At 38.0% G+C, this 125,086-nt stretch overlaps 18 protein-coding genes and 1 long non-coding RNA gene across 42 annotated transcripts; 10 read left to right on the top strand and 9 right to left on the bottom strand.

The window, feature by feature from the left end:
- Positions 1-21,871: 21,871 nt before the first annotated feature.
- Positions 21,872-40,549, bottom strand: LOC117785412 (protein vestigial). Its single transcript, XM_034623397.1, has 7 exons — positions 39,740-40,549; positions 33,790-34,198; positions 31,864-32,205; positions 24,702-24,793; positions 24,264-24,460; positions 22,167-22,240; positions 21,872-22,017 (listed from the first exon to the last, which is right to left on the bottom strand). The coding sequence occupies exons 1-7, from the start codon at positions 39,833-39,835 to the stop codon at positions 21,968-21,970; spliced, it is 1,260 nt and encodes a 419-aa protein (XP_034479288.1). The 5' UTR covers positions 39,836-40,549; the 3' UTR covers positions 21,872-21,967.
- A 5,317-nt stretch (positions 40,550-45,866) lies between these two features.
- Positions 45,867-48,566, bottom strand: LOC117785411 (aspartate--tRNA ligase, cytoplasmic). The gene is made up of 6 exons (XM_034623396.1): positions 48,413-48,566; positions 47,915-48,033; positions 47,490-47,815; positions 47,028-47,434; positions 46,349-46,966; positions 45,867-46,283 (listed from the first exon to the last, which is right to left on the bottom strand). The coding sequence occupies exons 2-6, from the start codon at positions 48,011-48,013 to the stop codon at positions 46,120-46,122; spliced, it is 1,614 nt and encodes a 537-aa protein (XP_034479287.1). The 5' UTR covers positions 48,014-48,033; positions 48,413-48,566; the 3' UTR covers positions 45,867-46,119.
- Positions 48,567-48,736: 170 nt separating this feature from the next.
- Positions 48,737-52,298, top strand: LOC117785413 (protein lifeguard 1). Of its 3 annotated transcripts, XM_034623400.1 has the most exons (6): positions 48,774-48,852; positions 49,375-49,446; positions 49,511-49,641; positions 50,545-50,879; positions 50,945-51,193; positions 51,256-52,298. In XM_034623400.1, the coding sequence occupies exons 3-6, from the start codon at positions 49,602-49,604 to the stop codon at positions 51,613-51,615; spliced, it is 984 nt and encodes a 327-aa protein (XP_034479291.1). In that variant the 5' UTR covers positions 48,774-48,852; positions 49,375-49,446; positions 49,511-49,601; the 3' UTR covers positions 51,616-52,298. The 3 variants fall into 3 exon arrangements, with proteins under 3 accessions (XP_034479290.1, XP_034479292.1, XP_034479291.1); XM_034623399.1 differs by lacking the exon at positions 49,375-49,446 and having other exon boundaries at positions 48,737-48,848; XM_034623401.1 differs by lacking the exon at positions 49,511-49,641 and having other exon boundaries at positions 48,769-48,852.
- Positions 52,299-52,452: 154 nt separating this feature from the next.
- On the top strand, positions 52,453-54,426 carry LOC117785414 (protein lifeguard 1). Of its 2 annotated transcripts, none has more exons than XM_034623403.1 (4): positions 52,453-52,758; positions 53,450-53,556; positions 53,614-53,715; positions 53,781-54,426. In XM_034623403.1, exons 1-4 carry the CDS (start codon positions 52,740-52,742, stop codon positions 54,285-54,287), a joined length of 735 nt encoding a protein of 244 aa, XP_034479294.1. In that variant the 5' UTR covers positions 52,453-52,739; the 3' UTR covers positions 54,288-54,426. The 2 variants fall into 2 exon arrangements, with proteins under 2 accessions (XP_034479294.1, XP_034479293.1); XM_034623402.1 differs by lacking the exon at positions 52,453-52,758 and adding an exon at positions 53,208-53,348.
- A 128-nt stretch (positions 54,427-54,554) lies between these two features.
- LOC117785416 (beta-alanine transporter) lies at positions 54,555-57,787 on the top strand. The gene is made up of 6 exons (XM_034623406.1): positions 54,555-54,822; positions 54,889-55,051; positions 55,990-56,136; positions 56,187-56,531; positions 56,592-57,302; positions 57,448-57,787. Exons 1-6 carry the CDS (start codon positions 54,710-54,712, stop codon positions 57,763-57,765), a joined length of 1,797 nt encoding a protein of 598 aa, XP_034479297.1. The 5' UTR covers positions 54,555-54,709; the 3' UTR covers positions 57,766-57,787.
- A 2,083-nt stretch (positions 57,788-59,870) lies between these two features.
- LOC117785415 lies at positions 59,871-63,044 on the top strand. 2 transcript variants are annotated; one of them, XM_034623404.1, is made up of 3 exons: positions 59,871-60,112; positions 60,997-61,276; positions 62,463-62,704. In XM_034623404.1, the coding sequence occupies exons 2-3, from the start codon at positions 61,074-61,076 to the stop codon at positions 62,473-62,475; spliced, it is 216 nt and encodes a 71-aa protein (XP_034479295.1). In that variant the 5' UTR covers positions 59,871-60,112; positions 60,997-61,073; the 3' UTR covers positions 62,476-62,704. The 2 variants fall into 2 exon arrangements, with proteins under 2 accessions (XP_034479295.1, XP_034479296.1); XM_034623405.1 differs by having other exon boundaries at positions 59,878-60,112; positions 62,463-63,044.
- A 710-nt stretch (positions 63,045-63,754) lies between these two features.
- On the top strand, positions 63,755-70,213 carry LOC117784844 (dynein intermediate chain 2, ciliary). The gene is made up of 6 exons (XM_034622681.1): positions 63,755-63,977; positions 66,808-67,473; positions 67,527-67,947; positions 68,006-68,083; positions 68,760-69,573; positions 69,950-70,213. Exons 1-6 carry the CDS (start codon positions 63,936-63,938, stop codon positions 70,131-70,133), a joined length of 2,205 nt encoding a protein of 734 aa, XP_034478572.1. The 5' UTR covers positions 63,755-63,935; the 3' UTR covers positions 70,134-70,213.
- A 235-nt stretch (positions 70,214-70,448) lies between these two features.
- Positions 70,449-72,722, bottom strand: LOC117783775. Its single transcript, XM_034621320.1, has 2 exons — positions 72,436-72,722; positions 70,449-71,622 (listed from the first exon to the last, which is right to left on the bottom strand). The coding sequence occupies exons 1-2, from the start codon at positions 72,720-72,722 to the stop codon at positions 70,638-70,640; spliced, it is 1,272 nt and encodes a 423-aa protein (XP_034477211.1). The 3' UTR covers positions 70,449-70,637.
- A 985-nt stretch (positions 72,723-73,707) lies between these two features.
- Positions 73,708-81,743, bottom strand: LOC117783774 (atrial natriuretic peptide receptor 1). The gene is made up of 13 exons (XM_034621319.1): positions 81,440-81,743; positions 81,264-81,375; positions 80,795-80,960; positions 80,398-80,475; positions 79,460-79,736; positions 78,778-79,333; positions 78,601-78,716; positions 78,465-78,543; positions 75,394-76,037; positions 75,006-75,336; positions 74,598-74,937; positions 74,267-74,540; positions 73,708-74,209 (listed from the first exon to the last, which is right to left on the bottom strand). Exons 1-13 carry the CDS (start codon positions 81,741-81,743, stop codon positions 73,989-73,991), a joined length of 3,498 nt encoding a protein of 1,165 aa, XP_034477210.1. The 3' UTR covers positions 73,708-73,988.
- A 1,934-nt stretch (positions 81,744-83,677) lies between these two features.
- On the top strand, positions 83,678-84,867 carry LOC117784920 (proteasome subunit alpha type-4). The gene is made up of 3 exons (XM_034622772.1): positions 83,678-83,799; positions 83,924-84,129; positions 84,188-84,867. Exons 1-3 carry the CDS (start codon positions 83,797-83,799, stop codon positions 84,765-84,767), a joined length of 789 nt encoding a protein of 262 aa, XP_034478663.1. The 5' UTR covers positions 83,678-83,796; the 3' UTR covers positions 84,768-84,867.
- A 687-nt stretch (positions 84,868-85,554) lies between these two features.
- Positions 85,555-99,727, top strand: LOC117784990. 3 transcript variants are annotated; one of them, XM_034622861.1, is made up of 8 exons: positions 85,555-85,800; positions 85,914-86,263; positions 93,098-94,644; positions 94,849-95,659; positions 95,957-96,086; positions 96,210-96,664; positions 97,124-97,232; positions 97,297-99,727. In XM_034622861.1, exons 2-8 carry the CDS (start codon positions 86,225-86,227, stop codon positions 99,270-99,272), a joined length of 5,067 nt encoding a protein of 1,688 aa, XP_034478752.1. In that variant the 5' UTR covers positions 85,555-85,800; positions 85,914-86,224; the 3' UTR covers positions 99,273-99,727. The 3 variants fall into 3 exon arrangements, with proteins under 3 accessions (XP_034478752.1, XP_034478753.1, XP_034478751.1); XM_034622862.1 differs by having other exon boundaries at positions 85,555-86,263; positions 94,852-95,659; XM_034622860.1 differs by having other exon boundaries at positions 85,555-86,263.
- On the bottom strand, positions 91,751-106,019 carry LOC117784998. The gene is made up of 3 exons (XR_004617469.1): positions 105,872-106,019; positions 94,892-94,894; positions 91,751-91,764 (listed from the first exon to the last, which is right to left on the bottom strand). It is a non-coding gene; the product is annotated as an uncharacterized LOC117784998 (long non-coding RNA).
- On the bottom strand, positions 101,056-102,953 carry LOC117784994 (CDK5RAP3-like protein). The gene is made up of 4 exons (XM_034622866.1): positions 102,901-102,953; positions 102,604-102,778; positions 101,718-102,542; positions 101,056-101,654 (listed from the first exon to the last, which is right to left on the bottom strand). The coding sequence occupies exons 1-4, from the start codon at positions 102,904-102,906 to the stop codon at positions 101,149-101,151; spliced, it is 1,512 nt and encodes a 503-aa protein (XP_034478757.1). The 5' UTR covers positions 102,907-102,953; the 3' UTR covers positions 101,056-101,148.
- Positions 103,700-109,223, bottom strand: LOC117784993 (transcription factor grauzone). The gene is made up of 6 exons (XM_034622864.1): positions 109,212-109,223; positions 105,602-105,859; positions 104,796-105,535; positions 104,528-104,737; positions 104,095-104,470; positions 103,700-104,035 (listed from the first exon to the last, which is right to left on the bottom strand). The coding sequence occupies exons 2-6, from the start codon at positions 105,740-105,742 to the stop codon at positions 103,796-103,798; spliced, it is 1,707 nt and encodes a 568-aa protein (XP_034478755.1). The 5' UTR covers positions 105,743-105,859; positions 109,212-109,223; the 3' UTR covers positions 103,700-103,795.
- LOC117784992 (U2 snRNP-associated SURP motif-containing protein) lies at positions 106,113-109,762 on the top strand. The gene is made up of 12 exons (XM_034622863.1): positions 106,113-106,171; positions 106,236-106,295; positions 106,357-106,413; positions 106,479-106,765; positions 106,826-107,420; positions 107,478-107,521; positions 107,585-107,917; positions 107,976-108,218; positions 108,271-108,454; positions 108,511-108,754; positions 108,808-109,181; positions 109,240-109,762. Exons 1-12 carry the CDS (start codon positions 106,166-106,168, stop codon positions 109,630-109,632), a joined length of 2,820 nt encoding a protein of 939 aa, XP_034478754.1. The 5' UTR covers positions 106,113-106,165; the 3' UTR covers positions 109,633-109,762.
- LOC117784997 (cyclin-Q) lies at positions 109,646-113,382 on the bottom strand. Of its 2 annotated transcripts, XM_034622869.1 has the most exons (5): positions 113,277-113,382; positions 110,714-110,760; positions 110,486-110,630; positions 110,207-110,428; positions 109,646-110,137 (listed from the first exon to the last, which is right to left on the bottom strand). In XM_034622869.1, exons 2-5 carry the CDS (start codon positions 110,731-110,733, stop codon positions 109,808-109,810), a joined length of 717 nt encoding a protein of 238 aa, XP_034478760.1. In that variant the 5' UTR covers positions 110,734-110,760; positions 113,277-113,382; the 3' UTR covers positions 109,646-109,807. The 2 variants fall into 2 exon arrangements, with proteins under 2 accessions (XP_034478760.1, XP_034478759.1); XM_034622868.1 differs by lacking the exon at positions 113,277-113,382 and having other exon boundaries at positions 110,714-110,974.
- On the bottom strand, positions 111,214-113,242 carry LOC117784996 (E3 ubiquitin-protein ligase RMND5A). The gene has a single exon (XM_034622867.1). The coding sequence runs from the start codon at positions 112,926-112,928 to the stop codon at positions 111,543-111,545; it is 1,386 nt and encodes a 461-aa protein (XP_034478758.1). The 5' UTR covers positions 112,929-113,242; the 3' UTR covers positions 111,214-111,542.
- Positions 113,383-113,717: 335 nt separating the features above from the next.
- LOC117783619 (resistance to inhibitors of cholinesterase protein 3) lies at positions 113,718-121,745 on the top strand. Of its 17 annotated transcripts, none has more exons than XM_034621085.1 (12): positions 113,718-113,851; positions 115,257-115,665; positions 115,792-115,908; positions 116,532-116,686; positions 117,213-117,356; positions 117,420-117,546; positions 117,796-117,816; positions 118,299-118,594; positions 120,130-120,300; positions 120,403-120,495; positions 120,670-120,822; positions 120,904-121,745. In XM_034621085.1, the coding sequence occupies exons 2-12, from the start codon at positions 115,449-115,451 to the stop codon at positions 121,036-121,038; spliced, it is 1,629 nt and encodes a 542-aa protein (XP_034476976.1). In that variant the 5' UTR covers positions 113,718-113,851; positions 115,257-115,448; the 3' UTR covers positions 121,039-121,745. The 17 variants fall into 17 exon arrangements, with proteins under 17 accessions (XP_034476976.1, XP_034476991.1, XP_034476989.1 ...); XM_034621084.1 differs by lacking the exon at positions 113,718-113,851 and adding an exon at positions 114,660-114,785; XM_034621089.1 differs by lacking the exons at positions 113,718-113,851; positions 115,792-115,908 and adding an exon at positions 114,660-114,785.
- A 518-nt stretch (positions 121,746-122,263) lies between these two features.
- LOC117784601 lies at positions 122,264-123,358 on the top strand. The gene is made up of 4 exons (XM_034622389.1): positions 122,264-122,339; positions 122,571-122,832; positions 122,893-122,987; positions 123,046-123,358. The coding sequence occupies exons 2-4, from the start codon at positions 122,576-122,578 to the stop codon at positions 123,198-123,200; spliced, it is 507 nt and encodes a 168-aa protein (XP_034478280.1). The 5' UTR covers positions 122,264-122,339; positions 122,571-122,575; the 3' UTR covers positions 123,201-123,358.
- Positions 123,359-125,086: the final 1,728 nt, after the last annotated feature.

Here is a 125,086-nt window from a genome sequence, read left to right as displayed (position 1 = left end):
GCGTGTTTATTACCACGCCGGGCATAAAATGCAAAACGCGTTCAACTCCTATCAAATGGCACAAAATGGCCGCCCCAGTCGAGTGGGAAACCCTTTTCCAAGAACTTCAACAATCCAAGGCAGTTCGAGGAAGTCCGAGCAGTGGTTCCCCATTGGTAACCCCCGTGTCCGTATAGGAAGGAAATTAAAGCACTTGGCATAAGCACAGAATCGCAGCTGCTATGGAGTGAGAGATTGAGGGTTGTGGAACTGCTCGGGGAAAAGCTCATAAAGTCGAAATTAAATAATTTGTCTTCTTAATTTTCAAATAAATTCTTCATCATCCAAATAAAGGAAACCCCAAGTTGCAAAAACAATTGTGCGCAGCAACAACCGAAAGCAGTCAGCCAACCAGAAGCGTGGCGAAATCCCGACAACAACAAACCAACAAAACCACCTCACACCACTCCAACATCCCCCTCACCACCCTCACCTCCCGTCCCATCCAGACTCCGGCAAGTGCACACTCGCACTCGAGATGTTGCCGAGCAGGGACTTTTATTAAATTCGACCTACGCCATGCCATGAATATGGGAGCATTGCCTGTCCTTACGTCCCAATGTCCCAGAGTCCTTATTCTCATCCTCATCCGCCCTCGCGACAGTTTTCGTATTGTGTTTTTTAATATGTTTGTGTGTCTGTCCGACTGTCTGTCTCTCTGTCTGTCGCCCGGCACAAATAATCGTGTACACCATTAATCCTTATTTCACGGCATTGTTCTCATTTCCCCTTCGCCCTCCTGCTCTGCTCCTGCCTTTAGCATCCGCCTCATCCGTATCATCATCACAAGTGGCATGTAAGCGATTATCGCCAGGATAAATGTATAAAGCAGAAAAACAATAAATGTAAAAATAAATAAAAGGGTGTCAATGACTTTTGATAATAGAAATGATAGTCCAAAATACTGGGACAATATTTGTTAGTGCACTGAAACAAAATTTACAGATAGTTTTCTGACATTTCATGGCTCAATTCAATAATTATGTTGACATATGATATTTGAAGAAAGAAATCTAACCCAAAAGGCCATCCACTTTAATTTCTATTATTTTCAGCTCTCATATTATTAAATCTGCATCAAAATGGAAAAATTTTATTTATTTAAGTTTTTCAGTTGACAGTTTTTCAAAAACTTAAAACGGTCATAACTTTGTTATATCTTAACCGATTTCCTTGCGGAATGTCAATTTAAGTATAGCATAACCTCTAAATTTATTTTATTTAGTAGTAGTAGTAGGTTTATTAATATTGAAGGCATGGCGAAACGCCGTCAGCCTATAACAAGTTTTTGAACTTATTTTCATTATGATTAATATACAGTATTACAAGTATAAATTAACAATATACTTAAACATTAAAAATAACAAAGCAAAATACACTTATGATTTTAATAATCCTTCAGAACACCTCCCCATTAATATTTAAGCCATAACGTAATTTATTCTGAATTTATTGTATTTAATAATTTCATAAATTTTATTTCCAAAAAGAATGTATTTTTTTTTACATTGAAATTTTTTTGGTACCTTCGTTGTCCCATAACTTCGTAAATTCTTAATGCATTTTTATGCAATATGTCAATTAGTTCATTGCTTAACTTTTAAATTTATGATACATTATAATTTTGTTTGTTTTGAAAATTTTAATTTTTTCCATACATTTTCCTTAAATTGAGACAAAAACTAACGATTTTTGGCAGTGGAATTAAATGATTAATTTGCATAAAAATAAATCGTTTTTCTCTCAGTGTAGGGAAAATCTCGTGTCAAGAAACCAATAAAGTCCAACGACAGCTTTTAGCAATCACAAAACGATTTGAGATACACGCACAGTGAACCAGTCAAAGCAACAACAAAAAGAGGAAGCAACAACCCTCAGTTGAGTCTCTGCATGCGCTCTCGGCAGTAATCAATGTCCTGGTCCTTGGTTCTTGGTCCTGGCCAAGGCGCCCTTTTCATAGTCAATAGTTGCGCACGCTTTCCGCTTGGCCTAATTGCCGGATCAGCAGCCGAGATGCTCATTCCTATTTCAGATGCTGATGCTGACGCTGATGATTCTCGTCCTGCTTGGAATGTTGGACTTTTCGACATATACAAATTTTCGGGGGGGATGCTGGGCAAAATGAAAAATGACAACACTGGCAGGGTCGAGTGACGACAACGACAACGTAGTCGACGACCGCACGCATTTTCCGGAGTAAAGAAAGGAATGACTTTGAGTGTACTGTGTGAGTGTGTGTGCAGTGTGTGTGTGTGTGTGTTTGTGTGATCCTTTTTGCATCCTTTTGATGCTGAGGGTGCGAAACGTTTGAATGCGAAATTAAATGAAAAAAGATAGCAAGGACACACGCACACAAAGCGTATGCTGCAGGACATGGACGGCAGGGGATGGAGTGGGGCTGGAGAGGTGGTCCCCCTCTCTCGTAAGCTGGCCCGCCCTTCATTTACGCGCCGTCAACGTTGAAGGTCGAGCACCTGTTTTATTAAAAAGCAAATAAACGAACCCAGGACACCGCAGACAGCAGCAACGACAGTCGAGCATTGTTAATGTTAATGGTCGGATGGTGGTGGTGGGTGACTGGGTGGTGGATATGGCGGCCAGCTGGGCAGGGAGCGGCACAACAGCAACAACAACAACAACAACAATAAGAACACGTATACTCGTTGCGTATATATTAAGGCTCATGGACTCATGACTGTCAAGTGGTTGGCGTAGCATAATAATTGTGCATATTTGGCTTTTTAATAAAATCTAATCGTCATGGCATCAAGGGGCGGCATATTATAGGAGTGGGCGAGTGTGAAGGGATGAGAGATCCCCGAAATATATAGATATGTGTGTGTGTGTGTATGTATGGCCATTAGTGGCGGCAACAACCAAACTGAGCTCATGGGCAATGAAATTTTAATTAAATTTGCCAAATATAATAGATACGGATTAGAAATTCGAAACACAATGCAACTCCCTCCCCCTCCCCATCCCCTGGAATTGAAGTGCAACAGAGATGCAACCCATTTCGCAGGCTAATAACTCATATCAACCGCAAGCGGAGGCACAAGCCAATTGAATGCGATTGCTGGACGAAATGTTGGGTTTGTGTCCCGTCGAAGTCCCGCTGAGCATTTAGGAATGGCTACCAACCGATCGACTGTCACTTCTGCGAAGCGCACAACTAAGGAGCTCAAATTGAGCGAACAAAAACAAAAAAATAAAAAAAAAAAGACAGAAACCCTACCAAATGCCGAACATGAAATTTTTCGAAATTAATTTCTGTTTCTCTTATCGCGCTGCCCACATTGGGAAAAGGCTGGAGATGTTGAGTCCACGAAGCCAGAAACCAAACAACCGGATACTGCGCTAAACGTGATGATGCATTTAAGATTCTTCCGATTGGTCATTATTGCCTGGCATTTAATGCTGCTCCGTTGACGGCGTTTTTGATTGATCTACTCATTGACGTTGCTCCCTCTCTCTCCTTGCCGCCCCGCTCTTTGCTGTTCCAGTCCCTGTCCCACTGCAGATGACAGAAAATCATCATAAGGCAATGACAAGAAGACTTTTACAAGCAGAACGACAGAGGAGATGACGAGCAGGATGGAGAACACCTCTCACCACAGCACCAGATGACAGCAATCGATAAGCAAGAAGACTGCAACTCTGCTCTCGTCTTGGCAAAATGGATGATGACTTTAACTCAAGGCTTCAATGGCTGCAACTTCACAGATTCTCTGCTTCTATCAGAGTTCTCTCTTTAAGCACCAAAAATAGCTATGAATTATTAATGCAGTAAAAATGTAATTAATCGATTAATTTGGCTGTAAATTTGAAATTATTTAACTGAATGTATTATCACATATGTTAAGCTTAATTTCTTGTGCTCTTTATTTTTGTCAGCAAAAAACGATGAATAATTAATGTATTATTTTGAAATTTAAGTAATTAGTTTGGCAGTAAATTACATAAGATAAACACAATTTAAGATTATTTAATCCAATGTATAATATAGCAAGCATTATCAATCTACAGCCTAAGCTATCAATTTATATTTATTCTAATATAATGGCTAATCAATAATAGATTATAAATTAATGTGGAATACAATTGACAGTCGAAGAAGTTGACTCAAAGCGGAATAGAACAACCCTAATGTTAAATCTCTCCATTTACATTTATTTGGAGTTCATGACTAAGCAATCTATTATTAAGGTTTTAAGACGTGTTTATAAATATAAACAAACTTGTAAAAATTATATATTTAAATACTTTTTATAGTTGAAATTTGATCTGTTAGTATTAAATTTTTTCTGTTAACATTGTTTAATTGATGACAGTTAATGTGGAGTACTACTGCCAGTATAAAGTTTACGAAGATGACTCAAAGAGGAATAGAAGCATGCCAAGCTCCTCAGATATAAATTTGTATATGCAAGTTTAAATCTTGAAACTTGGAAGTTACTTTAATATCTGACAAATTGCTCATCTTTTATGGCTTATAGCAATCCACACTCCATAGATGCGCCCAGCTTTCACTAAATGACGCGCCCACGTGCAGACCCATTGAACTATGGGCCATTAGTATTAGTTGCCCCTGTCACACGGTCATCGTCATCGTCGTCGTCATCGTCATCGACATCTCAAACGTCAATTGTTGCAAGTTGGCGAGGCAAGGCAAGGCCCGAAAACAACAACCACAGTGAGTTGCATGCCCGCGCGTACACGGGAGGCATGCAACCGCGGCAGAGGCCCTGCCACAGTGCCACTCCAACTGCAGCGATGGGAACAACAACAACAATAACAGCAACAACAAGCAGCCAATGACTAAAAAGTTTCTCAAGCTTCGGTTCGTGCTTCATCGAGAGAGGGCTTGAGTGTGTGTGTAAGTAATTGCATATACAGTATGTCAAGTAGTTGTTTTGACGAAGAAAATTATTCACATATATTTTAAAAATAAATAAATTTATTTTGTTTGTTTATTTACACTTTTTGTATTCTAAGTATATTATTTGTTTATGGTTTTTAAAACATTTCAAATAAATTGAATTGATTGAGCTTAATTATTATAAGAATTAAAAAAAAGACAAATATAAATATATTTAACTGTTTATAAAATGCATGTGTATAATAATAGTTGTGACAAAGAATCAAAATAAATGTATTTTATTTTTAATGACTGGATCTCAGTTTTTAATAAAAAAGAAAAAAATAAATAAAAAAAATGAGTACACAATTCTTATTTTCAATTTTATTAGCTTGGTTTAAAAAAAATTGGTAATTCAAGTTCAAATGTTGAACTCAATTTTTATTTTACATTTTTATTATAAAAATTGTTTAATAATTCTTATTTTAGATTTTTATATTATAATAAAATATTAAATTGGTTTTTATATAACAATTGAAATATAATAACTATTTTTGATTTTTTTATATAAATTAATTTTAATAATTAAAAATGATTTTAAAAATAAACATTGAAAATAAATGATTATCATGTTTTCGAATTTAGCGTAGAAAAATATATTATGTGTATTTTATAACACCGTTTTCGGAGGCTTTTTGGGACTTAATTTTTTTCAAAATCATTATTATTATTTGTGGTCTCTGGTCAAGACAATTACTTGACTAACTGTATGTAGGTAAGCTTGTATGTATTTGTGCAGTTTTGTGTAGTTGCCGTCGTCATGAAACAAATTTGGTTGCAACTCGTTCGGTTGGTTGCTTCGGCTGCTTCGAATGGCCGATCGACGATCCGCAGGGGATGGGCGGAGGGAGGGGCGGGGCGGGACTGTTGGCTAACAACTGCATTCGACTGGAGCTGAAAACGCAACGTTGCCAGCGAGCAAAACAAAAAAACAAAAACAACTTGAAAGCATTTTGCAGTTGAGCCGCCACCGAAGCTGCGTGGACTTCATCATCTTTGGGGCTGCACTGCAGTTGGGGGATCTCGACCAGCTTCAGGTCGTTTGGGAGCTGAGACGTAGGCGCAATGGCAATTTAATGCTGACGAGCGTTGGCCGTTTGTTTGTTTGGCCATTTGCCGACGCAGATAAGAAATTTGCGATTGCTGCGACGACGACGCCGACGACGACGACCAATTGGGAAAACTAGAAAAGCAACAATTTGATTATCCGGTTCATTTCCAGGTATTGCAAGTGCATGTCTTATCAGCGAGAGGGAGAGCGAGCGAGAGACAGAGCGAGAGAGAGCCTGTGACTGCTTTGCGGGGTTGAGAATGACGAGCACAAAAGCGATCGTGTTCGATATCGAAAACTGCGCTTAGAATTTCGTCCTGTGCTGCGATTGCCCATCTCTCAAGTCTTGATGCTCCGACTGCTGCCTGTGTTTAGGCTCTGTTGGCTTTTGTCTTTGCCATTGCCGCCGAGAACAAATGGTTGTTCGACCAACAACCAACTACCAACAACCAACTGGACGGAACAAGCAACAGCCAATGGGCCCTGAAGAAAGGGGAATGGCGGCAGCAAAAACGCACAGAATATCAAGTCAAAGCGAAGACTGCAAAACAGAAGCACGCGCGGAATGTGAAAAGTTGGTTCCCATGACTCCATGGACGAGGCGCTGTTCAAAGACACCGAAATTCGTCGTCGTCGTTCGTGGATTTGTCTGTCTCTGTCTCTGTCTGTCGTTTTGTATTGTTTGTTGTTGGCTGGCAGTTCGAGTCGAAGCTGCAGTTAAAGTCGGAGGCTGCCACATTTCCCCCCTCGGCTCCTGTTGCCGCTCCTGCTATCCACAGCTGGGGGTATTCGCAGTTGTTGCTTTATTTTGCAGCGTTTATCAGCGATTTGGAAGCATTCAACATGCTGTTGAAAAACATAAAAACATATTGAAACATTTCGCATTGCGATAGAAAGATCCGAGATGTGGTGCATCGCTCCTCGACATGGAGTTGTAGGTGCCGTAGTCGACGCTTTCCATTGGCCTGATGACTAAGCTGATTATGCCTTCTGGTTCATCTTTTGTGGCAGGATATTGCAACTACATCATTTTCATAGCATACTTTTCAGCGCACGCCAAACTTATGCCATTTCTCACACACACATATAGTCGCACAAACACACACTTACACTCACACTTTTCGGCCAAGTCACTCGCGATTACCTCAAAGTAAATATCTCGAAAACATTTTCATTACGTCAATTTGTCGTCGTCATCTTGGAGCCGGGACTGGTTGCTTCTTTGATTCTTTGGTTCGTTGATTCGCTGCTTCGTTGGTTGGCTGATTACTTCTTCGCTCTCCATCTCTATTCATAACTTGGCGCAGGATGTCGATGGTTGTGCGCACGCGGCATCCCAGCGGATAATGAGCCCAAAATTGTGCCCGCTTCCATGACGATGCTCTGCTGATGGCAGTTCATCAAATCGCGTCCCACATCCGTTTGATTTTTATTTAATTTGTGTGCCATTGAAAGTTTACCGAAGCAGCCAAAGGACTTTTTCACCCGGCAACACCCCCCGTGTGACCTTTGGAGCTATTGTAATACTAAGCAAGATTAAATGGTGTGGAAAAGATTAAATCAATGGTAAGCATATTCAACTATTATTAAAAGTTTTAGCATGATAACACAATACCTTCTGACAGGAATAATTAACGGATCGGCTTTTGTAAATTATTCAAAACCAAATTTCTCGCTTCACTAAAAGTTAAAAAAAATACATGTAAGGCTTATAACGATAAACACCTAAATAACGACAAACTGCGATTGCGAAAATATATCCAATCAATTAATTAAATAAATATAAAAGAAATATGTTGAAAACAAAAAGTAAAATTGTTCTCTTGCTATTAATAACGATAAAGACCTATATAACGATTTATTTCAATTGCGAAATTTTTTCATTGCGACTGATTTAATTATAAATATAAAGGAAATATGTTAAAAAAGACAGGGAAATTAGTAAACTTGCAATTAATAACTATAAATATCTTATTAAAGATATGTTTAAATTCGGAAAATATCTTAAGAGATATCAGGACAAGTTCATAGGCAAATATTAACTTAAATGATATGAATAAGAATTTTTTTTGCTTTAGTTATTTTAAATAATTTCAGATTTTAATTTAACAATAAAATAAAAAATATATATATATATCTTTATAAATCAGTTTACAAAATAGAAGTTAGGTGCAATAAATTAATTCAAACTTCTGGCCACGGTGATTTCTTTAAATTCACCAAAAATACGTTATTTTATAATGTACATACAAAAAGTAGCATAAAAGAAAGAAATAGTTAAGTATTTATACCCGTTACTTAAAAAATAAGTAAAAGAGTATTTTGTGTTCGTTGGAATGTATGTAATAGGGAGAAGGAGGCTTATCTGACCAAATAAAGAATATATATTCTTGATCAGCATCAAGTCATATAGCCGTGTATGTCTGTCCGTCTGTCTGTCCGTCCGTATGAACAAAAGGATCACAGAGACTATAAGAGGTAGAGTAACCAAATTTGGCACCACACCCACAGTATTTAAGATAATACAGTTTTTATGGTTATTAACGTTATGTAGTTATTTTATCTATTATCCCACCGAATTGCATCAAGATCGGACAAGTAGAACGGCAGCTATGGCGATTTAATGTTTTCAAAGTAATACAAGTAATTTCTTTAAAGCATTTTATATATATATTTAAATAAGTAACTTCTCACTTGTTTTGTAGTAAAATTGTCATTTTATAAATTTATGTTTATTAAATGTTTTGTTTAAGTTTATGCTCTAAGGACATTTAGAGAAGATTCAAAAATGAGTTTTCATATTAACGATTTATTGCAGTTATCAATATTTTAGCAAAAATTTAAAATATTTATACAAGATGGTAGTACAATTTTTATTAATATTTTAGTAAAAATTAAAAATATTTATACAAGATGATAGTGCAATTTTTATATTTAATTAAAGAGTAATATTCGACTCCCTTATTTGAATCGTTATCTTAGTGTGTCAAGGACTACTTGAAGTCATTAATTTAAATTTTACAGTTGCTCCGTCGCATACAAATGTTGGATATAAATATTAAATAATACTACTACTGTGACTACTACTACTACTTTTACTACTACTACTACTTCTTGTTGTATAAATTCGATGAGTGTTGACAGTCGCGCTGCTGTTGTTGATGCTACTGCCTTAAAAATGCAAATCAAGCTTCAAATATTTGAACAATAATATTTGTGGAATGCCACGAAATGCTTGAGGGAACCCAAGTCCAGAAACAGAAGCAGAAGTCGCAGCAGAAGCAGAAGGCGAGAGCATACATATTTAAAATGTCGCGTGCCGTTAACTCCGAAATGCCAAAAGCCGAGTCGCATACATTCTAATTAATAGTGCGAGCAGGAATGGTAATGGGAACGGGAATGGGAACTCGAATCCGAGAGCAGGCGGAACAAATGAAAGGCCATTAGAAAGCAGCTTGGCGAGCTGAACCTGGACAGTTGCAGATGACAATGATGTCCCGATACGCAGCGCTGTCAAATGAATGCATTATGCAAAGCATACTCGTAGTGAATGTGGATCCAAGTTCGAGACATTTCCGTGCTCTGTGGTCACTTAGACGTGTCCGTCGCACCTTATCAGCGGCATTTGGACAACAGCTACCGGCTGAAGCGAGCAAAACCCGCACACTGAAAAAAAAGACTAACTTTTAAAATCATTTTGTTCTTAAAATTAGAACATTTTAAGACCTTATTACTAATACTGAGAATATTAATCTAAAAAATCAAAGTTCTTAATACAAGAATAAAAATTTTAAATTGTTAGGAAAGTATAAATATGTAATATTTCATTTGGAACAAATTGTGGAACAGTGGTGGTCTGGGTAGAGAAACCGCTTCAGTTGTGAAGCGGTAGGCGCCGGTTTGAATCCCATCCGTAACAAATTAAAATAACATTTAACAAGTTATAAGATAAGAAGAAGAATTTAAGATAAGACAGAATAAAATGTTAAAAAGTCAAAAGTCAAATGTTAAAAAGTCAAAAATTAAAAAAAATATATATATTGAAATAACCATTTTTAGTTTTGTAATTTTAAGAACATTTATTTTTAAAATAAGAACTTGGTCTTATTTGAACTGTTCCTCAATCTAAGATGTGTTTTCTTAATTTAAGAACTTAATGTTTTCGACGCATTTTTTAGGCCAAAATCTTAGAACCTTTTTTTAACAGTGCAGTGACTTGAGTGCCAGGTATCGTTCTCATTCTCAGTCTCATTCCCAATCCAGTTCTCGTTTCCCAGGCAATGTTGTTAGCCACGTTTTGGGGCGCTGATTTAGCCGGCCACCGGGTGCGTTCAGCTATCGACGACACATTGACAGGACATTATCGGCACACTTGTAAGCGGCTTATCTTAATTGCTACTGACCTGCACAACGGTCGCAACGATGCTTGCCGGCTTGTCGTGCCAACTTGTTGGCCAAGTTATTTTAAATGCGTTTTTCGAGTGCCTGCATGCGAAATGAGAGAATTACTCATGTGACGATCGCCCTCGAGGTTCCAAGTTTCTGTTTCCGTTTGTGTTTCTTTTCTTCGCTGCAACTTTAACTGCATCTGTGTCATATTTTGCATATTTGTAGCTTGACTTTTTGGGGTACTGCTAATTGGAGATTATGCCTAGCGCGTGTCCACGACATTCCGTGGATCGTCAGCCAGCTGGGTGGGATGGGTGTACAGCTGCAACCAGCTGCGGGCTGACCAAGCTGACCAAACGGGTTGCGCATTAGACGGCAAACATGCTCCAAAATGGCAATTGGCGACTCTTAAGCGACTCTTAAGCGACTCTTTGCGTTTCTTTTATTCCGCAGAAGTGTAAATTGCAGCTCAATGTGCGAAATTATCATTTCCATATCGGGTCTAAGAATTTTAACGGCCATTTGTGTGCGCAGTCAGCAACAACGTCAACAACGACAACCACAACAAAACCTCAACAAAATCATGTTGACTTGTATTCCAACTGCAACTTGCAACTTGCAACTCGTAACTCTGTTGGCGGATTTACGCGGAATTGCAAGCGTTCGTCTTCCTGCTGCAGCAACAGAGAGAGCGATACAAAAAGAGAGGGAGAGAGAGAGAGAGAGAGATGGAGAAAGAGAGACAGACAGGTGGACACCCAATATGGCTATTGAGTTATTCACTTTGACATGCCGGCAACGACAGTGGCATTCCACTGTGAGGGAGCATCAGCTTCAGTTTCAACTCCATCAGTTCCATCTGGGCGGTCGCTTAGGCCCAACTCTCAACTCACAGCAGCTTCCAGTGGTTCCATTGTCAGTTTCCAGTTTGCTCGATGCTGCTAAACTGCAACTGGAATGCGTATTAGCAATAACACTGCGCATATTTCATATTTTTTGGACAGCATGTGGTTGTAGGTGGTGGCCAAAGAATTATGACAGCATCACATAGTTAACAAAGTATTTTGTGTGTGGCAATTAGCAGCGTTACTCATACGCCGCGTGTTGCCCACACCCGCTTTGCATGCGTAGCCACCATTACCAATACCAGATCCTGTCCTGTCCTGGCTCCTGACGCTTCCTTCATTGGGCCAATTTGCGCATAAGGTCAGCATCGAGTCCCCGTCTGAGTGGTGTGCATGGAGTTTATCAAAGTGTCCCTGTATCTGTGACAGTGTATGTGTGTCTGTGTGTCCTTTCGCCATTATTGTGCATATGTATATGTGCGAGCATAATATCAACCCCCCTCCCAGCACTCACAGTCAGTTGTAATTGTTGTTGTTGCTATTGCTGGCCAAGTCCAACCCTTGGCAAAGATGTCTGCTTGCTGCTCTTACACATAAATACACTCACACACACACGCACGCACACAGTGACAGCAAACTGGTTTGTGCACTCACACACAGACACTGCCAAGGGGTTCACACTGTGTGTGCTCGCATCCCAGTAAAACCCGGAGCAACGTGTTCCGCCAAGCAATTCCTTCTGGCAACCTTATGATTCATGCAAAATGAGTAGTATATGGCTTGACAGGGTGCTAAAAGAGCTCAAAAAAGCCTTGCAATAGGATTACATTGCATTTGCTGACTTTGGAAGGCTAAACGCCAGGTCTTTCAAAACGTTCGCTGCTCTGCTATGTATTTTGCCACGCCCTCGCCTTCGCAAAGACAGACATAAACTCTGTTAACTACCACGAAACAGCGGGCATAGCATAATTAGCGCAATTTTTACAGTTTTTTCTTTTTGTTTCTTTCATTCTTTTGTGGATGATCTTCATATACTTGTAATTTTTCTATCGCAAAAAAGAAGAAGCTGCCGTCGAGTGCGCACGTGTTTGCAAAGTGATTGTGAAATATGAAAACTTGGAAAAATATTACTTTTACATCGTGTAAGTACAAAAATATAGTAATTTCTTTTGCATTTATTTATTTATATTTATATTATAACATTTTATTTATTTATTTAGGAGCCGTCAAATATATGATTTATGTATGTATAAATACGTAAAAATGCGTGGTTCGACTTTATATTGAAATGTAAGTACGAGTAGATACTATTTTATATAATACAGAGTTTAATTCTTAAAGTAATTAATTTTTTTTTCATTTCTTAAAGTGTGGATGCACAAGACGAGACAACGCACTGGGGGGAATATATACTATTTATAGATTTAAATATAAATATTTTCATTATGTTATTATTTATATATCACATTTGTCTAAGCAAATATATATGCATTTTCAATATTTATTGTTTTTTAATGTACGTTGCTTATCCACTCCAAAGCAATGCCTTTTGGAAGCATTATGTTCGTAGCGAACGCCGCAGGCCTGCTCTACTGCCTTCTACAAGAAGGCCTTCTGCAATGTTGTTCTTGGAAATGGGCGTTGGAAGGGAAATGGGCGTTAACAGAGCCATAACAGAAGCCCTGCCAAACTACCTTGCAATGCTACCCTTCTTTCAGCGTTTCACCCCTGTATAATAGCGAATGGAAAACGTCAGGTTTAGCAACTGCTCTTACGTTACTTAAGATGTGGTTTGAAGTTACTTTCGATAGGAGCCAAGTTTTATTGGGATGGGGCGGAGACTTTTCTGCTGTTGCTGCTGCTTCTACTGCTGCTGTCGTTGCTGCTGCCACTGCGCCACTGTTGTTGTTGCCTTTTTACTTGCTCTTATCTGATGGCAATAAGCCGAAACCCGAAGCCGCCGCCTGTCGTTTGTCGCACCTCCCCTCACCTTTCCCCTCGCACCAAGCGTTAGCTTGTTGTTGCTGATATGTTGCACGAAATGAATTGTTTGCTTGCCATGCGAATACATCACGCCAGCTGCTGTTGTTGCTGCTGCTGCTGTCACGCACACTATGGTTGTCCCGCTCGCACGCACGCTCTCTGGCCTGGGCTGTGAGTTGGAATGGAACTAGAGCTGGAGCTGGGAGCTGGAACTGGAGTCATACCCAAAATGTGCTGTGCTTGGCCAAAAACTTTTGGCAAATGTTGCAACTACTGCTGTTGCTTTTGTTGCTAATGTTGTTGTTGTTGTCGTTGTTGCTGTCTCTGCTGCTGCGAGGTGTGCTTGTTGGTTTTTTGGTGTTTCTTTTCCGCCTGTTTGTTTCAATATTAAAATCGATCCAACGAAGTGAACTGCATTTGCGGCACTTGCACTTGAATGCATTTTAAAGCAGCTTTGCCGCATATTTTTTTTACTCTTCTACTTTTTCCTTTTTGTATTTTTTATTCTACCGAATTTCAGCAATTTCAACAATTTCTGTTCGCATCCACGAGGCATTTGGCGTTATGAAGTGCATACGTGAGTGTGCGTGTGTGTGTGTGTTCTCATACGTGTGCATTATTAACCAAATATTTTATATTCATCTCTGCGTCTGTCTCTCTGTTATTTGGCTTTTTTCCTGCTCCCTGCATTTCATGGCATTCGGTTCGTCTATTTGGGCCGTGTGGGCCGTAAGCGCATCGGATTCCCTTTTAATTAACTCAATTTCATGCCATTTACCACCATTTTTCTCCTGATCTCAACATATTTCATATATTTTTTACTCTACCTCTCTCCCTCTCTCTCTCTCCCACTCTCTCTTTTTGTTGCGGTAATCAGTTTCAGCTTTTGAGCTTTCGGTTTATATGATTGCATAAGGTAATTGAAGCGTAAGTAACAGAGCTTTGGTCGAGAATGCTCTGCTATAAAATACCCTGCTCCATAGGTATCCTCAATCCTTTACTGCCGAAAGATCCATATTTTCGTACATATTATTAACATTCCTATGGGAATATAGTATCCATTATTGTTTATTGTCCTATTATTTTGGTATAAAAGACTGACAAGGTTTGACATATTAAATTTTATATCTTTTGTTTTAATAAACTCTTATTATGACACACCGCAAGTTATTGGAATCAATTACGTATTAAAACCATACTTTTAATAATCGGAAAGGATTTCTTTATCTTTATAAAGAGCTTGAAATATTCCAATATTCTACTTTAAGGGTTATCTATGCATTTTTACCATGATTTACAAAATTACGATATTTTAAATTATTATGATTAATATTGAGTTATACTTTGTAGCTTAAACAATAACCATTATTTTTGAGCCAATAAAAAGCAGATTATACCTTGAGTTTTATTTTTAGCCCAAGAATAATGATTATTATTGCTCTAAAAGCCAAGACGAATCTATATAACAATTTGTGTTAGTAAAATGTAGGGAAAGTCAAAATTACAAATTGATTTTTAATTTGGAAGAAAATTGAAAAGTCAAAATTACAACTTGATTTTCAATTTTAAACAAATATAACATTATATTTCAAGACAAAATAAAACTCAAATAGTAATAATTATTTTATGATTTGTATTTTTTGCTTAAAATTAGTGATTTTTTTCAAGTTGTAACGTTGAACTCAAAATTAATTATAATATTGTAAGTAAATCAATAATAATGAAAAATAATCAATGTATTGTAATTTTTATAATAGACCTTATTATAATTATGGTCCATGTTTCAAAAGCTTACAAGTTTATTGGCGTTACTCCAAATATGTCTAGAATTAAAAAAAGCCTTAAATGGAATACGAAGAAAATAAAACTTGAGAATCTTAAACATAAATATATTTTATATTCAAGTTTAAATTGGAAAAAATAATGAAATAAGCTCAAACTTTTTTATGTCTAGTATATGTCTGATTAGAAACCATAAGTATATCGCACACTAATTATCAAAATAATTATATTGTTGCTAAGGGTGTTTTCAATAGTTACTAAACAAAATAATACTAGCAACATTATCCATTTCTTTCCAAGCAAACTCTCTACAATTATACAAGTATATTTCTAAGCTCCGATATTAAAAGTGGTGGAAAGTAAAGGCGAATGATGTTAACTTTTATTAAGAAAACGCGCCGCAATATTATCCCATTGAGTTTATAATCAAAAATAACTGCTTATCCCTTATCCCTGATGCCTTTCAGGCAGGACCAAGGAAAGTTGAAGCAGTTCAACAGGCTTAGGCCAGGCAAAACTAATAAACTCGCTTTTTTCCATTGGTTAGATTTTCCCACATCCACAACTAAGTACGTCCAGGGACTCTTTGTCTTCAAGTTTGAACAGCGCGCCTCTAATTGCTGTTTAAAAGGAATATGCCAGTAGGAGGATTAGGGATGGGGATGAGTTTGAAGACTGTAGATTGTTGGAGCCTCACAAATTTACCGACTGGCACTGGCCAAGTGCAAATGCAGCTACAACTCGGGCTCGAACTGGAGCATTTTTGTGAATTATTTTCCCATTATGAGAAGATTGGGTTTATTGTAAGGCGTCTTGGCAACGGGCGCCAAAGGAGCCAAAGGAGTATGCAAGTCAGGGGAGAGTAAACGGCAGGCAGAAAGAAAATCAACCCGATTTGGTCCTGGTCATGGATGCCTTTGGGGCTGATAATATAGCCTGGGCCCCAAAGCCAGACAAAATGTTTTTGGATGGTGGCTGGGAAGGTGAGCTAAGGAAAGGCCTTCGTTGTCTGTCTGTCCTGTCCGTCCGTCTGTCTTTGCCCCCCCGTCTGTTTTTCTTGTCATGTCGAAACGGTAGAAAGTTCTCTCGTTGCCATTTGCCGCTTTTGTTAGGCAAATTGAAAAGAACAAAGGGGAAAAGTATTTTAACGCGGTCTGAATTTCAAAAGTTTGCCAAGGTGCTCATTGTGAGTCTGTTTGTAGGTAGGTAGGGTTGCTCCCAAATGAAGACGGGGATGGAGGCGGCAGACACTTGAAATTCCCGCTTTGAAGTGTTTGTTTTTATGCGAATTTTCCATAATTTTCCCTTATTTGTGTAACGTGTAAATTACTGAATAACTGACAATGTCAATCCAAAGAACGGAGTAGATAAATGTGGTACATTTTTAAATGCCTATGCACTGAAATCAAGAACGTTCATTTTAAATATTTTGTTCTTAAAGAAACACCATTTTAAGATCAAATTAATAATCTTAAGAATATTAATCTAAAAAATCGAAGTTCTTAATAAAAGAATAAAAATCTTAAATTGTAAGGAAGGTATAAATATGTACTATTTCATATGAAACAAGTAGTGCACCCGTGGCGCTCTGGTTTTAGACTCCGCTTCAGTTAAAAGACAGCAGTCGCCGGTTCAAATCCCACTCGTAATAAGGTGGAAAAACATTTATAAAATTACCAGATTACTAGACAAAATTAAATGTATATAAATCAAAATCAAAATGAAAATTAAAACAATAAAAAATAAAAAATTTAAAAATAATTTCTAACGAAGAAGAACATTTATTCTTATAATAAGAACATTTATTCTTAAAAGAAGAAGTTGGTCTTATACCAAATGTTCTTAAGACCTAAATGTGTCTACTCATTTTAAGAATTATATGTTCTCAACGCATTTTTTAGACCAAAATTCTTTGATTTAAGACCAAAGTCTTGATTTTAGAACGTTTTGTTTATCAGTGTACTTTCAAGTATAATTATGGGAATGCGTATGTTTTCGGATACATTAATTAGAATATCAATGGAGCATTCTGCTTTTCCGATATTTTCTACAGGAAATGTCAATTGCCCCACCTTACACTGCAACAGAAATTAATATTGAGACAGAAATTGAAACTGAAACAGAAACTGAAACAGAAGCTGGGAATTGCCTGCTGGAGGCTGGCTCAAAGATCAGACAAATAAATCACAATAACGCCAGCTCCTGACGTGACCGGCCAACCTACAAAAACCGCAGACACACACACAGAGAGAGAGAGAGGGAGAGAGAGAGTGGCAGACACACAGATACACACATGCATATCGAGTGCAACCGCAGGCAACCAACTCACAAATGAACCCAAATGAGAGACGGACTTTTTAGGCCCCAGGAAAATGATGTATTGCTTTTTTAACGCTGCTGATAGTCTGCGCAATCGCAGGAGCCATTGCCACATGGATGCGGATGCGACTGCGGCTGTGACTGTGGCAATCGAACCACAGCAGAAGCAGCCACAACATCAGCAGTCGCCTTACTGGGATGACTGGCCGTAATCAACGCTGCATGTGGGATCAATGGACGAGCGTGAAGCAAATAAGTAAAACATGTGGTCCAAATATGTTAATTCTACGTTAATTATAAATTGATTTCCGACTGAGCCACAACAGTTTTCCAATTCCAATTCATTCAGGACATTTGAACTCGCATTTGAGCAATGCGAGAACAACAGTCATAACTCTGTGAGTGGCCTGAACCAAAACCATAACCAAAACCACCCCCTCCCTCAATTAGCAACCAATTCAGTTTGATCAAATTTACGATTGGCCATTAAGCATTTAAGAGCCGCAGGGCCATCCACGGATACGGCTACGGACTACGGCTACGTGACGCGAAGAAGCGTCAAAAGCGTATCCGGAACGCTCTGCAATGCCCCAAAGACAACACTCGACTCCAGCTGGAAATGCTGTTTATTTATGTGCGGCCAGGCAAAGGTAATACGTCTGGGGAAATGGGAGGAATGGAAAATGGGGATGAAGAGATGAAGGGATCGGCACGAGTGGTGAAACAGGCGGCGCCCATAAAGTGCCTCAGTTTCGATGTCAAAGTTCCCAATAGTTCACACTCTCGACACGAGTGGACCCCAAAAATATCCAATGTTGTTGTTTCTGGCTCGATTTTATTATTGTTTTCCCATCTTATTTATTATCAACTTTGGTTAGCTCGTCTGCTTTGGCATAATTTAACATGTCGCTCGATTTGTGCCCGTTGACATTCCCCAATTTCTTGTTTATCTGCACCAAAATTAATTTCCATTTTATTTCGAGACAATTTCATTTTCATTTGTCCAAGTCGATGAATAGCTGTAGCAAATCTATTGGTAAAATATGCTTATAAGCAAAAAGAAGAATAGATTCTTTGCTATAATTTTTGGAAAATCCTGGTTTAGTCAATGGGGTTTTGATTTCTGACATTCTTTAGATATTTTTTACTGACATTACGAATTTTTAAATTAGTATTATATATTCTAATTGAATTTCTATTTGTGGTGACAATTGGATAACCTGTCATTTATATTAGACCTAATACATTAAAAATATATACAAAATCTTTAGCGTTGGGCTTGGCAACTTTTGTATAATTAAAAAAAAAAAATTTTCTTATATCATTTGAATTTTTTAAAGTATACATTTCACATAACAAAAACTTGGTGGTTAAGATGGTTAAATAAATGTTAAAGATATGTGATAATAGGTCAAAGTTGATAAGTAATGGTCTGACCTCAAATTGATATTTTTATCCCAATAGTTATTAACTATTCGTGTTAACAATAACATAATTTAACCAAGAATTAATAAGAGCATAAATATTTGCTGATCTGTTCAACTGATTTAATTACAAAAAAGAGTGAGTGATTCAGACCCTGACATTATCATAATTATATGGAATAATTTCATATATTTAACTAGTAATTATGGAAATTATAGCACATATGAAGAATCTGCTGATAATAGCTATTGAAGAATTTTATAATTATTCTGCATTAAATATAACATAAATTGAATGAAGCTGCAGCTCAGAGTTATCCTGCTTAAGGATTCACAACTTGTACATGAGCTGCATCCAGGTGGTAAAACTAAGTACATACGTTGTCGAGGAAAGCAACTCATTAGCACACAATGCGACAATAAACATTGATGTTGACCCATTGCTGATTCACTTTGGCCCAAAACGGAACAAGGAAGTGCCGCCAAAAACGGAACCATCTGTCGCATCCCAAAGTTGAGTGACAATGTCAGAAAAAAACAAAAGAAAGGAGCAAAAAAAAGGCGATGAGAAAAAATAAATAAAATAAACGAATTGAAACAGTGGCCGTGCAGTTATTAAAAAGCGATAAACCCAGAGCAAACGCATTGGCGAATTGTTGAACACCTTGGCGACAGGGGCGGCCCAGTTAGCCACGTCCGAATTATGGAATTCTTATGCTAAAATAATGTTACCACGGCTGCCACAACGTCTCTCAACCGGCAACAACCACAACGATCGATCAGTAATAAATTTGTTTCGCTGCAACGCAAGTTGTCCGTGATCGCAAGACAAAGCCAGATCGAGAGGCAGAGTCAGAGCCAGGCTGGAACCAGTCAGCCAGTTTAGTGGCAGTGGCAAAAAGACTTGATGTAAATACGCACACGGGAGCATGTCGCGCGTTTGTCCGTTTCTTTAATTCATGAGCAGCATGAGGGCAGAGGATTGCGTGGAGAACGGCAGCCGGGCTGGCTGGCTAACAGACTGGCTAAATGGCTTTGCTGGTACACTGATAAAAAATGTTCTAAATTCAAGATTTTTGTCCCAAAACTAAAAATTTTCGTCTAAAGCTTAGACTCTAAACAATGCGTCGAGAACATGCGTCTTAAATCAAGAAAACACATTTTAGTTTTAAGAACTTTTGGAATAAGACAATTGAATAAATGTTCTTATTATTAGAATAAATGTTCTTAAAATTTAAATCAAAGAATACAAAAATTATAAATGATTTTTGAAATTAATAAATATTAATAATTTTTTATAGTTGTTTTAATTTGGATTTATATCTAAGTATATACGTTTTATTCTGTCTTTGGTATTATTGGCATACTTCAATAAATGTTTTTTTTACCTTCTTATGAGTGGAATTCGAACCGGCGACTGCTGCCTTTTAACTGAAGCGCATCTCTAACCAGAGCGCTACGAGTGCACTGCTTATACCATATGAAGCAGTACATAATTATACTTTCCTAACAATTTAAGATTTTTATACTTGTAGTCGGAACTTTGATTTTTTAGATTAATATTCTTAGTATTAGTACTATGGTTTAACTTTAACAACAACAAAATATTTAAGATTAATGTTCTTGATTTTAAAAGTTGGTCTTTTTTTTTTTAGTGTAGAGACGTGGACAACGCCAACTGTTGGCCAACTGTGCGATAAGTCATTGAAAGTCAATAATATGTTACGCGCCTTTCTTCGTGTATTGTATAATAGCCATAACAATAAGAACTTCACTCAGGAAGTATGTCCCCATGTATCTGTATCTGCAACTGTATTTGTATCTTTATATCTGTGTGTGCGACTGCAGCCAGAACGATCTCAGTCACGGTCACAAATTTGTATCTTATTTATGAGTCGGGCTATCTGAGATTTGTTTTTCATTAATTATGCATCTTCTGCTCGTTTCGGGGCCTCCGTCCGCCAACGCCGATGATAAATAGCCCGAGATTAATAAGGCGCCTGGCTAAATGGCGTGGAAAACATGCACATGTGAAATTAACGATTATTAAATTTGTTCTCCTGATTCATATCTGGGCTCAGTTTCAACGTTTTGACTTGCAAGCTTACGTTATCTCAGTCCAAATGGAATCATTAACTGGCCGTTTGCATAAATTATGATCACGATTGCCGTTTGACGGGATCAGTTGTAGTAGAATGAGGGAAAAGAGCAGCAGGAATCCATTCAATGAGAAACGTTTTGATTATGTTATTTAATAATATTGATTCTAATCAAACAAACCGATGAAAATGAGAAAGGAATTTTTGGGAAGCTGTGGATATGGTTATATGAAATATCATATTAAAAAAGTCAAATTTAAGCAATCCTTTTTAATTCCAGATGGAATATTTTTCCTTTTCTAATCATCAGACTTTCCTGCACTTTCTGGACTGGGCTTTTTCGAAAATTAAATGTAAATGCTCCATTAAAATACAAATATTTTAATAACACTCTCCAATAAGAAAACAAAAGCGTGGTTTTGATTGTATTCAAATTGTTTTTATTTTAGTCATCATTTTGTTTTGTTTAGCTTTTTTGTCGCATTCAATTTGTATAACCTAATTTGTGAAATTTAAATTCAAAATTGGAGATATATTAAACAAAATAAATTCTAGCTTTCAAATCGTTAACTATACAAGAAATGTTGATTATTATCTTTAGTGTTATACTTATTATCGCTTTAGTAAATTGTTACCCAAAAACTCTAACGCAGATTATGCATAAGAAATATACATATATATTTTTATTTAAATATGTATGTATGTATATAGATTTAAATTTATATGTATTTGTATATGTATATTATGTATGTATGTATGTAGTATATAGTATTTATATGTAGGCGTGTCTAACTTGCTGATATGGGATGCTCAATTATCTGCAACATTCTCAAAATGTGTGTGTGTGTGTGTTGTTTCTCTACATTTTTCAGTTTCCAGTTTCAAGTTTTCAGGGCTTTTCTACGGATGCTTTTGCTATTTTGCACATTTATTTATATTTTACTTAATATTAGCGTTTATTGTTGGGCTTCTTGTTGCTGCTTATTTCTTGGTTGTGATTTATTTTTGAGTGTCGCTTCTCCTTTTATACAACATCAACGAAAATTCCCCCCTCACCAGCTGGGCCAGCCGGCGTTGTGGGATAACACGAGTGACCTCCTGGTCCTGACCGAACGCTCCTAGAACCAATACAGATCCTTTGACGATTCCTGCACTTGAGCTTCCAGTCCTTTATGATGTGGGCAATCAACGACAGCAAAACAAAGAAAGAAACAAAATAAAACACGTTTTATTAAAGGTCAAGCGCATTGCCATGACAATGGCACACAAATAAACAAATGGACAAATGTCACAAGTCCTTTTTGTCCTTTTACGCACCTGCCATCGTTGGGTAACTCGAGTAGGCCGCCGCACTCTCCAGGGCATGAGCCGTCTGCTGGTCATGGTGGAGTCTGCAATGGATTAAAAATAAAGACAGAGGCAAAGTCAGAAACAAAAACAGAATCAATACAAATGCAGGTATTTATATACATATACGTGTACTATAATGGATCAATCATTTCGATTCTGTTTAGTATGCTAATATACTCAGTTAAAGTTTCAAATAAAATGTGTATATTTTGTGGATGACTGTTTTTAATTTGGCATATTACATTCGGATAGAACTGCCAAAGCGATGAATTCTAATTTTCTACCTTGGTTGTTATTGTTCAATCATTCGCTATATATATACTTTTCAGCTAAAAAACTACTGCTTCAAACTACATTCCCATAGAATAAATCAGTGATGTCCAAAAGTAGGATACAGTAGGCTATAAAATACAGGAAAAAGTGTCTTTAGCCCACTTTGAACACCACTGGAATAAATGAATTATTGTTTAGTTCGCTCTTGAAGAAAGTAACATCCTTGTTATTAAAATATGTTAATTTTGTTAATAATTCATTATTATTTGGTTAATATTTAGTATTCAGGTCGTTTCTATTTGGTTATTCACAATTTATATTATATTATTCAAGGCTGCAAACCTCCAAAGTTTTGTTTGAGGTTCAGTTCGGCGGTTCGAACCATAGAGTAAGACATTGGTTCGGCTTGCGAATTGGTTTATATACCCCCTGAGCCCAAAGTTTGGGTTCGAGCCTTGGTTTAATTTTATAAAACATTTTTATGTTATACATTTTTCCCCACATTTTGAGCTGATAACATTTTTTTAAAAAAAAGATATCAAAATTTGATGATAATTTAAATTTATTTCAAGATTTTTATGTCTTATTTTAATCCGAAGTGTCAAATAATTGCGTAAAATTAAAAAACCATAAAACTTATGTAATTCTGTTTTTTTTTGACAGAACCTTTAATTTTAGAAAGCGGTTCGGCTTAGGTTCGGGCTCGCGAAGTAAATAATTTCAAAAGTTAGGTTCATGATCCGGTTCAGGCTGCTTAAAAACCCGAATCGAACCGGTTCTACGAGATTCGGTTCAGAGCCGGTTTGCAGCCTTGATATTATTATTACTTTATGATGTATCTAACATACTCTTAATTCTTTTCAGGGCAATTCTTCGATTTCAGTTGCCTTTATTTTAAACCTTTTCGATTAAGCTTCTTTTTCGAGCTTATAAAACTCCCAAAGAATCCTCTAACGATGTAAAGTCAAGCTCACTAAATTTTGTTGATGATTTTTTAATCAGTTGCTAAAAAAATATCTGACTCAATTTTAATTTACATTTCAATCGAGTCATCTAGTGAAAACTTAATCCACTATTAGTATTGCCGCCATAATCTTTTATACTCTAATTATTTACATTTTCATTTGCTTGAATTTCTAACGTTTACCTTTATTAATTTGAGTCTGCAAAATAGCAAACTGCTGAACACTAATGTTATGCAACATATGTTAATTACCGATAATATTTTAAGCAAACCTATCGACTTTGTATCGAAAGTGTTTTAAGCGCCACAGCGCATCTTATTTGATTAAAGAGACACTACAATTCAAACTTTAGCTCAACTACATTTTGAAAAAAAGAAGACAATTTCAATAGCCGTACTTTTGTGTCGCTCTGGAAAATTCGTGTTCTGCCAACAACAATTAGGTTAGGTAAAATTGTGTTGATGATTGATCTATCACTTGCTAAATGCATTCGTTTTAGCTAAGGAATCTTTTGCTTAGAACTTATCATTACAACATTCCGATGGAATCGACAAGCTATATAAAGTGAAGTTTATTAAATTAGTTTGATAAGTGATTAATATCGATAAATTTTGATCTTATTATTATTACTTTACAATCGATCTAGCGATTGCTTAATCCAAGTAAAATGGTGTTGATGATTGATCAATCACTTGCTAAATGCATTCGTTTTAGCTAAGGAATCTTTTGCTTAGAACTTATCATTACAACATTCCGATGGAATCGTCTAACGATTGCTTAGTCCTCTTTTAGGGCTTTTGGTTAACTAAGGGGGGTAATGTCTTACCTGGTGCCGTGGCTGTACTGCTGGGGCAGGCGCAGCAGGCTGCCGTACTGGGCCATGTTGTGGTGGTAGGCGTGTGCGTGGGCCGCATGCGCGTGTGCCGCGTGCGCGTAGGAACCATAGTGAGCGGCAGCTGCGTGCGGCACCCAGGGATCTGCGGCGTAGCCGGTGTCCGTCGCGGTGCCGTACAAGTCGCTAACCTGGATATGGACAGAGATTGGAGAGAAGAGATTGCCGGTCAGTAAAGAGGGAAAAACGAAGAGACCGAATTACAACTTATTTAGAATGTGCGAGTCTCTGCAACCTGAGACCTTCGATCCTCGATCCTCGAGTTGCCGACACGTAATTGCGGCACGTATTGCAGTTAATCGTTTTCGTGGTCAAGGCATTGTGTTTTTGGTAGCTTCGGTAGCTTTGGTAACTTCGTTAGTCGACACTTACCTGTGGATGTGTGGGGGCGGGTATGGGATGCACGTAATTGCTGTTCCAGAACGATGGTGGGAAATTGCGACTCGACATGGGGCTGCTGCTATCTGAAAGAACGAGTTGAAAAGAAAAGGAAACTGTTGATAAAGCTTTCCACACATCGTATATTGTAAATAAAAAAGCAAATAAAGAAGACAAATAAAAAAAAACAACAAAATAAAATAAAGAAATAAACTTGAAGATAGTTTTTACTTTAATGCCAATAAAAAATGTGTTAAAAATAAAGTCAAAATCTAAATTTTAAAACTTCAGAGTATTTTTTATCAGTGTTTAGAAAAATGTTCTAGCTTGTGACACTGGAAGCGAAACGTCCGCGGAATGAAAACTACATATAAATAACAGTAACAACATGTTTAGCTGTTTTTTTATATGGAGTTTTTCATTCCGCGGTGGTCTTTAGGAAAAAACTTCTTTAATTTAAAAAATTCGCTTCAATTTTATGAAATTTTAATCCTATATTAAGAAGGCAACGCCTTAAAATGTAGAAAAACTTTTATAATTTTAGAAAATTATTTCTTAGTATCAGAAAAATTATTTATAGATTTTTAGATAAAATTTCTTTAAAATTGAAGACCAGTCGCCTTATTTTAGCTCGTTTTTTTATATTTTAAGGCGGTTTTACGGTAAAATTTTTATGAGTGTAACACGCCACAAACAATTTGCTTCTAATAGGAACTTATTTCAATTTGAATTCAAGTGCATAATGATTAACTGTGGCACTGTGCAACTGTGGCACGCAGCACGTACTTAGTTGTCGTCGGCGCCACGGCTTGTTGCAAATAACTGAGCGGAATGTTTGTTGTCGTTGTTGTTGTTGTTGTTGTCGTTGTCGGTGCCGTGTTCAGGATCATCACTTGTATTAAATGGTTGTAAATCTACGCGTTTATGAAATCGCAAAGACGAACACGAAGACATCTCCATTATGTGGCAGCAACAGAGGCTGCCACAGAGGCTGCAACTGCAACAGAGCGAGTGTAATGGAGCTGCCTGCTTGGAAAATTGTTGCCGAAAATAGCAACAACTTTTGGTTGGCTGCCTGGCTGGCGTCTGTGGCATGCACATGTGCCAAGGACTGTGCAACTGTGCAACTTGGGGACTCTGCCACTGCCACTGGGACATAGGCGCATTTGCGTTGACAACATTCCAAACTCAATTCGAGAGAAAAATATACAACAACTGCAAGAGGCAGAGGCATGTGGCAAAGGGAATAGAGCAGTGCTGCAAGATGGGGCAGCTGTAGCTTTGAGGATATGTTGCAAGTCGCGACTTTGCCCGGCACGTTGTGAGTGTGTCTTGAATGCTGATGATGTGGCTGACTTGCTGGCTGTTGGCTGACTTGGTTCGTTGGTTAGTGATGCCGCGTGCCCCATTCAGTGGCAACAGAGACAGAGAGAAAGCGAGAGAGAGACAGAGTGAAAGAGAGAGAAATGAAATGCCTGACAAAAAGTCGTCATCCTCGTCGCCATCTTCAGCGTCATAGTCATTCACTCACTCGCTCAACTGACGGCCAGGAATTCCCATTAATGTGCAAACAAGCAACAGCAACCGCAGAAACCGCATCAACCGACGATGTCAAAGATTTTGGCGACAGTCCCTTGCCCCTGCCCCCGTGCAACGCCTGCAACATCAACTGCCACTGCCACTGCCACTTCACATTTCACTTTCAAAGCGAAAGCCGCAAATGCTACCTGATGACAGCGCTCACCTTTCACCTTTCGCCTGATCGTCCCGAACTCCTAATGAAGTTGCACCTGATGCTGATAAGAGATAAGAGCCTAGATCACACGACCACACATAGACACAGTTACCTACTCCCTAACTGAGTGTCCTTTTTATAAATACCCTTGCGCAGGGTATTCGAATTTTGTGAAGAAACGTGTAACACGTTAAAGGAAGCGTGACAGATCCCATAAAGTTTATATATTCTTGATCAGCACAATGAGTAGTGTCGATTGGTGGGACTCAGCTTAAAAAACGTTATTGTTTCATGATATGTTTTAAACACATTTCACAGAATATGCACTTATTAAAATCAATCTACAATAATATATAGCTGCCAAACACAGTAAAAAAATCAATCCAAAATTAAACTTTAAAATTCTTGATTTAAGCTTGTAATTTTTAAGTAAGTATTCAGGGTGTTATTGTAAAATTAAGATATTATGTTGGAAAACTGGCAACGACTGAAAATAAAAAAGCCAAAGAAGCCTAAAATATTTGATCTAACTTAAGTGAACCTTATAAATATTTGAAAATCTCAATTCTGCAAACGAAAATGTAGCTTTTTTCAAGTATTTTAGACTTTTGAAACTGCATTGAATTGATCTTTTTCCGGAATTCCGGATTTTTATCTTAACCAAACTCACAGATTGTTGACTTGGCATTATCTAATACATTCTGATAAAAGTTGGCTAAAATCAATCTACTTTATCAAATAGTTTCCTTAGGAACAATTGGCCACAAATCAATGATTTTTTTTTGATATATCAACCAATCTAATAAAATAACCATGAAATAATTTGGTTAAAATCGTCCAACTATACCACATAGAGGTCATAATAACGAGCACCGTACAATAAAATATTAGGGTATCAAATCCTTGACATATCCTTTCTTTTGTCCTCTAATCGAAATGGAAATGAAAATGTAAATAGCCATGAAATGAGGCAGAGACCAGTTTAATTTTTGTTCTGTTTAGGGTTCGAATTTGGATTCGAATTCGAATTCGGTCTCGGGTGCGATTGCGATTGCGGTTCTTGCATCTGCGACAGCGGCGGGTGCCAAGGAATTTTAAATCGAATTCTTGAAGCATCTAATTAAATACTCGTAGCATTCGAATATCATATGAAAGTGCCAAACTGAGCAACTGAACAACTGAGCAACTGAACAACTGAGCAAATGAACAACTGAACGACTGAAGGCTGCAGCTGAGGACGTCTCGGGGCATCTACAATCTTGGAGGGATTGGCTGCGGGGAGCTGCTGCTGATGCCGGCGATATTTTAAGAGTCACAACACAAACTGAAAGTGCAAGCGTGCCACACACTCAAACGGCGAGTGTGTGTGTAAGTGTATGTGAGTGTATCTCGAGTGAGCAGTTAATTGAAATGCATTTTAAAACCGTAATGAGGAATCTATGCGGCATTCGGCATTGGCACCGCCAGACGAACCGCACAACAGCAACAACAGCAACAGCAACAACAACAACATCGACCACATCGCATTCCGGCGACATTTTATAGCACATTCCAACTAGATATATATGTATATGTTTATATATATGCACACATATATCTGCAAGCGTATATACATATATGTTTGTGTTTATTCGTACATAAAACAGCAACAACAACAACAAACTGCACATTGAGCTAAAGAGAAAAATCTATATAAATGCTGCATAGTTTTTAAAGTACCACGTGTTCGAGTGTGTGTGTGTGTGTATTTGTGTGTTTGTGTGTGTGCAAACCACTCAAATAGACAAATGGCCAAAATGAACTTTAAATACCATTAAGCAGCGTCACAACAACAACAGCAACAGCAATAGCAGCAACCGCAACAAAAAACTTGTTTTTGTTATTTTTTTCCTTTAGATATTCGAATTGCGCAAGTTTCACAGTTTGCTTAGTGGGCGTGTGGTTCAGTTGTGGTTTCTGCAACAACAACAACAACCATTTTAACAAATACAACAACAAGCACAAATTAGCGCAAGACTTTTGGGTTTCATTCAGCAAATTGCTTAATTGAATTTAATTATGAATATCAAAGGTAAACTCAAAAGTTGCTATGGAAATAGATACACATGAAATATTAAACAGAACTTAAACAAGGATATAAAAATAAAATTATTTTAATTAAAAAACTTTAAAGATTCTATTAATGTTTTAATCAAATTTTGAAAAACGAGTAATAAGGAGTAACATTAAAAAAAAAATTAGATACAAAGTTAGTCTCCTTTTAAATTAACTCATGAGCTCTTTTAAGAAAAAATAAAAAAATAATAATTTACAATGTTATCTTTTTTAAATCAATTATTGCTTTTATATGTAATGTTGTTGTAATGTTGGAGAAAACTTGGCTTAAATCAGGATAGTTTAATTTAAAAACTTAAGAGATTCCATTGATGTTTTAATAATACATTGAAGAATGATTCATAAGAAGATTCTATTTTATTCAAATTAGATGCAAAGAAACTCTTCTTTTAAATTTAGTAATTAAGTTTTTTACGAAAAAATAAATATATAAAATAAGTAATTTCCAATATTTTCTATTTTAATTGAATAATTTTTTATTATTAAATTTTTTTTTTAGTATTTAAGCGAAAACTTAAATAAATAAGTTTGTTTATTACAAGGAGAATTTCCATTCATTTTCTTACGCTTTTCATCTGATTAAATTTTGTAGCAAGCACAAATTTCCAATTAACGCGTGTCGAATGCAATTTTACTATAACCGAAATTGCACAATCAAAGTGGCAATAGCCTTAGCCAGGTATGCTACCCCTCCGCCATTTACACACACACACACACACTCTCCCCCATTGGCAGCAGCCACAGAAAGTCAATAAAAGGCGACTGCGATTGCGATTAGCGGTAGAAAGGAATACGCCGCAAATTGTTCAAGTGCTCGTTGATTGGCCAAAATGTTGTGGGTGGATGTGGCTAAAATGTGAATGGAGTGTGGTTGGAGATGATGCTGAGTACAGTACAAGGACACGTAAAGCACATTAACATTAACATCGCACATCGCACTAAAAGCGGCTTCTGCTTAGCATGCAAATGTGTGTCCCCAAAAAAGCGATAATTGATTGATTGAGCAATAAAATGAGGCAACCTGATGCTGTATAATTGTAAGAGGCTTAAAATTGGCTTAAAATGAAACTTAGCAAATAAACTGTCGTGACAAACATTTGGCAAGATGATTAAAGATAGAATGGGAAAACTTTAAGCAAAAATTCTACTACCTAGAGAGCCTGGTGACTCTATTTTGAAAATATGAATATTGAAGAAATTTTTGGAAGAAATGTAAGCTCCGCAAATGAAGGAAATATATAAAGTAAGAAAAATTACATTTTAATTAATTTCTGATAAGTTTTCACAGCGTTATGGGAATGTAAGGTGTTTGAAAAATTTTGAAAATATATAAGCTTCACAAATAAACAACTTTTAAATGCACTATGAATTAAGAATCAAAAAATGTTTAATAATTAAGTTTTCACATAGTTATGAGAGTTCTAAGTATCCAAAAAAATAATCGAAACTAAATATATTTTCAATTTGGAAAGATCATGACTCAAACTGAATTGCAACTTTGCTTTGAACCTGTTTATACAAATATTTATAAATTGTATAATCTTAAAAATTGCTAAGCAACGAGCGAAAATTTTCAAAATCAGACAAAAGATGCAAAGTTGGAAGAACAAACAGCATAGCATAAAAACAAAGAGGAGGTAAGGAAAAAAGAACAGGCGACAGGAGCAAGTGGGAGAGGGCAAGGGAGAGGAAAAAAGAGATAGCGACAGGCATGAACAAACGAAACGTTTATCTTCATTAAAGGAGGTAATTAATTTTGAAATCGAAAGAACAAGCGAGTGGCAAGTGGCAACTTGATTTATTTGGTTATATTGTGCGACGCAATGGCATTCAACAAAAATACAACGCGAAGGGGCGAAACTGCAAAAAGGCAGCCGCATCGGGGCACTCGGGAGGAATACATATACGTACTATATAAAATACATCTGAGATTGTCTGCCGTCTGTCACAAATGCAGTATGCGAGGTTCATTTGAATAGTTCCAAGCTCTCAATGCTATTTGAGTTCTCTTTGCAGATACTATGGGAACATGAGTTGCAAATTTCATTAGATAGATTTCAGTGGAGTTTATAAGGAATTTCTTGAGTTGAAAATTAAATTTGAAATTGCACGCGACATTTTAATAACTCTGCTCTGATTCTTTGGCTAATTATGAGAGCAAATACTCCCCATTCTACATAGAACTGAATCTGAATCTGATTCAGATGCTCATAATGGCTCTGGTTCTGCTTCAGGTTCTGGGTAATTGTTAACGCCAACACGCAAACTGACAGCTGGGACAAGTACATGACATGTGCGGGTCTTTTGATCAACATGTAAATGCCGAGTGTGGGCCGTGCAACACGGAGGGAGGAGTAGAGGGAGCAATTGATATAGCAGAATTACTTTAGTATGGGGTTGTCGAATCATTGTTATCATTCATATATCGATATATCGAAAAATATTTTACGCGATGATTTATTTTCTAATATTAATATCGATATAATTGTGCAAATTATTAACCGTTGGAAGCAAACAAACGTATTTAGTCAAAATTGCCAACAATGCATCCAAGCGCAAATCGTGCAATAAAATAGTGAAAATACAACTAATTTTGAGTGAAAACACGACAAATTTAAAGTTGCGTTCTGTTATTTATATTATCGATATAATCGATATTTTTGTGTCAAAAATATCAAATAAAAATTATATTATTTTCTTATCGATATATTTTTGATATTGTTATTTTTATACGCGTTACTTAAAAAATAAGTAAAAGTGTGTACTGTGTTCGTTGGAATGTATGTAAAAGGCAGAAGGAGGCATCTCTGACTGTATAAAGTATATATATTCTTGATCAGCATCAACTGCCGAATCAATATAGTCCTGTTTGTCTCTCCGTCCGTCAGTCTGTGTGAGTGCATAGATCTCAAAGACTACAGACTACAAATGAGTTGAAGCAGGTCAAGTTTGCTAGCAAATCGCGAAAAACCACCACACCCACAGTTTTTAAGATAATACCGATTTATGGTAATAAGCGTTATCTATTAATATTATCTATTATCTCACTTAACCGCAGCAATATCGGACAAGTAGAACCGCAGTAATAGCTAACCAAAGTTATTAAAAATTAAGACAAAACGATACCCAAAAGAATGAAGTTATTTTTACTAGGTAGTAATTTCTATAAAGTACTTTAATATGTATTGAAATAAGTACGGGTATTCTATGGTCGGGATCTAGACTATAGCCTTTCCGACTTGTTTTTAAAATATTATCAACACCCTACTATAGTTTAGTATGATTGTTGGATGTGAAGCTGCCTACCTTTTGTGTCCTTGTTGCTGTAATTGAGCGCACGGGAGAAATGCTCATCGACAACGCTGGCCGTGTCGCCCGAATAGTTGGTGAATACAACGCAGGTGGCCGATAGATACTGGGCATGTCCTTGACTGCTGGCGCCAGGGACACCGACGCCGCCAGTGCTGCTGCTGGTGTCCAGTGGCAGCTCCTTGGACATGGCGCCCGTGCCGGAGCCAACGCCCGTCGAGGACGCTCCGGCCGTGCCGTGCAGCGAATGCGGGTGGGAGTGCGGATGGCGCGGCGAGTCCGGGCCAGAGGAGCAGGATGATTCATTATGATGATGCTGTTGGGAGCCCACCAGGCGCGCTGCAATAAAATAAATGCATCTCATTATTGACAACAGACAGAAAAACAACAAACATACAGAGAGAAAAAGAGAGAAAGGGATACAGAGAGAGGGGGAAAGGAGAGGTGCGAAGTTCATTGCATTGCTGCATGTTCTGAGTTGCATTTCCGTAATAAAATATGATATAAATTATTAAATGTTAACTCGTTGGAATGCCGTCGAGCAATCTCAAAAATGTGCAAATTAATTAGCTTGCTTGCTGCCCTCTCTTTCTCTCTCTCTCTCTCTTCTCTCGGTGTCTCTCCATCCCGTTCTTCGCTGTGCTAAAACGGCAGCACATTCCAACCATGGCGAACAATCGATCTTCAATGCTGACAGCAGCAATGTGAGCATATATTTATTTATTTATTTATTTGTAACTACAGCAAATATTATAAGTATACATTACACTACATAACAACATTCAGTTCACAATATTTTAGCAATTAATTTGCACTTTAAGCTTAAGTATTCTTGAAAATTATTTAATGCACTTACGCTAACCACTCAATCATTTTTCTGTTAAATGAATTGCTTGAATTTGCTATTTGCCTTCTGAATGAACTAAATAAATTTGCATTAGAATGCAATATGAAGCCACAAATACTTTTGGTTTTATTTGGTACAAAATAAGTCTGGATTTTAAATTTATGTTTTTACTTTATTTTTCTTAAACTTATTTCGAATTCTAAATATTTGTTATAAGTAAAATAAATAACAAGTAAAGCCAGATAAAATGATAAATGTATATATAAATTAAAGAAATACGATATTTGTTTTAATTGACTTTCTGTAGTTGATGTTAGGTAAAAATATAAATTTCTTATGTTAACTGATATTTTATATTATATTTATATTTAAAAATTTTCTATAAATTAAAATTATTGCTAATTTATTATTTTATATTATTATTGATTTTTATTTTAAGTTTTAGGACTCCTATTCTAGACTATTAAAGGGGTTAGTTAACTAGAATATATTTTGTCGTAAGAATCATAGAAATAAATGTCAAATTTAAAAATAAACAGAAATTCAAGTAGACTATAAGAAAAAACGGACTGTAATTTTGGTGCCGGAGCCTTTAGCTCTACTGCGATATTCATATACAGAGGTGTTCTACAAATCTCTAACAGCGCTAAAGCAATGCAAAAGCAACTGTTGATGTTCCCGAAAACAAGAAATCGTTGCTTTCAAATGTCTAAAAATTGTTGAAAGACTTGACAAAATGTAGTATTTATTGAATTGAATCAAATTATTTTTTAAAATGAATAAAATTGCTTAGAATACATTTTGAAACCCAACAAATTTTTTTAAACTGAAAGTAAGTACTTAAAAGGCAGCCCATTTTTTTTGACTTCGGAAATATGTTCGAAAAAACTAAATCCCTGACATTTACACCGATATTTTCAGGGGTTATTTTGAAAAGCAATTCTCTTTAAAAACGGTATAGATTTCTGTAACACACCTGAATGATTTTTTAAATAATGTAAAATATTCCTAAACCTAAATATTTTTTTAAAACTGGAAGTAAGTACTATTGAAAATTGTTGCCAAGTTTTGCTTACCTTCAGCTTCGCTTCGCGGCACGATGAGATCCTCTTCTTTGGTTTGATGCGTCCGGCTGTGAATGCCGTGTCCGGCTCCGGAGCCGCTTAACACTGGGCTCATGCCAAGGCCGGCGTTGGCAGCGTTGCTTCCTCCCGGCACATTGCTGCCCAGTAATCCACTGGCTGGACCACTGCCAACGCCAACGCCGCCAACAGCTCCAAGCTGCAGGCCGGAGGAGGAGGCTTGATTGGCCACCGCCGCAACGGCAGCAGCTGCCGAATTGTGAGCGGCAGCAACGGCAGCGGCGGCAGCATTGGCGCTCACCGAGGGCGGCAGGATGGGACTGCAAGGCGAGTGGGAGCTGCCCGAGGCGCTCGATGAGGCGGCCAGCTGTACGCCCGAGGACGAGTACAGATCCTGGTTAAACTGCAAAATACAAAAGATAACATTAGCTACACTGAGAAAAATATAGCATCCTAAAATTAGATACGACCGTACTTGAATTGTACTAAAAATCTTAAATTAAGTATGAATCTATCTTAAATTTAGAATTCTGACTGCCCATTTTGTATGCCAGCTATTCGAAATAGTAGTCTGATTTTAACCAAACTAAGTCAGAATATATAAGACTATGGCAAATATATAATACCTGAGTCTCATTAAGATACCTCCAGAAACAACTGAGTTATTTGTACTAAACTAGCTTAAGATTCTTTTGTACTTTACTTTACTTTAGATTTTTTCAAGATTAAAAGGAAGTTTAAAATAAGAACGTTATATGCTAAAAATAAGTACATTTTGGGTTATTTCTTTTTCATTGTCGCACCTTAGAATTCGTAACTGGTTCTAGCGACGCAATGATGACGTTAAGCTTGGATCGCTGGTAAAATCCACAAAATACACCATTCTTAAATGATATTTAATTTTGGTATTTTGCTTAATTTTAGTATAATTACTAGTATATATTTTAAAATTAAAATTAAATAAATATGACAATGTTTTGTACTAAAAAAAAGTACATTTTGGGATTAGTTCAAGATTTTTGTGTACTTAAAGTAGTACGTTCAATTTTTTTCATTTCTGAGTGTACAGCTGCGACAGAGTGGGAGAGAGAAGTAGAGAGAGAGAGAGAGTGGAAGTGTAAGGTTATACAGTGGAGAGGAAGGAGGACGACAGAAATGAGTTATGGAAGCGTTGGTGCAAATTGAAAATGACACAATACGTAAATTTATGTTGATGGAAAATGCAGTGAGGCCATTAAATTTACGAGCGTTCGCATATTGTCACGCAGTTGCTTGGAAAATGTATCTAAGAGAAGGGGGTATGGAGGAAAGGGGGCAAGGGACACTAACTCATTTTGGGGAAGAGGTCACAGCCAAAAGCCGGCAATAATCACGCCGCAATCTCCGAGCTTGGCGACGTGTCAAACATAATGCGGCGCTCGCGACAATTTACGAGCGCCCAGCGACACCTTATATACCCCTCCCACCTTCCCACCCACCCCTCTGTGCCGCTCCAGAAGGAGCTGCTCTTGGTCTTTAATGAGCCCATTAGCGCTAGCGTTCTATAAGTGGCCGATAACCCAAACGAGGGCGTTGTCGTCTCGCCACATTTGCGAACGCTACAAACGCTTCTAAATTTAAACCCGACCCCTCCTCCACTTCTATTTTCCCCCCTGCCAACACGGAGGCGCACGCCAATTATGAGGCTGCCAGGGGTTAATAATGGGTTAACCATCACGATCCATTTGAAAAGTGCAGCGAGCATCGACAGCACGAGGCCTCGACCATGATTTATGTGCAACAGCAACAACAATGTATCGCCTGGCGTGGGTGTATCTCATAGATACATTCCGAAGCAGCAGCTGATACAGCAGATACACTCGCTGCGCCAACTCACTTAACGTTGCGGCTTGTTTACAAAGTCTTAATTTGTTTCTCCCTCAAGTGCGACCCAATTAAAGAAGCAGGAGAAACGCCAACTCATTGCGTGCGGCAACAGGATAAACCAGCTAGTAAATACGAGTAAGTATCTGTATCTACGTAGCTGTATCTGTATCGGCATCGGCATCTGCATCTGTCAATCGGCTTAAGCACATAATCAATATGTTGCCTTGGCTGCTTATCAAGCGACACGATCGTTACCAAGCTACAGCCAAGTGCAGTAGCCGAAGTGCGAACAATGCGGAGATACAAAAGTATCTGCAAGATTGCGGTTGCGACTGCGAGTGCAGTTGTTGTCGCTGTTATTAGCTGCAGCGATATTTCGATTATGCTGAACGATCAGTTCGAAACTCACACGGCATAAATCAGACGAACTTGCGACATCTTGAGTCTAACTTTGTTTTCTCTGTTGTCCTTCTTTTCTTTTTTTTAGTCCTCTTCGATGTTTCTTTTGGGTTCTCGAGGTACGTTGGTTTATCTGATCACACTGGCTCGTTTTTGATGTGCTCGGCAAGAACTAATGGCGATACACACAATAAATTAAGTGAAAGGGAACGGAAAAGGGATTGGGATGGGGATCGGGAACAAGCCTCCTTCTTTTATGTCGTACACTGATACAAAAAAAGGTAAATATCTATTATACGGTTCTCATCTCAAAAAAAAAAAAAAAAACCACAAATAGGGGGTGATTTATGATGAATTTATCAGTAAAAATTAGATTGGGGACTCACTTGGTTTATTTTTAAAAAATCTTTGAAATTTTCATACAAAATTAAATTTTGCATGGTTGTATTGTGCAATTTGTCACTACTTTGCCCGTTTACCAACACAACTTTTGTAAGCGAATTTGGGTAAGTACCTAATTTTGACTCGCCCGATTTCTAGCTGTTTTCCAACACTATATATAACGGAATCGTGCAGAAAGCTTTAATTTTTATAAAATGTCGTGCACAGGTTGTGATGTTACTGCGAGACAGTTTCTTAGACTCATTAAAAGTGAGTTGTTAGACTTCTTGCGGAGTCACAACGTAATACTCAGTGAAAAGTTGAAGTTTAAACATGTCACGGATAGGATCCATGAGGGGCTTATGGCCATTGGAAGGCTTTACAACCCAAGAGGTCATAGATGAATATGTCCATTTAGATGAGCTGAGTTGATAAGTTAAAGCGCCGCAGGCAAAATTTTAAAAAAATCGCGCGATTTTTTTTAAAAAAATTTTTGCTTACGGCCCATATATTTCACATCCTCATGGGAAAACGATGATGACGCAGAAGCTGCAGATGGTATATTTTAAAAAGAAATATGCGGTTAACTAATTAAATATTTTATTAATTTAAAGTTACGGCAACATTTAAACACCAGTTCGAAGTAGTGTTGGTAAACGGTTATAAATCGTGCGCGTCAAAATTAGTAACTTAACCAGATTTGGTTACAAAAGTAGTGTTGGTAAACGGACAAAGTAGTGACAAAATGCACAAAACAGCCATGCAAAATTTAATTTTGTATGAAAACTTCAAAGATTTTTTAAAAATAAACCAAGTGAGTCCCCAATCTAATTTTACTGATAAATTCATCATAAATCACCCCTATTTGTGGTTTTTTTTTTTTTTTTGAGATGAGAACCGTATAATAGATAATTACCCAAAAAAAATGTTCTAAAATCAAGATTTTGGTCTCAAAACTGAGAATTTTGGTCAAAAAAATAGTCGTCAAGAACATAAAATTCTTAAAGTAAGAAATAACATGAAAATTTCAAATAAGATCTAGTCTTATTTTACAAATATTTTATTTCTGTTTTATATTTTAATATAAATACATTTAATTTTGCTTTAGTAAATTTTAAAAATGATATTTAACTGAGTTTTTTCCATGTAACTAGTGGGATTCGAACCCGTGCCTGCTTTTATCTGAAGCGGCGACTCTAACCAGAGCGCCACGGGAAAACTATTGTCTTGTAATAAAATATGGCATATTTATAATTTCCTAACAATTTAAGACTTTTATTCTTGTATTAAGAACTTTGTTTATTAAGGTAAATATTCTTGGAATACGGTCTTAAAATGGTCTTATTTTAAGAATAAAATATTTAAGATCAATATTCTTGATTTCAGAAGTTGGTGTTTTTTTTAGTGTAGCCCTCCAAAAAAGCAAAGTGTCGACGGAACGACAAAACTGTGAGGCAGTTGCCGTTTTAGTCGCAGTCTCAGTTTGTGGGCAAATAAACCGGTCACCGGTCAGCGGTCACCAGGCTGGCTGCTGACTCAATCTGCGATTGGCCGACCGAGGTAAGCCCTATACCCCGAGCCATAACCCTAACAACCCGTGAGACGGAGACGGCGGGGAGGGAGACGAAGCGTCGTGCGGTGATCTTAAGTTTATCTGGGCCTGTTTATGGTCATGCAAAAGCATAGAATCAGAATCGTGTCGTATCGGTTACTTACATAAAAGGCCAATTTCGATTTGGTGCCGCGGCCTTGTATAATTGGAACTTGCGACACAAGAATTTCTTTGTGCCACAGCGACAAGCACCACAGCGAAATGTAGACGACAGAGATCCAAGTTCCAGTCCCGAGTCCCTGTTTCAGTCGCATTCGCAGTCCCAAGTCAAGGCCCAGATTCAGGCCCTGAGTCTGAGTCGGAGTCGGAGTCTGAACCAGAGTCAACCCTTTTGGGCAAAACTGTGAAGCGCTTCTGGCATCGTGAGAACTTTTCTGTACTTGTCACAAAAAATCACAGAAATCTTCGAAATCAATGTTTGCAAAAAGCGCAAACAAAGCGACATTTGCTGGCCAAAATTCCATTGAATCTTGGCCCAAGTTCACATCCCAAAAACGATTTGCGTTTTGCGTGAATTCTTATGATTTGTTACCCTGATTTAATTGTGGCCAGTTTCAAAGGCTAACAAATTGCCGAATCCTAACTCTCCCTAACTCTCCTCCTTCCTTTCTACTTCTGAAATTGTGCGTGTTCGCTTTTAACGTTCGTAATTAATATGCACAAATAATTATGTATAATTAACTAAAAGTCACAATAAACTATCTTGAATTCATCAAAAAAAGCTCGAATGATTTAATAATTTTATGTTTCTCATTATTATTTAATGTATTTTGGAAGGTAAAATAAGAGTTTCTTGTCCTCATTTGAGGAATAAAATTTACAATACAACAAGCATCAAATATGAGACAGGTTTTTGCTATGTTCAAAATCAACTATAACTTATAAAAATACTATTTAGCTGGAGTAAATCGCTTTTAGTTACAGGTAATTAAAAATTCATCTATCTTTCAATTTTAAAAGTAAAGATATTACCAGGTTTGGCTTAAATGTAAGAGTTCAGTACACCTCTGGAATTCTAACTCTTAACACACTTAACAAAAACTAAAGAATTTGAACTATATTAATAAATATACATAGATGATTTACATTAATAAATTTAATGTGCAAATTTTTTGTTGTTGAATTTGTGGTTTGGTGTTTTGTGTATTTACTTAATGTCAAAATCTTCTGATATTTTGTGTAAATGTGAGATTAGTGTTGATTTAAGAGTTGACAAAAGCAATAAATTTAAGTGCAAAAAAGATAAAAAAAAAAAAAAATTAATTAAAAAATTTTAAAGTTATTATAGAAAGTCTTATAATTTAATTGTTTTTTTTTATGAACGTATTTTATTTAAATAGACTCAAAAAGCTTGGTAAAAATCCTTTAGTTTTATTTATTTCCTTTTAATAATTCATCTATCCACGAATATATATTTTCCTGATGTCTATTATTTCTTATTTGCCAACGAATAAAGAAATTTGTATATCGTATTACTGTATCTGATATTACTATGGAAAAGTATTAAGATCTGATCCATAAGTTTACAAAATTGTCAGAGCAATACAGAAATAAAGGAACTCCGGACTCGAGCTTGGGGAAAATAATAGACAAAAAATAAATAGGAGTGTATTCATTTGACGAAAGTCTTTAAGGGCAGGTTTTTAGAGCAGTTTTTTTTATAAGGTGTGTTAAGTGAAAACTTACCCTCTCATATTGATAAAATGAACGACTAGGTCCTGCGCGCCCATACAGATATGGATAATAGGCACCGTACATTACTTCTGGGCAGGACACTGCCATCGTCGCAGTTGCAGTTGCAGTTGCAGTTCCACTCAATTCCCGATGTGTCGATTAAAGTACAGATACACACACACACACTCACACACACTAGCTATATATATATATATATAGATTTATGTATATAGTTGCACAGTAATCACAGTTATCCCGTAAGCTTTTCAGCAAGATAATAATTTTTCACAATGATCGCTGATGGAAATTGCAGCGCCTTCAGCACAAAACCAATTGCTATTCCAATTGCCGTTGGCTGTTAACTTTTTTTGTATTTTATCTAGCTGCTTTTGGAATTGTTAACAGCAGCAGCAGCAGTTGCAATGGCCGCGCCTGCGCCTTCGCCTAGGCCTCAGTCTCAGCCTCGGTCTGGGCCTGGCTTGAGCTTTGGGCCAAAACGGCGGCCACTGAAGTGAGGTAAAGTGAGGTGGGTTGGGATGGAGTAGAGTGAGGTGGGTTGGGATGGAGTAGAGTGAAGTGGAGTAATTATAAAACCGGCTCAAACTAAACTTGCAGTTGGCGTGTTGCGTTTTGTTATTGTAGTTTTTGTTGGTTTTGTAGTTTTGTATTTGCCGCTGAGACTCTGAGCTGCTCGGTTGCCAATGGCGAATTCCAGGAATGAAAACTCCGCTCGGATAATTATATTTACATATTGTAAAACACCATCGCGTTTGTATCAAGCGCCTTAATTACTTTTCGTCTCTTTTCTTTTTTTCTTTGTATTATTTTTTTTTTTTTTGTTTAAATGTTGTTGCAACTAAAGTTGTTATTGTGGCTTATTTGCTTTTCTTTTTAACTTGTTTGCAGCGCTTTTCTTTTGTTTGTACTCTGCAAAACTTCTTTCTATGAATTTTCCTTGCCTTTTTTCAACTTTCTTCTTTACCCTCTTTGCTTTGCTTGGCTTCTATGCGCAGGCAATTGCAATTATCATTTCCACATTGTTGACTGCTGTTAGTCTTCGTTATTGTTGTTATTATTGTTTGTAGTTGCTATTGTTATTGTCGTTGTTGTTGTTATTGTTGTTGTTGATTTGCTAGCATCCATTATGTGACCACTCCCTTGCTCGAGTTTCCGTTAAAAAATTGCAATCTCTGAAAGAAAAAATGGCAATGAAAATCATTAAAATTGTTGCTTGTGTCAAAATAAAAGGTTCTACATAATTACTAGTAGTAAAATTATCTACATTTATAAATCTATTTGCAGATATTTCAGTTAACAACAATAATATTAAATTCTTACAAATTTATGTGGACTTTACCAAAATTTCTTTAGTTCTTTAGTACTATCAAGTATGAAAATATACGTAAGAATTACATAACGACATACACTCCAGAGAGAGAAATTACTTATTATACTGACATTAATTTTTATGCAAATGTAAAGATTTCTTTCAGTTATGTAACTGAAAAGTATATTTTTTCTCTGTCATTCATAAATAATTATTGCAGTGATTGAATTTGCTAAAATTAAAAAAGAAATAAAACTTTTAAAATAGTTTTAATTTGGTAAAAAATAGATGAGCTTTTATTCAGCTTTATAAATAAAATTCACTTATTAAGTTCTACAGTTCTTTAATAATAAAATAAAAATGTCCTGCTTTGTCAAGTTGGTTAAATTTTTAAAGATCTGAAAAGCCCGACGGCATTACCAATGCAGTTCAAATATACTCAAAGAGTTTTTTTATTGGCATAGAGACTTGACACGTCACTTTTTATTGGTTTATTATTTAAACAAAATATTTGAACCAACCTTAACAACGAATTTTGCCTATCTAAGCCATAGTATCGCAACAAACCCAATTTCAAAATATTTTTAATTCAATCCGTGTAATAACGAAACAATTAATTTGTGTAATATAAACATAAGTTTTGAACAATACTTAGAATTAAAGCATTCATTTTAATTACAACTTAACGTGCTACAAAGTTTTTCACAATATTTTTTTTTAAATCTTGGTTTTTTTTAATATTTCTTATTTCTCTTAAAGATTGATCCTTATTGATTGATTTAAATCATAGATCTTTTATTAATCTTTTAAAAACTTTTTTAAGATTTTTAACTTTTTTTGTGCATGGAAATCAAAACGGTATTTCAAAACCAAAATATACAAAAAAAAAAAAAAATAAAATAAACGGTGACCGTTATGAAACCGTTATTCAAAGACATAACCAAAACCCCAACTGAACCCGATAATTGCTTCTGGTTGATACACCATGTTTTGATGTATTTGAAAATTGCTCAGTGCATTTAAGATTAAAGTAAATTTATCGTGAATCTGATATGCGAACGAAAATAAACAAATACAGCGAAATACACTATCTAAAACTTAACTGGCTTTAAAATTTCTCTACTTTTAGAATAAAATTTGGGAATAAAAGCAGCTTATCATATTTTCATGACCCGGTTTGCATATTTTTTATTTAGCAAAACAATTCTAAAAAAAACCTTTATTTACTTTATGCGACTTAAATTCACCAAGTCAAAGTAAATTCATACCTTAAAATTTTTCAAATGATTTTAAAACAGGATAAAGAAATTCCCTTCCGAAAATCTCTGTTGAAAGTGAAAACCGGAACAGATCTGTATCTATTTTAATATATTTTGGGTATCTCTTATTCACTGAAAAAAAAGACCAAGTTCTAAAATCAAGAACATTCATCTTAAATATTTTGTTCTTAAAATTAGATTATTTTAAGACCAAATTACTAAAACTAAGATTATTAATCTAAAAAATCTTAAAATCTTAATATAAGAATAAAAATCTTATATTGTTAGGAAAGTATAAATAGGTACTATTTCGTAACAAACAAATGATGGCACCGTGGCGCTCTGGTTAGAGAGGCCGCTTCAGTTGTGAAGCAGTAGGCGGCGGTTCGAATCCTCCTCGTAACAAATTAAAATAACGTTTATAAAATTACTAAAACAGAAAAAAATATAAATAAATCAAATTTAAAAATAAAAAAAATAATTTTCATTTATTTTATTTTTTGATTTTAATTTTAAGAACATTTATTCTTAAAATAAGAACTTGGTCTTATTTAAAATGTTCTTAAAATCAAGATGTGTTCTCTTAATTCAAGAATTTGATGTTCTCGACGCATTTTTTAGACCAAAAATCTTAGTTCTGAGACCAAAATCTTGATTTTAGAAAATTTTTTTTATCAGTGTTCATATTAATAAAATGGTGTAAACATATATCTCAACATTGAAATGTATTAGTACTATTTGATTTTTCCAAAAGTCTTGTACTTACAATTAGAGTTAATTAAATTCATAATCCAATTAATGCAAATTGTTGTGTTCTCCGGACTGTTTTGATTTATGCACTTTAACAATTAGCAGGTATTTATTAATTTATTTGTATTGTATACTTGTATATTTAAAGAGAAAACACTTTGTTTCGTTTTTGATTCACATGTGGGTAGATTTTAAGTGACAGTGACGGTTTAATGCCGTCGTAAAGACACGCGATTTGCGTTTTGCTTTGCAGTTAATTTAAATAGTAATTAAATTTATAAGCGGCGGAATCTTCACGTGAATTTTTAAAATTTTAACACTGCTTTTATTGCTCCGATGGGCTAGAAAGGGGGCACGGGGACAGTGTCCCGCAGCGAGATCCAAACGCGAAGCGTACACAAAAACATTTGCTCGCGCACTCAATGAAAATATTTTCGCTAAATCCACAAATGCCAAATTCCATAAATTCTTGCGAGTTGGCAACGCGGCGAAGGCGGCGGCGATGACAACAATGGCGACGGCGACGGAGACGGTTACGACGACGGCGATGACTACGACGGCGACTATGACTGTGACGACCGATGCTCACATTCACATTAGTTTACGCTACGTATGTATGCAGCATCAATAGAGCTTCAAGTGAAGGTGCAAGCGATAGCGGATAATCTTTTAATTGCCACCGCATACACTGAAAATGAACTGCACTTGCTACGATCGCTCACTTCGACTGGGAGAACTGAGAAGGCGAATTCGAATTCGATTTGAGTACACGAGCGTAAGGCGTTGCGGAACCGCCGCTGCCGCTCTATTGGAAGGGAGAAAACAAACTGGCTGCCTGCTGCTGGCGGTTACTCGATGATGCAGTCGCGACAGCAACTGCGCCGCAGCAGAAGCGCAAACAAAATGGCATTTTGACCACATGCCATCTCGCTCGCGGCTAACAAGGCGAGAGTGGAATAGAGCGAGACGACAGCTGTGTGCTGTGCGTTAGCACTCAGCGCCGCCCACTTTGTTAATGTGTGTATGTATGTGTGCCATTTTTGTGCAGTGGTTGTTGTTGTTATTGTTGGAGCGCGGTGTCTGGACTAACGATGCCGCGGTGTGAAAATAAAATGGAGTGCGTCTCAATTGTGTCTTGAAGTAGACGGACTCACAGCAGGAAATATTTGGCTCCTGCCCTGTTCCCTTCTCTTTTCATCTGCTCCATTTCATTCAGTTCTGGCCTGTTCTGTCCTGTTCTGTTCTGTTACGGCCTGTTTCTACTCTGCTTGTCGCTCTGTTGTCTGATTTCAAAGTTCGTTTTCCGATAGCAGAAGCCACGCACCGCACCGCACAGTTGCTGTGCAACACATACACGCACACAGATTGAAAGGAATTCGTATTCGTCCTTTTGTTTGACCGAAAAGTATTTGCCAACTGTGTCAACAGTGTTCCACTTGGACACAACGTGACGTATACGTACTCGTACTCGAACTCGTATTGATAATAATCTGATTGAGACTGAATAAAATTTATTGTGCTTTCTTTGTTGACAAGGTGTGCACAGCGGACACTTGTGCGATAAGTTCAATATGTCAACGATTCTCAGTGAATCTTCATCATGCTTTTGAACAAATTATTATCATGATTGCTTTACATTCACACTATATAATGAACTCTTAATCAGGGACTGACACTGCACATTGCGACGATAAAGGACGCATATTAATTAAATCAATTGCATGTCGAATTGTTTGTGATTTCTGAACCTTGAACATATATTTTTATATCAGCATAAAGACTTACTTATTAAGGGACGTCTGTTCATTTATACTCTTTAAGTAATGTGGTCTGATAAGTGTTAAAATCGCTGAAGGAGTTGGGTAATTAACAACATTATTTGGTAGCCATCAATTACCGTCGCTTTGTGATAGCAGATAAAGAGTAATTTCTGCCTTGAGACATAAACAAACTTTTGTTTTCCAAAAGCTTTTATCCTTTCATCGCTTAAAAACAAGGATTTGATCAGAATCAGAAGACATTGTTAAAAAGATTAATTTAATCATTATTAATTTTTAAAGAGAGAGACTAAATTAATAGCCGATATAATTATTTCTTATTCTACCGTGTTTGGTTTTAGTATTAGAATGATCTATAATAGTTGCACTATTGCTATGGTTTCTTAGAATAATTCTAATTGCATCGCACTAGTATTTTTACCAGGAATGAAAACCGTTATCGAAACCATAACCGAAACAAATAATTTGTATTACCGAAGTTGCCGATTAATAGCCGATTCATATATAACGGATAGTTTCAGTATAATCATGTTTTAAATTCCATTATGTTGTTAAGGTTTATTAAATCATCATCATCATCGTTTTACAAACTAATTTTGATTTTAAATTTAAATATTGATGTTATTAAGTAGATCCTTTTTGTATTAAGTTTTTTTTTTATATATTAACGTTTTTTTACATTTTTTGTTTAATATCGTTTTAATGCTTGTTTTAAATTTAGCTATTTTTTAGGTCAGTTATTACGTTCGTTATCAAAAAAATTAAACAATTTAACTTAATCTTGCAAATTAACTAACACACAAAATGCCAAAAAAAAAAAAATTATTTCACGGCTGAAATTTTCTATTGACCTGAAAAAAGGACGGTTCTTTTCTTCTTCTCTTGTCATATTTCCTTGTGTTCTTTACGTAGAATAACTTATCAATTCTAGCATCGATATTTATAATTTTCCAATATACTGACAGAAATTATTACTTACCCATTTGCGAATGCCTTATCATTAAAAAAGAAAACACACAAAGCAATTACTAAACACACTTGCAAAGATTTATTTCATACGGTATCAAACAATTTGACTCTAAACAGTCTTTACATTTCTCGTTGTTAAACAACTTTGCAGTATGTAAGTCTTAAGGAAAGATTTCCAACATTAAGTAGAGGAAGGATATTGAGGGTAAGCAAAGGGTCACAGTTTGGAAAGTTAAGAGGAAACAATAAAAAAAGTTTTGCTTGCGACTTTAATTCAATTAAATATCGAAGTTTTGTGTGCGTACACAATTAAGGCGTTAACCGTTTGGGATCACGTGGGAACATGGACGTCTTCCTAATGTTATCCAAGCCAAGATACAACATGACGACACGTTCCATACCAATACCGCCGCCAGCATGCGGTGGACATCCGTAACGGAAGGATTCAATATAAGCGGCAATTTTAGTAGTATCTATAATGAGAGAGATGGAAAGGATTAGTTTCAGGCTGCGCCAGTTTTGTAACTAGTCAACCTACCAATGCCGTGGTGCTTGGCACGCTCCATTAAGTACTCTGGGTCGTGTATACGTTGAGCGCCCGACAGGATCTCCTCGCCACGCATGAACATATCGTATGAGTTGGAATAAATGGGATTGTTGGGGTCGGGCATGGTGTAGAACGGACGTATCGCCAGTGGGAACTTATCGAGGATGTAGAAATCGGTATCGTATTTAGCTTTCACCAAGCGGCCCAACAACTTCTCGTTTGGCGTTGACAAGTCCTCTTCGTCGCCAGTTTCCACGCCCGCCTCACGCAGCATAGCCACGCCCTCAGAGAACTGCAGTATAAGTGGCGGCTCCAAGAACTTAAAGGCATCCACCTTGTACTGTTGACCAACAGCCTCGATTTCGCGACTGTAATTATCGCGCAGACCCTTGAATATGGCTGTAAACGTGTTGCCAATAGTATGCAGCACCTCATGATAGTGATATTTGAATGCCATCTCCAAATCAAGGCCAACAAATTCAGTCAAATGCCTGTGCGTGTTTGAGTCCTCAGCCCGGAACACAGCTCCAACTGTGAACACCTTATCGAAGTCGGCAGCGATGGCCATTTGCTTATAAAGCTGTGGAGACTGCGCCAGATAGGCAGATTCTGTAAAACCCATTAGAATAATTACAGTCTCAGTCGCAAAGATGTTTAATAAAAGACATACCCTTGAAGTAGCTGACGGTGAAGACGTTCGCGCCACCTTCGCTGGCAGCGGAAATGATCTTGGGCGTATGGATTTCGGTGAAACCCTTGTCGGTAAGAATATCGCGGAACAAACGGCAAACGCCCGCCTCTAGGCGGAAGATTGCCTGATTGGCTGGTGTTCTCAAGTCAAGCACGCGGTTGTCCAATCTCGTGTCCTGGTTGACGCGTATGTTAAGTCCCTCAGCATCATCTGGATTCTCAGGCCTAGCAGCGTCCTCAATCTGAAGAGGCAGCTGCGGCTTTGCCTGCGAGATGACAAAGAGCTGCTCCACAGACAACTCCACAAACTGTTCAGTACAGGACTCGATCTTAATGGGAACTGCGATAGGTTTCGCTTGGATGTCGATGATGCTCTCCTTCGGAATGCTGCAATGGATGAGTTAATATATCTGCGCATAGTTATAACAACTGTTTAACTTACTTTCCGGCAAACTTGATCATTTGTTTGGAAATCACATCGCCCACGGCCAGAATGCACTGCACGGTGCTGCTCTGCTGGCGTAGAACAAGGAAACATTGTTTTCCCTTGGCACGCGTTGTGTGTACGCGTCCACGCACCCAGAACAGACCCTTGTCCACATGCTTGCTCAGCTCGGGCACCAATAAAAACTCGCGCTCGCTGCGCTTATCCTTCGATTGGATCATCTCAGAGAGTCCATAACGGGCGGCAGCATGATCGACTGCTTTGTCGCCGGTCGCATCGTCGGCAGCAATGGCAGCGGCAGTCTCGGCTTTCTGCTCAGCTTTCTGTAGAGATGGAGAGAGAGAGAGATAAAGTTGATGAAATAACAACAGCAATAAATATGTTATCAGTCACTTTAAAAGCCACGTCTACACGCAATTTACCTTAGCTGCCTTCGCCAGCTTCTTGGCTCCTTTCTTTGAGACCGTCTCTTGTCCTGCAGCGGTATTCCCACTGGCTACATTCTCCTTTTCCTCGACCATTTTGGAATGCAGAAAACCGGCTGTAAAGTTCAATTGTTTTTATTAATTTACAAGCACATACATAAACCACAACGGTTTTGATAAGCAACAAGCAACAGACGAGAGAGGGGGAAACGCATCCGGCACTCAGCTATTGCGTCATGTATATATAAATAGAAGATAGATCAGAGTGCACTACATTTGCATATACAGTGCAATTAATACCGCTGCATCTGAATTTACACTTCAGTTCATTCAACTCAATGTGGAAATTGCATATTCCATATGGAGAGGGGGTTTCTCCATCTCTTTGTCTAATGCGGCACACACATAACCTATACTTGTAAACCTTTTGTTCACAATTTGCACAGTGGATACCCTTTACTTATTGATTTTTTGCTGCACTAACTATTCGCTTACCAGTTATTTTACGCCTTTTTTAATACACAAACGAATAGATTACACGAGTTCACGGAACGATTGCAGCAGCATGCGCTAGGGTTGCCCTATCACTGTTGAGTGCAGTTACCGACAGCTTTGAACCGGGTGGCAGCCTTGGTTCCCAGAAAAAGGTTAATTTTCATTTTTGAATCAATTTGCATGCAAATGCGAGCACAAATTCTGCGATATATATATTAAAATTGTATTTTTAAAAATATAGATAATGCCTACTTTGATATTTTTCAGTAATTGATCACATGAAAATGGGCTGCCAACCCGTTCTTTGATGCAAAATGACTAATAAAGCAAGTTGACAGCACAGCTGACAAAAACACAGTTTTCCAGAAAATACTCTTGCGAAGTGAGAAAAAATTATTGTTTGTTTATCATACGTGTTTGTGCATAGCTATAGAAGGTAAGTTTTTGTAGCCTGCTTTGTTTTTTGGGAGCCTCGTTCATGGTGAATTTACAACACGAGTGTCTATTTTTGTTCTTCCCCAATTAATTACTTAAGTCGTTCGATGAGTGAGTCACCAACGTTGAGTTCATCTGTCCTGCTAATATGGAGCTTAATCGGTATTAATATCCCCATTAAAAAAAATTACAGTTGTTTCTCTACAGTTGACTTAAGCTGTTCATTGTTCATACTAATAAAATAGTAAATAGTCATAGTAATAAATTAGAATGTAGATAAGTTAATTTGTACACATATTCGGATATTTCTGTGTATATTTTTACCCTTACACGTCATGTTTATCCAAAAAACCACGCTCGCTGACTCGGACTCGACACCTTTTTTATTATTTCTTAATTCCCCAGAGAGGCATTTTGATAGCCGTTCGATTATTACGGCTTGAATTTTTTTTGGGGTTAAATAAATCAACAAAAACAAATGCCTATATGATATAATCTCAACTTTTTTATAATCTTTTAAATTTCAGGTAAATTCCCTATTATTGTGTTTCTTGGGTTACCACAACCATAACGATAAATTAAGGACAACGAAATGCAAGGTGAGATCTGTGCACATACTGAACTAACTAACTTTTTTCTTTGGAACCTTCGGGTCTTTTACAGTGAATACTCGTACAGGGGTTTCTTGTAGCTATCTGTAGGAGCAGATCGTTCAGTTCAGTTGAGCTAAAGAGACAAAATCAACAACAGCAAAATGTCGTGGCAAAGTGTCCCTCAATATCCTCAATACCAAGGTTTACGTTATTTTGTCTCATAATTTGTTGATTTACTCATACATATGATTTGGCTTATTGTTTTGTTCTGTTTTGCATGCTTTGGTTGAGTTTGTCTGTATGTCATTTACTTTAAGTATTGCAATCCATTTGGTTTTTTGCTCACTCTGTTTTCTCATGGATGGTTTCTTATCTCTACTCTTAAGTAATTCTTGAAATAGTTGAATCATACAATACAATATTTATAATTATAACAAAGATACGGGCTTTTGTTCTTCGTTTACGCGCTGATTTAATTTCCTTTTTTTTTGATCAGAATTTAACTTTAGTTGCATTTAGCAGCAATTTTTGTATTTTAATTTACTTTTAAACCTGGCTTAGACGGGTCAAATATTTGCGTCATATATTCATTTGCATAATTGCATTAATGACAAGTTTTAAATAAAAAATATTCGACCAGTCGTATTATAACTTTCGACTAGTGCACATTTTGAGATACCAAAATCAAATAATGTAAAATGCAATATTAACAGTTTCTTTACAATGATACTATTATATTGTATCAATCAATTGTAAGAAAAATAGTATATCTAATTTTAATTAAACTCATGATTTACTCTAATGTTCGCCTCATATTGAAACTGGTTCGCTAAACATTAAAATTACTTGTTTCTAACCGCAACCACAGAAATTTTTTAAAATGAATGAAATATACTCATGTACTATTGTTAGCTAAAAACATTAAATACGATTATTTTATCTCAAACTGTGTACTAGGTTCTTAATCACTTTCAGTTTTAGGACTTTGTAATACTTGGTAGAAGTTTTTCGGAATGTTTGCTCATCTAGATTTATTTTTAGCCCGTCGAAATGCATGAGCAATCCATTAAAGACAATAAGTTAACCTTTTACCGTTTTCTACAGATCCTAATCAGCAGTACAACTATGGTGGTGGGTATCCGCCGCAGGGTGGTGGTTACCCGCCACAAGGTGGCTATGGCGGTGGACCGCCACAAGGTGGCTATCCACCATACGGTCAGGGCGGTGGTCAGCCGTACCCGGCAGGACCTTATGGACAGGATCCATATGGTCAAGGCCCGCCACCCGGAGCCTATGCGCCTCAACCAGGATTTGTTCAACCACCTACACCTTCTGGCTACGGGGCCTACGATGATCCTGAAGGGCAACCCAAGAACTTCTCCTTTGATGACCAGAGCATTCGTCGCGGATTCATACGCAAAGTTTATATTATTCTAATGGTATGGATTTCGATAACAACGCACAGCATAAATGTCTTTAATTTGAATAATTATTTTAATTGCAGGGTCAACTTATGGTCACGTTTGGAGCTGTTGCACTGTTTGTATACCACAATGGCACTAAGGTGTTTGTCGAACAACATAGGTGGCTCGTGTGGGTGGCTCTGGGCGTCTTGATTGTGACAATGCTGTGCATGGCCTGCTGCGAGGGTGTGCGCCGCCAGACACCAACAAACTTCATATTCTTAGGAATATTTACAATTGCGCAATCATTTCTACTAGGCGTAACAGCTACTCGCTATGCTCCAACAGAGGTGAGTACTCTTATATAACATTCTGCTCTATAGTTTATCAACGCATATTCTTCATCCTTCAGGTTCTAATGGCGTTGGGTATTACGGCTGCAGTTTGCCTTGCTCTAACGATCTTTGCAATGCAAACCAAGATTGACTTCACCATGATGGGAGGAATATTGCTGGCCTGCATGGTAGTCTTTATGATATTTGGAATAGTGGCCATATTCTTCAAGGGCAAAATCATAACGCTCGTCTACGCATCCTTTGGGGCGTTGCTCTTCTCCGTGTATCTCGTATACGACACTCAGTTGATGATGGGCGGCGATCACAAGTACTCGATAAGTCCCGAGGAGTACATTTTTGCAGCTCTGAATCTCTATTTGGACATTGTCAACATTTTCATATACATTCTGACCATAATTGGGGCTTCGCGGGACTAAACCCGCGCCTAAATCGCATGAGCCTTTGGCCATTTTTCATTTAACATTAACAGTCTAAATCGAAAACCGGAAATAGCTTATTAATATTGCTCTTTACTAAAGTTATACTTGTATTACTTATAATCGTATAATCTCATTTACAAATTGAAGAAGTCCGAAAAGAAAGCGTTTGGGAATTATTATGTTGAGCTATTTTGTTGCCGATAATAATCAGTTAATATATATATTTTATTCGTTGCCCATTTCCTTAAAAAAAGTGTATTAATATTAAGGTGAAATTTAAACAAAATTCTTGTTTGTTATGCATATCAATGCAGTAATATTTATGTCGATTAATTTGATGTTATGTACTTCAAAATTGTTCTTAAGACTTTGCATACCTGATATTGATTGATGTTCCAAACCAAATAATACCACGTACATACAATAAAACTACAATACAATACATGCATACAAATAAACATAAACAAAATTAATTTATATATACATATATATGTATATGTATGGTATACGTACAGAATATGCAGCAGTTGTTTCGCTTGCAGTAGTTAATCAAGTAATACGTAAAATTTGCAAACTGCAGATGTGTCAGGAAACCCCCAATAATTCTACTCTATATTGTGCAACGACACTGTGGTATAAAGTCAACAATAAAATGAATCTATTTATTTATTAAACAATAATCACAAATGTATCACTCAGGCTTTTGCTCTCTCTGTATCTGTATCTCTCGCGAAACTGAATGAATAATGTTGCAGTTGAGTAAAGTCTATGTGAGACTGTAGACTTGTAGGTCTTCACCGTTGAGGCGTTGGCTTCAGTTGTGGGAATCGAGTCTAGTTGCAACAGTCAACAGTTAGTTGGATTAGTCAACAGTCGCTAACTGGCATACACACAGTTGAAGTGTAAACATAAGCGCTATCATTATCATATTGAGGTTACTTTCTTATCAGCCGATAAGTGTGAGACTACCAAATATTTGGAACTTGTGCTATCCCCAAATGGTATTTGTGTCCAGGTCTGCCAGTTTTATTCGGGAGCTTCCAGCAGTGTGTGTCATTTAAAGCGAGCAGTCATCGATTTCTATTAGCCACAACAACAAAAATAAAATAAAAGCCCAAAAAATGTATCATTACCAACAAGGCAAGTTGTAAAAAATAAGTGCTACAGATAAGATAAATTATTATATATTTATGCACATATACAAAGATACAGATATAAAGTGTATGTACTCTCAGCAGCAGTTGGATGTCGATTGCTCTCGATTTCTAACCGCAAAGCTCACCTTATAAATTTCTCAAATTACAATCAATTCCATCGCATACCTAAATGTAGAAATTGCTTTAATTTTTCTTATCAAATGCATTTGATAAGACAAGGGCCAATAAGAGTGAATCATTTTGAAGTTTACATAATGCCATTTACCAATCAATTGGTATATAGAACCAGGTGTGTCGTATCAATATGATTCTGGAGTGACGCGTTCTCAAGAGTCCTACTCTGCTGTACCCCACCTGCGCTTTACCTATGTCCGTTATCAGCATGCTTCACTGTATTAGTGTCTGTGTGGCGATAACAAGCGGCTAATCTGCAGCTATCTGGCAAATGCAGAAGTGAAAGAGGTTTCAGGCAACTTTTATTAACCGAACGACTCAGACGAGGAATTAATAGCGGAAAATATTTAGTATATATTATATTTAGTAAAGCCATGAGTAACACCCACTTTCAATACGGTTAGTTTACATATTATTTTTATGAATATATTGATTTGTTTTTAACACTTTCTCTATTTATTTTTCTATTTTTTAAATACATTTATTTTCTTTCCCTGTAGGCGACAACAATGGCGTCTACCCGGACGCGGAGGCGGATAAGAGTTTCGCCTTTGATGATCAGTCCATTCGTAAGGGATTTATACGCAAGGTATACCTCATCCTGATGGTAAGTGTTCTATAAATAAAAAACTCTTTTCCTCTATTAATCGATTGTTTTTTAAAGATGCAATTGCTGATCACCTTTGGATTTGTGTGTCTTTTTACCTTCTCGAAGGCCACGCAGGAGTGGGTACAGCATAACCCTGCACTCCTCTGGATTGCACTGGTAAGTGTGAAGTTAAGTCTATCGATTGATACCCTGTAATAAACTATTTTTTATTCAATCAACAGGCAGTGCTTATTGTGACAATGATCTGCATGGCCTGCTGCGAGGGTGTGAGAAGAAAAACGCCGCTCAATTTCATCTTTCTCTTTCTGTTCACGCTGGCCGAGTCCTTCCTCTTGGGCATCGTTGCCGGACAGTACGAGGCGGATGAAGTGCTCATGGCTGTGGGAATCACAGCGGCTGTTAGCCTTGGATTAACCCTGTTTGCCCTCCAAACCAAATATGACTTTACCATGTGCGGCGGAGTCTTGGTTGCCTGTTTGGTGGTCTTCATTATCTTTGGAATCATCGCCATCTTCATTCCCGGCCAAATCATTGGCCTGGTCTATGCATCTTTGGGTGCACTGCTCTTCTCCGTGTATCTGGTGTACGATACACAGCTCATGCTGGGAGGCAACCACAAGTACTCGATTAGTCCCGAGGAGTACATCTTTGCCGCACTCAACCTGTATCTGGACATTATCAACATCTTTATGTACATTCTGTCCATCATTGGCCTGGCCCGTAGATAAATTCGACTAGTCTACTAATATATGTCGAAGTCTAGAAATATTTATTATATAATACGAGTATAACTGAGATTACGTGTTGGATTTTGTTCAAGAAATACACAATAACAAGTGACTTATGCACTATGACTATTCCCAGTGATCTCTGCATCTCATCATCATTATTATCGTCGTATTGCGACCCTGCTCTACGCAGCGGTGTCCAATTAATTAAAACACACGAAAGGCCGTAATGTAATTATGTCCAATTGAGATTTGGCCGCATGAGGGCGGCCACGGGGGGTGGGGCAGCCCCCTCGATTAGCTCTCGCCCAGCATAGCATAGATATTATTCTGGGCCTGGAAGTCCACAAGGCCTCTCTCTTGATCAGTTGTGCGCGCATTTGATTCGGGTGCAGACTATATCCCGTACATCCCGGGGTGCTATGGATTTCGATGAAGTACTTAAGGAGGTTGGAGCTTTCGGTCTCTATCAGAAGATTATCATCTGCTCCGTCTTGCTACCGGCGGCATTGCCCTGCGCCTTTCACGCCTACAGGTGGGAAGAATATCTCAGCAAATGGGGTAAACAGAATCACTAGAAAATCTTTGCCTTCCTTTGCAGTCAGTTGTTCATTGCAGCCACGCCAGAGCATTGGTGTCGCATTCCCGAACTCGAGCCTTGGACTCAGGATTATATAGAACTTGTGAAGAACTTAAGTATTCCCCGAAACAGACATGGTTCCTTCGCAGAATGTTCCATGTTTGCTCGCAACTACAGTGAAATGGTGCGTCAATATAATTTATAATGAATCATATCAACTATAAGAAATTACATTTTTCTTGACATAAACCCAAATCAGAGCAAGCATGACAGTGCCGCAAATAAATGCGTTAATCTTGGAATAGATTAGCAACCCTTATAGTAACGTCTAGATTTTGTCAGACCTTGAAAAAAAATTGTAAAGCATTCATATTGAAACAAAGCGAGATCTTTCAATTGAATCTTGAATTTTGAATACTGTGGCATTTCATTCATTTAATAATAGTATCAGGTTTTTTTTTAGACTTTTTAGCTTACAAGTTGTGCTAACTATACTATAAAATATTTATTGTGTATTTATATTTAGTTGTGGTTACTAAACCAACTATGGTGGGCTCTTTTGTGAATGACCAGTATATTTTGTTTAAGACCCTTGTTCAAATTTTACATTAATTTGTATAAATTTTTCGTCAAAATATCTGTTAACAAGAAATTGAAAAAAGGGCCTAACAATTTTAAGCCTTTTGATCGTCATAATTAATAAATATTTATAGTTAATAGCACTTCTACTAATGCTTTAAATCATATTTTAACATCTTGCTAAAAATTTACATTTTTTTTCCTATAATTGTAAGTTTATTTTCATAGTTGTATTTACTTTAGCGTAGAAGGAAAATATCAGCTGCCATGATATGATTGACAAATGCCAGAGTTTAAGCAGTGCGCAATGATGCAAGCAAGCAGTGCATAAGCAGTTCAACTGAAGCATTTAAGCGTTGTGCAGTGAATTTGTTCATAAGAGATTATTTCTATAATGAAATATTCAATTTGAGTCATTGCATTAATTAATTTTTTTATTATAATGTTTTTTATAAGTTTTTCTTATACGCAAGATGGATAGTTTTAAAAATGATATTTTATAATTATTCATATTATTTGCAATGTACATTTTTATCGCTATAGGTGCGCTATCTGGAATATCGCACACCCTACGAACTACAAAGGGAGCAGTCATCCAAATTGCTAAGATTAGATCAGGAGTCAGTGGTGCCTTGTCAACATGGCTGGCATTACGACAGATCCATGTATCCGAGCACAGTGGTTCAAGAGGTGCGTCAATATATTAGAATACCATCTTCTACATTGTCTTTTGCTTGCAGTGGAATCTGGTCTGCGATAAGAGCTTCTACGTTACCCTGGCTTTGGTTCTCTTTGGCCTGGGCGGTCTTATTGGCAACTATGTGTTTGGTTATCTGGTGGATCTGTGGGGTCGTCGACCTTCTTTTTATGCCTACCTGCTGTTGGAAATTGTGGCCTGTGCAGCCAGTGCCTTTGCCTGGAACTACTATTCCTGGCTAGGACTGCGCTTTGTGGTTGGTCTCACTGTACCGGCCATCCTGGCCAGTCCCTACGTCCTGGCAATTGAACTTGTGGGTCCCGAGCGTCGTGTTTTCTGCACAATCGTATCCAATATTGCCTACTCTCTGGGTCTGGTGCTTCTTGCGGTGAGTGTGATCTTAATGAGCAGTAGTTAATGGAGAATACAGTGAATCTTCGTTGTAAAGGGCGTGGTCTATTTGGTGCGAGACTGGCGATATCTTACTCTGGCGGTTTCCCTTCCACTGCTAATGCTCTTCTCCTGCTTTTTTGTGCTGCCCGAGTCGCCACGCTGGCTGATGGCTGTGGGGCAGCCAAAGCGTGCTGCAAGGATTCTCAAGGTCATGGCTCGTGTTAATGGTGTTCATGTAACGCGGGACTTTGTGGAGCGTCTGCAGCATCGGCTGCTCACAACTCAACCGGCGGCAACCACACACTATGGCATCTTGGATCTCTTTCGCGGCACCAACATGCGAAGGAAGACGCTGATTGTGACCCTGATCTGGTTCGCCAATACCAGCGTCTATGTGGGCCTCAGCTACTATGCTCCGGCACTTGGCGGCGATGAGATCTGTAACTTCTTTCTGGCCGGCGCAGTGGAATTGCCCACTTACTTACTCCTCTGGCCAGGACTTAGTTATTTTGGACGCCGTTGGATTCTCTTCATTTCAATGCTGATCGGAGGTGTGGCCTGTGTGGCAACTCTGATGTATCAGGAACAGGCGGATGTGATGCTGCTCCTGTACTGCATTGGAAAAATGGGCATTTCCTCAGCGTTTGTCGTCCTGCCGCTGCTGGCATCCGAATTATATCCGACTGTGGTGCGAGGACTCGGCATGAGCTTCAGTTCCGTGGTGGCCATGACTGGGCCAATATTCATACCTATAATTAACCACATGGTAAGTGCAAAAGCATAATATTGAATTTAATGTCAAACTAAATATGCAGTCGACACAATATACATTTAAATTTAAATAAAATTAGAAGTATCCCATTAAAATTTATAGTAGGAATAATATTTTTCCAAAATATCTCTCGTTATAGGGCCAACAGATGCTAGTGTTGCCTCTGATTGTAATGGGAGCGTTGCTTATTGTCGGCGGTTTTGCGAGTCTATTTCTACCGGAAACGCGGGGCAAGAATCTTCCACAGACTTTGGAGGAAGGTGAGGCAGTCCCGCTTAGTTTCCTACTCTGCTGTTGCACAAAAAATCGGCAAAGTCAATGCCAGAACAAAGGATTGGGCAAAAACAGGAAACTGCCTGAGGAGGCCTCAACAGTTTATCACCGAGTCGGCGTAGGAGGCTCTGCAACCTGTAAAGTTGTCTGCAGTATTTGTAAAAAAGAAATGCGAACTTTGTAATAAATACTTTCAATATTGCTTATTATTACTCTAAAAATGTTGTACAGAAAGTAAAAATAGTAAAATTCAAAGTTCCAACGCCACACTATAATTTTTCTAGCATCCTAAAAGTAGACCACAAAATATTACAAACTATGTTACAGCCCAGAAGTATGTGATGTTTATTTGCTTAATATATGTTATTTTATTAAAATATCAAAAGTATGCAACAGTAATTCTGTTCCTAATCACAGTCCGCAAACGCGTGCAACTTAAATTTTTTCTTATTCAGGTGTGTTCCACAAATGTAAAACAACCGAAAACCAACCAAAATCGTATGGGATTTGTAGTTTTGGATTACCGCTGATTATTTTAAGCAATAATTTAATGAAAATTTTTAATTCGAAATTCGATAAAATAAAGGTGAATTTTTTATGAATGCTGCGAGTTCGATAAGATTCAGGAGGAGAAGTTGTATAACTAAGTTTAAATTAGTTCAATTCAAAATTTTTAAAATTCTACAAAATTTTCTGAATGAATTTTAAATCTTTTTTTAAAATAAAACTGTGTTGCTAAGGGTCAGATAAATTGAAAGTTAATCAAACAAACAATAAAGCCAATTGAAGATACAGAAGCTAATGAACACTACAATGCATTTTTATTGAATCGAAAAGCTTTTTTGTATGGTATACTCGTATACATTTAAGTGTCACACTTTTCATAAATTAAAATGATTTTATTTTTACTAGTAGGTCATAACAAAATATTAAATTTACTTTATCAATAGTGTCCATAATCGTGTCTTAAAAGTAAAAAACAAACAACATGTATATATACATACATGTATTGTTTCTACGTAAACTGTCATTCAAACTCATATCAATAAACTAAAATATGTACTTACAAATTTACTTACATATATATGGATGTACCTTCAATAATTTTATAATTATGTGTGAGTATGTCTGTTACGTATGTATAATATACATTGTATGTGTGTGCTATGTTTGTTTGTATGTGTAACAGACTGGGTATTTGCTTGCATGAGAAAAACTGTAGAGTACAAAGTCCACAAAGTCCGAGTAGACTCGGCGCGTGAACGATTGTTCGAGTTGTTGTTGAAATGCATTCCCCTTATCAATGCAGGCGGAGAGCCAGAGCATAACAGAGAGAGCAAAGAAAGATGGTGGCAGTGCGGAAGTGAGAGCAAAATACAATGCTAGCAGGTATATGAACATCAATTAATACTTAAACAATGAAATTATGAATGAATGTGATTTATGTAAAATCCAAATTACATATTTGGCAAGCAAACAAAGGAGATCGCAAGCCATCAATGCGTATGTATGTATGTATGTATATGTGTATATGTACTAGGTAAGTGGCAGAGAGAATATACATATGTACATACATTTTTGCAACAAAACAAAGAGTTTCCGGGTAGAAATCCCTGAAATTATTGTGCTACTTTAGCTCTAGGTAACAATTATTACATTTTATCAGACTGAAGTCAAAAGAATGGATATATTTTTGCGGCTTTCTTAACTTATGCACGAATTTCTTAAGTTACATTTACATGACCATAAATATGTACATACATATGTACATATGTATTCCAAAAATAACATCTGCGTTCCAGTCATTTGAACGCCTGAAAGAAACCATTTTGAATAATACAAATGGTTTTTGGATTTTAAATGTGTTTCATTTAGTAGTTTGGAACACACCTTGCAAATACGTATTATGTAGAGTGCGTACACAGGTATGCGTTTAAGTATGTGTTTCACTGAGAAACAACGATCAAAACAAACAAGAAAAACTGCCTCGACCGGGCAGATAAACGAAAGACAACAACAACAAAGACAACGCCAGATGTCGACACAGCGACAGCAAAAGAAATCCATGTGCATTTAATATACAGACACGAATACATACATGCTTAAACATATAAATATAGGCAATACATACAGACAAACAAATGTGTGTATGTATTACAGATACAGTAAATTGAACGTTGTCTTTGTGACGCCTTCGCAATTGATTAAAACGACATAGCGCCCGGCATCGTCTATCGACAATCGACCACGACCACAAACGAGTCGACCGTCTCTCGTCGGGTCGAGCCTCGTTTTAGTGGACGCTGCGGTTCAGTGCGATCGCAGACATTGTGCAAAACGGTTCGCATAGGCAGGAAAGTGGAATTGAAATTGGAAGTGCTGTTGCTGCAAGTACCTGTTGTTGTTGTTCACGCTCTTGTTGTTATTGTAACTGTGTCAAGCAAATTTTAAAAGGGCGTAACCGGAAAAAACGCGAATAGTGTGAAGTGACAAATAAATCAATTTCTACAAAGAACACAAGACACATTGAGGTAGGTCGCGTATGGCATAGTTATAATAAATTTGTAACTAAGTTATTGGCCCAAGGCTGCACAATCAGACGGAATGTTACCCCATATCTTAAGGGCCCTCAAATTGTGCCACGTCTACTAAATCTAACTATGTAACTATGTAACCAAGTAATGTATAGTAATGTCACAAATCATTTTGTTGGTTATTGTGGCGCGTGTTCGCTGCTGATTTTGCAGGCAATTTGTTATCAGTGGTGCGAATTGAACTGTTTTGAACTTGTTAAGTGCCCAAGTGCTAATTGATAATATGTACATATGTATACATATATACTAAAACGGATCGGCTATGTATAGCTGCTAATCTTGATAAATAGCCCCCAATCTAAGACGCATTTCGTTTCTTTTCTTTTGGAAATTTCTTTTTGAATCCAATGTTATTTACTTTCTTGAAGATAACATGAAGTACATTAATAAATTGCATACTTATCGCTTTAGAAAAGACAACAACCTTCGAGAATAAATATTTACTTACGGGTATATGTAAATACTTATGTATGTATGTAAAAGCATGACAATTTAACCATGCACTTAACAGATAAGATTCCCTAAGAAATTTCATTAATTAAATTCTTTCAGTTTTATATTCAAAGCGAAATGCTTTCCAAACTCCAGCGTTGAATTCAATTAAAGCGATCATACGACGCCATTATCACCAAGAACGAGACACACCTAGAAACAAGCAAAGAACACCACTAATATATACATTCTTATATATAATATATACCATTTTTCGATTATAAGCATATACATACGTACAAACATGTATTTATGACTTGACGACTAGTCCACTAAAAATCCGATTTCATATAAAAAAAAAAAACAAATCATTTCTGATATATTTTTAGCTTTATCAATTTGTGTTTTCTTCGGAGGCTCGACATCTCAATTCCCCCTTTTTTTCTGGTTTTCTACGGCAACAGCTATGGACAGCGTAAAGTCGTTTTTTGCAAACCCAAACAAAGAGAATAATCTTGGCAATCAGCAAAATGGCGTTACGGGACGCTGGAACAACTGGAATAGAAACGTTCAGGCTCACGCGGTTCCTGTTCCTGTAAATGCGACCATAAGAAACCCAACCAGTTTCGATGCAAAGCGCAAGGATAGTGATAACTACTTCTACATCATGTGAGTTTATTATGTCCAATACATATTATATATTATGATATGGAGGAATAACTAAGACAAGGACTATTTTGTAGCAGGTAGTATTTTCTAGATTGATTAATTATTTCTACAAAATCTTATTAAGCTTGTACAATTTTTTTTGTAATAATATTTCCAGTTCAGAATATTTAATAATTTCATTTTGTTTACTTTAAAGGCTAATTTTTTTTTAATAAATAAAAGTGTAGATGGAACAAAACATTGGTAAAATTAGAAAAAAAAAAAAAAACACACAAAACGGACTAAAACTTGAACAGATACCATATCTACAATATAATCGAAAAAAAACTTGTTTACCTTCTAACTGTTGTGAGCCAAAAACAATAATAATGAGGAATTTTAATTTTTTTATCAGCACCCAGATATCAGAACAAACTTTGTTTTTATTTTAATTTGTTAAAAAAAGCCGATTAAGATACTAATTTAATGTGGTGCAGTGTAAACAATTTGATTTAAATATTATTTAACATTTCAATTGTGTAGCAATTAAAAATAGCTTTCAAATGTTCTCTTATGCGAGTACTTTTGATCAAACCAGTTTTTCGACCTGACGTAGTGCACATTGTCATTACCTTGAATAATACCAGTATGGTTCATAAAACAAGCTTTAGGCTCGAATAATTTCGAATCAAAATCAAAAGCATTAAGCGAAGCTTTAAAGCTTAGTAACTAAATAGTGAGACAGAGAGCGAGAGACAAAGACAGAGAGATAACCAGCTTTAAGGGGGGAAGCTGTTGGCCGTTGTTATTCTGACTTTAGTTACGAATTAGCTGTCAAGAGCGTACCGCGTTGAGGTAAAGCCCCTTTTTTTAGAATGTACGGGGAGGGTTAATCCCAAATATAAATTCAACTGGGCGTTTTATGATTATAAAGTGCGTGATTCACTAACGCAGCTGCAACAGTTGCAGTTGGACATCGGGCAGGATAACTTGAAGTGTAAGTTATTGGGTGAAGAAGTGACAAGAACAGCAATTAGTTGAATCATAAGAGGTTACAGTGTTAATTCTTAAATTAAACAGTGCTTAAAGACTACTAGCTTGAAGTTTACAAGTGAAAGTAAAGGTTACATTTTTCCAATGCTATATTAAGAGATAGTTGTTGGTTTAGTTTTTAACTAACGTGTTGTTAACTTTGTTTTCTTTGCAGGTGGCGATCTTAAAAACATCCTAGAAGAGCTGGCAGTACGACAGCAGAGCCATATCATTAAGATTAAGTCTAAAGTGACCTGCAGCGGTTTTGTGCTCACATCTTATTAGAGACATCGGAAGCTGTAACAGACGTGTTTTTTTTATGCCTTGTTGCACAATCTCCATACCCGGTGTTTAGTGATATTAGTTATTTATTTAAGAATATAATTTTTGTTACATATACATTCAATTGATATACGTATTTTGTCTCGTCGAAACTGGCATTATAACCTTGAAGCCCATATATGGACCCGATTACAGTTATTGGCTTGATTTACTGGCTGTTCTGCATGATATTATTTGGACCCATGATGTTCTTTGTCTGCGTTTACCTTCCCGAAGTGCCAGTGCGATATGTGAAGAGCTTAAGGCAGTACACATAGGCCTTTTTATACACACAACTTAATTGTTAATACATAGACAAGTAAATAGGTGTTCATTTTAAGAAAACACACAGTTTATACTGAAACTAATGTACTCGTATAATCAACATACCATTGAACTCTCTGCAATAAATACGTTCATGTGGAATATTACGAAATCGTGTCTAGACATTCATTTGTTTTTTTTATGTCTTCAAGGTTTCATCTACGATCTGGTGAAAAGCTAACCCGTCCAAGTGCGAAGTTTGCTTTTGACCCCAGTCACGGCCTTCTAACGACTATACGTTAAATCACGACTGAATCATCTTATGAGTCTCTCACTCACACTTGTGAGCGAGCGTTGAACTCTACAGTTATGTAATATAGAATTACAGCTGTTTGGAAAATTAGCGTTGATTTATTAATAAACTTAATACCTATTTTATCCTATAAAATTAATTTTTATTTGCTGACTGTTGATTCTAAAGAGAATTTATCATTTAAAAGAAAGTAATATTTGAAATAAACAATAACTAGGCAAGTTAAAGAATTATTTTTTTCCGCTCTTGGTTTCAAAGGTTTCAAATAAACTTTTAAGGATTTAATACTACCAAAAGACTGTTAAATTTTATAAAAAGTCTCATATAAAAGGATATGCAACAAAGAACAACATATATAAAATATAAGAAGGAGTAGTTTTCTTGATAGTTTCTGAATAATTGTTAAAGCAAACGTCAATAATAACTATATGATTTGCATTGAGTTTTGTTTTGCCGAATCGATATGCAAATGGATTTGAATGCGTGTTAGGACCGAACATTAACCCATTTCTATAGTAACTCAAACAAACAAAGTCAATGAGAGAATCGAAATGAAAAGCAAGCAAGCGAATTCTATTTCACAATTACATAAAGTTTAGACTGGGATATACAAAAAATTCGTTCAGTTAACGTCAGTGAAAAGCATAAAAATACCCAAATAAGACAGACAAAGTGTATTTAAACATACAGAAACACTCTTAAAGGATTATATTTATCATCAGCAAGGAAATATAGAAACACTGTCTCAAAATGCAGCCAGCAGCTAAACCGAAAGAGGGAAAACATAAGAAGGTAAGGTATAAAAACATAGCAAAGTTATGCAACAGATCCTTAGACACGTTGAAACACTCACTGCAAAATTCTCAACACAACCGTACACAACAGCTTTATACGTCCGTTCTCTTGGAGAACTAGGAACATTGTGACCGTACGGAGGCCATGGCAAATCCTCGGAAGGTTTCTGGCCTTCGTTTCGGGATTCTATTTAAAAATTCGCGATTACTTTTTAATAAGTTTGCTGAAACGTAGCGTAGTCAAAGTTATTGGCGCACTGATGGAACTTTGTCACGAAACATAATTTGCAATTTGGCCAAGAAGGCGACGGGGCCGAAAAGAGAGGAAGGGCAGAGGGGGAGGTAAAGGCAAGTGCCTTGTTGGCATGTGCGTGCCGCTGAAATAGATGATGGCACTACCAGCTTATAGACACGGTAGATGCAACTTCATCTACGTATACGCCATATTGAAATTTTGGCTATACGCTTCACTAGACGGCTAGCCAGGCCAATTGATAAGTTGGGAAATTGGGATATTGGGTGTCGATAGCAATCAATGTCGCCTTACGAGTATTTGGCCGTAAAAGAGCCTATAAATCAGTCATGGATATGACTCTACGCTCACCTTTCTGTTGGCCGTAAAAATGAATGGGTATTTATATAACTGTAACTGACGCTTACATGCATCTCAATATGGTTTGGGTTGAGTACACTGAGAAAAAGATTGCATCAATGAATTTTCAAACAGACAAACAAGACGTAATAATAATTCTTGTTCTCATTTCAGTTCATAATTTAATTTAATATTAATTTTAATTTATAAATTTTAATATAATTTTATTATCTAAATATTTTATTTCTTACTGCCGACTGCTTTTGTCTTTAATTTTTTTTATTTAAAGTAATGCCTTTTCAACATAAATAGCACAAATTTAGTTAAACTACTTATTGACGTCAATTAAGTAAACTGAAGTAATTATTCTAGAAAACAAAATTTTGTTTTGAATAAGACTTTAGATCTGAAAAATAATTAAATGTATTACATTTTAAATACACATAATAAAATGGGCATCACTCAGTTGATTATGATAAATCTTTTTTACATTATTTATACATTTTAAAAACAGTTGACGAAAGTTTTGAAAACAAATATATAAAAGTACATTTTACTTCTGTAAAAATATTACACCAAGACTTAAAAAATCTAATTTTAAGTGCACAAGACAACTTAAAGTTAGCGCCTAAATTATACTTTAAATTGTGTTTTTTTTTTTTTCTTTCCTTAGCTGATTAAAGAGTAGCATTTTATTTGTAAGTGTATTGTATTTGTCGCAAGTCAACTTCATTTCCATTCTTATCGCCATTTCTATCAACGAACTTTAATCGAGTTGTGTACAATTTGTTTATTTACGCGCCCAACTCCAGAATGAGCCGGAAATGTCAACACCCTGAGCTCCTTGAATTCATTCAATCCATCCTACGGAGTCTCGCATCCTCACCTATGACGTGCTCCTAGACGTCAGAGTGTCGAAAGTTTTTGCTTTTTGTGAGTCGAAAGTTTCCCATTGAGTCGCTGTCAGCGTTGAACGTCATGAGGTTCGTTTTCTGTCATTATTCATAGGACCGGGGCCCGGAATTGTTGGCAGTGTTTCCTTGAGGCTGTCGTAGGCCAGGTATTAGTTCTCAGTTGTGTTGCGATTTCCAAAGGGTTCACATCTCAATTATATATAGAAGTATATATAACTAAATAGTATTTTACGTTACGTTTATTTGTGATTGAAAGAGCAGAAATTGACAAGATGTGGAAGCTTGCCAACAAAGCGATGGCGGTATATGAGTATTCACTGTAGCTGTTACCTGTACTATCTGATCCGTTTAACTAGAACTATCGCAAAGTTGCTTTAATCCGCAAGTAGTGCTAATTAAGCATACATTTCTGTATGTCTAAAAGTATCTGTATATAAATATATCTGTTTGTGTATATGTGTGTGTGTGCTTATGTATGTATGTGTGTGTGTGTGTGGATAATAATAGTGGCAACATCAACAAGCCAAACAACTTGTAAATACAATCTTAGTTAAAGTTCTATGCTAATTTCTGATTCCTGTAAATATATATTAAAAAAGCGAAACCGTATTTTATTTTTGCCTATCCAATTGTATGTAGAACAACTTATTTATAAATATACATAGCATTATCCACAATCATCAGTGATCTCAGCTGTCTGCCCCGCACTCGATTGTTTTGTTCAAATATTTTGTAGTCACTCTCTAAATGTCAGAGACTACACATACTCCCCCCTCCTCGGGGGGATTAATGGATGACGAGGCTTGCCCTTGTCCTGGTAGTGCTGATGATCTGGCTGTGATGGAGCAACAGCAGCTTGAGGAGGTAACTGATAATGTCACGTCATCACAGTTTTGAGCCAAGGAGTGCATTGATTTCGGTTCACCGAATGCGTATACACTTTCCAAAAGTCATGTAACGAAGATATTTCTGTGTAAGATTTAGTATATTTTTGGAAAGCGTAATTTAAGAACATAAAAGTTCATCTGACTTGAAATTAAAAGAACTTTGCATGCTGCAGCAATTCTAATTTAATTGTAGATGAAAAATAATTATCACATACCTCAAAATCAAGGCACATTTACAATATATTCGAACAATTGATGCATGATTCCTGTAAAGTATCCTAGCACTGCTATATCATGTCCTCGAAGGTAAGTCTTTGACCAGATCGCCATTAATCCTGTTCCCGCCGCACTTTTCAACAATGTTGCATATCCATATACTGTTGATCAGCTTAAAGATCAGATGATTAATGCATATTCTTTACTATAATATAACAGACTAGGGCATCGAAGACAAAGGCCGAAGGAGGCGGCGGGGGCGATGCTGATGACTTTGATGCCTGGATGAAATCGCGTCAATTGATCAAACCGGATGATCAATTGGAGCTAACAGATGCCGAGTTGGGGGAGGAGGTTACCAAGGTGCTGACACCGACGAATACGAATGTGGTTCGCAATTTGGTTGTGTTTAGTTTCAAGGAAGGCGAATTTGTGCCCGCACCTTTGCCGGGAAATACTGTAACCTTGATCAGTTTTGCGGGTAATTCCCTTCATGTTGACTCCGAGGAAGCGCGTATTCAGATTGAGGAATCCGATGAGATTGGTTATCCGCTGCCAATGCCCAACTATTCGGTGGTGGAACAACGAGAAACCATTATCGATGGGGAGGAGGAAGGCGAGGGCGAAGGGGAGGAGGATGAGAAAAGCGAAATGGGCGGTAAACAAAGTGCCGGCGATGACGAAGAGGCCGAGGAAGAGGAGGATGAGGAAGGGAAACAGACAGAGGGGGATCAAGGCGGCACAGAAACTGAGGCGGGAGTAGACGATGAGGATGCTCCAGCTGGCGTCCAACAAGTGGCTGCCGCTCCAGGCAAGAAACGAAAGCTTATCAATCAATTCAACTATTGTGAACGAGCTACCCTGACCTATGTCAATCCCAAGCGTGTAAGTAAATAATTGGAGTTCATTGAGCCAATATTTAATATGATCCAATGCAGAGTGTGGATACCCAAACAATTCCACCGCCAAGATCACAGTTCGGAGGCACCGTCCTCCAGTGGATCATCTACGACTCCTATCAGGAGGACTATGAGGAGCAGCAAAAGGCAAGCGGACGCACCTCGGTTAAGGGTAAAGCCAAGAAGAATTTCAAAAAGAAAACAGCTCTGGCGGAGCAGCTAAACCGTAAGTATCTGCGATGCTGGCAGATTCTCGAGCGGATGATAAATCAAAACATATACGATGATATCGGCAACGACTATCGCTACTGGGAGGATCCGGCTGATGAGTTTCGCGAAGGCGAGGGAAATCTTCTGCCACTGTGGAAGTTTCAATATGAGAAGACCAAGAAAATGAACGTAACAGAGATCGTTTTTAATCCAGCTTATTATGATCTATTTGCCGTATGCTTCGGATCACGTAAGAATACAAATCTCTGATCAAATTCCGATTTAAAGTTAATGGAATATTCCCACAGATGACTTCCTAAAACAGCCCAATGAGGGATATCTCTGTCTGTTCACTGTCAAGAATCCATCGTTTCCCGATTACATAAGTAAGAGTCTAAATATATAAATTTAAAAAAATTCATCGCACATTTATTTATTGAACATTTTTATTTGGCGAGAAGAATTCAAAATTTAATGTGTCTAATTTAAGAAAAATTTATTTTGATAACAATATTATTGATTTTAGAAACCTTTTTTTTTAAGTGCTAAGTGAAGCTGCAAACCGGTTCTGAACCCAAGCTGGCAAAACCAGTTCGGTTCTGGTTTTTAAACAGTCCGAACCGGATCATGAGACCAAACCTATTAAATTATTTTCACCGTAAACCCGAACCTGAACCGAACCACTTTCCTAAATAAAAGTTCGGATCAAATATTAAATAAGTTTTATGCTTTGCTAATATTTGCCAAGAATTGTTCGAATAAAAGTAGGTCATAATTAAATCAAATAAATTTTGATTACTTTTAAAAATTCTAATTTATTTTTTTTAAAAATTTAATATTTTTAAAAGTCAAGAAAAAATTAAAACAATAAAAACATTTTTTTGTATTAAATTGAACAAAGGTTCGAAACCAAACCTTGGGTTCTAGTTGTATATAAGCCGGTTGGCGAACCGAACCTAAGTCTTGCCCTAGGTTCGAACCACCAAACCGAACCTTTACCACAATTTTGGAGTTTCTTCAGAAAATCCAGTTCATAAATAACTTTCCCTTCCTTTTATGTAGTTCAAACAGATTGCGGTGTCATGTGCTGTGATATACACCCGAGCTATCCCTTTCTGATAGTTCTGGGACTCTACGATGGCAATGTCTGTGTCTATGATCTGCGCGATGGCTGCAAGGATCCCATGTATGAGTCCAGAGGAGTCAATTGCAAGCACGGCGAGTGTGTCTGGCAAATACGATGGGGACCCGATATGAGCGATGGTGAAATCAATTTCTATTCCGTCTCATCCGATGGCTGTGTCTTCCAATGGATTCTCATGCAAAATAAACTGTGGGTAACGACCATAATCACACTCTACCTGGAGAACGAGGTGGCCGATGGCCCGGATGGCACAAAAGTAGTGCTCAAGACAGGCGGCTCCTGTTTGCAGTTCCATCCGTTTGACAACACCGTGTTCCTGGTTGGCACAGAGTGTGGATTCATTTACAAGTGCAGCACTTTGTTTAGCTCCAAGTATCTGATGACTTATAATGCCCACAATATGTCCGTCTATCGCATCGACTTTAATCGCTTCGACTCCAACATATTTGTCTCCTGTAGCGGAGATTGGCGTGTCAAGGTCTGGGAGGACATGCGTCCCGATCCCCTCTTCATATTTGATCTGGGCTCTGCTGTCGGAGACATCAAATGGGCACCCTATTCCAGCACAGTCTTCGCCGCAGTCACCACGGAGGGAAAAGTGCATGTCTTCGATCTGAATGTGAATAAATATAAGCCCATCTGTGTCCAGGCTGTGGTTCCCAAACGGAAGAATAAACTCACACGCATTGCATTCAATGAGAAGCTTCACTTTATTGTTGTCGGCGATGAGAAGTGAGTATTCCTTTTTTTATTATCCAAAACAAGGCTGCAAGCCGCTTCTGAATCGAACCTCGTAGAACCGGTTCGGTTCGGGTTCTTAAGAAGCTTGAACGGGATCATGAACCGAACCCTTTAAATTATTTACTTTGTGAACCCGAACCTAAACCGAACCGCTTTCTAAAACAAAAGGTTCGGTTCGAAAAAAAAATACAAACATTTTATGGTTTCGAACCCAAACCTTGGGTTCAGGGGGTGTATAAACTAATTCGCGAACCGAACCGATGTCTTGCTCTATGGGTCGAACCGAACCCTTAACAAAATTTTGGAGGTTTGCAGCCTTGATCCAAAATTAAGGATCTTACTGATTTATTATATATTTTTTTCCAAGGGGTGTTACCACCTCCCTTAAGCTCTCGCCCAATTTGAGAGCAATGGTTAAACCACCAAAGAAGCAGCTCTATCTCGATCAAACCACATTGCAGAACGCCAAGCTAGAGAAGCTTCTATCCCTGGTGCGGGAGTTACCGGAAGGTGCCGTCGTTCCAGATGCAGCAACCACAGTGCGCAGTTAGAAGCTAATGTTGGAGTAGTATATTATGATGTATTATATTTTGATAAGTTATCAATAATGCAGAGGTCTTTATTTCACATAGTTCCTAGAACGTTACTTAGTTATACTTATAGATCTATAGATGTAAACTGCTACTTATCCAAGCCAAATATCAACATAAATGTAGAAACGAAAAAAGGAACTTAAAACCACATTAAAAACATCGAACATCATGCATTCTATATATTATGTACTGGAAATGTAGGAAAACATAAAATATCTTTTAGTTAATGGCCCAAAATTGTTTCCCCAACTTATAGTAAAATTTCAACTTAAATTATGCTAAACTTAAATCTGCAGTTTTATTAACAAGTAGTAAAAGTAGAAACAACGATTCTATATAGTACACACAGGAAATGTAGGGAAATATATATAATTTATCTTTTACTTAATGGCCCAATATTGTTACCCAACTTATGCTAAGATTGCAACTTAAATTATGCTAAACTGATATCTTAAATTGTATCTAATCTTCGTCCTCATCAATGGCAATCTCTTCGGATTTGACTTTTATGTGTTTCGCCTCGAGGTACTCCAACACATTGTTGGGACACATGATGCTCCTCCCCAGGAACAGCACCGTCGACATTGGGTGCAAGTAATCGGAGGAGAAGGTGCCTGCCTTCCAGCCAAAAAACCCGCTGGCATGGACTTCGTTTCCGGTAATCTCATAGGGTAACAGGTTGACTCCCACTTGGTTAACCTTGGAGAACTGCACCCGAAAGTAGTGACCATCTGTTGCCTTTATCCAGTAGAATCCCTCATGATCTACAGTCGGTTTACTCTGCGATTTCTTCATGGCATTCGAGCGTTCCAAATCCTGGACATTGAAACTGATGTCTATGTCGTAGGCATCCGGGGAGAGTTGATTCGTTTCGATGGCACTTTTGAGGGCGTAGTTGTCCAACCAATAACGAATGCCCACGTTCTCGAACTCGTCGAGCACATGGTTAAAGGTGGTCCTCAGTTTGTCGAGGCAGCAGGGAGGAGTGTGCTTCCCCAGATAGTAGTAAAATGGTCGATTGTTGTAGACGGTGCCAATGCAAGATTTCGTTGTTCTTTCGCAGCCAAAGAGATCGATGTCCGTCACCAGCGGCAGGGAGAAATTTGAGGAGGAGAATTGGGCATCGAAAACGGGACTGTGGGGTTGCCAGTTGCCCTCCCTGGCAGAGGATCTACCACCGATCCTGTGAGTTCTGCGCACCAACCGCTTGATCTGCAGCTTCTTATACATCTCTCGAAACTGTCGACGACGCAGCTCCATGCGACGCTGCTTCGTGTGGAACGAGGCGAACAGGCGACGTCCTTCTAGAAAGGATTGAGGGAAGACACTCGTCGACAGGTTCGCAATCTTCGCCTGCATGTAGAGCATCTCCGGGAAGGGCAACGTAAAGGGCTCTGGCATAGATCCGAGAACCGCAACATCTATCAATATGGCATGCTTCTGCACTCTAATGCATAATTTAAGCTTTTTTTTGTTTTGGGAAAAAATCAGGAGATTCTTCATTGAGAATATGAAATCTATACACATATTTTTTAATTGGTTCTGAATAAACAATTTTTTTTCCACACTTCAGTAATAATAAACAATAAGAATTAAAAAGAAAATAAATAAAATAAAACTCTCTTCAGTAATAATTACGCAAACTTTTCTAAAGCATGCTTTTAAGTTTTTTTATGTTTTGGGAAAAAATCATGAGATTTTTCATTGGGATTATGAAATCTATATACATATTTTATAAAATTACTTTAAATGAAATAAAATTGGTGCAAAAGTGAATTTCTTGTATCGGAGTAATAAATTATATTTCCACACTTCAGTAATAACAAACAATAAGAAATAAAAAGAAAAAACAAATAAAAAAAAATCTCACTTCAGTAATATTTACGGAAACTTTTCTAATGCATGATTTTAGGCCTTTTATTAATGTGAGATTATTTGTTAGGAAAATTCAGGTGTGTTCTACAAATTTATAACAGCTCTAAAGCAACCCAAAATCAATTCTTTGTGTTCCTGAAAAAAAGAAACCATTGCTTTCAAATGTCTACAAAAAAAATTTGAGAGATTTGACTAAATTAAATATTTATGAAATTAAATCTAAATAAAAATTTAAAAAATATGTTCGAAAATATTAAATCTCTGACATTTTAGGAACTCTAGAGATTGTGAAACACACCTGAATATATTCTAGTTCCACTTTCCAATAGAATTCATTCAAATTTATTTTTAAGCATAGGTTCCCGATCAGAACTCGAATAAATACCTTTCTATGCTGGGCCGCAGATCCTGCTCAAAGTTGTAGTGTCCGTAGAACACGATTGTTATGGACTTGCGTATGTGCTTGTTGGCATTGCGTGCTTTATCCTTTGGCGAAAGCTTTGTTCCGTGAGCTGCGTCCACTTTTGGTTTTGGTTCGCCGTCTGTCCCGGAAAGGGCTCGGCTTATGCGTCGCCAGAGCAGCGTGTTCCATGTATAGTAGAAGAATATCAGATTCGCCAGAATAAAGCCGAGCAGCAACAATTTGACCAGGCGCAGGCGAAAGACCTTCATATTGTTGTGCTATTGTTGATGATTGTCCGGGGACTATAGATGCTGTCTATGCCTGAACTACAGGTTATATCAGGTATGTGGATATTTTTACATACACATCTATCCTATCGATGCTGCCAGCGGCGATTTACATACACTTTCACACTCATCTGACATGGCAAAGGCATTTTTCTTAAATTTTTCTCACTTTTGTTTTTATCCAACTTCTTGCTTTTCCCTTCGATTTTGCGAGAATGTTTTTTTTCAGCCACGAAAGTTTTCTGAATGCAAAACAGCTGTTTGTGAAAGCGTTGAAAGCTTAATGGTTTGATACCGAGCTAAACATGTATCCTTTGAAAGCTTTCTTTGAGTTTGAAATGTGGTTACTGAGAGAACTCTCTGAGAAAACACACTTTTAAAAAACACATACAATGCGCAGGGATGCGAGTCAACCCCTTTGAAGGAAGCTGGCACATCCCTATGCTACATTGATCCTTTTATATATTTACATAAACATTAAAGAAAACCTGAATAATTACATTAAAAGCTGTTCTGTTCTGAACTCTGAATCTCTTCCACGTTTTTATCAGCTCAGAAAAAATAAACATTTTGATTAAATTCAAATTCTAGTAAGAAATTTGTACATTCCTTTGAAAGCTTTTATTGTAATAAGAAAAAATAGTATGCGTTTCATCGAAAGAATTGTTGAAAAATCTGATTTAAATAATTTATTTTTGATTTGTATGCACAACATTCACATTAACACATATTCAAACATGTAACATTAACGGGAATAAAAATTCCTCGCAAACTTCATATCAAAAAAAACTTGGCCGAAATTTTTTCGTTTTATAAGAAGTTTGGCAGGAATTTTTATTTCCGGGTCAGGCATTTTTATGGAAATTTGTATTACCAAATTGAGTCTGTACTCAAACTCTTTTTTAATCCACCAAAAACTGAACAGAATGTAATAATTTTCCGCGAATTGCAATCGAAAATTGAATTCGGAACAGGCTTGAGCGCGTAGAATTAGAATACGCTGAAATTTTTTGACATATTACACAATACATTTACAATTATTATTATTATATAATAATGCTGTCTCAATTGAGCTCAATTTTGTTTCAGAATAATTTCTTCAAAATGTATGCACAACATTTTTTTACACATATCACAATTAGTGTCAATTTAGGGTTTCCTCTGTTTAAAATGCTGACTTTATAGAAAAAGTTCTAGGAATATTTGTACTTTGGATAATTTTTGGTGATGGCTTAATTATAAGTCCGTTTATTTTCCCATGCCGGCGAATAGCAGAGGAAATGGCACCTCATCGTTGTTTAGGAGTGGAGGAGTGGGTGCACGGGCCTCGGCTTCGGTGGTGCTGTTTAGCCAGAAGGTGGTTACGGTGCCTTTGCCCTTGAGCTCCACATCGCCACGCTGTTCCAATTGAAATGTACCAAACTTGTCCAAGATAGCTTTGGTGGCTGATGAAACATGGATTTTTCCAGCTGTGAAATAAATATCTTTAGAGCATTCGTCTCATGGGCATTTAAAAATTGACTTACGTAATCCTGTGGTCTCCAAACGGGAGGCAGTGTTAACCGTGTCCCCAAATAGACAATAATGCGGCATCTTTTTGCCCACGACGCCGGCACAGACGGATCCCGAGTGCATGCCAATGCGTATTTGTATCTTATAGTCAGGCTTGTGTCTTAGGTTGAAGGAGTAGACCGCCTGGAGTATGTCCAGTGCCATGAGCGCAATCTCCCGAGCGTGCTTATCGCCATTGGGTTCTGGCAGACCAGACACCACCAGGTAAGCATCCCCAATTGTTTCCACCTGAGAGAAAACCCATGTCGTTGGGAGGAAATGGAAAGGAATCAATGGAATACTCACCTTGTAGACATCATAGAAGCCAATTATGCGATCGAATGTGCTATAGAGATCGTTGAGAAAGTTGACCACTTCCATGGGAGTGCTGCGGGCGCAGAGTTCGGTGAATCCCACAATATCGCTAAAGTAGATGGTCACACTGCTAAACTCCTCCGGCTCCACAAGATCTCCAGCCATTAGTTGCTGGGCGACAGGACGGGGAAGGATCTGATACAGCAGCTCCTCTGTTCGTTGCTTCTCCAAGCTGAGCTGCCTGGTCTTCTCCTCCACGAGGCTCTCCAAGTTATTGGCGTAATGCTCCATGCGATTCAACAAATCATCCATTAGATTCTCGCAAAAGCCTCTAATAAAAATCAAAAATTAAAAAAAAATGTTTAAGTTGATGGAAAATGCTTGGAAAAACTGACTCACTTCATGATCGTGCGTATGTTGCTTCTAATTATGGAAAATGCTGGACGCTCCTCCTGGTTGTCGGCCCAGCACTTTTCCATCAGAACCAACAGATCAGGTGGACATTCCCTCTCCCGAATCAGGGGACGAAAGGGGGGATATTCACACTGACGCACCTTGTGCAGAATCGTGTGTACGTCCATGCCCTGTTGACGTGCCTCTTGGTAGGGGCCACCTCGATTGACAATCTCCTCCAGTATAACGCCGAAGGAATAGACGTCTCCACGTTGTGTTGCCGGGCAGCCGGGAATCGAAGTCATCGGAAGTAATTCTGGCGCAATCCACAGCAATTCTGCAAGATCAACTTGATAGAGATCTTTTGAGGATCATCTAAGCCATTTCGACTTACTGGTATAATAATTCTGGTCGCGCACAAAGTCTGTGGGAGTAGTGAGTGTATTTAGGCCAAAGTCCGAGATCTTCAGGACGAAGCGTCCATCGATGAGGCAGTTGCAGGATCGTAGTTTCCCATGGGCAACGACATCGCTATTGTGCAGATAGCTCATGCCCTTGACAATGTCATGGACTAGGGACATGCGAAAGTTCCAGTCCAGCTCAATGGCCTCGTTCTCCAGCACATCCTTCAGACTGCCCCGGGAGCAGTACTCTGTGAGTATGAGCACTGTGGGGCGTGGCAAATCGATGCAGGCGCCCACAAAACGCACTGTGTTCTCATGGCTCACATCCCTCGCCTGCTTGATCTCCCAGAGCAGGGTCGAGGTCACCTCCACCTTCTTCACATTCACCTTCTTGATGGCCACTCGCTCGCCCTTGAATTGGCCAATTGTAGTGTACACCTGGGGAGGCAACGACGCGAAACTCGCTATGGAGGCGCGTCCTGAGTGTATTCCGAACTGCTGCAGGGAAATATTCTCCACATCGAGACGCTGCAATCCTCCCTTGGATCCGAACATTCCGCCCATTTCGATCAGCACATCATCAGGACGTACCCGCCAGGACATGTTGTGCAGCTCCTTGCTGAGCTTCATTTGCCTGAAGGAGTAGGAAGATAAGTTAATTTCCTACTTAGTTATTTCCCTACACTCATAACAAACTTTTTCTAAAATCAAGATTTTGGTCTCAAAACTAAAAATTGTGGTCTACAAAACAGAACATAAAATTCTTTAATTTAAAAAAAAAATCTTGGTTTTAAGACCATTTTAAATAAGACCAAGCTCGTTTTTCAAGAATAAATGTTCTTAAAATTAAAATCAAAAAATTAAAAATGATTTTTAAATTTATCATTTTTTTAGTTTTGATTTACACGTATATACATTTTATTCAGTCTGTGTAATTTTATAATCCCACAAAAAAAACCTCTAAACGAGGTAAAAGTCTAGTGACGAAAGCAATTTCTAGACCCAAAATTTCTGATATCCAATTTTGTGACGAACAAAATTCAGTTTAATCTAAAAATTTTAAATAAAATATAAATTAATATAAAAAACGAAAATTGCCATTGTGCACTGTGAGTAAAAGGGTGATCTTCTTTGTACATAAAAATAACTTTTGCGCAGTGCCGAATGCCAATTTTCGTTTTTTTATATTAATTATATTTTATTAAAAATTTTAGATTAAACTGAATTTTGTTCGTCACAAAATGAATATCAAAATTTTGTCTAAAATTGCTTCACTAGACTTTACCTCGTTTAGTTTTTTGGATATCAAAATTTTGCAATTGCTTTTGCTTTTGACATTGTAACTTTATCATTAATGCAAGCAAATAGTAAAATATAAAAATTTAGTTGTTGAACGTATTTCATATTTAAAAAATTTTTTTTCTTTAATTATAAAGAAAAACTAGCGGGCTCCGCCCCCTGCTCGCTTTGCTCGCGTTGCTACAGCCGAGCATACTCTACTGTCGGAGACCCCGAATTTACTATGAAAAAAAAAAAGTTTTTCATACTAAGACTTGAATTTCACCCGATCGGTCCTATGACAGCTATATGATATAGTGGTTCCGATTAGAACCAACTTTGTTCAGGATATATAAGTCTTAAATAAATGCATATTCTATTAGTTTGGTTACGATATCTAGTAAAACAAAAAAGTTTTTCATACTAAGACTTAATATTGGACCGATCGGTCCTATGACAGCTATATGATATAGTGGTCCGATTTGAACCAACTTTGGTCAGGATATATAAAACCAAGATAAATGCATATTGTATTAGTTTAGTTAAGATTTCTCATTAAACAAAAAAGTTTTTCACACTAAAACCTAATTTTGACCCGATCGGTCCTATGACAGCTATATGATATAGTGGTCCGATTTGAACCAACTTTGGTCAGAATATATAAAACCAAGTTAAATGCATATTGTATCATTTTGGTTGAGATATCTCATAAAACCAAAAAGTTTTTCGTACTAAAACGTGATTTTCGACCGATAGAAAAATGTATTTATTCACTTAACAGGTAATATCTTCCGAACCCCTCAACCAAAATTTATGTTTCATATACCAAAAAACGCGAAATTGTACGTATTACATTATATTAAAATTTAACAAAAATCGTTAGAGCCGTTTTGTCAGAAATCGCCAAAATGTAAGCTAAAAAACTTTATTTCACCTGTAAAATGTTACCTGAGTACTTTAGAAAAAAACTGTTGAGGTTTCAATTTTGGCGGGATTTAGCGTTTTCCCGCTAAGCTAGCGGGAAATTGAAAAAGTCGTAGAACAAAAATTTCTAGATTTTTGAAAAGGAATCAATCCCCATCATTACATTTAAGCTTCTTTAGCGCTTTGATGCAAACAGACAAACAGACAAACAGACAAAAAGACAAACAGACAAACAAACTGACTTTTCATTTCATTTTGAGAAGTCCACTAAAATTTTCAAATTTATTTATCTTTTGAACCAGTTATCGGATTTGGGTGATTGAGGTATCAATCGACGCGTATTTTTAATTAGAATTTTTAAAAAATAATAAATTTTTACCAAAAAGCCCCAACGGCCCCATAAGCTGCAATTATCAAAATTTTTCCCCTCCCACTTACACCCCCGTATCTCATGACCTAGGTTGGTTAGAAAAAGTTTTAGTACGCCATTTTGTAAGCTAGAACTAAACCTGTCGATCGGTATATAACTCGATCTGATCGGACAGTCGTAGCAAATTTTCCAACTTAGCTGTATATATAGTTAATCGCCTTTCGCACCCTTCGTGCTGCTTTCGTCACTAACGCGAACTGCCGTCCGCAGTGATCCTAACCAGAGCGCCACGGGTGCACTACTTCTTTCATATGAAATATTTCATATTTATACTTTCCTAACAACTTAGTATATTTATTCTTGTATTAAGAACTTTGATTTTCTTGATTAATATTCCTAGTATTAGAATATGGTCTTAAAATGTTTTTATTTAAGAACCAGATATTAAAGATGAATGCTCTTGACTTGAGAAGTCAATCTTCGACTTACTTTTGCAGCAGACAGATGACCAAAAGGACGAGTCCCAAAAACAAAGCCAGTCCGAAAATGGAGTACATGATTATAGTCTCTGAAGGAAATAATGATCATTAAGATTTAATGAGCTACAGATAAGCCAAGAACTCACCATTTCCATGACAACCTGGAGCGTTGCCCAAGAAGCCACAAGGTGGAATATCTGGAGGGGGCTCTTCTCGTCCGCCTGGCCAATGGATTTTCTTTCCATGAGCAGCGGCATATTTCCTGTTTAAATAAAAACATGGTATGACAACCAGTTTTAGAATCTGTCGATATCTGTATATACTTATGAAGGCCATAATAATGTGCCACAACGGAGAATTTGCCATTGATGGGATCCAAATCGAGAATGGAGTAGTCAGCATCACGATCTCCATTGTCATCTATCCGAACATGGCCAGTAATGCCATGGAATGTGCGATTCCACATGCGCCGTGTGATGTTGACTCCATCCCGAATGTCACCTCCCTCGGTCAGAGTCTCGTTAAGGGCCATGCCGAGCAGATAGACACCGTCGTAGAATGCCCCAATGAAGAAGTTCACCTCCTCTCCCTCGCCAAATGTGTAGTTGTATTCGGAGAGCGCATTCTCCCTCACATTGTCCGCAAAGTCCTGAAAGGTGGGACTAGTCGGCTGCAGGAGCGAGACACGTAACAGAGCCTCGTATGCCTTACGGGCACGCATATCGTTCTCATCCCCCAACTCCCAGTCTTTGTCGCCCCAGTAGGCGCTCTGGAAGATCTCCACGTCCAGGAAGACCCACTCACCGTTTGTCATGCCCAAACTATGCGCTGCCAGCATGAATTTGCGTACGAGAATACCGCGAACAGATAATATAACGACTAAAGAGTATGGGAAGTAAATAGAAAAAAATTTATTTAAGGTCGAATAAAACTTATTTAAAATTAAACGTAAAAAACTTTTAAAATCTTGCCAAATTCTCAAAGTATATTGTATAATATCAATACCTCGCGCATACATGCTCGCATCCTTCAGATAGTTTTCGTATTTCTCCTCCTCATTGCCATTCAGTTCCCGCACAAAGCTCAATAGTCCCTCCTGACGCAATCCATACTCCAGATTCTTGCCAACAGTCAGTGAGAACAGCTCCGATCTGTCCACCAACAGTGCCACATGTTTCCAATTAAATTGACGGAAAACGCTGGCAAAGACCAACTTGAGACGACACTGACAATAGGACATACGCGTTAATGTCGGATACTTGGATTTATCTTTGAACATGCCCTGCAATAGATGAAGTATCTTTATAATTCCGTTACGTATTTGGCAGCACTGTTTTTGCATTCCACACAAATAGAAAGTCATACTTTAAGGATCGCCTAAAAATTACATGAAAGTATAAGAAAGTTTAAACAACATTATTCTATTCTGTGAAAACTACTCTCTATCTTCCTTAGTATGTGCAGTGTATACCTTAGTCGCCTTCTTTCAACTAATGTGTAATTGTTTGTTTTATTTATATTTTGTTTTGGTTTATTAGCGTAGCTGGCAACACTCGTTGTGAATTGTAGACAAAAATAAAGAGCATACTTTTAGGATGCTCGTTAAATTACATAAGAGTAATTGAAAGTTTATTCAGCATTATTGCATCCTGTCATAAACAATTTTTGATCTTCCTTAGTATGCGGAGTTATTTCTCAGTCGTCTCTACGACTGTTCTTTTGTTGTTTGTTTTGTTAACATTTTGCTACTTTATAAAGGCGGTGCGTTTCTTCTAACAAAAAAAGAATAGCATACTTTTAGGAGTGTCTTAAAACTACAATAAGTATAAAACAATTTGAATATTTTAGTCTTATTTCTATCTTATTTGTATGGGCAGTAGTTTCGACTGGTGTGTGCTTGTTTGTTTTGTTTATTTTGGCAATAATATACTTATCCGACTTACCGTACTCTCGTTCTTCCACTTATGAATTCTGCCGAGCATGCCAGAAGTAACGGTTAGTTCGCCCTCAGATGAAGGTGGCTTTAAAAAACGCCGTTGAAATATGTTGAAATAATATATCAGTATTCAAATAACAGTTTCGATTTCAATGAACTCTTGCGAACGATTAAGCTGCTCAAATTCAAGTTAAATTGTAAATGTTAAGGAAGCAAGTGAACGCGGTGAAAAGAAATGTGATTCTTAGGAACAATGGGATTAGTTGTCTCTTTTGCCTCAAGCAGAGCACATAATTGAAAACCACGTGCTGTGCTGTTCCTACGGTTGGGGATTGTGTACAAACCATGGAGGTCACGAGGTACGTGTCCGTTTTCCCGCGCTTTAGCTGATGTTTTACACTCACCTGATCACCCATTCCTGTAATAATGGGCGTGTTCCAGTATGCGGCCAATCGAGCAACCGGTTCCAGGGCAAAGGCGCACGCGGGTCCAATAAATGCGATGACATCGTCCTTGAAATGCATGTCCGCTGCGAGTCCTGGCGCCTTAGCTCCCGAGCACGATGGGTAACTGTCACGGTTGCAAATAGGATAATCGGTTAAGACTAGTTGAGACAAACAATTTGTGCAAAACACGCTTTAAATGCATTACACCCCACCGCAGGATAAGACTGGGCATGGGAATGGGAATGAAGATGGGACGGCTTAGGCTCAGAGAGCTCAAGAATGCGGCAATGAAATTCGAGTAATTAACTGACTCGTGCAGCACGCAACAAGTGAGAGATGAAAAGGAAGGGAGGGAATGTAGGAAAAATTCAAGAAATTAAAGCACAGCTTCGATTCACACAAAAGGACAAATTATCCCTGAACTTACCTTGCCTTCTTTTTGACCAGTCTAATGTTATGGAGGCTCAGAAAGCGTTTGTTAATCTCATCCAAAGCTAAGTCTACAGCTGGTCCACAGCGTTCCAGGTCAAAAGGTGAATCTAAGACATGTCACCGAGAGTAAGACACTGTTCCTAGTTCCCCACATCTAAAAAGTTCACTTACCCAAATGGGATGCCATTAAAACACCCACATTATAGACACGCATCTCACTAATGTCAATTTCGCTAAAAGCTACAGTGAGATTTTTGGACTCTTTCATACGGTCAAACACCTTGATATCCGAGCTGTCATTGTGGTGACCATTAAAGTTTCCATTACTGGATCGAGCTTGATGACTTGTGCTTTCAATGGCGATCTCTCTGCCCTCCCAGGACTTAATATCGACACGTTTGCCACCTTGATGCAAACTAAATCCCCTTGAAACAATCAGCAAACTGACAATCAGGCTAATATTGATCAGTAACATTTTCTACAAATTGAATGAGAAACCAACACGATTTGCTTATTATCCAAATGCATTTTCAAATATAATACGCAGTAAATTTTATATAGCATACTTTTCGGCATAGACAAATAAAATGTAGCTGACTTACTTCTGTTGAATAAATTAGAAAGTGAAAAATTTTTAAATTAAAACAAAATAATAATTAAAATATTAATGCAATGCTTCAGCATGAAAATGAGAAATTAATTTAAATTGTAATTACAATAAAAATTAAGGCGCACAAAAACATTCTTAAAGCTCTTTCAAGAAACTGTTGAAAGTTAATTTAAATAATTAAACAACACACAACATTTTATGTACAGGGGTGCTACAGAAATCGAAACCAACCGAAAATCTCAAAAAAATGTATGGAGATTTGAGAGATTTTCGGTTGGATTCGCTTTCTGTGGCACCCCTGATAGAACGATTCACTTTAATTCTGATTTGCTTAACTTCTGTAAAGGGATAATTTTTAAAGTCAAGCAAGAAATTATAATTAAAAATCAACAAATCAACATGGAAATGGAAAATTAATTCAAATTCTAAATACGATGATAATTGAATTTGTTGTTGCTTAAAGCACTTCCAAAAATTGATCAAAGCTTTACTAAATAGATGCACAAACCACTAAAAGTCGCATTCACTTCCTATATATCTTTAATGTCTTTAAAGTTCACTTTAAAATTTCAATTTTAAATTACAAGAAAACAGATTGTAGAAAATACACCTAACATCGGAAGCCGCGATTATTGAATGAGCCAGAGTCGAGTGTCGGACCTCTTTTATAAGGAGGACGCTGTTCGGCAAAAGGATTCGCGATGAGAAGGCATCGACACGAATGCGACAGCCAATGGCAAGCATTCGCTTGAGTGAATCGTCTAAATCGGATGAAAAGGCGCCTCGTGGAGCCGAATTTGAAGCCGGCACCGTCAATTAAAATGCGAATGTCTAAGGTTAGGCGAACAATGTCAACGGCAAGGCAGAACATAATCGCTTTCCTTACAGTGCGTCTGCTTTCACTTGTTGCCATTACAATCTGACTTTGTTTTCCCTCTAGTTCTTTTTGTTGTTGTTGTAATGCTCCATTTGAATTTAAACTGTTTGCCAGTCTGTTTCATTCTTGAAAAGGAGCAACAGTCTACTGCGAGCATGTCGCGTGCCGCTATCAATTATTTCATCTCCATATCTCACTCTCTCTGTCTCTTGACAGGACAGCGAATTGGGGTGTAAGAAGGATTTGTCTTGTTGTTTATGCCAACAAACAATAACAGTGTCTGCTTGAACTGAGTTAATGGGCCAATGGCAGTTAAATTCCCTAGGACTGCATACAACTTTAAAGATGTCAAAAGGCAAACAGAGAAAATGTACAACTTGTTGTTTAGCATTTTTTACTTATAATCTATAATTAATTTACTGTAAAATTTGTATACAATTGTTAATATTTAATATTCTCAAAAACAGTAAGATATATATTTTTCAATCTTACTTTATTAAAACATTTGTTTGCTTTATTTTTCAACATCGCTCACTTACCAGTTTTAGGTTTCAGTCCCATTGCATATAAGAAAAAAAACATTACTTAAATTTGAAAACTTTAAATTTCGATATAATGCACAGGTGAATCAACCGTCTAAATTTATATCGGTATATCGCACATACACCATATATTGACCGTCCGCCACAATCTGTCACTGTCTTTTTTCTGTGAACGAAGGCTGCCACACGTTTCAAAAATATTTCTGTCAACTTTTGTTTGTCTTGGGAAACATAAATACGTCACCTTAAATAGCTAAAATGGCATCAAAGTTGTGGCTTAGAAATTTAGAAACATTCAAGGCTGCCAGACGTTCAAATTAACTGTAATTGTTTCTGCCAGGTGGCAGCTTTAAATGGCAACTCTGTTTGGCAATGACAAAACTAAAAAAATTAATGACAACTCTGTTCGGCAATGACAAGTAAATTTGCAGGGAACAACACTCGAAGCCGCATATCGCTTAATTTTCTAATAAATTGTTAGCATTGAAATTGATACAAAATGGTAAGTAGAATATAGCCATCAACTAATATACTGACACATTTAATTTATATTAAAAAAACACACGCTCGTGCATTTGAAATTTACTTAATCACCATTGCATTTATTTTCATTGCTTTTTTTTCAGGCGCGTCGCTATGATTCCCGTACTACGATTTTCTCGCCTGAGGGACGTCTTTACCAGGTGGAGTACGCAATGGAAGCCATATCCCATGCTGGCACATGTCTTGGTATTTTGGCCGAAGATGGAATTGTGCTTGCAGCCGAATGCCGCAGCACAAATAAGTTGCTAGACAACGCCATTCCATCAGAAAAGATTTACCGGCTGAATGAGTAAGTGTAATCAATGGCAAAAATTAGTTTCTGCTTAACTTATACACCGCATTTGTAGAAACATGGTGTGCTCAGTGGCGGGCATTACGTCTGATGCGAATGTGTTAACCTCTGAGCTGCGTTTGATAGCACAACGCTACCAGTTCAGCTACGGCGAGGTGATTCCATGTGAGCAACTCGTCTCCCACTTGTGCGATGTGAAGCAGGCGTATACTCAGTATGGTGGCAAGCGTCCATTCGGCGTCTCTTTGCTCTACATGGGCTGGGACAGCAAGTACGGCTACCAGCTGTATCAGTCGGATCCTAGCGGCAACTATGGTGGCTGGAAGGCCACTTGCATTGGCAACAACTTTGGTGCCGCCATCTCGATGCTGAAGCAGGAGCTGTCAGATAAAGAAAACATTAAGCTAGAGGAAGCCAAGGATTTGGCCGTCAAAGTTCTTAGCAAAACTTTGGATACCACAAAGTTAACTCCAGAGAAGGTTGAAATGGCCACCCTTCAGCGTATAAACAATACCACAGTGTACAGTGTGCTCGAGAAACCCGATGTGGAGAAACTGATTGAGAAGTACAATAAGTTGGAGGCTGAAGCAGAGGCCGCCAAGAAGGAGAAGCAAGCTCAGCAGTCGAAATCCTAAGCAGCCAGTTAGCATGCAAAAATCTATAATTATAATGATGGCAACCTGCGTTAATTTTGTACATGTATGAAATAAAATTTCAAAATTGGGGTAAAGAAAATCTATGTGAAGTCACAAACAACGTTTTTCCGCAAACAGACCAAAGGTGGCGCTGCGATTTCATTAACGTTGCTGAATTAACATTTTTGGTAGTGCTTCTGCAAAATTCAATTAACTAACAGTTTGATGAATATTTAAAATTCGAAATTAGATCACATAAAGGTTAACATGTAAATAAGGCTTGAAGCTCGTCACTTAAAAGGGGAGAAAAGTTACAGATTTAATTCTAAAAAAATATATCAAAAAACTGACAAAAGGTAAAGGTACTTTTTCCAAGTTGACATTTTACCTAAAATGGTACGACTTGCCAGATCGGAAAATGTTGAAGATTGGAGCCTTTTGGCCCAAACAGTGTTTCCACACCACAGTGCTGCCAACGTTTTAGAGGAAAAATTGGCTTTTCTGACTGAAAAACATCTAAATTTATTTTTTGTGAAGTTTTAGAAAATACATTAATATCAAAACATAACTGAAAATATTTTTCAAATAGTCAGACTTCCGGCTAATAGCTATTTTCAAAGTTTTCTATCCAACGAACTTTGAAAATAGCCAGATCTTGCTATAAAATAGCTAAGTTGGCAACAATGGACCTCCCTGCCAATTCAAGCAAGTTGGCAGCACTCACCGTAAAATTGCCTAAATATTGCGTTTTTTTTCGTATGCATTAAAAAATACCATGCAAAACATTTTGTGGGAAATTCCGTCGCTTTTAGCAGTTTTTGCTCTTAATAAAATTAATTTCTCTTGAAAAAATAGTTAATTAACGGTTTCCCTTGTTGGAAAACAACTCGAATATATTGCGTGCATCGAATAACAAATAAAAGCGACCGTAAAGACATTTTTCCTACGCAGCAGATCATCATTGAGCGCGTGTGTGTGTGTGTGCGTGCGTGTGCCACAGAAAGTGGCAATCAGGCAGCAGCAATTGTAAAGTGTACATATATTTGTAAATTATTTTATATTGTTAATTTATGCAATTATAAAAGCTGCATACATGTATGCATAAAATGTGAAACCAATGAAAATATCTCAATGTTGTCAATACAGTGAAAAGTTGTGTAGCAGCGCCGCAACAGCGACATCCGCAGTAGCCGTCAACGTTAACGTATAAAAAGGCAAAAGAAAATGTGGAAAATGAAATAACACAAAAAAAAGAGCTGCGCTGTAGCGAGCAAGTAGAAGAAACGCGAAACACAAGCAAAGAAAAATCGAAATAATAAAATACATACGTACGAACTGTATGTATGTATGGGTGTATCATAAAATTGTGCTTGTATGCGCAGTGCAAGTGTATATGTGTATGTGTGTGAGTGAAACGTATAAATAAAATTCAGCCAAATGCAGAAACCAACAACAAAATGGATAACAAAACTACACAGTTGGATTTTAAATTACTGGTAATTAAATAATGTTTCATAAAAAATACTCTGCCCCAATCCCCTTGTTTATATTCAAGTATATAAATGTGCACATTCATACACACAAGCATATGTATGTATGGATGTGTGTATTTGTGTAAGCTACATTCCGTGCGACTATCAAATGAGAGTGGCAAAACAACGTGTAATGCGTAGGCAAAGAAGAGAGCGGCAGAGGCTGATAGAGAAGGAGAAGAGAGATAACAAATGAAGCGAAGTACAGTGTGCACTGGCTGTTTAATTTCAGCTGTTGTTTTTGTTGTTGTTGTCGTAATGTAATGTTATGCTATTTTGTATTTTGTCTCATATCCTTAATAAATTATAATTTTGTACAAAAACTAGTTAATGTTTCCATTTTAAAGCCGGCTGCAATTAAAAATAATTCAAATAAAAACAAATACACATAACGAGTTAACACAACAATACGGCAATTATCATACTTCCTTCTATATGTTATGTTTTAGCTCAGCTTATGGGGATTTGTTAGGGCAGCTTTTTATTTTATTATTTAAAAGATTCATTCGTTTAACCTTCCCATTCCCGCCCCACAATCAGTTCTTGCACAATCCCCGCGCTCACACTTACACACACATACAATCATGGACTTCTTGTGCTTGTAAATGTGTATGAACTTCCGCAGTGTCGTTGTGTGCTCTTGCTCCACCCCTTTCCCCCACACCCACACCCATGTCGTACACTCTCCACCCACCTACTAACCTATAGCACTCCCTTTCCTCATTCCCCACACCAGTGCTACATAATAGCATTCTTCTCTTCTTCTATTTTTTCTAAAATGAATTGTAGTTTTGTTTCCCTCTCCCCTTAACTGAATCCACAAAGCCAGTCAGCTTTGCTTCTCCCACTTTCGACCCATTTTGTTTTGTTGTTGTTGTTAATGCAGTAGTTGTGGGGCTGGCTATTATTCACTTTTGTTTTGTTTTCCTCGTTATTTCGAGAAAATATTTATTTTTATTTTTATTAGTTAATAACAACATTACATTACTTGAATGTACAGACATACACATACACACACACACACACGCACATTTGTATGTATGTATGTACATAAATACTACGAATACTACGAAATCCAACTTGTGCGCGCCACTCTGACTACAACTACTATAAAAAAAACTAAATAACAAGAAGAACAACAACAACAGCCATCCAAACTGAGCAGCAAGAGAGCATGAATTTATTTGTGTTTGTATTTTTTTACGTCTGTGTTTGTGGGAGGGGGAGAGCGAATGGACGAGCAAAGCACAAATGAAGAATTGTAAACAGCATGCACAGTGGTACAACCCGATTCTAATAGGGACTTTTAATTTATTTTGTGTTTTCTGTTCTTGTTGGAATGTACTTTAGAAGACTTATTCTGTAGAACAAGAAAGAGATGCTGATACCAATTGGATAGAGACAAACTAGTATCCAATAGTATTAAATTAAAGTTCCGTCTTGCATTACATATTGTTGTTCTTGTTGTTTTCTTTAATTCAGCCTTTGAGCGTCTCAATTAAAACTTTAATCGTCCCTAATTGAATTTACGACTTGAACGATTAAGAAGGAGAAGGACAACAACACCAACTCTTCTGTTCAGTATTTATTTTATCTAGTATAAATGAAAGCAACTATCGTAAATTGTAAAACATTCTTAATTAATAAAAGTTTTTGAAGTCCAGCTTGTAGATTAATAAGCATTTCAGTTAATTAAGACTGTGAGCCACTGTACAGATATGTGTGATTGTATGTATTTTCATTATATAGCTAGTTTTGTTTCGCTTGTGCCAATTTCATTAATAAAAGAGGGCAACGTAAATGCTATTTTTATTTGATTAGTAAAATCTACATACATACATGCATACACGCATACGTGCATGTGGTGCTTGTGTGAGTATGCGTGCTAGTACACGTTGCATGAGTAGAAAATGTAAAACATAAATTTGCTAAAAATGCAGCGGCAATTCTTGCCCCACTTGCCACAGCTGCAACGTTTACAGTTTGGCAACCTAAATATGTACTATGTGTATGTAAACAAATACCTTAAAACATGTATGTTTGTTTGTTTATGTGCGTATGCCTAGGTGTGTGTGTTCGTGTAGACACCGCTCTCACTCTCTCTCTCTCTCTTTCCCTGTTGCTCTATCGCTGTATGTGTGCGTGTTAAACAGGTACATAACAATATTAAAACGAACTAGCTGAAAAAGAAGCAACTAAGTCCAATAAATCAAGACAAACTGCATTAGTATTGAAAATACATGTGTACATAGATAATCGTTTATTGAATACCCTGCAGAAGATTCCACTAACTTTATGAATATTTATGACTACAAAATGGGAACGGAACGATTTGACATCAACGATAAGGAATATAAGCCAGAATTTATGATTTCGAGGAACAATACAAAGCTTTTGTGAAAGAGTAAGATAAATTTATTAGTTGATGTTCTAAATATTGTGGAAAAGTACGATAATACGATGTAGAAATTATTCTAAATTGTATCATCAGGCTATATTATTGTTGTTTACGGTTATCCCAACTTAATTACTTGTATAACAGGTCTATTCTCGTAGTATCAAAATTCCAAAATGGTAAAATAATCTAGAAAAAAAAGATCACATCACTCTCTTGACACGAGTCATCATTGCAAATTAATAATTCATTAATATACAATCTTATTTACTTAATAATTAACAATATATTATTTAAAACTATTTAACCCGGGATGCAAAAATTATTGTGCCCTTCGTTAAAAACTACTTTGCTAGGGTGATTGGGGCCTTCTAAAATCGAGTTTGAGTTCAAAAATTCTGTATATATTATAGATTCTCGGGAAAAGGCTGTCCAAAAAAAGTTGACATGACCAGAGTGTACAATTTCTTAAAGCTAATAAAATTTCACTAAATATTGCATATCTACATTTGGCATTGAATATATTGGCTCACATTAAAAATCGCTTTGAAAATTGATAATGTTGCTGTTCAACTACTCGAACACCGGACGAATATTGGTTAAAATATTTAGTTTACACAGCACATAAATCTTTAATAATTCTTATTGGTTTTGAATGAACAATCAGTTGTCCAATTGAGCAAAAGACACAAAAATATAATTTCTTTTTTAATAGGAATAGGAACTTCTACTTAAATTATTACATTCTTTACTTTTTACCTGTTTTGTTCATTATTTATGTCTATTTATGACACCATTTAGCTAACATAGAAAGAAATCTTTTCCCTTGAATACGATTAAAAATCCGATGACTTCATCACAATCTCAAAGCAATCTTTTATTTGCGAATTATTTGCTAATTTGAATTAAGATTTGTCTTTAAAGTACAAGAAACCTTAAACTGTTTGATTGATGAAAATGATTAATAAAATAGACTTTGTATAATATTCTTAGCTTTATTTATGACTATATGCAGACTTTTAATGCAACAATTTATTTCCTATCTTGATAATTGTCAGACCACACCCGATAAAAACTAAAACTTACATTCCTAAGATATATACACAGTACATGGCAAATTTATTATGTTGCTCTTGAAGGCTCGTTACGACTTACATAAATACGATAAAAGGAAACAAAGAACGAAGAGCCCATAAATTTTGAATAAAGCAAAGAACAAAATTCGTGCATGTACCCTTTGTTTGCGACATAGAAACTTTAAGCCTTTAAGCTTTTGTATATAATTTATATGTATTTATATATAGATAAATATGTATATATGTATATGCATAAATTACTTGTGTATCTATGTATATATGTACATACGTATGTGTGTAGTTGCTGTGCTCAATTTAGATTCAGATTTATTTTAAGCATTTTTACAATCTTTTTTGTTTTATGTTTTATTGACCAAGAACATTTTTGAATATCGACAAACATTTAATTACCCCTCAGTTGTTTGTTGTACAACGTATTAATGGCCTATCAATTTGGAACATGTTTATTTGGCAGTTAATAAACTTTTAAGGTTCTACCTTGTGGATGTTCAATTCAATACAATATTATTACACATTTGATAGATTATAAAAAATTTGAAGTTATGTAAACCTTAGTAATTATATTATGTAATATTTTTTATAACTAAATTGATGTTATTCAAAACCCAGCAGCTGAGTCATAAAACTTTATTTAAAAACTTAATTATAGCTTAAAGATTTGATAGTAGGTTCATTCATCACATTTATTTAATAATATCTCCAGCTGTTGGAGCATTAAGAAATGTTATGATAAAACTTTATTTGCCTTGAAATGAAATAATTAATTAAATTCTTAAGCGCTGAATAACCCACATACAAAGAAGAATGACATTTTAATTAAAGCACAAATATAATGTCACTATCTCTATACAAAAATACTTACAAAGTCACACACACACATATGTATGTATGTAAATGTCTATTTATCTAATTAATATCGTATTTAACATTTTCTTTGCATTGCTTTCGCTTTACATATATACAAATGTAAATGTATCTAGATATGCGTGTATTTATGTAGCGCGATCTCCCTCTCTCGCTATTTCTTTCTCTCAAAATAGTGTAACGCATACACGCACACAAACACACGTGGAACTTACATTGTAGTGTTATCTCCAATCTAAACTTACACTAAACATTTACTGTTAATTGCCTGTTGGTTGCAAGCAAGCGAACAGAGTTGTCACACAAATTGCTAAATGACAACTCTTATTTAATATTTACTATTTATTAATAATTTACACATATTATATTGTATATATTATATTATATATATATATATATATATATATATATATATATATATATATATATATATATATATATATATTACGATAGTATGAATTATAGCATATTCAATGTCAGTCAATGCAATTAAATTTAATATATGTAAAAACAATCGATAGGGGAAAAACAAGTTTGTCATCTATTACTAAATAATAGTCTGTAACTATTCAAATTTAGAATTCCTTATAGTATATGAATTTATCTAAAACATAAATAACTTTTAGATAAACATTATTGTTAATTACGTTTTACATTCCCGAATACTTATTAATTTTGACTCCTTTAATTTTTTGACCCTAACTGTTTTTTTTTTTTAAGGAATTTCTTTTGTTTTATTCATGTTGTTCGTAATTAGTTCTCCCCAATGGATAAACATCATGTTAATTTTATGCTTTTGCTAAAAGAATGAAATACATACATATTTGAGAATTGCCAGCGGGGAAAATGTTTGTGTTGTTTAGTGCCGTTGCCCCCATCCCATTCTTCTCATTTGCCTCTCAGTTACTCTTTTTTCTCCCTCTCTCGCTGGCTCCCTATATATGTATATGCAGCTCTCTTTCCTTCTCTCTCAAAAACAATGTCAGCCAGTGGGTGGGTTGTGGGAGAGCAGAGAGCGCCATCGATGTTGTTACAACTACAAATACGTAAAGTGTTGACTCTCTGCTTTAAATCACACAAACACACGCAGATACACAAATACATATGTACTCTATGTATATATACATAGAGATGGCAACATTGTGGAATGGGGAAAAAGTAGCACAAATTGTGCGCTGTTTTAATTTCTTTGCCTTCCCCACTCCTTCTCTCAGGCCGTCGTCGCTGCTGGCAGCGAGCTCTTTATTTTTTATTATTTTTATGTCTGTATGCATGTATTTGTGTGTGTGTGTCTGTGTGTGTGTGTCTGTGTGTGTGTGTGTATGTTGGTTGTTTTTATTTTGCCTGCTATTTTTTATACTCTTTTCGCTTCTGCCATCTTCGTCGTTCTCTGCGCTAATCGTTTGCGTCAGCAGCGCAGTCGCTGTCTCTGTCGCCGCGTTGTCTGCTCGCGATTCCATTGACGCTGACGCCAGCTGAGCTGGCCTGAGCAGAGGCAGAGCGCGCGCTCTCTTGGCGGTCTAATTGCATTAAATTGTTTGGAAAATCATAATCAGTAATTGCATTTGATGACAGTTCTTTGGCGTGCACGTGTGAATTTTACCTTTCTTTAATTATATTTCAACTCACACATACTTACATTAGTATTAATATACATTTATAAAAATTTACATAAATCATTTGTTACTCTAATTGTTTCTTTAATTAACTCCATCATTTTTGGAGCACGTGGCAGGCAGAACAGCAACACTTTTCCACCTTATTCTATCTACGAGTACCTTCATTTCTCATTTACCCCATTCGCTGAAATTGTGTGGGTCGAACCGGAAATGTGGCACCACCTAGCGGAAGTTGGTCATTTATAAGGCGAAACTTTAATGCATAATTAAATATGTGCTATATTTACATATACCAGATATACACTAACATTTGAAGCCGAGTCGACGACAGAGTCAGTGTGCAAATATCGAGAAGGAACTTAAATAATAGTATCACAGTTTAGATAATTTCCTAAAAAAAAATTTAAATTTGTGCATAGATATTTTTTATTTAAAAAAATAACGATTTATGTAAAGCCTGCAAAAACCAAATAAGTGATGTCTTTACATCACTATGTTAGAAAATAAAAATACATATGCTTATACTATATAAGAATATTAAATGTTGAAAAAACAATATCGATTTTTAAATCGATTCTTTGGCATCACTAGTTAAAGGTAATATAAAATACAAATCATAGAATATCAGAATATTGAAACCAATTTATTGCAAACGTAGACTATTGTATACTTAAATTATGTTTACGATAAGGAAACAAATTAAATGTTATAAAAGCTTATTTCTAAGATATGAAACTTGAAACCGCCATAAATCTCAACTTAATTTAAATATATTTAGTAAATGGCATATAATAGATTTAACCTATATTTTATTGTCTTGCAGGTGGATCAGTCAGTGAATCTACTGGACAGTCTGAATGCGGCGTCGCGGTGCGATGCAATTAAATTTCTGCTGCAAACGCTTAAGTGCAAATATCCAGAGGCCTGCGACCGAGTCGTCAGGAATCTGTTCAGTCACAAGCCCAATGATAATGGAGCCGACACGGAGTCGGAGTCAGAGTCGAAGCAGCTAGCGAAGAGCAAGCAGTTGCAACTGCTGCTTGCCACCAAAAAGGAGAAGACCGAACCGGGCACGATCATCGATGGATCGGTATCGGTATCGAAAATAAAATGTGAGAGCGATAATGAAGCATCATCCGCGATCGATTTAAATCAAAACTTTGAGAAGATTCTCTGCAAAGAGGAGTTTATGTGCCTCGACGAGGAGGATGACTTCCTCAATGATGAAGATGCCGATGCCGATAACGATGGCGATGCGGATGTCGATGTTGATGCCGATACCGAGAACTCGTCTTCCATGAGCAAACGCCTGCACTTTCATCGCTCCGCCAGTGGGAGCAACAATGTGGATGCGATTACAGCTGCAGGTCTACTCACCAGCGATCCCCTCGATCTGATTCACTCGGCGGCAGCAGCAAGTGGGTTGGTGAAACGCAAATATGTGGCAACATTTGATGAGGAAGAGGACGAGGAGGATGAGGAGGACGATGAGACAGATGACGTGGAAAATGAGAGCAACAGCAATAGCTGTGAGGAGCTCTTACTGCGTCGGCAACAAAAGCTAATCCGCTCCAGGGCGTTGGTTAAAAGAAAACGAACCAACAACATCATAAGCAACATGGATGCTGTGGCGCCTGTAGCACGCTCCCGGCTGGGGGAGGGTTACGTGTTCCACGAGGATACCCAGTACACGTTGCGATATCATCACAGCAGCGGAGAGTTCAGTGAACGGGCCTTTAAGGCGCAGTTTCGGGTGCTACTCCGATTGGCGCTGAGTCAGCATCACAAGCCCTTCCTTAAGCAGTTCTATGACAACTTTGTGGTCACCGGACGTCTTCTGGGCACCACGCCCGCGACACGTGTGCTGAAGGAGCTGCGGGAGCAACGGTTAGACGAGTGGCGCCGGCAACGGGAACGAAGGCAGCAGGCCAAGGAAGCAGCGGCGGCTGCTGTTGCAGCATTGCGGGAACTGGAGGAGAAGCGTAAGCTAAAGCAGAGTCAGCCACTGGTTCAACAATTGGAAGTGCCGCTGCAGCTGGATAATCAAGAGCCACGTCAGCTGAGATCCATATCGTTTGGTGACTCTGAGCTCGAGTCGGAGACGGAGTCACAGCTGTCATCGGCGGCACAGGAGATTATGAAGTTTGAGGAGTTTATTGACGAAGGTGTAGGCGCAGGTCGTCTCATTGATGGGCTCGAAATGGAGCCGGAAATAGATGAGATGCTGGCCGGTGCCGGCAGCGGATTAGGCAGCGTAACTGGCACCGGCAGCGGGAACAGCAACAGCAACAGCAGCGCCGTCCATGACAACGGAATCGCGTCGCTTCTCATGGACACCAATCATGGGACGCAGCTTCATTCCCATCATCTGTAAGTTGAGGCAACTTACGAGGGTGAACTGATAAGTCATTGACATCTCAATTGAAAAGAAGATTATGTTCAAAACTAAATTGAAATTCATTAATTAAAATTTGAGTGGTCCTACGAAGGTCAATTTTTTATAAGCCCATCCTCGTATTTGAGTGTGTATAATTAATGAAAGTCATCTTTAATTTACCATTTTTACTTTTTTAGCAGCAGTAGCAGCACCAGTGTAGGTGGAAATCTTGTGATCAACGGCCTTACGTCAAGCAATATCAACAATAACAACAATTGTAACAAGAGCAACAATGTGGTCAATCAGCAACTGGGGCAGGAGCATCCTTCCAAGCAGTCACAGCAGCTGCAGTCACAGTCACCGCATTTGTCCATGCCCGTGAGATCTGCATATGGACACGAAGGTGTTGCCATGTCGGCCACAGCGCAGTTAATGTCAGGAACAGAGATTCAGCTCCAGAATGATAATCCCAATCATTACAACTCAAGCAATAATCCACTCTCGATGATGGGTGGCATGATGCAAATGCAGCAACAGCAGCAGCAACAACAACAACAGTTTCCACAACATCAACATGCACAAATGCTGAACAATCATCAGCCACATCTGCATCCACATCCTCATCCACACCAGCAATCTCAGGCAGCTCATCTGTCCTCGTCTGTCATCGGTTCTAATGCCTGCGGACAATTGAACTCCTCGCTGGAGCTGGACGACAATGAGTTATCGGGCGACGAGGATGATGATGACCTGGACAATGAACTTGACGAGATGGACGCTGCCAAGCAGCAGCTAATCGATGGAGGCAGCAGCAGCAGCACCTCCCTGCAGGCGCCGCCTTCTCAGCTTGGTGGCGGACACACGCCCGGGAGCAAAAAGGATAAACCTAGCTACAATTGCCTGTTGTGCCCCAAGTCATATAGGAAACGTAAATCTCTGCTGGATCACTACAAGATGCATCCCGGCTACTGCCACGACTGTGGGCAGCCCAATGGCAACACGCTGGAGGTAAATTGTAGATATATTAAGTGCTAGGTTCAACTAATTCGCTTCGTCATCTCAATTTCTACAGTTTTTTCTTTGTAAGATTACAAGTATTGGAACAAACTTATCCGATATAGCTAATCGGATTATAAAAGAATAGAATACAGATTATTATTATAGATGAAAACAATTGATATTTTAGCCTTCTAGCTTTTACCGTTTGGCTTTCCTCTTAATTGCCAGTGAGTCAGTCAGTCAGGACAAAGAGTTTTATGTGTATAAATAATTATAAATGTATTAATTACTTCATTGTTATTGCAGGAAATCATTCAGCACAATCGCACGATGCATGTGAAAGAGTTTCCCTTTGTGTGCGAGACCTGCGGCGAGTCCTATTCACGTCGACAGCAGTTCCACGCCCATGTGGAGTCGCACAAGAAGGAATTCAAAAGTGAGTCGATGTGAATGTAAATTTCACCAAAGCCACAGGCAGAAAGAGAAAAAAAAATGACTTTATTCTTGTTATATTTTTGTTGTCCATTTGAACTGATGTAAAATTCCTCTTTTTTTATAGTGTTTCCTTGCGGAGAGTGCGGCTTGAAGCTGTCGCAGAAGAAGCTGCAGCAGCACTTTGAAGAGACGGGCCATAAGGCCGACGGCGCCATCTGTGAGGTGTGTGGCGCCGAGTTTCCCTCGAAGAATGCCCTCTATCAGCACATCATTCGTGTGCATAAGCGGGACAATTTCTTTGAGTGCCACATTTGCCATAACCGCTTCACACTCAAGGCCAATCTGGAGCGGCACGTACAGCTGCACACGGAGGTGAAGCGCACCTATGTGTGCGATCTGTGCGGCTCCTCTTACTTTACATATCCTGCACTCAAGGAGCACTACAGCAATGCCCACGTGGATGTCTCCGAGTGCAAGTGCACGCTATGCGGCAAACGCTTTGGATCCGCCAAGTCACTGCAGCGGCATCTGCCTTCGCACTCCGAGGAGCGACCGCATTGCTGCAACCATTGCGATCAGGTATTAATATTGATCCATTTCATTAGACCCTTTTGCTAAAAAGACCATGCGAGGATTGTTGAAAGGGAAGTGTTCTTAACAGGAGGAGGCATCTTTGATGTCCATAAACTGTGTATATTCTTGATCAGCATTATTAACCGAGTCTATATAACCACGTCGGCCTATATGAACATCTAGATCTTAGATACTATTAGACCTAGAGATACCAAACTTGGCCTGCAGATTCTAGCATATCAAATAAAGACTTCTAATCAAATATAAGCCCAATTTTAAGGCTGTCTTGGAGGTACTTTCACAAATGTTGTTCGAAATTTAAGAGGTATTAAAATATTCACTGTTCAGTATATCCACCCACAAGTGTATTTAAATATAGGGTCTTTCACAGTCGGTTTCGTCCGACTGTTGCCTTTCCCACTAGTTTATTTTGTAGATACTAAGGCCAACTCTTATAATCCACAGACCTTCAAGTGGAAGACGCATTTGGTTCGCCATAAACAGACAATGCATGGAAATCAGCCGCCGCCTCCTAAGAAGGGCAAACAGCGTTTCCCCAAAGCCAATGAGGATGGTGAGTCCTAAATAGCTCAAATACTTAAGGAAAAAACCATTAATAATGCCTTTTTCGCTTTCAGATATGGTACCTCTGCCCGATATGCCAGGTCCGCCTCCGGTGAAGGCAACCAAAAAGTCAGCTGGCAGCAAGGCAAAGTCTCAGACATCGTCGGCAGCTGCAGCCGGATCACAGCAAGGACCTGGCAAGGGTGTTGGTGGTATGGGAGCCACGCCTACACCGCCACCTCCGTTGTCAACGACGCCAGGTTGTTCGCAGCAAGATCAATTCAATGCCGCCATGGTAAGCAGTAACAGTTCGCAATCTTCAACGGCATCCACGTCACAGCACTCGGTATCGACGAGCGAATCTCAGCAGAATTCCATGTACAATCAGAGCTTTAGTGCGGACAAATTGCAGCAGCAACCGACGCCGGCGCAGCAGCAACAGAATGCGCTGCATCAGCAACATCAACAACAGCAGCAGCAACAACAGCAACAACAACATGCTACAGCGACGCCACCACCAACTCTGCAGCAACCGGTGGCACCGCCACCACCGCCTCAGCAACAACAACAGCAACAGCCGCATCATCGCCATACGCATACACCGAACAACAGTACGCCGGAGTTGCACCTGCAACGCATGAACAGCTTTGGTGGGCAGGAGAGTCAGTTCCACTTTGAGCCAACTGGCAATCCAGCAAGCAGTTATCAGCAGCATCAGTTGATTAATCAGTATCAACAACAGCAACAACAGCAACAATCGCAACAGACGCAGCAGCAGCAACAGCAACATTTGCGCAGTCACACGCCTCAAAGTCCACATCCGCATCCCCATCCACATCCGCATTCGCATCAGGCACAGCAGTTGCAACAGCAGCAGCAGCAACAACACTTTAGCTCACCGCACCACATGCCACCAATGCACCACCAGCATCAACTGATTCTGCAGCAACATCGTCACAGTCACTCGCCTCAGCATCAACACTCGCGATTGCAGTCGCCACAGCCGCAACCGTCACCATCCGCAGCGGCAACTGGGCCGCAGCAGCAGCAGCAATTCATGCAGCAGCAACAACAGGCGGCCGACTCGTGGGGCAACATGGGTTTTGGCGGTGCTCCAAACAGTCAACCAGTTGAGCTCAAGGACAACAAGTTCTACATTGTTGATTCGACCGAGTTTCTTGGGCTTCCAATGAATGTCGGCGCCACAGCGTCGCCCTCACAGCAACAACCGGCCGTTGTCAACAAGCCGCAACAACCACAGCAGCAGCAACAACAGCAACAACCACAGCAACAGCAGCAGCAGCAACCACAAGATCCAGCGCTGTCTAGTGATTTATTGAGCTTCCAGCACATGTGGCCACAACAGGTGCAGCCACAACAACAGCAACAGCAGCAGCAGCAGCAACAACAACAGCAGCAAGCGGCAACACCACAGCCGCAGGCTAATCAAGTCGGACCGGGAGATGCTCATAATTACAACAACATTGGCAGTATTCTCACGAATCTCATTGACACAAATCCCACGCCATTGGAGTACAACTTTGATCTAATGCAACAACAACCGCCACAGCAGCAGCAACAACCACAGCAGCAACAGCAAGCGGCACAACAACAACAACAACAACATCACAATGCCAGCAGTGCCTATGGAGGTGGTTTAATGAGGCACGCGGCTGCTGGAAACGTTTATGGTGGCGCTGTTTCCTACGAGCAACATCACAATCACAACCACAGCGGATTGAGTGAGCAATTGGTCAGCGAACAGCAGAAGCATAACAGCTTTCAGCCATATCATGGTCATCCCCATGCACATGGACTGCAACAGCCGTTGCATTCATTAGCAGCTGCCACACACCTGTTGCCACCGCCGCCGCCACATGGTAGCGTGTATGAACGGGCGGCGGTGCCGCCAGTGGGTGTCGGAGTCGGTGTGGGTTATCCCATGTTGGGCGATGATTCAAAGTCCGTGCTGCCACCGATCAATGACTACATGCATCATATGCAACAGCAGCAGCCCGATCTAATCTATTATCCAGTGAAGAACGATTGACAACCAAAGTAGCCGGCGCTGGGTGGTGCTCAAGGGCACCACCATCAGCACCACCACTTCGCGCATAATCATAATCATACGCGCTGGTGGCCAGCACCAGCAGCAGGTATAGGCGCCAAGAGAGGCGATGTTTTTCATTGAAAAACATTAATTAACAAAAAAAAAAAAACCACATAAAAATAAACATTTGTTTAGTTTTTACGAGATGAGATCCCCTTAAGGAGCACTATTTTTGTCTATTTGTAGTGTGCTTGTGTAGATATCAAAAAGAATGATGATTCTAACTAGATAAGATTATAAATATTATAAATAATAATATAAACTGAAAAACGCAACGTTGAGCAATAACTTAAAGATTGGAGCTTCAGTGCTCAGTTAATTTCCAATCCGACCGATGCTATTGTTACAACAGTAAACTGAATTATTGTAATAAAAACAATAACAACAATCACACAGAAAACTAATATAACAACAACAACAACATGACGACAGACATATACATACATGCATATATACATAGTAGCAATTAAGTTAATATAAAAAAAATACAAAAACAAAAAAAACACTAAAAATAATAACGTAAATTATGTAATATGTAGTTTGTAAGCCTGTACTAACAATAACGGCAGACCACAACAACAGCAACAACAACCACAGCAACCAAACAACCAAGTTTCGAACAAATTTTGCATGATAATTTAATGCTTATTTAAATTAATAATGAATGAGATGAATGAATAATGGGTAACTGAGAACACAAATACGTACGTTGATATATATAATACATATATAAAAATCAAAGCAACATTATATATACGCTTACGATATAAGTCGCAACAGCTCCCCCTTCCCTTAAAAGATTGTAGAGTTTATTTTTTAAAAATAGTTAAACAACACGAAAGTTGTTGTAACCATATCATGAGGCCCTTTGCCGTAAAATATTAATTAATTATACATATATAAATATGTATTTTAATTTCGATAGTGCTTGTTATTTTCTATTTAGTTGATCAATCAATGATTATAAATATACAATACATACATACGAAACTTACTTGATTTTTTAGATTTGTATGCCACATTTTTGTTAGATTAGTGCCTAAGTCTAGTTGATATCATGTATACCCAATTTGTGGCTTTTTACACCCAAAACTTGTATAATTATCAAAAATTGCATGCTGATCCTGTATGTGCGTCTCCGTCTCGCCCCTGCCCCTTCCACACATGTCAAGATTGTATGTATGTCCTCCATATAATTGTTTTATTTTTTGGGCATTAAATTGCCATCTGGTTATACTTAAGTATACGAGTAAATCCAAATCTCCTTACTTACTTTTCTTCCAAATGCAACTATACATGTTGTTTATTTTTTGGTATGTATGTATTTCCTTAACCCTCTTCAGACCACTTAAGTTAATCATACATGAATATATAAATATATATAAAATATAGCGTTGTTCTTGTTTTAAAAATTGTGTATTCAATTCAGCTAAGAAACATTACATAAGTGAAAGTTTAAAACGATACAAGTGTAAGGCTACTTTTATGAACAAAAAGCAACCAACAACTTTAAATTAGATTTGTATTCTGGATACAAAAATAAGAAAAATCAACAACAACAAACAAACAAAAACAAAAAATACAAAAAGATAAATAAAATTTGTATATTTAATAAAAATAGCAAAATAAAATAAATAAAATTCTTTTAAACCAACAACTACGTTTAAACCCTGCAAATGTTGCCCATTTGAAATGAGTATAATTATATATATGTGCATATAAATTTCATTTCATTATCTGAACCATATTTTCAACAATTTATTTGCACTTTTCCATATAAAATCAGATGACACAATCATTTGATATAAACTAACATTTAGTTAACGCCACCTATAAGATTAACAATGCGGTTTTTATAGCGCTTGGAAATATCCTTTTCAATATATGTTTGCAATGTCCGAGTTTGGGCAATCAGCTCTTCCAAAACGGGATTCAATTGTTGACGTTGCTCCCGCAGCTCGACGGCACGTTTCTTCATCAATTCTTGAGTTGCGCGTACCTTCTCCACGGCTTTGGTCATCTGCTGCAGTTTGCTGGCCAGCAGATCGGCATATTTGGGGGAATGCTTCAGTTGGAAGAGATGGCGCGTCTGTTCATCTGAGCTCTGTTGAATGATCTTCTCGACATCGGCCAATATTTTGCTTATACTCTCGCTGTCATGGGTGGCAATGTTGTCCATCAGTGAGAACATAATATTGCTGGAAGACTCCAAATGGTTTAGTTCATAGAGACGCATTCGCAGGAATGCCTCCAGCTCGTAGATTTCGTCCAGGAAACGGTCCCGATAGCTGGGTGAGTCCAACAGCGTATACGCCTGATCACCTGTAATATTTTAAAAAAAATTTTAATAAGGAACTAGTTTATTGGGAATCCAAGAAAGCAAACCTTTCGCAGTTCCGCCGTCCATGCCGGTGCCCTCGACAACGATGCCGTACTCCTCCACTGGAATATCGAAATTAATTTCCACTGCATCCGTAGGTGCACTTTCAATGCCCCAATCAATGTTGCCTCCATCGGTTTCTTGGAAATCGCCGTAGTCAATTATTTCAGCCGAGACTGTTGAAGATGTGCCGCCGTTATCATCAGTTCCAAAATCGATTTCGTTGCCGTCGTTCTCCTTAGGTGAGTGGGATCCGGTTAAGTTGAGTCTTAGTTCTGGCTCCTCGATAGCAAGTGGCGCTTCCTTGTGTATATACTGATAGACTGTAGTGTTTCCGTGCTCAACTAAATGACGTAGTATGGGCAAGCATTGACTTTGTCCGCTAATCTCTGCATACAAGTCGATGCCCGATTGTATTCTACCAATGTCCTGCAAGGATTTAGTGTACAGTTCTGGCAAGCCTGCGAGTACTTCAATGAACTCGGCATGAAGATTTTCCCCCTTGACGCCCAGCTGCTCCAGTAAAGCAGCGTGCTCGGCCAGCAGTTGAGCCTCTGGCTTTTGAAGGTCATGGGCTCGCTTTAAGCACTCATCGGTTTGCTGCTCCATCTTGATCATTTGCTTACGCACTCCAGGAATTTCATAGTTTACATTACGTACAAATATCTGAGAGGTTTCAGCCAGATACGTTGCGTTCTTTTCATAGAGGCGACAGACTTCCTGCCAGTCTTTCATACGCTGGCTGCCGTAGGTGCCGAAAACGCTTTTCGTATCCTTCTCAGTCTGCTTCAGAATCTCGATAATCTCCTTGACGTGCAGATAGTTTATGTCTGCAAAAAGTAATGAGCATTAGGCGTAAAAGAATAAATTTGATTTATTGTGTAAACCTACTAGATCCCGAGAGCAGTTTAATAAGTTGATCGTTGGCTGGCATATCTTGCAGGGCATTGCTGATCTTTGAATGTATATCCTTAATGGGTGCCTGTATATTCTTTGGCACGATCCGTCTGCTAATTAACCAATCCTGCAGCTTTAGCGTGTGGATGTCTATGGGAATCTCAGACTCCTGGAATTTCGGTAAGAGTAGTTTATTAAACAAAATCATTTACGTAGTAGCGGGTGAATTATCCATGTAATCCATTCATATCCTCCAATTACCATTTTAAATACTTTATTTAATAAACTTACATTCATTTTACGTTGTTGACGTTGCTTGTTTTGGAAATGTTACTAAATAAAAACCAAAGGTTGCCACCTATTAAAAATTACCGATCTGGCTCGAATTTTCTTAGCTAAAAGGGTCGATTTCCAAGAAAAGGTAATTTGTAAAAACGTACATTTTCTTAATTTCTCTTAACTTTGAAGCTAGAATTTTGAAAATGTTTGCAGCAGTTTTGTTTGAATTTTGTCAAATTGTGGATATTTCTTTTAGAGTCATATTATTTAACTTCTACCCCCGAAAAGTGATGAGCTTTTAACTTCATTAAAATCCACACCTTTCTTTATTTGATATTTTTCTTAAAATCTCCTTAAAATTCTTTATTTATTGCTAAAATCAGTTTAAATTTGAATTGTGCGCTAATAGATTGCACGCGATAGTTTACACGCCTACGTCACAATTAATACTAATCGATATGTTTAAAAGAATGTACGGTATTTATTTATCGATAACTTAAATACTGACAGCAGTATAAAAATTGCTAAGTTTAAAAATTCAAAAAACTCAATGAAAAGTTAATAAACTTGATGAAAATTTGAAATGAGGTTAAATTAAGGTAAACATTTTAATGAAGCTTTGATGGAGGATAAAATAATAAGAATGGCAACTGCTGATATTTTAAAAATATTAATAAATCCATACCGAATTTTGTCGTGTGAAACTCCCCTTTCCACAATCCAATTCTTTTCAAGCAAATAAATGTATTTAAATGTTTTGGGATAATATAGTTTTTTCTTAAAGATCAAATAAATAATAATAATAACAGTATTTGTTTTATAAACATTTATATGTATATACAAATTTGTATAGAACTAAAAAAAAGAATATAAACAATAGCGTAGGGAAGTGGTAACTAATTCGTTTTTAAAATATGTTTGAAATATTTGGAATGGCGGCCGTTTCGGGATCCTCCCTGAACATTTGCGACACCTGTGCACTAGGCAGCACCTTTTGAGAGCTACCCGTTTTTGTTTTACGCCAATGATCCCATTCATTTGGATGCATACGCTTTTTATGGGAATGCATGTTGGCATTTGAGTTAAATGTCCGAGGACAGAATGGACATTTATAAAGGGGCTCTCCAGTGTGCTGCGCCATGTGTTCCTGTAATTAAGATTATATTTTACAAAGTAGTATAGATTATATTTCCATGTAATACAAACCTTAAGGCTAATATCTTTTTTAAAGGTCTTGCCGCACTGTTCGCAGGTGTATATTGTATTCGAGTGTGAATAGCGCTTGTGACCGATTAGTGCCCGTGAATTCTTACAGCTTTTGCCACATTCCGAGCAGATAAATGATTTACCCTCGTCGTTATGTCGTCTCAAATGCTGCCTCAAATTGTCATTGTCCTTCAGCCAGCTATCGCAATCCGGACGAGGGCATTTTATGCGTGGTCCGCTGTCTTCAAAGTGCAGTCGAACATGTTTCTCAAAAACAGCCTTGTCCTTGATCTCTTTGCCACAGACATGGCATATATTGGCTGCCTTGCGGTGCTGCATACTTATATGCACCTGCATGTGGTATTCGGTAGCGAAGCTATCAAACATTTCCAAAATTAGTTAGTTAATGCTTCAAGAGTTGCTTTATACTCACGCATTATATTTAGGACACTCTTGACAGACGAACTTGCGCTCGTTGGCTGGTACATGTGAGCCCTTATGCAGTTCCAGGAGATTCCGGCGTGAGAATCTTTTGCCACACTCCTCGCACTGAAAGTCGCATTCCTCGTCTGGCACGTGATGAACCAACCAATGGGCACGTAAGACACTGGAATTGGCAAATACTTTGCCACAGTCGTTGCATCTGAAAAGGAGACACATTAATAAAAATATAAATATGTATGAAATGCAAATTAATATACTTAATGTACTCGGGATTCTCGTGACGTCGGGCATGCTCGACTATTAAACAACGTTTATTCAATTTTCGACCGCAACATTTGATGTAGGGCCGCTCGTTGGGATGCTTATCCTTAAAGTGATCTCGTATGCCATCGAAATCTTCAGCCAGAAAAATGCATAGCTCACAGCCCATTACAACATAGCGTTTGATCAGTTCCTCGTCCTCTTTACAGAATGGTGGCCACTGGCGTTTCTTAAATGTCCTCTTTGCTATAGTCCTGCGCTTTTCGTGACTCTTGGACTGTGCTGTCCTCTTCACTTTGGATGTCTTTAGCTTCCCAATGGGTTCAGTTTCACGTTTCCGTTTCAAGCCACTTCGTGTAACAATAAGATCCACATCGTCGATTTCATTAGCATACTCGTCTGGCGATAGTCTCTCTAATTTGATTTCTTTCTGATCGTCCACATCTGTATCTGCATACGTTGACATCTCAAGGTCCAATTCATCTAGGGGATTTACATTAAGCTGCGTGCTGCGACAGTCGTTATTCCCATCGACAGTCAGTTCATTAGCTGGCAACAATATTTCCTCTGGCCACGACGCACTCAACATGTCCGGATCGGGATCCTGTTTAAATGTTGGTGCGTTCGCGTAAATAACCTGAGCCTCTTGAATGGATACATAGAACTGATGAAACTCGGATACCTGAGTCCAGCAAACATTGCAAACAACTTTCGACATTGGATCATTTGGCAGTACCTATGAAATAAGTGCAATAAGTAAATATGACTAACTGGCAATGTAATTATAATCCAGTTAGCTCACCTCAAACCAAAAGTGCTGGCGTAAAACTTCCGCAACGTTTGGCACGTTATTTGTTGCTGCACCTGCTGCATCACCGAAGATTTGCAGACACATCTGGGAGCCACAACCACGCAGGCACAGACGACAAATTTGTGGTTCCATATTTTTCGAATTATCTATCGGCTAGATTGTTTTTTATTATTTTTTTTTTGCTTAAATCACCGCAGGGGTAAAAGTGGGTTTGGCTGCAGTGATACCACTATTTAAGCTAAATATCATCTAATCATCAACTGATGATCTGCGCGTTTTATGGATTGTTTTGTCTACCTACGGTGGCAGTCATTGACCACCACAGCCTATTTTGTTTTATATTTAATAAAAGTTTAATTCAACTAATTCTTTTTTGTGATGGGATCTTATGACATATCGATATATGACATTAACACTTTTCGTTCACACCCCTAACGATAATATTAGAGACATATCGATTTATTTAAAGAACTTTAATCGATAAAGTTGCTCGTAAAGAAAATGAAAAGTGGATAAGAGAAAAAGTAAATAAAATATATAAAACAGCTATTCAGGATGAAGGTAGGAAAACGACTTCAAAAGTCCAGTCATATATTTAATGTTTTTTGTTTTGTTTTGTGTTTAGCGCATAAGTGAAAAGAAGTTGGAGGCTTTTACTGTCGGCACATTTTCCAAGCGTCAATTGGTGAGTTTTTTTTTGAGGATAAATGGATTTTTGTTATTTATCAATTAACAAATTTTAACAGTCCAAAAAGGAGTTGGAGGAACAAAAGAAGAAGGAAGATGAAGCTGCTGCGGCACATGTAAGTAACTAGATGTTTTATTTATTATAAACTTATTTAAACACTTGTCTTTTTATCTTGATCAGGCCTTTAAAGAATTTGTGGAGACGTTTCAAGAAGCGCCAACAGCCTCTTCAAAAGTATGGGTTAAAGCCGGCACATACGATGCGGGCTCCAGGCGAGAGGATAAAAGCGAAAAGGGCAAACTGTATAAACCGGGCTCGAAGCTGGTCGAAAAGAGCGCCTCCGAGAAGGCAGAGGAATATGCCAAGTTGTTGGCCTCTGATCTGAAAAAGGATCCTGCACCATTGAAAAAGAAGAATCAGGAGAAAAAAAAGAGCAATCTGGAACTCTTCAAGGAAGAACTGAGACAGTGAGTCATTGTGTGCTTTAATTTAGGAGACATCAAGTAAATTGTCGTTAATTTTTGAAGAATACAGGAAGAGCGTGAGGAGCGTCACAAATATAAGCATATGGCAGTGGCAAATCCTCCACCTTCGCAACAGCAGCCACAACAGCAACAACAGCAGGCTCCGAGCAGCTCACAACAATCGAGCAATTCTCGGGATGCTGGTGGCTCCTTTGACACTGGTGATCCAAATACAACAAACCTATACTTGGGCAATTTGAATCCTAAGATTTCGGAGCAACAATTAATGGAGATTTTCGGCCGATATGGACCTCTGGCAAGCATCAAAATTATGTGGCCACGTTCCGAGGAGGAAAAGCAGCGTGGTCGTAATTGTGGCTTTGTGGCATACATGAGTCGCAAGGATGCGGAGCGTGCGTTGCGCACTCTAAACGGACGCTATATAATGGGCTATGAGATGCGCCTGGGCTGGGGAAAGACTGTTCCCATCATGAATACACCAATATTCGCACCACAGGCGCTGCTGGAGCTGACATTGCCGCCGCCTTCGTCGGGACTGCCTTTCAACGCTCAACCACCGCCCAGTGAGGCCAATACATTACCCAAGAAGAACTACAAGGATTACGACTGCATCGAGGACAAAGAGAATATGGAGCGGGTAAGTCACATGTCCAGCCAGTAATTCAGCTTCTTTTTAAAATGATTTCCATTTCAGATTCTGGCCAAATGCGTTGTTAAAGTCTTTATACCCACTGAGAAGTATGATCTATGGGAGTGTTCTCAATTGTTTTTTATTTAAAATGTGCAATATCTGCATTTTAGATCCGTGCTGAATATAATCCATCGCATGATCGAGTTTGTAATACGTGAGGGCCCGATGTTCGAAGCCTTGATCATGAGTCGGGAAATGGAAAATCCGCTTTTTTCGTTTCTCTTCGACAACGAGAGCCCGGCGCACATCTATTATCGTTGGAAGCTCTTTTCACTGCTCCAGGGCGACACTCCGACCGAGTGGCGGGAGCAACAGTTTCGTATGTTTAAGGGTGGACCCGTTTGGAAACCCCCAGTGGCCAATTTCTACACTCAAGGCATGCCAGATGAGCTGGTGGTGGATCCAGATGCACCCGTTGTCCACAAGGGCGCCTTGTCAAATGCGTAATTAATTTATTTTAATCATATATTGTGCCTTGACTTATGCATTATTTTCTTGAAGGCAACGCGATCGCCTGGAAGATCTAATACGGGCTTTAACACCGGAGCGGGCCCGCATTGGTGACGCTATGATATTTTGCATTGAGCATGCCGACGCTGCCGACGAGATCTGCGAATGCATTGCCGAATCCTTGGCCAACCCAAAGACTCCGGCTTCTAAGAAGATCGCTCGCTTGTATCTTGTCTCCGATATACTGCATAACTGCACGGTGAAGGTGTCAAACGCTTCCTTCTTTCGTAAATCGTAAGTTAAAAGACGAAACAGACGGTATTTGATTTAACTGATTTGTTTACAGCGTGGAAAAACAATTGCTGGATATATTTGAGAGTCTTCACACCTATTATCTGGCCATTGAGAGTCGCCTGAAGGCAGAGGGTTTCAAAACGAGGGTTTGCAATATAATTCGGACCTGGGAGGAATGGACGATCTACCCAAAGGAATTCTTATCTCAATTGCGTGGCATATTCTTAGGTCGTCAGGTATGTTGAATATTATCTTTGTTGGCAAAATAAGATCTCTCTCAGCGTTCAAATAGTTTGCATTGCAGTCCAATTCACCCGCCCAAGCAGATGAATCACGATCAGAGGAAGGCTTGGACGAGGACATAGACGGTGCTCCGCTATCGGGTGAAGAAAAGGACGATGAGGATCTTGATGGTGTGCCACTTGACGGTGCTGCACTACTGAAGAGTGCACTGAAATTAGTTCTACCCGAGTCCACACAACAACGCGGTACTCCAAAACAGGAGCAATACCATGATGAAATCGACGGAGTGCCCTGTAAGTCATTAAGCATTCTTTATTGTTGATATACACGATTAAAATACTTTCAGTGGACGAGGATCTTGATGGCGTTCCTTTAGAGCATGTGCAGAAGCATGCAGACAAGTCGCAGGCCAAATTGCCGGGTTTTATTCCATCCAAGTGGGAAACGGTTGATCCACAACAAGTCGAGGCTCAAGCTATAACCACTAGCAAGTGGGACACCTTGGATCCTCCAGACCCGCCCAAGTTCTTCAGCTCGGACGAAGAAAGCGATGGAGACAACTCTCAGAAATATAGCGACGAGATGCGACAGAAACTGCGCGAAATTGAGGTGAAAGTCATGCAGTATCAAGATGAAATGGAATCTGGAAAGCGTCGTCTGGAACCTGGCTGGACACTGCCCGAACAGGTTGAATACTATCGCAAGCGTTTGCTTAAGCGGGTAGGTTGTTAACCAAGCTTACTGGTTGACTGTAAACTGATTTTACTTGTATTTTAAGACCTCGCCCACGGATTCTGTGGACTCGCCGTTGAGCTACATGCACTCCAAATCGAGAAGTTTACAGCGCAGCGAGAGTCCAGATAGCAAGCATGCACCTGGAACGCTTTACAGCGGCAGCTCTCGTTCCAGCCCCAATCTACGCTCCAGTCGCAAGCGCTCCCATTCGCCATACAGCGGAGGCGAGAGCAGTCGCAGCGGCAGATCTGTCAAGCGCAATCGTTCTAGAAGCCAGTCGGATTCGCCAAAGCGATACACGGAGCGCTCTGGACGACCAACGCGCAGATCCCCCTCACCCACGTCATCGAACTATAGTTCACGCTCCAATCGACGGAACAGCGTATCGCCACCTCGTCATCGTGCCGAGAAGCACAAGCATAAGCACCGACATTAAAAGAGTTGCATAATTTCTTGTAATTAAGATCATATATATTTAGAAATTCAAAGAGCAGCCAGAAATCTTATAAAATTATATAAGGTTTGGCCTATGATTTGTGCTGGAAATAAATAAAATCGAATGGGAATGGTGATAGCTCCAGTATAGCCGATAGATGATGATCCACAATGGATTAGATGGCCATTAAGGAGGCCTCGTTTTTATACAGCTCCATGACATCCTCAATGATTTCCCATTGATTCTCCCTGGTGAAATCCTTAACCAGCGGCTTGTACCACATGGAGGCCTCGTCCGATTCGTCAGTCAGTGGCACCTGCACACCGTATGTCTGTAGTGCGAGTGAAAGGCATCCAATGGCCACATGTGTGGGCTTGTATTTCAGTATGTTGGGACTGTGGTGAAAGTCCTGCAAGTACGAGGCAGCAGTTTTAGCTATCGGCACCGAGTTCCACACATCCGTGCCCACCCAATCCTGCAGTGTCTTCATGTAATACAGCAAGTGCTGTATGCAAATAAAGAGAAAGTCTGTGATTAATCTGTTGCTGCAGTGGCAATAAATAAGGATTGCTACCTTGTGTGCCAGCTCAATGTTTAGGTCAAAACTCAATGTACGTGTTATAAGCAACTCGGCCTGAACAATGGCGTCCCGCATGGCCCAATACTCATCGTTCAGGTCCAAAGGAGCACTTCCCCGATTCAGTGTGCTATATGCCACATTGATGACGTCGCGTATTTTCACCGTATCGTCGTCTTTGATTTTTCCGGCCAAGTAAAGCGATGAAGCTGCAATAAGCTGTAATTTCAGATGATTAACCTTGAAAATGAAGCAAAGGACAAAGTGTCAACTCACAAACTCATCGTAATCCGTGGGCTTGACCTCCTTGAAGAACCGATGATAGACAATGGCAGCACATGCGGCTGTTAGGGGTTTCATCTTGAGCTTGGCAGCACACTCGAATACGTAGAGCGGGACAAGACCAGGCTTACTGGACTTGCTGCAATATTAGACACAAGGAATGCGGTGTCAGTAACACGATCAACTGAATCAACTGGAGATGCAACAAGAGATCTGACTCACCGATAGTCTATGGGCTTCATATTTTGGGCTTTGCTTGTTTCCACGTGCTGCTGCAACGACATGACATCCAAAACGTTTTTCATTTTACTTTTATTATCCACAAATGTGTGTGTTTTACTGAATATCGTTGATGAAATGGATTTAAATGATGAGCGAGCGGAGAGGATGAAAACACAGTTCAGAGTTCGTTGCTACTAAACGGAAAACGATTAAAGAGACGACAAAAATAAATATATTTGGAGTATTGTTGACCCGTTTTAGAGATCGATCAGCTGTCCGCCAACAGACTTCAATATGCACTGCAGGCGAAAAAGCAAACAAAACACGACGACAACTACAACTACAGACTGCGACACGATAAAATCCGAAACCGGTTCTACGACAGCAGGTAACGAGCACACAGTGGGCAATATTGTCGTCTGCCTGCCTGCACAGTGTCAACACACACCGATTTATCTGTGCGTTTTGATAAATAAAATAAATAGCTGGTAAAACCGTTGTCATAATACAGATAAATGTTTATTTATTAATATTAATATATGTACTTATATTTTAAGAGCTAGGGGATTTATATAAGGTTTTTGTTAGGATCATTACTTCGACGCACGAAGTTCAACTACACTTTTGCCAATTTATCTAAAGAGCTGTCTAAACGAGCTGTCAATTGCAGATTACTTTTATGGTTAAAGGAAAGCTGCCAATTAACATTATAATCCCTCCCGGTCAGCCGGTCAGCATATCAGCCAGTCATCCGTCATCCTTCTCTGTTCTTCTCACAGGCAGGCTCACATTGTGTTTTGTTATTATTAATGGTAATTAAGGACTATGTTTAAAAGTAGATACGAACAGCCTCCTCGGCATTCTGCTCGACGGGACAATAGGGACATTTGAGTATGTGTCCATTGCTGAGCTTATGCAAGGCGTCGTTTGAGATGACATGACCACAGGTCAGCTTCTTCGGTGGATTATCCTCAGTGGTCTGCTGACGTAGGATTGGGCAAGCGAATATCGAGTGAAACCGAAACTCCGGCTGTAGATCTATCTCAATTGGCAGCTCATCACAGCCATTCCACATGCCCAGCACCTGGCGCGACTGCATCACCTGCTTGATGTTCAGCAGGGCGGGCAACGCAGTGCATCCAGCGTTGACCACAACCGAAAGAGCTGAATTTTTGCTGATTCCCAGCAGCTGGCAGGCGTCCTTGAGGAATGTGAACGACAGCTCAGTCCACATCTCCTGCGATAGGAAGATCCTATAAGGAGTGTTCTCCAGACCACCGGGTAGATATATAAAGCTGGCCATCAAGTTGGCAATCTCGTGCTCATAGCGTACGGCAAACTTTTGAAAATTAGTCCTGGCATACATGATGGCTTCGTTCTGCGATTTTAAGCCGTAGGACACAAGCTGCATAAAGCGCATTCGGTGGAGACGGAATTCGATGACCGAATGACGCTCCATCAGTTGACTCGAATGTCGCACCACCCATTTCAGGGCATCGCCAAGTTCGCGTTTCTGTATCTGTATCCAGATGTTGTAGATTTCAGCAAACTCACGCTCCGAGTCGAACACATCCTGGGCATGATCTTCGCTCATTTTGCACTCCTTAATGAGGGTGCGTGCCACCTCATCCATTCCCTGACGGCAGTAATGTTTGGCAATGGCCTTATTCAGTAGCATTAAGTTCTCCTCGTCCTGAAGTGCGTCCACGCGCATCGTGGAACTGAAGTCCGAGCTATAGTTTCGATCGATGGCCTTGCCAATCTTTGAAACAGAGCCGTGCAACTCACGATGTTCCGTTGATAGCTTCTGAACGCGGTCGTTACACTGGGAGATCGCCTCTCTGATTCTCTCTATTTGGCTATCGTTAAGACGCTGCGGTGCCGATGGCTCTGTCTCCACTTGCATGTTGATGCCATCGCCCATGGGATCGTCGGTGCTGCTGGTTTCAGGTGCATTCATCTGCGTTCCAGTATTCAGCGTGTTGACCCCCATCTTTTCTGCCATACCCAACACATTGACCAGCTCCGACATAAGCGATGCAATGTCTCCAATTTCGGCAGCTGAATTCTCATGAAGCTGCTCCAGCTTGGTCACCACACGATCGAGTTCCTTTTCAACAGACGCACATGCTTCGTTGTCCATTATGCCCAACTCTGTCTGCGGATCAACAGTAAATTTTGAGAATTTGGAGCGACGCCAATCAACAGCGCGCATTAGGTTTTCAGCCAAATACAATTTACGAGCTTTTTTATACACTATTTCTTCAGTCTCTATTCCAATTTTCACTTTGCGTTCAATATATTAACTTTATTATAAATATTTTGCAATTTCCTTTTCTTTTATTTGGGCTTCGTCTACAATAATAACACAAAGAAGAGCACCATCACTACCAGAGTTGCTTTACACCTCACACACAGCGAGCAATATTTTTTCGTCACCCATGGTGACAACTCTAACGCACTGAGCAGCTGTTTTCATATTAAATACGACAGACACAAGCTTAAATCTGTGTGCATGCACATTCAAATATACACATTTATGAATGCGACAAGTGTTACTCACCTTAAAACGATTTGTTAATATAAAATGAGATTAGTTCTTAAATTATTTTACATTTAGTTACTACGTCACAACATGTGTGAGCTCTGAGGACGCGTTGACATTTAAGCCGGGAGGCAGTGATGCCAACTTTTTGGTGAGAAAAATAACAGAAAGCATCTAAATTTGATTTTGCGTGTACTTTTGCAAAGAATTTGAAAAAATATTTTAGGCAAATCATAGCTAAACATATATTTATTACTTTCCAGATTTTCGGCAAATAGAAACTTTGAAAATTTTTTTTAGTAATCGGAATTGGAAAATAGCCAGAACTAGCTATAAAATAGCTAAGTTGGCAACAGTACTGGGAGATGCCATATGGTAGGGCTGCGATACCTGCGAAAACTATAAATTTTGATTTGTGTTGAATATAGTTTTGCAACACTGATGAGCTTTTGATTCGATTGACGATAACTTGTGGTGGTAGGACAATATGTTTTGTTTGAAGTCTATTGATTTTTCGACTACACTTGATAACGACAAACTTTCAGTTTGAATTTAGTAATTAAGTATTTACGAAATATTTAATCTTACCAAAGGTAAATATTGATAGCAATTAATTAAGTTGAGTGAGTGTATAATGCAACAAATATATAAAGCATGATCGCCAACAGAAAACCGTATTAACTCGAGCGTTACACATTTGTATACTTATAAATAAATTATGAAAACATTTGTGATCTGTGCGACATTGACTTGTTACAATGCCAGTGCCTCTAAAAATAACTGCAGCCAGCGGGTGCTGGACACACATAGGACAGCGAGCGCCATCTCTTGACCACACCAATAAATTAACAGAGACAGAAAGTATTTATGAATATGTTTGCTATGCCATGCGATTTACTGGGTACGAGTATTTAGCAAAAAGTAAAACAATTGCAGACGAGTAAATAGAAAAAAAATTGCACACTTTCACCGGTGAGTGCGTTCGAAAGTGAAATGAAAATTGCGTGAAAAGCGCTAGCCTCTTGGTCCCGACAAAAACATTATTTGATATTTATACATATGAATGTGTTTACACAATTCAGAGAGCGGGTCGTGAAAATAATGGTAAAGATGAAAACAAAACAATAACAAGTGTACTTCGTATATATGAACGTATGAAAATTACGGAGCACCCAGCATGAGGATGATCAGCGCGTGCGCTTTTCCGTGTCTGCTTAGACGGGTGGGGTGGGGAGGCGAGTGGAGGGAAGGGGATATGTTGCAAATTATTTTGTCGTATTCATTATATTTTAGTTTCAGCCAACTGGCGGCAAATGCGGCAAAAATAACAGACTAATGCTCAAATTATGACCGACTGGGCCTTATGAGTACCCGCAGTGTGAGCAACGAGCAGCGCCTCATCCCCGTCTCCGTTCCCCTCGCCACAACCGAAGACTTGGTCTTTGTCGTTGTGGTGCTGTTTTTAAAAATTTGCTAATAGTTTCAAAATTTTGCTTGGCCAGTTCGGAAACAACATTGGATCTTTGCGTAAGCAGTCGTCGCTCTTAGTGCTGAAAGATCTTAAAGATATCCAAGAAACCAATATATTAAATTTATTGCCATTATTTTTTTTTTGTATTTGTTTGTTAATTTTTATCGATTTGATTTTATGTATTTGTTTACTTATGTGATCGTAAATTGTGAGAATTGTGCTGAAGCTTGAATGCATTATATTTATGGTTCACGGCAAAAAAGAATTATTAGATAGGCAAAAAGACTGAAAAGTGTGAGCGCTAAAAATAAAATAATCGGGACTGCTATTTATGTAATAAAATTTTCTATTAAAACAACATCAAAATTCACAATACAGTGACTACTTTGTGCTGTAATTGTGATCATGTGCAGTGATGTGTACCGAACTGGATAGTTCCAGATAAGACAAACATACTTATATAGATATGTATAAGTGAATACGTACATAATATTTATGTACATCATTCTATGTGTGTGTATTTTCAGATAATGCAAAAACAATAAGAAATAAACGTCACAAAAATGAACCAACGCCACAGTTAACCTCAATTAATCAAGAAACTCACACAGTATCATCAGGATTACCACCAAGGAAACATTAACAAACATACATAATTTATAAACGGAGAGTTGCCTTAGGTATTGAGCTTTATAAGTAACGCCTGCGACAACGACAAAATGCCGACAAAATCGTCGACTGGGGCAGGATCGAAGTCGAAGTCTCGCACGGGAACGGAGGAGAGCATGTCACCCAGAAAAATGGGTATAATTGCGATTGTAACTGTGGTCGGATGCATCGCTATATTATGGCCAAAGGTATTTCATCCCATGATGTTTGGCGGTACGCCACCCAAACCAAACTATAAGGATCCCCAACAGCGCGCAGGACCAGGCGGTAAGAATTGATCGTAGCTTCATTTAATTAACATTATTATCTAATTTTTTAAATTTATTATTTTATTTATTTATTAAATATTGTAAACGTGTTGTGTGCGTGTTGATGTTGTCTTGCTCGGGACAGGTTGTTGTGATGTCGTACTTGACAGGGAGGAGTTCATGAATGCCACAAAACCGGCCCTTGAGCCTTTTGGTCCGCATTTGTATCGCAAACAAGTTAATTTGTACACAGGCGAAATAAGTAGGTGGCGCCACTGTGCAACCCAGATGAAACTCTAGTTTTCTCTCTGCTTTCGTTCAGTTCTACTAACGGAATAGTTTTTAAAAATTTAACTAAGTTCTATTATGTATTGTAAGCCCCGAAGAAACTCTGTTTCTCTCTCTCCCTCTAATTGCTTTCGTTCAGTTCAACTAACGGCTTTGTCTTTACAAATTTAACTAAACCAACGGCTTTTTAAAAATCTATTATGTAGTGTAAACCCAGAAGAAAACCTCTTTTTCTCTCTCTCTATCTCTCTATTTGTTTTCATTCAGTTCGACTATTTGTTTTGGTTTTAAAAATTTAACTTTCCTAACGGCTTATCGAAACCCTATTATGTATTGTAAGCCCAAACGAAACTCTTTTTCTCTCTTTTCTCTGCTTTTGTTCAGTTTGACTAACGGCATTGCCTTTAAAAATATAACTGTTCAAAAAAATACTAAAAATATTTCTATAATCAGTATAATAAATTGTTTGTTGTATATACGAGTATAATATTACTAACATTTTTGAGTTCTTTTTATTTAGTGCATAATATTCTTAGCTGACTTTTCAATAGGTTAGACTCATTCATATGCTAATTATTTGGTTATTATTCCAAACAGGTTTACGGCAGGAGCGACCTGCTCATCTGCATCCGGAGTCCATTTACCAGGCGATGCGTGAGCGAGGACGTGCCATACCTGCCACGCCTACTGTTCCGATTGTAGAGCGCAAGACTTCGCCGAGCAATCCACCGCCTCGTATTGTTGACGGACGGGTGAGTTATGAGTTCGATTTGCACCTCATTTTCTATCGACGTCGTCAAAGATTTAGGCTGCTAATTTGCATGAGGCATTTGACATCGGGGCAGGGGGATATAGGGAGGTATGGGGATGAGACATCAGCAAAATACTATAAATAGATGAGTTTATTTTATTTGGATTTGGGTTTTGTTTTTATGACACTGCACGCAAATTGAAGGCAAAAAGACAGCCCAATGAAAATATACAGAAGAAACTGTAAAGGAAGAGTGGGATGAGAGCAACAAAAAAAAAAAAAAAGAAATATTGTTCATATTGAACTTGTGCCAAATCTTATGCGGCACCTGCCCGCGCCTCCATTTGTTGTAGTAGACAATTATAAACAGTATAAGACAAAACTGCGTGTCGATCTCAATAAATGTATGCAAATATATAGACCGAAACTGATTTCCAATATTCTAGATTCTAGAACTTCGCTTTGGCGAATTTCTCTGACAAAGTAGATAAAAATAATGAGATTTCTTTTGGATACTTAATGTACAGCCTGGACCTATACCTGGCATGCGACCTCCAATGGGAGCAGGCGCCTTGCATCAACCTCAGCAACGTGGAGGCAGTAGCATGGGATTCCTGATGCCCCTCTATACCATTGGCATTGTGGTATTTTTTGGATATACGATTATGAAGGTTCAGCAATAGTATTATTTAATTGATATATGCTATTATTAAGACTTGTATTTAATATTACAGATTGTTTTTAAGAAGCAAGTACCAAATGCTCCCTATGGACCCGCCCCAACAGATCCAAGCTTTCGTCAAGAGGTGTTTGGACAGCAGAACCACAGTCAGGTCGAAGACTTGGGCGGTACGAAATTGGGTAAGTTAATGCCAATATATTTGTAGGTTAGCTCAATTTCAAATACTATTTTTGAAGAGAGATTTCGAGTTATGTATCGATATCTTGTAGTTATACACTCTGCACCCTTAAATCCAATACTCGTACAACATACACAAACAAATCCACACTCACACACACATACCCACACGTACTTAACTCATTTTGAAAGCTAACCAATCCGTTTATTTGTATTTGTACTTTCTGCGTTGCCATTTTTGCGAAATAAAGGTTGGCGCGAGCATCAGACAAGTAAGCCAGATAATAGATTTGATCATTTTTGATTATTGATTTAATTGATTAAGTATTAAGATCATCTGATATGAATGATATTATTTGTATGGATATAAGAGCTTAGTGAGAATCGCTCTTGGCTCTGTTGAGTTTTAAAATATGTCCTCCTCATTTGGTGTAGCCTCGATGTGTGTCCAATCGCACAAATTACCTTTAATTGATACTCACATGTATAGTATATATCCCTAAATGTTGTACTTGTATGTTTGTATATAAGTGTCTACTAATTCACGATCCACAACCAATAAATGCATTTACAACATGACAAATGAGTATTATTCACTCACGTCGTTTTCATTATTGTTTTGTTTAAGCTGTAAATAAGCCTTTTTACGTATATATATTAAATAGCAGTAGTTGTTGTTATTATTATTGTTGTTGTTGTTGTTGTTGCCTCAACCTAACTGTTAGTTAAAGCAAATCCTACGCAAACTTTTTAGGGAGCACGACGAGCACATCGAATGCCAGGCGCAACGATAAGGAGCTCTACAATGCGACCTTGTCGGCGGCAGAATTGGCCACGAATCTATCCAGCACGCTGAAGGCTCACCAACAGCAGTGCCACGCCCAGCAGGCAACCACCCCCAAGACACTCGCCGAGGTGGAGAAGACGCTCTTCAATAAGGAAACGGAGCAGTTAATGGAAATTGAAAAGTTACGCAAGAAACTCGAGGACACGGAGCGAGAGATGGCAAAGTTAATTGCCGAAATGAACACCGATCAGTATGAGGCAAAGGTTAGCATCACCAATCGTAGCTAGCAACACCTCTCCAGATCATGGAAATACGATTAGTATCGCATTCACATTTATTCCATGAATCACTCTAGAAATTCGCACTATTTTCAATACAATTTAATTAGTATCTTTAGTTGAACAAGTACTGTGTTCATGCGCGTAACTTCATTTATTTATGTATTTTTATTGTATTCTCATTTTCAAGATGATTGCTATGAAGTTTCTCAAGCGGCAGCCAAATTTCTAATGCAACCATTTACCACTACATATTCAAATATCACAGAAAAAGACCAAAACTAAGTACAAGACATGAATTTCGTTTCTACTTTTGATTTCTAGTAAATACCTGAGTTTTATCCATCCTATACCTGAATCAATCTGTACATGTAACCTACTCCCTGAATGGTTTGCCAGTTTGACATTTCCCAAAGATTCATCCTTCAGCTCTGTGCAAATGATTCAGCATTTGCATTAATTCGTCGCTTCTTCGTTGCATGTGAGAGCGCAGCTTTAGAAGATCGTTCTTGAAGCCTGTCTTCTCTTCTGGTATCAAACAATTTCTCTTACTCTCCTTGTCATGCTTCAAATGTTGTCTCTCTATCTCTCTTTGTTTCTGTCTCTCCTTGTTGCACTCTTACTAAACAACTTACTCGTATTTGGCGTCTTTCTTTCTAACTTTGCTCTATCTTCGATCGGCATGCGAAACTGTAGTCCTACTAACTATATCCAACTACTCAGAACTGCTATGTACTATGTATAACTATACGTAATTGTATCTGTAGCTCTCTAACTAAACAAAAACTTATGATGGGGACATATTTTAGAAACCAAATCAAATGAGAATTGATATCTATCAAAGACACATACATATTTGCTATATACATAAGTATGTACTATATTCAAACCTTTTCGATTTTTATATCATGCCAAATCACAATTCACAATTCATATGTACATCGAATAGGATTATATCAAAGTCAATTATTAAATCGGTCGTTACATCGTTCAATATGTATGTCTCTCCCTTTCTCTCTCTTCCTCTTAATATATGTATGTATTTCTCTCTGTAATGTTGCACAATTCGATTAGTTGTAACGGCGATTCAAGGTCTTATAGACGCTGCCGATGAGCAATTGAACGTTCGAGACGTGCACAAGTCGAGGATTGATACTGATACTGATATTGAAACTGAAACTGATTTAAATAAGGTTAGCGCCGTCCTTGGGCCCGCCCCAGAGCAATCGTTGAAAGTTATCTTAACTCTTTCGTTATGTTTCTTAACCAGCAAAAGTAACTGAAAACCCCTTAATTAGCTAATATGTTATCGTTGTATTTTCTTAACAATAATTAAGTAAACTTGATTTATCTTGTTTGTTTATTGTTTGTACTTAACATTTAATATGTAATTATATTTTGTTTTTGTGTATGTTTTTTTTTGTTGGAGCGAAACCTTTAGAAATGCTCATGTTTTTGTGTTATTAATTTGTCTTCAAGTACTTGCATTCAATAACTTCTTGTATATTTGGCCCGAATAGCAACACGACAACAACGAAAATACGAATTTGACCAATGTAGAAAACCAAAACATTTCCAATGGGCATACAATCATCGATCAGGATCAGGACAAGGCAAAAGCAGCTAAAGAGAATAAACAACAACAACAGCAAAAGAAACGTCGTGACATCAGCGCTGAGCGCGAAGTAACGGTAAAAATATATGCACATATTTTTTTAAAATCTGTACTCCATTTATTTGATATAATTTTTGTATATACTCGCATGATATCATATTATTTATGTGTGGTGCAGGTTCTTGGCATGGAGGTAACAGCAAGTTGCGAGGGCGGCCAACGGTGGACTGGACGCCCTCCAACGCCTGTTTATCGCGCCCCAAGTGAACATGTAAGTGCCTCTGTTGCACCCTGTTGCCAACTCACGATCCTGCCACAGTCAAAGAAAGTTCCAAACAGCAAAACACTTTGAAATCTCTACTGCTTACTTACATTATAGATATCGATGTCAAATTTTAAGAAAAAACCTGATGAGAATTACAACTTAATGTTTATCTTTTTACAGTCCAGAAAATTGGAAGATAATCTACCCGAGCCGCAGTCCATTTATTTGGAAGGCGCCTTGGCACACGACTCACAGATTTTGGTGACCGATTCACAAACAAAACGTGAAGAGGTCTATGACTCTGAGCTGAATGGATCATCTGAAGAACCGGCTGTGAGTACTTTAAGCAACTCTTTTAATTTGAATTAAATTAAATTAAATTATAAATTAAAATTGTTCCTTTATTCATAATAGGTCATACTCAGTAGCAAGATGACGTTATCATTGATTAATTTGGATACAAATCAACAAAATGGTAGCGAGAACAAACAGGAAATCGAAAGTCCCTTGGCAGATGATATTGAAATAATTGGACACGACGAACACTAAAATGTCTCATACTTAAACACAATGCAAGCTTTATTCATATGTATGCGATACTCGTATGAATGTTTGGATAATGGCAATGCTGAAATCGAACCCATTCGCATTGTTGTTTTGTCTAACTTGCTATTTTGAAGTTCATTTAAGGACAGACACCACACAATTGAAAGATATGAGTGAAATATGACAAGTTCACCGCGAATGTTATGACTGATAAAACAAACAAAGAACCTGTTAATTATTTGACATTTGATTTGTATATATTTGTGTTTATATGTATGTATGTACTGTGTATTGTGTTTTGATATTGATTTTATTTTTCGAAATCATATGGTTTTTGCTTTGTAACTGCTCCTATTCGGTCAACTTTACTCCTATTTGTATGCCAAAAAGCTCATTAAATGGATATTCATAATATTTCTACTTAAATCGCTAGATTTTATGTGTATATTTTTAGTCGAAATGCGAACAAAAAACTAGTCTACCACCATCGATTTAAGAACTAAACGAATTCATATTTGAAATCCACTCGTCTATAATTATAATGGTACTTTTTCGAAATAATCTACATCCTAACCACATAACTTTTATTAAAACGTTCGATTGCACCTATGATTAAAGAACTAATGTTAGTGCCACAATGTTTGTGAATTTAGTTTAAAATGAATACATACGTATAAATTGAAAATAAATATAAAACTTGATTTGACAAACTGCATTTCTTTCCCTTAAATTGGTGTTCAGTGGGAAACCTTTTAAATTTATGAATTGCAACGGTTTCAATTTCAAACTTTTGAATTTGGCGCAATGTTAATTTACAGAATGTTAACTACCGATTGCATGTTAAACTCAGTATTTTTTTCTGGTATGTACTGAAATTTAAATTTTAGTTTCATGCAAGTTTAAAATGCAATAACTTTAAAATTAATTAACATTTTGAAGAAAATTTAAAATAAAATATATATAAATTTTAATGAAGGTTTGAAGCTCGTCAGCCCAAGGAGAGAAAAGTTAAAAATTGTATTGTAAAAAGAAAAAAAAATATCATATAATTGAGAAAATTCTAACAAAAACTCCGCAAAAATTTACAAAATTCTAGCTTCAAAAATAATAAAAATTTCAATTTAGTCAAATTTTCAAAGCTACCAGATCGGGAAATTCTGTAGGGTGGCAGCCCCAATTAGAACAAGTTGCCAGATCGGGAAATTCTGTAGGGTGGCAGCCCCAATTGGACAGGGTGGCAGCCTTCCACAGTGTGGAACAGAACAGCTGTGCTGCGTTTGGAAATAATTACGTAAATTCGGCAGGTTAGTAAATTAAATGGTTTATTAAGGAATTAAACATGTTTTCAATAATAAAGCTCAATAATTGTGCAATGGCAAAATGTCAAAAGACTTATACAATTTAATATGGGCACTGTGAATCCAGTTGGTCAATGATCAAGCGGTAGAAGAGATTCTGAATACATGTTTTGTAATTATTATTTACAAGTACTATTTCAATATTGATGTAACATTTATTTTTTCGTTTCATTTAGAAAAACATGTCGTTCTTACGCTCCAAATACTACGATCATCCCGATGGCGAAGATGCCTTTGGAAAGATTGTGGCCACCAACAAATATGCTGTCGTTACCGGACTGGCGTGGTCCACAGTGGACGTATTGACGTTGTCCAAGCCTAAAGGCTACATACCCACGATTGGACGCTTTGCGTACAACACGGGCCCGTTGATGGGCATGGCCACAGCATTTACGCTAACCACGCTCGCTGCCACAAACATACGCGGCAAGGATGATAAGTAAGTGTTATCCGGATTAACTAGCGATTCCTCTTGTTAACTCTTTGATTTGCATTACAGAATAAACTATATGATTGGAGGCTTTGCTGCTGGTGGCGTCTATGGTGCGTGGAAACACAGTCATGTTGCTGGCTTAGTCGCTGGTCTCTTCCTAGGTGAGCTTACATTCGACTCTCGACATAAATGTATACTGATTTTGAATTCTAATGCTAGGCATGGCCGGTGTCATCAAGAAGATGTCCATTGAACAGGGCTGGGAATTCTTCCCGAACTCACCCACGCATCAATATGGTAGCTTAAACGTTGCGCAGAACGATTATTCTCTTATGTCCGAGCGTCCCAAAACCTGGACCGCAGAAAAGAAGTAATAGCAGATATAAAATGTGTGCAAGAGCCAATCACTGACCATGGTTAATAAGCTCTTGCGTCTGTTTAGCTAATAATGTAATAAAAGGAAAACTGGCACTTGTAAAGCTTCGAAAACGCAACCGAATAAATGCCAAGTGAGTGGTGATAATCTACAACATGTGTCAGCTTAAGGTGAAGTTTATTTCTGAACTGAGAAGAAACACATAAAGTTATGCAAATATATAATTTCGACAATGTCAGCGTTTTGGTGCGAATTAACCCCGACAACAGACAACGAAAATAACAACAGAACAAGCGGAATTCAGTCACGCTCAGTGTTAAGCCAACATTTTATTATTTGGATTCTTCGGCGGCCCATTTAAAAAGCCATGAATGTGCACTTAGTCATTTTGGGCCTTTTCTCTTACGTCGTTTTACCTTTCTCAAGCGTGACTGTGAGTCATGCATGTGGCATGGCCACGTCTAGATGTCTATATCTGACAGCACGCTTTCTGCTGGGCCTTCGATTGGGATTGTGATACTGCATTAATCGTACAACATGAATATGAATACTTAAGTGCTCATAGTTCGCATGATCTGCAAGTAAACAAATCAGCTGCTAACGTGTGACTAAGTAAACATTATGAGCTTATAATGATCAGGCATGCGATCAATAGAGAACAGGTTTCAAGTGCCAACAATCTATTGCTGGAATACGGGAACAGAAAACTCCATCAAATTGCTGAGTTGAGTTGCATTTCCTGTTGCCAGCTTAGCTAAAAGATGTTCTTAGTGTATTTAGTTTATAGTATATGTAATTATGCGTTTCTTTTTGGATTTAACTGCAATGCCAGCAATTCTGCTGAGAAACAAGATCTTGTATCTTCAACATAAAGAATCGCTCTGTGGCTGCGGTTCGTTTCACCGAGCTGAGCTGAGAATGGGAATGGCTCTGAGAGAATATGAGGGTTAAGACCTCTTCTTCAGTTTTAGTGTTTCATAAATTTTGCGGTTTCATTGTGGCATCTTTTTCTTAGCAAAAATTTGTTGATTCTTGTTTCTCGAGAAACGTTCGGCTCTGTTACTGACCTCTAAGTTGAAGACCGTTACAAGAGATGTTTTGGTCATGTTTCTTTATAATGCAACTTATGTAATATATTAGAAAAAGTTTCTTTTGATATTTGTATACCATTATAAGAAAATGTAAAAGTATCTCTTTGTCTCGGCATTCATGCTAGAATTTCAAGCATCTATTTCAAAACTCACCTTGATCTTTGAGCACACTTCCAGCTCACTTCCCGATTCCCCTTGGAGGCGAGTAAACCAGTTGAGCAGCTTGCCCCAAGAGAATTAAAGTGCGCCAGTCACTAAAACTGACTAATCTCTGGCAGCTGCTCCACTTCGCTGTCTGCAGTCGCAGTCGCAGTCGGACTCGCAGTCGGGTCTCCAGCTGTCAGACTTGAGCATGAGCATAAGCGCAGAGAGATCGGCCCCTGATTTATTGTATGTTCAGCGCATTTTCTGTTACTCTGCGGATGACATCATCATTGGCAAAAATATATACAAAAAAAGAATAAGAAGTAAAATAAATTGCAGATTTGTACGGAACATTTGTGGATTTCACTTTCAGTCTTCCCCCTCTTCTCCTCTTCCTGTTTTCCCGTAGCACGCGTTGACAAGGAATATAAAATCAGGCGGAAATGCTTCGCAGCGAGGCGCAAAAGGGTCTCATTCATCAGTATTATTCAGAAAGAGAGAGATTCAGGAATATATGCATGTGTATCTGTATACATATGTGAACTATTATTTATGTATATTTATATGGTTATGCGACCCTTAATGACACTTTCAGCTAATTGGCGTAACGCTTTTGCCCTTCTATTAAATGTCAATTACTTTTGTCCCT

Source organism: Drosophila innubila, assembly GCF_004354385.1.
Source record: "Drosophila innubila isolate TH190305 chromosome 2R unlocalized genomic scaffold, UK_Dinn_1.0 1_C_2R, whole genome shotgun sequence".
NCBI lineage: Eukaryota > Metazoa > Arthropoda > Insecta > Diptera > Drosophilidae > Drosophila > Drosophila innubila.
The sequence above is the reverse complement of the archived record's forward strand: the minus strand, read 5'-3'. Positions and strand labels throughout refer to the sequence as shown.

Coding starts and splice junctions, on each gene's coding strand:
- LOC117784993 (XM_034622864.1), bottom strand. CDS start 105,742: ATGGAACCACAAATTTGTCGTCTGTGCCTGCGTGGTTGTGGCTCCCAG. Junction 104,738..104,795: donor GAGAATCCCGAGTACATTAA/GTATATTAATTT, acceptor TCTCCTTTTCAG/ATGCAACGACTGTGGCAAAG. Junction 104,036..104,094: donor AAAAAGATATTAGCCTTAAG/GTTTGTATTACA, acceptor TCTTAATTACAG/GAACACATGGCGCAGCACAC.
- LOC117785416 (XM_034623406.1), top strand. CDS start 54,710: ATGGATTTCGATGAAGTACTTAAGGAGGTTGGAGCTTTCGGTCTCTAT. Junction 55,052..55,989: donor CTCGCAACTACAGTGAAATG/GTGCGTCAATAT, acceptor TTATCGCTATAG/GTGCGCTATCTGGAATATCG. Junction 56,532..56,591: donor TGGGTCTGGTGCTTCTTGCG/GTGAGTGTGATC, acceptor TTCGTTGTAAAG/GGCGTGGTCTATTTGGTGCG.
- LOC117784994 (XM_034622866.1), bottom strand. Junction 102,543..102,603: donor TAAACTGCTCTCGGGATCTA/GTAGGTTTACAC, acceptor TACTTTTTGCAG/ACATAAACTATCTGCACGTC. Junction 101,655..101,717: donor GGACGGCGGAACTGCGAAAG/GTTTGCTTTCTT, acceptor AAAATATTACAG/GTGATCAGGCGTATACGCTG.
- LOC117783619 (XM_034621085.1), top strand. CDS start 115,449: ATGCCGACAAAATCGTCGACTGGGGCAGGATCGAAGTCGAAGTCTCGC. Junction 115,909..116,531: donor TTTGTACACAGGCGAAATAA/GTAGGTGGCGCC, acceptor TATTCCAAACAG/GTTTACGGCAGGAGCGACCT. Junction 117,817..118,298: donor TTGGCGCGAGCATCAGACAA/GTAAGCCAGATA, acceptor CAAACTTTTTAG/GGAGCACGACGAGCACATCG.
- LOC117784920 (XM_034622772.1), top strand. Junction 84,130..84,187: donor AAGATTTACCGGCTGAATGA/GTAAGTGTAATC, acceptor CCGCATTTGTAG/AAACATGGTGTGCTCAGTGG.
- LOC117784996 (XM_034622867.1), bottom strand. CDS start 112,928: ATGCGCGCTGTTGATTGGCGTCGCTCCAAATTCTCAAAATTTACTGTT.
- LOC117784997 (XM_034622868.1), bottom strand. CDS start 110,796: ATGAAAAACGTTTTGGATGTCATGTCGTTGCAGCAGCACGTGGAAACA. Junction 110,631..110,713: donor ATGAAGCCCATAGACTATCG/GTGAGTCAGATC, acceptor CTAATATTGCAG/CAAGTCCAGTAAGCCTGGTC. Junction 110,138..110,206: donor ACATTGAGCTGGCACACAAG/GTAGCAATCCTT, acceptor ATTTGCATACAG/CACTTGCTGTATTACATGAA.
- LOC117784844 (XM_034622681.1), top strand. CDS start 63,936: ATGCAGCCAGCAGCTAAACCGAAAGAGGGAAAACATAAGAAG. Junction 67,474..67,526: donor CCTATGTCAATCCCAAGCGT/GTAAGTAAATAA, acceptor GATCCAATGCAG/AGTGTGGATACCCAAACAAT. Junction 68,084..68,759: donor ATCGTTTCCCGATTACATAA/GTAAGAGTCTAA, acceptor CCTTTTATGTAG/TTCAAACAGATTGCGGTGTC.
- LOC117783774 (XM_034621319.1), bottom strand. CDS start 81,743: ATGTTACTGATCAATATTAGCCTGATTGTCAGTTTGCTGATTGTTTCA. Junction 80,961..81,263: donor CTGGTCAAAAAGAAGGCAAG/GTAAGTTCAGGG, acceptor CAACCGTGACAG/TTACCCATCGTGCTCGGGAG. Junction 75,337..75,393: donor CGACCAGAATTATTATACCA/GTAAGTCGAAAT, acceptor TTGATCTTGCAG/AATTGCTGTGGATTGCGCCA.
- LOC117783775 (XM_034621320.1), bottom strand. CDS start 72,722: ATGAAGGTCTTTCGCCTGCGCCTGGTCAAATTGTTGCTGCTCGGCTTT. Junction 71,623..72,435: donor CTGCGGCCCAGCATAGAAAG/GTATTTATTCGA, acceptor ATTATGCATTAG/AGTGCAGAAGCATGCCATAT.
- LOC117784990 (XM_034622861.1), top strand. CDS start 86,225: ATGGATAACAAAACTACACAGTTGGATTTTAAATTACTG. Junction 86,264..93,097: donor AGTTGGATTTTAAATTACTG/GTAATTAAATAA, acceptor ATTGTCTTGCAG/GTGGATCAGTCAGTGAATCT. Junction 97,233..97,296: donor CCCCAAAGCCAATGAGGATG/GTGAGTCCTAAA, acceptor TTTCGCTTTCAG/ATATGGTACCTCTGCCCGAT.
- LOC117785411 (XM_034623396.1), bottom strand. CDS start 48,013: ATGGTCGAGGAAAAGGAGAATGTAGCCAGTGGGAATACCGCTGCAGGA. Junction 47,816..47,914: donor AGCTGGCGAAGGCAGCTAAG/GTAAATTGCGTG, acceptor CCATCTCTACAG/AAAGCTGAGCAGAAAGCCGA. Junction 46,967..47,027: donor CACCGTCAGCTACTTCAAGG/GTATGTCTTTTA, acceptor TGGGTTTTACAG/AATCTGCCTATCTGGCGCAG.
- LOC117785412 (XM_034623397.1), bottom strand. CDS start 39,835: ATGGCAGTGTCCTGCCCAGAAGTAATGTACGGTGCCTATTATCCATAT. Junction 32,206..33,789: donor GCCGCGAAGCGAAGCTGAAG/GTAAGCAAAACT, acceptor ATTTTATTGCAG/CGCGCCTGGTGGGCTCCCAA. Junction 24,794..31,863: donor CAGCAACAAGGACACAAAAG/GTAGGCAGCTTC, acceptor TCGTTCTTTCAG/ATAGCAGCAGCCCCATGTCG.
- LOC117784601 (XM_034622389.1), top strand. CDS start 122,576: ATGTCGTTCTTACGCTCCAAATACTACGATCATCCCGATGGCGAAGAT. Junction 122,833..122,892: donor ATACGCGGCAAGGATGATAA/GTAAGTGTTATC, acceptor TTTGCATTACAG/AATAAACTATATGATTGGAG. Junction 122,988..123,045: donor AGTCGCTGGTCTCTTCCTAG/GTGAGCTTACAT, acceptor TTCTAATGCTAG/GCATGGCCGGTGTCATCAAG.
- LOC117785414 (XM_034623402.1), top strand. CDS start 53,324: ATGAGTAACACCCACTTTCAATACG. Junction 53,349..53,449: donor TAACACCCACTTTCAATACG/GTTAGTTTACAT, acceptor CTTTCCCTGTAG/GCGACAACAATGGCGTCTAC. Junction 53,716..53,780: donor CACTCCTCTGGATTGCACTG/GTAAGTGTGAAG, acceptor TTCAATCAACAG/GCAGTGCTTATTGTGACAAT.
- LOC117785415 (XM_034623404.1), top strand. CDS start 61,074: ATGGACAGCGTAAAGTCGTTTTTTGCAAACCCAAACAAAGAGAATAAT.
- LOC117785413 (XM_034623399.1), top strand. CDS start 49,602: ATGTCGTGGCAAAGTGTCCCTCAATATCCTCAATACCAAG. Junction 49,642..50,544: donor TCAATATCCTCAATACCAAG/GTTTACGTTATT, acceptor CGTTTTCTACAG/ATCCTAATCAGCAGTACAAC. Junction 50,880..50,944: donor AAGTTTATATTATTCTAATG/GTATGGATTTCG, acceptor TTTTAATTGCAG/GGTCAACTTATGGTCACGTT.
- LOC117784992 (XM_034622863.1), top strand. Junction 106,766..106,825: donor TTCAAGGAAGAACTGAGACA/GTGAGTCATTGT, acceptor TAATTTTTGAAG/AATACAGGAAGAGCGTGAGG. Junction 108,755..108,807: donor TGAAATCGACGGAGTGCCCT/GTAAGTCATTAA, acceptor AAATACTTTCAG/TGGACGAGGATCTTGATGGC.